The 144179-nt window shown below is 40.8% G+C and overlaps 1 protein-coding gene across 3 annotated transcripts; it reads left to right on the plus strand.

Annotated features, from left to right (window-relative positions):
* The first annotated feature begins 8301 nt into the window (after nucleotides 1-8301).
* On the plus strand, nucleotides 8302-90470 carry Kitlg (KIT ligand). Of its 3 annotated transcripts, none has more exons than XM_036170206.1 (10): nucleotides 8302-8516; nucleotides 45040-45153; nucleotides 56718-56780; nucleotides 68466-68636; nucleotides 71977-72127; nucleotides 72806-72889; nucleotides 80040-80149; nucleotides 81008-81075; nucleotides 82031-82106; nucleotides 89168-90470. In XM_036170206.1, the coding sequence occupies exons 1-9, from the start codon at nucleotides 8502-8504 to the stop codon at nucleotides 82068-82070; spliced, it is 816 nt and encodes a 271-aa protein (XP_036026099.1). In that variant the 5' UTR covers nucleotides 8302-8501; the 3' UTR covers nucleotides 82071-82106; nucleotides 89168-90470. The 3 variants fall into 3 exon arrangements, with proteins under 3 accessions (XP_036026099.1, XP_036026098.1, XP_036026100.1); XM_036170205.1 differs by lacking the exon at nucleotides 8302-8516 and adding an exon at nucleotides 8529-8637; XM_036170207.1 differs by lacking the exon at nucleotides 8302-8516 and adding an exon at nucleotides 8529-8637 and having other exon boundaries at nucleotides 72854-72889.
* The last annotated feature ends 53709 nt before the right edge of the window (nucleotides 90471-144179 follow it).

A 144179-nucleotide genomic window follows, 5' to 3' on the forward strand; every position in this document is an offset into this window, starting at 1 on the left:
CCTGGAAATTTCTACTAGAAATTTCTAGTAACTCGCTATCTACCTATCTATGGACTAAATTACTTTTGTAGAATGCTTTTAACACTTGGCATCTCCGGTGCAGCACACTACACAGTACCACTTTGAATGTGTTAAGGGGATGGAAAATTACCATAGCAGTAATGAATCCAATTTAAGCATGCATCCTCTATCATTAAAAAGAAACTGTTCACTTAAAAAAAATCAATGCTTATGACAATCATCACCTCATCCACTGTTTCACCTGGGTTATATGCAGCAGAACATAGAGTAGCAGTCTCAGATGGAACAAGAAAAGAGAAAAGGCAGGTGTGGTGGAAATGGGTGATTTATGCCACTAATGATGGCAGTTTCTGGAGCTTGTAATTCACTCTAAGCTTGGGATCTTGAAAGCCCCAAAGCCATCTCTTCCCTCAAGGCTTCTGGTGAGTTGGATTGAGACTGGTTAAGCTGCACACATAACCTCTAGAGATGGAGGTCATTTGCAAGCAGTCTGTTTCTAGCTGAGAGGAAATTCAGACAATAAGGCACATTGTTAACAAGTATCTTTTATCCAAATTGATAAGGGGTTTGATGACGTTGGAAGGACACATGACAAAATCTGTTACTCGTCTGAGCAAGTTGCACACAGGCTAACAAGAAAAGAAAGGGGGAGAGGGGAGAGCGTCTGTAAGGACAGTTTCAGATTATGGAATCCACAGTGTAACTAACTCCATCTGTTGTTTACTTGCTTTACTATCAGATCTATGCCCCACCCAACTCTGAACAAAAAGAGTACCACATATATGACATTGATAGATTCTTTTCTATTTACGTTTTTACTCTTATATTTATTTAATGGTGTGTGGGGGGGGGCACCTATGAATGCCACAGTTAGGAGACAACTTTCAGGGGTCAGTTCTCTCTTTCTACCCTGTGAGTCCTGGGACGAGAACACAGCTCACCAGCTTTAGCAGAAAATGCCCTAACCTGCTGAGCCACCTCATGGTCCCTGTTAATTTTTATAGGAAGATTACATCTTCAGCTAGAACGTTTCAAAACAGTACAATTATCTATGCCCCTACACTCTTCATTAACTCTGTCGGCTTCAAAAGTCGCACACCCTGTGGAGAGACGGGTGTCCTTCAGTTGTTCCGATGAAAGAACAGTTCCGCTCCTGAAGAGAGAGTCACATAGAACAAACTCGTCATTTAGGCAATAAGCCATGCTCTGGCAATTTCTCATTTAAATGATTCTTTAGAGGACACACGTTTCAAACGTTGAATATGAATAAAAGAGCACTAGCCCCATAAATTTCCTTATAACCAAATAATTGAAAATGGATACTGTCACTGCCCAAATGAATTTATCTAATGCATATTAAATTCATCAGACATATAGAAGATATAACTAAAATTATATAAGAATGTGCAATTATATGATATTGTCTTACATGGCAATGGAGAAGAGTTATGTAATAAATACATGAAAGTTGTAGAACTATGAGATATTTGAGCATCTAAAATGTACACATATAGTCTCATATTGGTTTTTGTTTGTTTATTTGGTTGACTGGTTTGGTTTTTTGAGACAGTTTCACTGTGTAGCTCTGGACGTCCTAGAACTCTCTGAGGACAAGGCTGGCCTTGAACTCACAGGGAGCAACCCAGCCTCCAGAGTGCTGGGATTAAAGGCGTGTGCCACCACCACCCGGCCACAATCTTGTATCATAAGAAAAATAAACATTCCCAGAATAACGCATCATGTAGAAAATAAATTTCACCATTTTTTCTTTTCTAAAAGTTGTTATATGAACAATCTTAAAAATCACTGGGCCAGTAAGAAGGCTCAGTATGTAAAGACTTTCGTCTCCAACCCTCATAACGTGAGTTTGATCCCAGAACACATGTAACGAGGAGGACATCCCCCAAAGTCCTGGAACTCCAGCCTCTTTGTACATAAGCACACCTGCAGACATGTGTGAATATACTCCCACATACACACAAATAACTAAATATTAAAAATAATGAACCACGTATTCCACTGAGGTGGTTCATGCCTACTGCAGTTCATTGACTTAGAAAGTTGTTCATTGGAACCCAAAACTTGAAACAAACCTAATTGACTTGAGGAGACCATGTCTTAAAAAAAAATTGTGTCTTTTTTTTTTTTTTTTTAACCTCTTTCAGGACAGGAACAGAATGTTTTCTCTTTCATCTTTATTGGGAGCTCTGCTTCCAGATTGGCTGGGGTTAGTTCTCATAAGTCAGGTCTAGGCATGTGAGTAGTGCCTTCCATCTGCTATAAATGGGCTCATCTTGGTCCTCAGAGTGTTGTTGTTTTAGCTGCGGATTAGTTGTGTAACTACATTTTACCAAAATCCTTTTTCAGTTTTAAACCTATGTTTATGAAATAAAACAGTTCCTAAAATCTTTAAGGAGAAGGAAAAAGAATAACACAAATAGCTAAGTTAAATGATCACATTTCTTTCCTTTGAAACAAACTTTGTTAAATTAAAAATAGCATTATGCTCTTAGTAGAGAAAAAAATGATATGAAGTGTGTCTTCATCAAGTCCTGTAGGCATACTCTCTCTAGAATGTTCCGTTCAGCCTTCCATGGCTTGTTTTATTCTTTCACCCCGTGTATCTTGAGCAATCCCTTATTCTTCATGAAGTGGAGGCTTGTGTATTACACATTAATGTTCCTGTTAACAGTAAACCTAATTAAAGTTGTAAGGAATGAGCAACAACTCTGCTTCAAAGAGGAAGTGATACCTGAGCCAGGCTCCAGTCATGAAAAGAAGATTTCAGGCAGAAAATGGAGGAAAAGCTGCTTCGTGCTAAAGGAACGGTGAGCAGAGGGACAGTGGAGGAGCTGAAAGGAGGTGGGTACTGCCATAGATGTGTCCAGGAAGCTATACATATGATGACCAAATTGTGAGCCTTTACATTTATTCCCTAGATAGTAAGAATAGAAATACGTGTGTAGGCAGTGAAGTGGCATGGCCGGATTTGTACATGTGTAACAATAAATTTGGCAGCAAAGTTGAAATGCTATCCACAGTCAGTTAGGTGAGATTCTCAAGACTTCTTTGAAGAAAGACAGTGATAAGAATGGACAATGTGTTGGAAAAAATTACCAGCAACATTAAAGTGTTGAGAATGGGCGATGGCTTGGAAGAAATTATTAATAATATTAAAATGCTTGGGAAGAAATAAGTTATTGACCATTAATTGTTAATATTTGGAGAAAAACAGTGCTTTAGGAAAATATTAATTTTATGAAAATGTATTAATACTATGTAGAAGTGTTAAAATATTTGTCAGCTAAATGAACCGATGAATAAATAACAATCGTTATTTCTGTAAAGTTGAATTAGTATTTCTGATATGTACCCAGAAGTTCTACCTCAAAGACTCATTTTTCCAATAACTGGCTCCTATCTGGTCTCTGTAACTTTGTCAGATTGGTATTGGGAAGTGTCCCTGTGTTGTGCTCACAGCCCTAGACACTGGAGGTAAAATTATGCATGCAGAAAGGTATGAACAGTTTTTGGTTTTGGAGAAATTATCACACAAGCACGCGAATGTAAAACTGCAGCTGTTTTGTGTAAGGGACAGGATTTATGATTCAGTTTACAAGAAGAGTGGAGCAAACGGAAGCCATCAGGAGCAGCTTCGATGGAGAAGGGAATGCAGGGTGCATTGGTTCATCCCTAAATACTAAGCGGATATGTCCTAGGGGAAGACAAGCGGAGAGGGTCCAAGCAGAGGACAGGAGCATATGCAAATGCACTTAAGATGAGAGAGAATTGTAGGGAGTAGGAGAATGGCTGACTTCCAGAGGAGCTCAGGATATGCCCAGGAGACCTTCAGAGCTTTGCTAGGTTCTGGATTCTCTAGGACAAGGGTGCTACAAAGCCACCAAAGGCTTTTCAGCAAAGGCGGCTCTGTAGTCAGAGAATGGTTCTTATCCTTTGCTCTGTTCTCTTCTTTAGTTATCTAAATTGGAAATGGACACCACCCTTCTGGGACAGTTTGCTTAGACAGTGCAGGTTTCAGGACAGGGCACCATCTTTAAAAAGAACAGGTACAGGAGGCTGGGGAGGTGGCTCAGTAGGTAAAGTGCTTGTTACAGAAACATGAGGACTTGAGTTCAAATCCTCTGTATGCAGGTCTAAACAAGGTGTGACCACATAGGCCTCTAACCCCAGCACTGGGAAGGGAGGAGACAGGCAGATTAGTGGGGAGCTCAGCCAGTCTTGATGAAATTGGTGTACTTAAGGTTCAGTGAAAATGAACTTGTCCCAAAAAATGTAAGCTGGCAGATTCCAAGTGTAGAACTCTTGTCTTCTCACATAAGGGTGAGTGTACAAACACAAATACATCACACACACACACACACACAAATGTGCACATAAAATCAGCATATGTCTCTAAAAGAAGACAACCATAGGATGATAAAAGAACACAAGGTAGGTCTTGTGTTCAAGACAAAGATTCATAACATCTATTTTCTAAATTAAATATGCCTAACAACAGCAAAAATGGTAAATCCCTCCAAACTTTTCCATTAATTGGATTAATTTTTAAAAATGCACAAAGAACTACCTACCGAAAGCATCAGACATATAGAAGACTAGAAAACCATGGGAAGGCTTTCTACCCAGCATGCTATGTCTTGAACTCCGAATTGTGTGGTAGGGAGCCTACTGCTTCCATGAGAAAACACCCCATGGTCCTTGTCTATTGGAACATCATCTTGCCTGCATTAATAACTCCTTGGTCCTCTCATGATAAGGACTGTATGTTGACTGCATGCTGAAAATTACCAACTGTAAAGGCTATTATTTCTGACACACTCCTCAGCTTAGGATGAGCTGGCCATGTTTGATTTACTATCAACTCTTCCCAGTCCCTCTCATGGCTTGGTTATATTTCCTTGACTTTCAAGCCGCTTGACTGGACCACAAAAATGACATTGTGGTGACCACAGTTGACAGTGTGCTGTATACTTAGACGCTGCTAGGAAAGTAGACTTTAAGTATCCCCAGCCCTCAAATTATAAGTATATGAGAATGCAGACATGTTAATTAGCTTGATTTCAAGAAATTTCACAATAGACTGAGTTGTTAAGAAGACAGATTGCTCTTCCAGAGGACCAGGGTTCAATTCTCAGTACCACAAGGCAGCTCATAACCATCTGTAATTCCAATTCCTGGGGACTCAGCACCTTATTCTTGCCTCCCTGGGCACAGACACATGCAGGCATAACACCTATGCATGTATAATAAAAAATAGAATTAAAGTATGTGTGTGTATCATGTTGTACATGTGTTGTACATGATACACACACATGCCATTTTTCTTGTCAAATATACTTCATTGACTTTAGAGAAAATATATACCTGACTTCAAAATAATTTTGGATGTTTTTGTTATTGCACATGCATATGTATGACGTATGTGGGGATGCACACATGTCGCAGTGCGCACATGGCGGGCAGAGGACAACTTTTATGTGGGTTCCAGAGATCTAATTCAGGTCATCAGATTCACCCTACAAGCATTTTACCTGCTAAGCCATCACATTGGCTGCCATCAAAGCAACCTCTTTTCTAAACCTATGTATTTTTATTCATGTGCATGTGTATGTAGCTGTGTGTCTGCTGTGTGTAGGTACCCATAAGGGGTCAGAAGAGGGGGATGGGTTCCCTGAAGCTGGAGTTACATCCACCCAAGAGTTCTGGGAACCAAACTTGGATCCTCTGGCAAAGTAAGTGCTTTTAATAACTGAGCTGCCTCCCCAGCCCCACAAAGTAACTTCAGTAGAGGAAAACACTTGCTATGCCTCAGAGTAAGCGTTTCTTTTTAAATATTTTACATATTTATATTCACTCCCACCCTCTTCTTCTTCAATACAATCTTACCGTGTAGCCCTGGCTAGACTGGTACTCACAGAGATCCACCTGCCTCTGCCTCCTAAATGCTGGGATTAAAGGCGTGCGCCACCAAGCCTGCTATTGTTAATACTAATTCTTGATAATTTATACACAAAAAGTTTAAACATCAATTTGGAATCACTTGTTATAATCTGTTGATCTTATTACATCGTTAAATATACGTCTTAGCATATACTAATGTAAACAAGTTCACAGTTTTGCAAACCATGAACCACACATAAAGTTATCTCAGGGTTCCTTGTGGTTATGAATGTATGCCTCGTTTGGAACCTTGGAGATGAGTTTTAGTCTGCAGGGGAATCTGAAGGAAAATCAACCTTCCTCAAAATCATCTTTCATTAGATCTCAATGCAAATTGCAGTGATAAAGCTCTTTAGTACATATTATCAGGAAGATTCTGTCAGACAAACCAAAGAGATACTGAAGGGCTGTGTTAAGACAAGGAATGGTTTGCTACATCTTTTTGGTTGAAAGTTTAAAAAAAATCAGTTGTAGAATATTTTCAGCTTTTCTTCTGGTCTCCCCCACCAAAAATTAATAATCTTGTAACGAAACAAGGATTTATTCTTCCAGCTGGGAGCTCCAACAAGGATTTGCAGAGATTTACCTCAGCTCTGTTCTCCACAAACTTGCAGATGAGGGAAGCAAACAGGATATTAGCCCCTAAAGTAGCCATGTCTTGCAACCTGTGATTTATGTTCCCTAGCACTTCCGTCAAGAACCCAGGCTGCTGTCAGTGGGGTTCAGATTGCTAAACAATTGGCTTTAAAGTGGAGAGATTATTCCCGATAACCCAGGTAAACCAATGCAATCTCCTAAATCCTTAGAAGTGCCACAGGGAGGCAGACCAGAAGGTAAGAGTTGCCTGACAGGGGACTCAGTTTCACATTACTGGCTTTGAAGATAAGGGTGGCTGAGGGTCGGAACCTGGGCAGCTTTAGAAGCTGGGAAAGGCAAGGAAGTGAATTCTCTCACTCAGCCTGCCCAAAGGAATGTGTCTTGGCAACAGCTGATTTTCCCTCAACAAGAGGCATTTTGGACTTTTGACCCCCAACACTAAGACCAACCTGTGATGTTTTACACCATTTACTCTGTGATACATTCTCACAGCTGCAAGTAGTACATACAGTGAGTTTGGCATACTCGGTTGTTTCTGCTGTTGTTGTTGTTGTTGTTTTAACAATGGAAACTGAAGCAATCAAAGCAAATTCGGAATGTTCCTCTCTTAGGAGAATGGCTGGACTCCTAAAATTAATGCAGCACGCTTGCTCCAAGAGATTACTGATGGGGACGCTGGGTTAATATTTTCTTTATGAAAATAACCAATTTTTTATTATTCCTCAATAGAGTGTAAAAATTTTGAAATGCTTTTGGAAAATCAAGAACATACTTGTTTGGCATATATTTTTAAGGCAGTATATCCAAGGTTCTGGATTTAAATCATAACTCTGTTACTTGGCTATCTGGGAAAATTAACCTCTTGAGGCTGTTTCTTTATCTGTAAAATGGGAAACACGCACACGCACACGCACGCATGCACGCACACATGCACTAGGTCCATGGTAAAGATTTAAAGAGATAATTTATGCATAGTTGTTGCGCAACACCTAGTACGTAATAAACGAGTCATACGGCTAATGTTCGCTGTTACTATGACCGTTGTATTATCGTTCCGATTTTACAAATATTCCTAACCAAAGAGTGGACCTTTCAAAACCCTTGCTGTGAGGACGGCTGGCAACATTTAGTAACTTCTTTCAATTTTGTCTTCTAAGAGCACTGGAGTAAACTCTTGAAAACAACATCTCCCTTAGTAACATTTAACCCTGAGTCATTCATTTTCTCACTAAAGCAACTGAGGAGAGAGAGAAAAAAAGAAAAGACTGGTTAAGACTATGGCTATACCATAGATTGTATTTAAACTTTTGTTGTTGTTGTTGTTGGTTCTATTATTCTGTTGCGGAGCGGGAGGGGGAGGGGAGTCTCTGCTCCGAACCAGGTGAAGTCTGCCGCGCAGCTCCGCTTCACCTTCTCCGGAGCACGAGGTGCATCCACGATCCCCACGGTCTCCCCGGTGCGAGCTGAGCCTGCTGCAGAGCTGAGCCCCGCGCTGCGCCGGCGACCGCTGCAGGTTGCTCAGCTGCGTCCGAGACGCCCTGCGCCCCAATGGACTCTGGCCAGTCCCCGCGCCGGGGACGCATGAAGCCCGATCCGTCCAACCTCCCGGACGATCTCCGCCCTTCTGCGCGCGCGGTTCGCCTCCAGGAGGCTCCGGAAGGGAAGGAGGCGTGTCCGGAGCGGGCGGGAGGGAGCTGTATAAAAAGCCCTGGCGGCGCCGCAGCCCGGGCTTCACTTGCTGTCTGTCACTGGGACCGGGAGTGCTGCGGGAAAGCAACGGCCGAGGACAGGGCTCTGCGCTCGGGCTACCCAATGCTGGGACTATCTGCAGCCGCTGTTCGTGCAATATGCTGGAGCTCCAGAACAGCTAAACGGAGTCGCCACACCGCTGCCTGGGCTGGATCGCAGCGCTGCCTTTCCTTATGAAGAAGACACAAGTGAGTAGGGGCACGCCCGGGAGGAGCCCGAAGGCTTTCCAAGAAAATCGCGCCCAGAGCCCCGGGGAGCCCGGCGCGCCCTGGGACCGGCAGCCGGGCCATGTGGGGCTGCGCCCGCCGGGTGAGCCAGGAAGGTGCGGGGGAGGCAGGCGTGGTGTGAGAGCCCGAGCCTCCCTGCTGGGCTGTGTGTGTGTGTGTGTGTGTGTGTGTGTGTGTGTGTGTGTTTAGAGAAGGGGGATGAGCCTGGGAGCTGGGGAGCGCCACGGGTGAGAGGGAGCGGCGAGTAGCAAGTTTGAAGCCGCAGCAGCGAAGTTTGGAGCTGTCAACGGCAAGCCGCAGCTGCAGGCTTCGCTCTTCGGCCTGGGAGTTCGAGTTATCACCGGGGAAGGCTTGTTTTTGGCACGGGAGGTCTTCCCCCGTGGATTCGGAGAGATTATGAAACAGCTTCCCACGCGCCACCCTCGCTCGCTCGCGCAGTCAGATTTATCTGTGCGGTCCCCAGGTGGGCGCGGGACGCGGTGCGGACGCGGGTGCAGCCACTGGAGTGAAGCCAAGCCAGAGCTCCTAGGCGGCAGCGCCAGGCGGGGTGCAGAACCTGCCCGGCAGGCGGGGAAAACTTGGCAGCCTGAGAAGTCGGCTGGGTTCACAGCTCTGGGTGGGCCCTCCAGATGGAGTAGTAGTACTTCCACACTGCATGACGCCCTCTTCCATTACAAAACAGTAAAAGTTCTTTTTTTTTTTCCTTTTTTTTTTTTTTTTCTAAATGTGCACCTCCTAAGGATAGTTATTGAGATAATGCCCAGGGTCGCTAAATTGTGCTTTATGCATAAAACATTGCCCGGGGGTATAATTATGTCTTTTCTTCGTTGACGCACATATCTGGCTCGGGGTTATAAAGAGCCAGTGTGGTATTCTTCTCCATAGTTCCTTTTACCCTCGCGGTTCCTACCTCTTCATGGGTTCTTCCTTTCCGAATTGTTCTGTTAGCTGCAGCAGGTTGGATAAAGCGTCGCTTTCACATCCTTCCCGTCCCCCTCCCTCCCCCATTCTTTGGGTGATCGCAATTTCTGAAATGTATGGAAGGGGATGAGATTTGAGGGCTTGTACTCATCTTCAGCTTTGATGAAGGCATCCGTGTATTGCAAGTAATTAATTAAATTACTCATATGACATCTTATTTAAAATAGATATCTAGGCTTGGAGAGGAACCCATTAGGAACCAGCAAGAATAAAGCACCTTTCTCTGGTTTGGAAAGGATGGGGAGGGAGCATGGCCTGGCATACTGGAGGTGTTTTCCCAAGAACACTCTCCCTGACTCAGTGAGGTTGTGGGAGAAATGGAAAGCAGGTACCGTCCCTGATTGCAGGTTAGTTTTTACCCAAGGCATCACACCTAAGATCACTATGGTATGCTCTTGAGATGCGGATGGTTAACGATTCCCGCAACAAAGAAAAGTTTTGCTGTGGTTGCTTCGCGTGTATGTGCCTTCTGCTTTGTGGAATGATAAACAAGGGTGGGGTACCTTTTTCTTTTTTAATAATAGCATCTGCTTACATGAATAATGGTGGCTGCTCTGAGTGGAGCAACCTCGGATTCAGGAAGAGAGCCTAGACCTTCTTATTTAAACAAGAAAACAGGAGGCAGACAAGGTTAATGTCCAACACTCCGAAGCCCAGCCATGTGCTATGGAGTCACTTTGAGAGGCAGTAGGATTGATGATCCTTGCACCCTCTTTGCAAAACAAGTGAGAGCTTTGTAATCTCCTTTCTCGCTTTGATTAAATGGCTGTGTAAATAGGATTACATGGAATAATTCCATTGAAAACTAGAAAGAGGTAGGTCCTGCCTGCAACACTGTGGTGGCCGTGGCATGGGTGACTCTGTGCTGCTGGCCAGAGATATTTGGGACAACTTAAGTATTTTAGAAATGTGACCTGTTTGGACCAAGTTAAAGTGCAGGCCCTTTTGGGGGAACTTGCCGCTGATAAAGGGTTTGTAGGCAAAAAGAGGGCAGACCTCTCATTGAATGAAGGCATTCATTGTCTAGACTCTAATGACCTTCAAGGTTTCCTTTAAGGATACTTCTAGCAATTCACATTCTTGTCCCTGAAAAAGAGGACACTGGGAAAAGCATCAAAATCAATAAAATAATCCGTTGCAATGAAGGAGGGGATTAGATTCCCTTTCCTGTTATCAGGTCTCCTAATCCAAGAGTTATAAAGATACTGTCCTCACAACTCTGAATGTGTAGGGCATGGGGTAAGAGAAATGGACACTAACAAAGATCCAGGCTTTCCTTTTTTGTTTTCCTTTTAATTTGATGTTATCTTTGCCGGGGAGGAAAATCTACTTTTATTAGTCTACTGTAAATGTGGGAACAATACCAACTTCCGTTATAGCCACTGAGTTATAGCCCCCTTGTTCAGTGTGCTCTCATTACCCAATAAGTGAACAAGAATTTCCTGGTAATATTTTAAATGATGTTGATTTAAAGGATATAGCTTTGCAAGAATCATGGGGACACCAGGCATTTTGAGCCTTCAGTCAAGCTAAATAAGTGTGAAAATTCCATCAGCAGCCACTTGGGGCTTGATGGATGACTCTTTGATTTACTTAGTACCAGTGATAGACTTCAGGATTTGGAAAATAAGTACACACAGCAGTCATGCTGAGCAATCGGGACAATAAATTATGTCTTGTGTCTGCCATGAAGAATGTGTTTGGTATTTTTGACATTTCTCTTTCTGTTCCCCGCCCTCCCTCCCCATAGTGCATGAATTTACAGTACCTAAAGAAAATTGTGACTCTGTCTTAGAAGCAGTATCACTCTCAATAAGCAGCTATTTTTAAAAACACAAGATTCTAATATGTTGCATTACAATGGAGAGGCCATACTGCAGCGCCAGTGGTGTGGTCAACATACTGTGTTCATGCTTATGCCTGTTATGCTTACCTCTCAGTGTCCCCTACAGGTTCCCATAGCTTGTTGTAAGTGCTGTCAGCGACGTCAGAAGTACCGAGACAGGAAAGATCTGTCTTGAAAACAATGCAGAAAGGTCTATTTTAGGAACACTGAAGCACTCACAGAGGCAACAAATAGAATTTTAGCTTTGACTATACTAGAAAAATACCCTCAATTTTTTTTGTGTGTGTGTATGAAATATTTGTCACATGGGCGACAGCAGCAATTACAATCAGAAAAATTAACATATTTGTGAAAAGAGCATTTTAAAATCTTGTCCCTGAAGTCGCTCAGTTTGCTTCCAGTCGGCCTAATTTATGTAGCTTTTAATTGATACATTCCGCCAAGACTTGGAGACTCAAGTGCTAAGTCGATTACATTTAACATAAAACAGGGAAAATAACCATATGGAAATCTGAAAGCCGGTGCCAAACCAATTAAAATTGCTAAATTTTATTTATGTCTTAACTGCTGATGTGAAGATAGCAAATTGTGAGGGAACGTTTGTTCTTTAATGACAGGTGATTGAGATCTTACCGCCACCTTAGGTAACATTTAAAAATAAAATCCCTGCCAAAATAACTAGTCTTTCAGCTTTGGAAGCTTCTTTCATGTTCCCTTTCTGCTCTCTCCCTGTTGGTGGAGCACCTAAAATACAGTTAGTAGGAGGACTCTAGCCTGGGAAGACTTAGGCTTCAATTCCCGTTTTACCACTCGTGAGACAAATGACCTTAGGCAAGAGGCATCTTGGGATTTCCGTTTTGTCCTCTGTGCTAGTAAAATAGTTATGAAGATGTTTCTCAGATGGTGGCTGAAAGGACCAAAGTGGGGGTAAACAGTCTGTGTCCTGCACAGTAGCTCACTCTAACTACAGTCTGAAATGCATTCCTGAGAAGGGAATTGCCTTCCCACCAACTTAAAATGACCCCTAAGGAGTAACACAGAGAGCAAGCTTTTCTAAATCTGGATCCTTTAATTCAGTGCTTGGCCTTCATTACAAGCTGACATCTGATTATCAGTTGTCCTTAACACAGGCTAAATGAATGCTCCCAAAGGAGGGTGGCGGTGTGTGGACCTGCGGATGGAGAGCTCTCTAAAGTGATGAAGAGATCTAGGGTGGGAAACAGAAGTGGGAGCATTCTTCTGATTTACTTTCCAGTCTGTCTACTTGTGCCAAGTTCAGCATCTGTGATTCTGAGGGTCTGTCTTCTTTAAGACTACAAAGAACTGGTCATCTCCCATCCATGCTGTTATAATTGCTTTTCTTGGTGAGGATGTACCTTCGTTTCTTCTTTATTGTCATAACCGGGCAACGATCTGTGATATTTCTCCCCACTATCCAAGTTTGGTGACACTCCCCCCCCCCCATCTGTAAATCATGGAGAGGCATTGGGTATATAAGTCTCCAAGTAGAGATCTGTTATCTGTTTACGTACGTGAATCACCAGCAGCTGCAAGAATTCTGTGTTTGGTCTTAGTCACCTGTGTGGTGAGAGAGGACACCTGGATGAGATGGTTGAGCAGTGCTCCACACACAGGGCTGTTGGGTACAGTCCTGGGTTCATAGAAACCATTGACTCCAGCCTTGCTGATTTACAGATGCAGAAAGATGTTTTGCCTTTTGCCTTAATTATGGGCATACTGAAAACTGTTTACCGGGCCTGGGACTGGTATTATTATTATCCTTCCCTATCTATTTCTGTCTATCCAGAAAAAAAAAGAAGGTGGAGTGCTTTTCATATAATTAGGCCTCCTGGTTGTTGTTGTTGTTCTCCTCCTCCTCTTCCTCTTCTTCCTCCTTTTTCTGAAAGCATGGTGTGTGTCATCCAAGGGAAGACTGTTGCTTTTCTGTGTCCTCTGGCTATATTTTACTGCTTGTTTCTAGGCTGACACACTGGCTTGGCTATTAGGGGACTGCGTTCATTTCTTTTTTTAAAATTTATTTATTTATACTTCTTGGGCATTGGTGTTTTGGTTGCATGTATGTCTGTGTGAGGGTGTCAGAACCCCTAGAACTGGAGTTATAGACAGTTGAGAGCTGTCAGGAGGGTGCTGGGGATTGAACCTGGTCCTTTGGAAGAGCAGCTAGTGCTCTTAACCATTGAGCCATCTCTCCAGCCCCTGGGTTCTTTTCTTAACCTGAACACAGAGTTGTGTGACGTTGGGAAATTATTTGGACCTCTCCGAGCCTGTTTTCTCAACTGAAAGAAGGAAAAGTAGAACTTTTTTTTTTTTTAAAGTGCAGCTGCTTCTAAAAATCTTTCTCTTCTAAAATACTTCTAAGAGGGAAGTTTGAACCAGATGGCATGGGGCTTCCTTTGGTGCTGAGATTGATGTGAGCATCACTTCAGCGTGAATACAGTGTGTTGCCATTGTTTTAGGATGATGAGCCGGTGATGGGGAAACAGTAAGATTTAAGTTTAGGCTGTTGTTCTTTAGGAATTTCACCTACTGCTTGTTATTTCTCTAAAACAAGGATGATATTTCTAATTGAAGAAGACCTCCACTCTCCTCCAATCTTCTGAGTTCTCTGAGTGAGGAAGGATCCTAAACAGTCAGACAGCCCCAATGACATACGTTTTCTGAGACACTGCTTCCCCCCAGTCTTCCTGCTGGGCTCCCACATCTGTATGGGGCGAAAATAGACAAATCTGGCGATGTGGCAGAAAACAGGAGTAGAGAGAATCAGAGGAAGGGGCTGTGCATTTTTTTTTTTCTGTCTCTTGACCTTGGGCAAATCACTGAGTCTCAATATCCCTGAATAGCATCCATACTGAGAAGACAGTGGAAATGAGAGACAGTATCTGAGGCCAGAGAAATGGACAGAGCTGGGAGCCTTGGTGGAAGGCTAGCTCTGTAGTAATATTTGCCAAATCCCTGCTTGCCTCAGCATTTACCAGAGTGCCTCTAAAGCAATCCCGGGCCACCTCACTTCCTTGGCTAATACTAGATACAGGACGCCGGACTGGCAACTGATTTTCTTGAGATGTCAGAAGCCACAGCTCTCCTTGTTGACATCAGAATATTTAAAAGCCAGCTGGACCTTCCTGCAGCCAAGAGACTAGAGATTCCTCTGAAAAATTGTGCCATGGCCATGGCAATAGTGCTCAGTTCCGAGGGCTGCCAGAGAGTAATGAGTTGCCTATTAAAAGAAAGTTCACAATTGAGGCAATACTCCAGACAATTAAAAAAGACAGCAGCAGCGTCCTTTGGTTATCTAGATGCAGATTGAGTACTTGACTCTGCACCTGTAACTGTTGGCTGTGCTTGGCTCTCTTGAGAGCTGTGGATTAGAGGCTGGTTTTGTTGGGAGGGGAGTGACTAGGTGGCCTTTGTGTGTGTGTGTGTGTGTGTGTGTGTGTGTGTGTGTGTGTGTGTTCTCTGTACACAGACTGCAGCTGGAACATCTCCTAGATGCCTTGTGAAGAATGCCATGAAAAAGGGTGTGTAAAGACCACAGGGAAACCCATCCATCCACAGTAGCCACTTACAAAAGCAAGGCTGGGTCATCTTTGCAGAAAGGGCATCTCTGGTGGATAACTGTGTCCCTGTGTAAACCTTGGAGGGAAGAGCACAGTCTGGCCTGGGGTGGGGGCGGGTTGGTTGGGGGGGTTGCTTTGTACACACATAATTGTGTTGCCACCAGAAGTTCATCTTAGGGACAAAAGCCCCATGGGTGATTAGAACTTCTTTTTGACCTTGATATATACATAAAATCTCTGAAGCAAATGACCTTTTCCTTTTCAGTGTGCTAACTAACTCCAGGGTGAATTACATCTCATTACTGGCTTCTGTGTGTTTGAGTGCACATAGATAAGATGGCTGTCAACACTCAACATTGTATAGCGGTTGGTGCATGTGGAGGGTCCCTAGGTACTCTACTGTGATGAGCTTTCTGTTGTATTCTGGGGTGCCCCCCCTCCCACCACACCCAGCAATCACCTTGTGAGAACAGACCAATTCCTGGGTTTCGAAAGAAGAGCATTAATAGACAAAACATGCTTTTGTTCTAAAGGTCTTGCTACCTCCTGGGATCTGTCCTGTGCAGGTACTGTGTGTTAAATTGTTAAAACTCAAGTCATCACCGAAAGTTAGCTGGAGGAGCCTTGGGAAGGGAGAGCAGAGATGCTTTCATATAAACTAGTTTATAATACAATCTAGAAAACCCAAGACCAAGGATTGCAAAACAAACCCCGGGAGTCATATGCAGAGTCATTATTTATGCTTCTATATAAACTCACACTTCAGCACTTAATGAAATAATAAACACAGGAGGCCTTTCCAGTGTTCACAACCAGCTCAAACCTCTGTGGTTGCCTTCGCCTGGATCTGTGACACTATTCACAAGCTTATGTTTTGTAGGCCTCACGAGAGACCTTTGGTGCATTCTCGTAGGTGGAGTACTCAGCCTATCACACAGGTCTCTTCTGTCATAAGTTGCAACCGTGCAGAGGAAAGGCTGGTGCGTTTTGTTTCCAGGTGGTCTGCCCTAAGGGCTGACCTGCAGAGTCATGAGGAGGCTAGGCAATGTTCATGAGCAATAAAAAGGAGATGGTCAGCCAGGTGGTGGTGTCGAACGCCTTTAATCCCAGCACTCAGGAGGCAGAGGCAGGCAGATCTTTGTGAGTTCAAGGCCAGCCTGGTCTACAGAGCGAGATCCAGGAAAGGTACACAGAGAAACCCTGGGGTGGGGGGGAGATGGTTAACATGAAGTTTTTCATATTTCAATGAAATTAATTTTGTGTAGAAATACAATTTGCATAGTTTTTCTATTTTTGTAACAAATTAGAAGGTTTTTTTTTTCCATTTAAGCCCTTTCCAGGAGAGTGTTTTAAACCTTTTGTATATGTTTATAATGTCTAAAAGCCTCAGTAAACTATACCCTAACACCACTTAGAAAACTATAGAAACCTCTTTTCCACTTTTAGAATTGTGTTTGGTAACTTACTAATCATGTTAATGTCCATTTCACTGTGAAGAATTTTAATTAAAAAAAAATCAGAAATAGTTTCTAATACTTAAAGCTAGTTTTGAAATCTACCATTCACAATTAGAGGTCTCTAAGTCCTTCATATTCTTCAACATTTTAAACAATTAGACTTTGTTTGTTTGTTTGTTTTCATTTTTTTTTTTTTTTTTTGAGCTGAGGATCGAACCCAGGGCCTTGCGCTTGCTAGGCGAGTGCTCTACCACTGAGCTAAATCCCCAAGCCTTGTTTGTTTTCAAGACAGGGTTTCTCTGTGCAGTTTTGGTGCCTGTCCTGGATCTCACTCTATAGACCAGGCTGGCCTTGAACTCACAGAGATTTGCCTGGTTCTGCCTCCCGAGTGCTGGGATTAAAGGTGTGCGCCACCACTGCGGGGCAACAATTAGACTTTTGAATGCAAAGCTGATTTGGCCACTTTCTGTTGGTATTTCTGTGTACATGCCCACATAGGAATAACCTAGCTTGAAGGATTGAAATTTGCTACAATCCATGTAAAGTATTAAAATGGGTAGCTATTTTTAAGTTCCCACCGTTGTTTTATAAAACTGAACCATTCCAGTGATAAAACATGGCAACATGGTGCTTAGCAGAAAGTAATTCCAGAATTAAGTCATTCCTTTAACTCTTCTTCTGGGAGGTAGGTGCGATTTCTTTTTCAATTTCATTATGGAGGTGGGGGAAACTAAAACAGGCATTGCCTCAGGGAATTGGTGATATATAGCCACTGCTGCCCCCCAAAGAGGTGGCGCGTCACTCGATGAGTAGGTTAGTGTGACCGATTCAGTCCTTTGGAGATAGAAACTCTGTGTACTGGAACACTGAATAGAAAGCAACAGCTATTCAGAGAGTGAAAACAGCCACCAGAAATAGAGTTCGGACAGAAAGTTATCGTTGCCGTTGCCTAGAAGAGGGGCTCAAGTTAGATGCTCCCATCAGTACACAATGAAATACATGCTTGTCTGATTCGGGTTGTTGACGGTTGGTACAATTGTTTGCAAGCTTTTCTTTTATACAAAAATACTAACTTAAAAAACAAAACAAAACAACAAACAGTCACCAGTTTCATGTGCAGATAACTCCAGAGGCTCCTTTGTCCATCACTTACAGCATTCATTTTCAGCCACTAGGTAATTCGTTGGTTGTGAGGGCCCCTATCCTCTATTACTAGAGACCATGTTAGTGAATAGAGCCGAGGATGAGCTACATCATCGTTTTCATCACCTCCTGGCTTTGTGAACCTCTGTCCTCTCCGTGTCTTACCTTCCCCATATTGAAATGGGCAGAAGTAACTACAAGGTAGGCGTAATCACGGGAGGATCACACGATACACTGTCAGCTGTCCTAGCAACTGGCACATAGTACCGTTTCTGGGAAGAGTACCCAAAGGAGGAGCTGCCTAAGAAGTTATTGAGCAAGGAAAATAAGACTAGTTATTAAGTTAGCCTACGCTGAACTTACCATGAGGGAGACACTGAGCCGCAATCTACATAAGATGTTCAAGCAAAAATATTTTGAAGTGCATCATACAAGGACATGATGACACCCACCTCCCCCCAACCCCACCCCACTCCACCCCACCCCACCTTTTGCCACTCCTGAGACTTTCAAAATAAATAAAAGTTCAGAAAGATTCAGAAGATTTACCTGGGATTAACAGGGAAAGAATGCAAGGAAGTCTCTGGGTTTAGAACGGGAAGCCACACCTATTAGGTTCTAAAGACTAGATCCCCCGTAATCACTGACATGTCACACACCCGTATTTACACACATGCTTAGAGATACCACCTGGGCTGTAGTGCTGTGTTTGTTCCCCTAGGCAGGGTGCTGAGGGCTTGATGCCCAACTGTAGTGCTGTTAGAAATAGTAGAGCCTTTACCAGGTGGCCCTAGTGAGCGGAAGTTAGATCATTTAGTACCAGCTCTTGAAAAGAGATTGGGGCTCCAGATCTCCCGTTTTCCTTTCGCCTTTTGTCTTCAGATAGCCATAAAGTGAACAGGCCTCAGCCACACCACCATGCCACCATGATATACGGTGCTACTACAGCCCCAAAGCAAAGAGGCCACATGACCAGGTGCTTGCTAGTCTTGGAAACTACAAGCGCCAAAGGAACCCTGTTTCCTGAAAAGTTGATCATCTCCATTTCTACCCCACTTGTAAGGTTTGAGGGGCTACTCCAACTGCTCCCCTCCTCCTCTTCCTCACCCCCCCCCCTTCTTCTCCTCTTCCCTCATTTCTTTTTGAACCAGGGAACCTGAGAGCAGGTAAAGTTGAGTTAAAGCTTCCAGTTAAGTGGAAAATTTGCTTGGATTCCAGCTCCTCGGTGCTGTCCACAAGTGTCAATGGTTATGTTTGAACAGTGCCCTACAAGTCAGGGAGCCTGACTTCATAGACAGCTCTCCAACGCACCCACCCCCATTTCCAGAACTCCCAAATGGAAGCTCCCTACCCCAAGCCTTCTGACTGTTGTGGGGGAGGCCCTTTGTAAACTGTAAGAATGCCATTTTATTTGCTGGATTTGGTATTTTTCAAAAAAGTAGTATTTGAAAAGCAGAGAGCAGGTTTTTAACTATTTTTTAAATTATGCTTCTAGATAACTCATTGGAGAAAGAGGGGGTGCTGTAGAGATTATGTTTGTCAGTTTGCTCCGACTCTGTCTCCATACTGTTTTTTTTTTTTTTTTTTTTTAAGGCAATCTTAAATGGCCACAATCAGAGAAGAGAACTCTTTCATTAAAATGCCTTTTATAATTATGTCTGGGTTTTTAAGTCTGCAATTCATTTGTGTTGTGTTCTTTGCTTTAGGATTCCTTACTTATTCAGCAAAGACCACAGCACAATTAATTTAAGGGATTTTAAACCTAGCACCGGGACTGCAAGCCTGCACCCAGTGCCTGGCTTTTTGTGGGGAATTCGAACTCAGGTCCTCATGCTTATACAACAAGCACTATCCTGCCTGAGCTTCCACCTCAGCCCAAAGTGATAACTTTTCCTCCTTTTTTTTTCTTTTTTTTTTTTTTTTGAGACAGGGTTTCTCTGTGTAGCTTTGTGCCTTTCCCGTAACTCACTCTGTAGACCAGGCTGGCCTCGAACTCACAGAAATCCGCCTGCCTCTGCCTCCTGAGTGCTGGGATTAAAGGCGTGCGCCACCACCGCCCGGCCTTTTCTTTTTTTCAAGACAGGGTTTCTCTGTTAGACCAGGCTGGCCTGGAACTCAGAGATCCACCTGCTTCTGCCTCCTGGATGCTAGGATTAAAGGCTTTCACCACCAGATAACTTTTTTGTAGACAGTTGTTCTAGCATCCTTAGTAACAGTATCACCATGTAACTAATTCCTTTGTAGTGTGGTACAATGGTGAACAGAGGCTCAGCTAAACAGACTGTGGCGGAAGCTCTGCTCTTGCATCTAAGCTCCCTGCCTCAGTTTCTCCATTTGTCAAATAGGGTGAGGGGACATTTCTCCGAGGAGATTATGAAGACTAAAAGAAGTAGCCCACAGAAAACACTTGGGGCCAGTGCCTGGTAAAAAGGACAAACACCCAGGGAAGTCATTATACTAACGGGAACAAAATGGGAACTTAGTGTCCATCTGTAGTGATGGCTCATTTCCTACAGAAAGCAGTTGTTCAGCCCAGACTGTAGGGGTGCCTGGGAAGACTAGAAGCGTTTATCCAGTCTCAAGAAGAGTTTACCAAGAGCAAAGTTCCTTTGCTGTCACGTGTTCAAGGCCACAGAGCTCATCAGTGGTGGGCTGGCCCATGAACCAAGAGGTCTGTATCCAAAGTTCACGTCCGTAAGCCTGGTGCCTAAAACTGGGGGTGGTGGTGGTGGGGTGCCCAGGGTTAACCTTTTCCCATTTTGAACCATGGGGTGATTGCCTGCCATCCTTTATTTGAGAGATGTCAGTTTTGGCATCTGCAGAAATCCACCTAATTGTTGAGGGAGAGTGGGATGAGGGTAGCTTTTGTGTTAAAAGCAACTCAGCTTTACTTCTGGCTCTAACTCTGGGTTGCTGTGGGGTCTTAGGCAATGTATTTAACTTTGTTTAACCTTTGTGTAACCTTAGGCAAAATGGAAAGAGGAGACTTTGTAGTTCCCCTTTCCACCCCCTCCTTGTTTGTTTTTTCTACCCCCTCTTCCCTTGCTCTGTCCCTCTCTTACCCCCCTGGCCCCCCTTTAAGTTTAGAAATGACATGTATATGATGATCGGTCTCAGAATTGTTCTATGATACGTATTTTGCAGAGCTGGGGACATACAGCTCAGTGGTGGAGTGCTAGCCTAGCCCGTGGAAGACCCTAGTTGTATCCCTAGCCACAAACATGCCAACAGAAAGAAATCTTTCAGAGTTAACGTGCTTCCTACGACAGTGTTGGCTGGCAAATTCTGTATTTGTCCTGTTGACTGATGGGCCGCACAGACCAGAGGAACGTGAGCGAGGTTTTTAACATCAGAATGAGGCTTATGTCCTCCCTCTGTCCATCAGACCATCCTAAATGATTGTCTTTCTTCAGGCCTCAGAGCTTCATCTAGAGCAGTGGTTCCCAGCCTTCCTAAGAGGGCGACCAGAAAATGATTTTCGTGGCCACTTCATAACTGTCATTTTGCTACTGTTAGGAATTGCAATGTAGCTATCTGATAGGCACATGGCAACGCCTGTGAAAAAGTTGTTTGATCCCCCCCCCTCCCCTAAGGGGTCACGACCCATAGGTTGAGAACCGCTGATCCAGATGCAGGCTGATTTACAGTTAGAACACAGGTTTAAATGAGGTAGTTGGGAAGTCATCTCACTTAGGGGCCTTGCTCTGTAAGTAACATCCCTGCTCTTTCAGGAGGGGCATTGTCTGTCTACTGTGACTGTATTTTGTGTGTAGGATGGCTATCATCATTTAAAAGCCAGTGTCACTGAGAGGCAAAGCAAGCTTGTGGGCTGTGTGAGAGGTGGGCTGTGTCAGTACAAATGGCCTGGCCAAAGGCACCGCTGCGGATGTTTGTAAGGATGCGGAGGGCACAAGTAGTTAGGAGTAAAGAGAGGCGGTGGTGAATGGGGTAAGTGCTCTGTAGAATTATTTTGTTCTGTTCTGGGGTAAAAGTCCTATTAGAGTGAGGGGGGAAATTCAAACACACTAAATACCTGTTTATTAATGTCTTTCAAAAGGAGCCTTAACCTCTTTTGAGGGAAGGGTCAGTTTGAGAGATTTTGAGGCCCTCTGTTTTTCTAATATTTAGATTTTCTCATTTGTAAAATGAGGCTAGACTCTAATTGACCAGATAGGTAAAGGGTTAGAAACTGCCTACCAGAAACCTAGGTAAATAACTTCCTGCTTCTAGTTAAATGTAATTTTTTGAGTGTAATATTGTTGTTTAATTTTTAAAGTGTTACTTCAATAAATGTAGGAGATAGTTTCCAAATCTCTCTTAAAAATTCATGTTCTGTTTCTTCTCAATGATTTTGTTTCTTTTTTCCTTCTTCCTTTCTTTTTTTTTTTTTTGGTACTGGCAGTTGAGCCTAGGGCCTCACACGTGCTAAGCACATGCTGTACAATTGAAGTAAACTCCAAGCCTCCTGCCAGTGATTCTGTTGAGAGCTTGAGGCCCTAATTGTACAGGTTAATCTTGGAGTAAGTTTTATATCAGTCAAAGCAGACACAAGTTTCTTTTATCAGTCCATTTCTTCAGGTAAACAAGCATTCCATTCTTTGACAGAACATTAAATTGTTATGTTTCTCTGATGGTGTGCTGACTTGTTCAAAACACTTGTAGAAGAGAGAAAACAGCTTCCGTTTTCTAATCATTTCCAAGCTCACAGTTGTTGTTTTTTTTTAAAGGGTTTCTTGCCTGAATCTTTGACTACAGGCTTACGATGTCTTTGACTAAACTCACCAAGCCACAAGTGTAAAGTCAAATTGGGCTCAATGCAAAAGAGGATCTCACACAAAAATTCTCACCAAGGAAAAACAGACGGGAAATCTCTCATGGATGGTGGGGGGGGGGTAGTGATGGGGGGATGTTGATGTTGGTGGTGAGTGTTGGGTGTTGGTGTTGGTGTTGGTGATGAGTGGTAAGTGTGTTGTTAGTGAGTATTGGGGGGGTGGGTGCGTTGTTGGTGATGAGTGTTGGGTGGTGGTGGGTGTGTTGGTGGTGAGTGTTGGGTGGTGGTGAGTGGTGGTGGTTGTGGATAGTAATGGTGGATGGTAGTGGATGTTGGTGGGTGTTGTTGGTGAATGGTGGTGGTGGAAGGTGGTGGGAGGTAGTCCACTTTCGATGACCTCCCCTGAAGGAAAAGAACAAGCAAGACACACTGACCATGCCTATAAAGGGCTTAGGAGTAGAGTTAGATTTTAAAAGGGCTGAGGTTTCCACCTTTCCCCAAGGGTCTGTGTTGGCCTAGTTTTCAAGGAATTTGCAAGGCAGCCTGAGACTCCCTTCCTAAATTCAAGTGACTGGTGTTGGCCCACAGTCTGTCACAGAGAAGATGTCTGTTTCATTATAGGCAAAAGGAATAGTGGATTCTAGAATCTTAGAGGTTCCCTACAGTGATCACTGTGCAGGGGTGTCATTACAAAGCTAACCCATGACTAACCTCCTAGAATCTTCCACTGGTCTTTGTAGTACCAGGATAAAAATTGAGACCGTAGCTCACTATTCAAGGTCCAGGACAAAATCCAAGCCTGGAGCACACCATGCAGGGCCCTCTGTGGTTTGGCTGTTGCTTATCTCCACCACACCCAGTCTGAGTAATAAATTTCACTTTGGCATCTTCTAATTATGACCAGAGTGCGTGTTCTTATTCATGCCGTAGTGAATGTTCTTAAAGGCCCAGTAGCTCATTTGCCTAATGCAGATAAAGTCTTTGAACAGGGAGTCATCCGGGGGTCCGATTGCCCTTCTTCCGTCTTCTCCCTCCCTGAACTCAGACACAGACACACACACACACACACACACACACACACACACACACACACACACACACGTGCATGAGAGAGAGAGAGAGAGAGAGAGAGAGAGAGAGAGAGAGAGAGAGAGAGACACAGACACAGAGAGACAGAGACAGAGACACAGAGAGACAGAGAAATATACCAGAAGTACTGTTCATAATAACTTGGAATTCTCTTTTTTTATTTACTTGGTTAAACTAAGATTATTATCTTATAGTAATACATTGCCAAAGTCCTTGTGAAGATTTTCTGAACTGAACTATGATTTTTTTTTTTTTTTTTAAAGATTTAATACATTTATCTGGTGTGTGCCTACTACGGCACATGTGGAGAAAAGTTGCTGGATTGGGCTTTTTCTTTCCACCATGTGGGTCCTGGGAATCAAACTTACAATGTCAGGTTTGCCTGCAAGCCTCTTTACTTGCTGGACTATCTCAACAGCCCTGAACTAAGACGGTAGTGAATCATGTCTGGTGTCCCAGGGAAAACTTCCACCACCACCAGCAGTCTAAGCATAGCTCTGGGCATTTGCTAGTTATATGCCCACTGACATGAGTTGACACATTGTGGGCTTCAAGGAGGGTTAGTTGGAAAGTAGGAAGCAGCGATTGATTCTATTACTATTATGCACTCGTGTCAATGGAGACAGATGAAACCATGCACATATCAGTCCCCTGCATAAACCCACCTATTGTTCAAACATCATTCTACTCAGAGAGAAGAAAAATGAGAAGGTTTCTGTTGAGGTTGCGGAAGACCGTGGGCAGTTGCTTGCCTCTTTTTTAAGGTAGTGGTTCTCAACCTTCCCAATGCTGTAATCCTTGAATACTGTTCCTCATGTGGTGGTGACCCCCCCCCCCCACCATGAAATGATTTTTGTTACTACTTCATAACTGTATTTTTGCTACTGTTATGAATCCTAATGTAAATATCTGTGTTTTCTGATGGTCTTAGGTAACCCCTGGGAAAAGGTCATTCAACCCCCAAAGTGGGGTTAGGAACCACTGCTTTAAGGACACAGAATGATAGCTTGAAAGGCAAGTACCAACTGCAGCTGATTCTAGATATATGGAAGAATTAAGAGCCAGTCAGGGTTTTGGGACTGAAACTGTTCATTTCTGAGTGTGAGATTCTTAACTATGAGCAAAGTGTGTCACATACTTTTATGTCCTATATCTCTCTGAGAGTGGCAATGTGACAGTTCCAGAAGAGGAATATGGGTTCAGAGAGGTTGACAAGTTGCTCAGCATTTTATAACCATCAGTCTTCAGGTCTCACCTGCTCCCCGTTTCTTGTTTAGTGGCAGTACTGTGCAAGATTGGTTACAGTAAATGGATTCCCTCCCCCAGGTTACCTGTATCATCACGCCTCCTTCAGAAATTTCCCCACATTTTAGACTACATAGTAAATACCTGAGGTCACCAGTGCAATAGACAGGTATAGGATGCTGTGATTAGTACCAGTTCTGATGGATATAACCAGCAAACACAGGTTTGTAACAATGTGAGAAGTTTGAGATGGTTCTATCTGGGTGATATTTATGAATGAAAGGCAGACATGGTTAAGGACTCTATATCAGAGCAGTATTCCCACAGTTAAGATTAGAGCTGACTGAAGTGTGGAGTAAAGATCTCTGGAGAAGGGCTTACGAGTGTTTTTAGATAACATGGGCTCATAGAGGGCAGTATCTTAATGATGGATATGATGGTGTGTGCTTCAATGCCAGTACTTAGGAGTCTGAGGCAGGAGGATTGCTTCAAGTTCAAGGTTAGTTGGGCCACTTAGCAAAACCTGGTCTCAAAGCAAAGAGACCAAGGTACAAAAACCAAACAAACAAGTTAGCAGTTACCAAAACCAGTGCTTTTCAAATTTTAGATGCTTTTCTCACCGAGAGCAGAGTTCAGCTCTTGCCTCAGTTTGCAAGCAGACCTCCAGAAAGGGCCATTAGTGAAGGGAGGAGATAAGAAAGCAAGCTGAGCCCTGAGGCCTGTGTGCAGGAAGGTCCGTGCAGACTTGGCACTGCGACGCTGCAGCAGCTGAAGCATGTCGTCTGAATTTCATTTAGCTGGATGTTCTGCTCACAAGCCCCCCTCTCCATTTCCTGAGGAAGTCGATCCCATCCCTACTCTCTGCCATCTGGTGAGAGAGTCTCTTTGCTTTCCAAACAGTCTCGTGTTTACATTTCTGCCTCCCTCCTCTTTTGAATCCTCGGCAAAGCAGCTGCTTTGAAAAGAAGCCCAAAGGATTACCATGGGATGGTTTACTCACTTACCCTCTTTCCTGTCCCTGAGAGAAGCTATTTTTCTTCTCCCAGCGTGACTTAGTGTGGCGACTTGAACTCTTGAAGTCCATTGTTCTTATTCTCATTTCTTTTTCTTTTTCTTTCTTTCTTTTTTTTTTTTGGAGCTGAGGATCGAGCCCAGGGCCTTGCACTTGCTAGGCAAGCTCTCTACCACTGAGCTAAATCCCCAACCCCTTATTCTCATTTCTAAACCTGGAATAATTGGTAATCTTCCCTAAGTCTTGCATAAGGATGAAAATCTGAACATCAGAAAAAAACATGAATGCTGAACCTTTAAGAACATTTAACCATGCCAGTGGTGCCAGAGACGGGTGGATGGATCTCTGTGAGTCCTCAGCCAACCAGGGCTGCACAACAAGATCCTGTTTCCACAAACAAACAAACAAACAAACAAACATTTAATAATAATAACAATGTCTGTCCGTATCACCTGTGCTGATAGATTCTAAATAATCTCTACTTCCTTTTATTTCCTACATGCATGACTTTGTAATATCCTTTAGAATCTTATCATACAGAATGCCTAGGCATAATTTCCCAGATGTCATGGTGGGAAAAAAAATGAGACAGAAAAGCTTAAAATGTGAGCTCACCTCACTTACTACTCATGTTTATTTGCATGAAAATGCAGTAAGGCAGGCTTTTTTGGGGGGTGGGGGCGGGGGAGCCCCCCCCCCCCCCCCCCCGCGGGAAGAGATATCAACATGACGTATCCCAGCATGCCACTTTCTGCTTCTTATGTGAAGTCACAGAAGAGGGGGATGCGTCAGCACTAGTCCATGTGACCTTGAAGAAAGGGCAGCTAGTTTTGTTCTTGAGTCAAAGTGAAAATTGGACAGGCATCCAGAAATGCCACTGAGTCTTTTGGCCTGCTTCTGTAGGGATGACAAATAGGTAAGAGTCATCCACGGTGGGAAGGGATTATGATTAGCATTTAAAAGTTTAACCTGTGTCATCACTTCAGATGGGACTCTCCCTGGGTGAAGTCTTATTTCCTGTGTGTGTTTCCTGTGCAGAGTCACTATGAATAATTTTCTTATGAAGTCCTGCCCTAGAAATTTGGATCGATTGCAGCTCATTTGCATTATAGGGAGAAAGTCATAGCTGCATGGAACTGGAGACTTCTCAGAGACTTGCTTTGCAAAACACTGTAGTGGCTTTATTTAGTACCACTGTGTTGAAGCAATGTAAGAAAGTTACTAGGCTAGGTTATCTTTACCCACTTCTTCGGGAGGGGAACCCAGGATCTTAACACCTGCCACTTGGATTTACCATGTTTCTGCACCAATGCATTAGGTTAGTTATAAGTGAAAACTTAAGTTTCTACACTGTTCTGAAACCCAGAGATAAAATACTAAGTGAAACATTTGCCATCTCTTTGGTCTCCATGGAATCTGCAGTCCACTCTTGATTTTAGGTACTAATTTTCTGTTTACCTGGATCAATTGAAATTTCAAGGTAGAAGGAAAAGCCAGAAGTTCAAACATAGCAGTGGTTTGTTAACTGATCAGTTAGATCGTAGATATCACAGTGACTACACCCAGGAGTAAAAGGTTTATAGTTGACCATGAGAAGACTCTTCTGACATTCATTCATTCATTCTTAAAATATTTGCAAGAGGCCTTTTCAGACTCGACCCTAGGCCACCTTCCGCGAACAGTGAGAAATTGAAAGTCTGGTCTTGTGGTGCTTATACCCTTGTGGGAGTCAGATAAGCCAAACTGGTTAGGGATGTTGCAACTCAACCCCATTGTGTAAATATGGACACCATCTGCTAAGGATTGAACTAAACACTACCAAAATGTCCTCTCTGTCCATTTCACATACTTAGGATCTTGCCACCGTTATGGTCTAAACTGTATAAAAGGGAATTCAGTTTTGGTTTTTGATACAGGCTCTTTCTGGCCTGGAACACATCATGTACCCTAGGATAACCTTAAACTCATGGTAATCTTTCTGCCTCGGACACCTAAGTGATGGGATTACAGGACTACAACATCACTCCTGACATTGTGCAACTCATTGGTTTTTTTTTTTCTGAGAGAGGGTTTCTCTGTGGAACCTGCCCTGGAACTCACTGGGTAGACCAGGCTGGCCTTGAACTCGCAGAGATTTGCCTGGCTCTGCCTCCTGAGTGCTGGGATTAAAGGTGTGTGCCGCCACTGCCTGGTATTTGCGCAGCTCTTATAAGTAGTACGACACAGTGAGTGAATGGACACCACTCACAAATGTGGATGAGTATGCACTGTAAGGAGCAGGTTAAGACAGAATAGGAACAGTAAACCCCCTTGTTCTTACAATGTATATACACTCACTAACTACAAGGGACAAATGGTGAGTAGACCTAGTAGGTTCTCATGCTAATTTCTGCCATGATTGTAACAGTGATAGTGCACGTGCCTACCATGTGCAAAAAAAGTAAGCAAAAATCAAATAAACAAAAATAACCATTTATTTGAAGTGGGTGCCAAGGCTGAAGCAAGATTGTCACGAGTTTGAGGCCAGCCTGGACTATATAAGTTTCAAGCCAGCCTTGGTTACAGAGTGAGTTCTTGTCCCAGACATACAGACATACATAGACACACACACACACACACACACACACACACACACACACACACAGACACACACAGATATACATGAGACTCATACACATACAAATATACAGATACACATTCACATTATACAGACAAAGATACACCTACACACAGACACATATATTATACACACAGACACATACATTATACACACACATACACATTATGCACAGACACACAGACATACACACACATACACATTATACACAGACACATACACACAGACACACATTACATTGTGCAGACACACATACACATCATTGCTGGTGATGGGAGATTGTTTTGGTAAGAAAACCGTGACGTGGTTGATAGACCTCCTTGAGATGCTACACCAGTATGTACGTTTGTGTTGCTTGACAGAGTACATGACAGACAACAGATGGGAAAATGGTTCACTTTGGTTTCATTCTGAGGCTTTCAGCCCATTGTGGCAGAGTTCAGTTTATGGCGGATTCCGTGTGGCAGACGCCGTTCTCATCAAAGCGGATAGGAAGCTGAGAGAAGAGAAACGGGCGGAGTTAGAACCTTCAGGCGCCTGTCCTTACCAATCTTCTCTCGCCAGCTAGTCTCCACCTTCTAGAGGTTCTAGAGCCTTCCTAAATAACGCCCACCAGCTAGGGACAAGTACTCAAACAAACAAACAAACAAACAAACAAAAAGCCTGTGTTACACATATCATAGTCAACCATATCTAAGAACCAAATATTGGAAGATTTCCCTGAGAAAGTGGTTCTGAATGAGAGAGATTTGCCACTCACGCTAAGTACCGGGGGGCTTGAGGAACAAGTGTATTTCATGTTTCAGGCATTTAAAGAGACTGATATAGACAGCCAGAGCACAGTAGAGAGAGAAAGCTTTGTAAGGCATAGGAAATCAATACAGTGGTAAGTTGTACAAGGCTTGGTTGCGAGTTCAAATCTTACTGGGAGTGTGCTGGGAAAATCTTGTGACCGTTCAAGCAGGCAGTGACAGTTTGTACTTCCAGAGAACATTACTGTATCAAGCACAAAAGGGAAAATGTTGTTTATCATCGCCTCACAAGCTTCCTCCAGTCAGGGTGATGGAGCTCTGTGGGAACTGTGGTGGTACAAGAGAAGATGAGGAGGAATGATTGACTGTTCTGAGATTGTGTTTGTTTGTGGTACTAGGAAACACGTCAGACAAGATGTGGGAACAGGGGAATGGAAAAAATCAAAATGATACTCAGATTTTTGACTTGAACCACCATCCTGCAAGTTGAAGTGGTATCCTGGCCATGCTCATTTAACATATCAGTTGAAACTGATAATAATAGCCAGAGAATTTTTGAGACATTTCTCAAATAATGTATCCAGTGTCTTACGTACAGCATTCCAACAATTCTATCTAACCTTCCACACGCCCGTTAAGTGGTTTCTTTTCTTATGCCCATGTTCCAGACAAGGAAACTGAGGCATGGGGAAGATTAAATAAGTGTCTGAAGGCCACAGGTTAATTGATGGCAGAACAGAGAGGACCATTTGGGCAGTCTGCTTCCGAAATAGACGCTTCCCATCTTACTCTACTCTATGCCCACCCCCTCCGAACCCCACCCCACCCCACCCGGTAAAAGAATAAACAACACTTGGTCTTCCTGGGCTGTCTTGGCGACGCCCCTGAAGCAGACGTTGACTTTTGAAGCTGCTATTTAAGTTAACTCTCAGCTAATGCCCAAACAAAGCAGTCTCACTGTTAATAGCAGGTAACTCCCTTGGGATTGCTGATCCAAATCCAAACCCAGGGGTGATTTCACAACTTTTTATCACTCCTGTGTGCTGGTCTTTTGTCTACAGGGAAGGCAGAGCCTGCCCAGAAAAGTGTCTTTGACTTTAGGTGCAAGCTTGTAGATTTCAACATTTAAGGGATTTCTTATGGCTAAGAAAATAGCAACTGGCATTAGCTGACACATAATGGCCTCATGTCTGCCAATCCTTTTATGGGTACTTTCATATATTACCTTATTTAAGCTTTAAAAAAAAATCAAAACTGTCATTTCAGGAAAACAGGGTGGGAGGGGGGCTCAAAATTTGATTATGGTAGAAGCACAAACTTGACAAAAGCCAGAATTTGAACCCAGGTCTTATTTTGAGGCTGTTCTGCTTCAAACACCATTGCCTTTATAAAAGATACAAACAGCAACCACAGCCCTTGAAACGTGTGAGGTGAATGTATGTATGTATGTATGTATGTATGTATGTATCTCCCAAGAATGTCAGTGAAGCTACTATTAATGTATCTTACCACAAGAACATGTCCCTAGCATGCCCCATATATGTGTTACTATGCTTCAAGTAGCAAATGTATATTAAAATTCTTGAGCAGCGACTCCCCAAAATTCCTTTTAAAAACATCTCAAATGATCATTGTTTTACAGTTTTGAATTGCCAACTGCTAATAGAAAATTCTCAGGGGAAACAAAATCGAGACCAGGCTTTTTGAGAACAAATATTTAATAACTTGGCCTTTGTATGTCAGATTTGTGCAGATAATGTAATATACGTACAGTAGCTGGCATAAAACCGAAAGGGGTCCTCGGAAGTGCAGCGGACGAGCTATAAAACCGTTGGAAGCACTGTGGGCATAGGGTGTGGGCTGAGCTTGGGAAGGCTTCCAGCACTCCAAACCCAGTGAAGTCCACAGCAGTCAGCAAAGCTGCTAAAGCCAGTGTTGAAAGATTTCACTGCTGCTGCCTGCAAAGCCTTGTCCTCTTGCTCGGGCGCAGCCAGCGGACAGACACATCTAGCCTCCAGCCTCTTTGCTCCACTCTCCCTTCGCACAAGAAATCTTGCAGAGTCATGTCTGATAGACTGACAGGACCTAAATCACATCTGCAAGCCTAGCAAACTAAGCAAAGGCTGAGAGAGCTTACTTTTAGCTTTCTAGGCATTGTGGATAGGATATGCTATAAGAAAGGTACAGTGGGATTTGAAAAGCTGATCCTGTTATATTCCTCCACACGCATTTACTTGTACCAAGTTGTTCTAATCTCGGGCATCTACTAGATGGCTTCTGAATGGACTGAAACACTGTGTACCATTTTAGACACTTGTGTATATTTCCCTCAATCATATTATTTTTACTAGCTGCCTAAAATAGTGTCTCAGACTTCAGAGAACCTGTAAGAATCAGGTAGAGGGCACGTGATGCATACCTTGTGACAATCGGGAATCTGCATTTAGAGGGCACGTGATGCACAAGCCTGAGACTCACCCTCAGAAATCTGGATACCTTGTGACAATCAGGAATCTGCATTTTAAGTCCGCGTCCCAAATGATTGCATTTCCCTTCACCGTGAGCCGGCTCCACTTTTCCACATGGCACACAGTCTATGAAAGGGGAGCGCCGCCCTAAGCTGTGTAGCTCAGCAGAGATTGAGCAATCTGGAATGCTAGTTCCCCTGACCTTTGCCTGTCAGGCCTGACATCCGATGTGATGAAGGAAACAATCAAGATTGTGACTGTTTGTGGAGTTCATGCCTTCATCTCTGCCAGTTTTGAGGATTTTTGGAAAGCAGATTATAAAAGTTGATTGTATCCTAATAGAGTGGAAAACCAGGAAACAGAAACTTTTTTTTTTTTTTTTTTTTTTTGAGACTGCCTGATCTGCTTCCTGGTGTGACATTTTTTAATGGTTTTTTTGTTTGTTTGTTTTGCATCAGTAACTATGCATAATAATGGGTTTGATTATGGTATACTGTACTTTATACTAACTCGTTCTTTACCTCTTTCTCTCCTGTCCTCTGCTAATCTTTTCCTCTTCCCAGCTAGCCCCCTTCTGCTCTGACATCATTTTTTTTCCTTTCCCTTTTGTTGGGGAGGGGACCAACTCAATGTTTCATTAGTAGAGTTGTTAACAAAAGTATGGGTGAGAGAGTTGTTTGCAGGAGCCTTTGTGTCTTATCAGTAACTAGACTTCTAAAGAAAATGTCTATCCCTCCCCTAATTAACCATTAACTGTGTATGAATTCTCAGGGCTGGCGTGGAGTTTGTGAAAATTGAAATGGCCCATGAGCCCCCCATGCCACAGTCTTGGCAGCCAATCTGACAATAATTCATGTTTAATTACATTCATGGCAGGAAGCACAAGGGCGCCTAGAACATTCTGGGCACTCAATTCCAGGCTTAGTGGGAGCTCACACTCATTTCCCATCACTGAATTCTTTGCAATTCAGGCGATTTTTACAGATTTTTTTTTTTTTTTTGATTTTTACAGATCTTAAAGAATTTCAAGCTCTTGACTTTCATAAGATAACACATTTCAGGATCCAGCTTCCTCTGTGAGAGAATACGCACTGCCTTTCACAGTCTTGTTGCTGGTTTGAGACAGGTACAAACATCAAGTTTTTTGCACATCTGGATGGTTCAGTTTGAGGAGCAGCTAATTGGTGTGTGACTAAACAGTGTCACCGTAAAAGAACCATTGCCTGTGGAGGTCATGGACATTTCAGAAGGGCCAGCTCCCCCCCCACACACACACACTGTATTTCCATACTCTGGCCAATTTTGCAAGCTGGTTTTTTTTTTTTTTTTAAGTATGTCCCAAAGAGTCAGTGACAGATGTGCCATTCTGTGACATTTCATCTTCATAAAATGGATGAGAATTAGCTGTTAACTCCATTTTCTAGTGGACTACCGGGTTGAGGTCAAACCCGCTCCCCTTCCCCAACACCCAAAAGTTTGGTAGAAGTAAGAGAGCCGCTAATTTGACTATTTCGTGACCTGTACTTTTGTCTTCATTGGATAATATAGACACCGGCTCAAATGCGCTCGCGCTCTCTCTCTCTCTCTCTCTCTCTCTCTCTCTCTCTCTCTCACACTCACACACACACACACACACACACACACACACACACACGCACGCGCGCGCGCGCATTGAAAATCACAGCAGCAGATCTTGAGACGCAGGCCACGGTGTCTGGTTCTTCTTCAAGGTCAAAACTTAGGAGCTGAGGTGGTTTTCCTTAGCCACGGGTGAGTCACCACCATCCCCTCTAGGCCATTTGGGAAAGAGACTTGCAGAGGCCGTCACTTCCACCTCATTCTTTCCCCTCTTACCATGGCAGAGGTGAACTTTCCACCACTCCAGATGCCGGCTGCTCCTCCACTTTGTCCTTGTATGACCAGCTGTTCTGCTGCGGTCCTGTGCTCCCTCCCCATCAAGTCTGTGACCTCTCCCCTGTGGTCCGATTTCAGCTCCATTGCAGGCCGCACTGTCCTGGTTGACGTCATCCATACTATGAGCTGCTTGGGCAATGCCATTTATCTGACCTCTGTTAGTACTTATTGTATTCATCATCTCCTGCGTGTAGCTCTTTCTTTTCTGTTGGCCATAGGACTTGCATCTTCTGCTCCTGTGTGTATCCCAATGGCTCAGGGAAGGCTGCCTGCCGGCTTTTACCCGCTCACTCAGTTTGTAACCTGAAAATCAATTGTACCTCCCCTTTGCTCCACTCACTGTCTATTAGTCAAGAAGGCTTTCCATTCTAGTTCCATATCATCTGGAGCTTGGGCACTTCTCTCCACTACAACTAACACGGTCGGGCTCCCCTCTTGCCCAAACATGGTTCAAGCTGCTAGAGCTCTCCTTACTAAACTTGCTCCTTCCTTTGGATGCCTGATAAACCTTTCAAAACTGAGTCGGATCTTGATACACTTCAAATCTTTCTAGGGCCACCAGTCTCTTTATAGTAAAACCAAAACAATTGGCAAGACTGCCTGTCTTTGCTTGGGAAATGCATGCTACTCTTCGCCTTCATGAGAGAAGCTCTCTGCTGAAGTAGGTGGCTGTTAAATGTGGAGACTCAACATCTGGTCAAATTGAGGGAAATAGATGACAGAGGAGTGATTGGCCCTGAGCTTAATATCTGTAGTATCCCCTCCAGGGATCAGTCAGTTCCATGAAAGAGAGTGAGAAAAGAATGATGGGGCCAGGCAGTGGTGCTGGCACTCATGCGCCTGCCTTTAAACCCAGCACTCCGAGGCAGAGCCAGGCGGGTCTCTGTGAGTTCGAGGCCAGCGTGGTCTACAGAGCGAGGTCCAGGACAGGCACCAAAACTACACAGAGAAACCCTGTCTCGACAAAACAACAACAACAAAAACAAAAACAAAAAAAAGAAGGGGATGTCCAGGAGGAGTGCTGAGTCTTCTGGATATGGCACGGCCATTGCACTCGGTGTGGCACAAGATTAACTGATACCATTTCATCTTGTGTGGGAGACGGGTTCATGTGGTCCCAACCCTCATAGAGGGATTATGGGTAGCTATTGGATGCTGGGGGAGAGGGTATCCTTTTTTTAAGTGTTGCCGCCTCTGGTTAGTGCCTCACATTCCAGAACAGCCCCACCCCCACCGCCTCCCGAAAGTGGCCATAATTAAGCTGAGCTAAATGCCTAATGCCAAAAATTCACAGGCATTCTGTGCGTATTTCCTGTCCCCTCTGTTCTTGGGGCACTCTCCTCACAGCTCCTTTTGACCTGTCTCCTGTATACCTTTGAAGAAACTTCCTCTCTAACAGGCTGTCTTAGAACCTCTGTCTCTAGGGAATTTGCAGATGCATTGAACGTCTCACTCAATTAGAAGTCAATTGTGGGGTCCTGGTGGGTGACCTGCTCCTTGTCTCAACCCTCCCCCTCCCCCCAGCTCTCCCAGCAGGTTCATCCTGGGCCTTTCCACTCAGTTGCATTTGTGAGTAGGTCCGTATCTTCTCTGCTTTTATCTTATCTACTTTTCAGGTACTCAAAAGTGTGTTTGTTGAATAAGATTTATAGGAGTCAGAAAGCATCTGTTTTTGTTAGCAGCAGGAGCCATTCAATTTAAAATTTGGGTTTCTCCCGTCCCTGTAAGTATGTAAGTTGCTTCTTTTAAACTAGAGTTTAGAATACCTTCATTTACCTGCCTTGCTTGTTTATCTCAGCCTGGCGGTTTCAAATTCAAGGGTTAGGGGTGGAACTCAGCAGGGCACTTGCCTAGGGACTGATTAAGTTCAAGGACCAGGTATCTTTCCCACTGCACAGACCTTTACATAAAACTTAATGGTTCATTTGATGTAAATGGAGTCAGCTTTATTATGATACTGGCCCATTATGTTTCTTTACAGTGTAGTATAGTCTTGGCTAAAACCTAACAGTGATTTCCCAGGGGCAGGGCCGTAAGGAAGTTACTTAATTTCTCAGTATCGTGTTTTATTGTCCTCCAGAACAGGGCAGTATTTACTTGGTAAATGAAAGTGTTCTATGAAATATTATTTGCCAATTGTTCATTCTTTGTGAAGCCCTTAGTAAACATATGCTGAATTACCCTCTAAGTAGCTATTATATACAACAAGGATTTTTACTCTGAGTAGTTTTTTTTCCCCTTCCACAATAGATTAATACTTTAAAATCTTTAAAGTTCCTATTAAATTCATCTGCCTTTTATATTAAGCAGTTTGTTTCTGGGAATGCAGAATTGCTTCTGTGTGTGTGTGTGTGTGTGTGTGTGTGTGTGTGTGAGAGAGAGAGAGAGAGAGAGAGAGAGAGAGAGAGAGAGAGAGAGAGAGAGAGACTCTCTCTGTATCCCAAGGATGGCCTGGAACTTTCCATCATGTAATCTAGGTTCCCAAACACTGGGTTTACAGGTATCTACCACCAAGCTAAGGTCAGTGTTAAGTTTTTTGTTTTGTTTTGTTTTGTTTTTGTTTTTGTTTTTGTTTTTGGTTACAAGAGTTTATTCACTACACCCTTACTGTCATGCATATGTTAAAATACCTTTAATATTTCTTTTTAAAAATATCTATTTTGCATCTTTATAAGAGGATAGAAAGATTTGTGGAGTAACCTCACAGAGAAGTGTTTATCCTATTAGAAGGTTTCACTGAGCAGTAACATTTAGAAAGGAATTCTGCCTGTTCCTTTCTTTCTTAGAGGTGACAAGACAGAAATTAGAGAAAGTTTGAATCTGTGTACAGTGAGTGGCTATGCTCTTGATAACATTTGCTGGTAAATTTTTTAAGTAATAATTTTTAAAAAAAAGATCTAAAAAACAAAATGGTAATAAAACACGGAGTGCTTATTCACCGAACGAGAATCCTCTTTTCGGTTTACTTGGGAAAAGTTTTTGCTTCTGATGACCTCAGAAGACCTGAGCCTAGACTAATTGCTATACCTGTGTCTTGATAATTTACTTTCCTGGCTCTGGGTGGCTAAGCCAGTTGACTGTGTTCCAAGACACATTTGGGCTACAAGGAAACAAACTGCCTGATTTCCACAGCGGGCTGGGGAGATTAAAGAGGAAATGAACGCTGTTTCTGGTAGCAGCGGCTGTTTTGTTCAAGGCACTTGTAATATCCATTTTCTCAGTTCCCCCCACACACATGAGCCACTCCCCCCTCTTTATGACATTGTGGAGTCTGTAACATGGAGCCTGGTCATGAGGGCTTTTTAAAATCTCCTCACGCACATAGGGAAGAGGGCTTTTGTACTTTTTTTTTTTTCTTTTTTGGTTTTTTCCGAGACAAGGTTTCTCTGTGTAGCTCTGCACCTTTCCTGGAATTCAATCTCTAGCCCAGGCTGGCCTCGAACTCACAGAGATCCACCTGGCTCTGTCTCCCGAGTGCTGGGATTAGAGGCATGCGCCACCACCTCCTGGCCCGGCTTTTGTACTTCAACTACTTCACGGAATTGGGGTGTTCTGGTTTCTTGAGGAGTCTGGCCCACGTGCATGTGGATTCCTACTGCTGCCCAGGAAACCGCAAGAGTTCCATGTAGGAGACTTCTCTGTGGGGACACACATTCCGATCAAGTAGATAGTTTACTTCAGGGGTGCAAACCCTCTTGCTGGTTTGTAGCTTTGTACTGTGGGGCAAGCTGCATTCAGAGGGATCAGGGACGAGATGAATGTTCCACTGGAATCCGTTTTAAGGTTGTTCTCCCCAACGATGCTTTGCTGGGGGTGGGGTGGGGGGCAGGAGTGGACTCCAGCTCCCTCCTCCCATCACTCCCCTACCCACTTGTAAACCCTCCTCTCAGAGAAGGACCTGAGATCTGTCCTTTTCAATGAAGTATGAATTGTAGTGTCTATGACTCCCTTCTCCCAGGACTGCTTCTGTTGTATGATTGAGTCCCCACAGGACAGGGCAAAGTTTTCATTATTTTCCTCCCCTTAGGCCCATCATTTGAAAGCAGTCTTTGCAGTGAAAGGCTATTGTAGTAAGTTGTATGGGGAGTGTGTGGGAGATACTTTTGATCCCTACCTCTAAAAAAGGAGAAGGAGGAGAAGGAGGAGGAGAAGAGAGAGAGAGAGAGAGAGAGAGAGAGAGAGAGAGAGAGAGAGAGAGAAAGAGAGAGAAGAAAGGAAGGAAGGAAGGAAGAAAGAAAGAAAGAAAAAAAACATCAAGCACTGTGGTCAGTAAGATTGGTTTAGTGTGTCTGTACAGTAAAGGTTTATCTCAAAGGGGAGGTTATCACACACTGAGTGTGGCTTAGAGAGAAGAGATGTGCTGCTCTAACACAAAGTAGCCAAAGAAAATGCCATTCAGACGAGAATGTTGCAGAACGCAACCGCAAGATGATTCTGCAGACTGAAGAGATACATTTAGGACAGCAGTCCCACAGAAGGGCTATTTTGCTTCAGCCACCACAGTATCTCCCCTGGGATGTGTGCTTACGTCGGTGTGCACACCCGTGCGGGGAGGCGCTGGTGCACTGGGCTCTCCTTGAAGGTTTTAGAACTTGGTGAACGAGGAGGAGAACCAAAGGAGAATGAAGTTTCTGTTTGTATCTTGGCACGCTTCACTGGATTTCCTTAACTACCACTCCTCTCAACACGGTTTGAAAACTACACCATGGATGAATAGTGGCTTCTGGCCCCCCGAAAGAGTGTCCGAATACCTGTGTATGAAAGTCCACACTCACCTTCCACGTGACGGATAGGATTTTGTCTGTAATTTAAAAGCCATACTCTGTTCACTGTTACTTTACTCTGTAAAGGACTTCCTAAGACTTTTTAAGCAAGCTTTTCATTCTTTCTTATTTTATTTTATGTGTTTTTGGGAGACGACATCCCACTGTGAAAACCAGGCTGCGCTGAAACTCACTAGGTAGTTAGGCTGGCCTTGAACTAACAGCAATCCTCTGCCTCCCAAGTGATAGGATTATAGGTGTGAGCCAGCACTTGTGGCTTATTCAAACATTTCCTCCACTTTTTTTTTCCATCGAACCAATCCAAAGTTCATAAGGTGAATAATGAATGGCTGTGTAGTTCCTCAGGTTGGAATAGTTCATTTTGCTTTTGCCACCAGTTCAGGACATGGGCGAGGCTCTTCTGTCTTTGTTTTACTTTCTCATTTCGTGTCCGGCTGATAAATGGGTATGTATGCCAGGGGGTTAAACTGACTTGTTCAAGGTCACATGGTAAGCTCTTTGAAGAGGAAGGCTCTTTCTTAGTGGCGTCAAAGTACTTGCAAAACTCCATTACACTGCAGACTTGTTTGTAATAGCTTTGAAATAAAGTTCGTCAAGAAATAGAGGTTTCTCGGTGACATTTGATTAAGTTAGCACAGATTTGAGTTGCACCTTAATCAAGTACATGTCTATAAAATTAGCAAAAACATCTCCATAGACATTTGTATTTGACTGACAGCAAAAATTGAGGCTGTGCAGGTGAAATTATTTTGCAGTTGTAGCAATCTGTCTTAATTGTATTTTAAGAAACTATCAAATGACATATAGGAAAAAATATGATCCTCTGAATGGTGCAAGATATTCAGCTGTGCATGGAACATGGAACAAATGTGTTCCCATATGTTTGGTATTTGCAGAATTATTAAAATACTAGAGATGTGCCTTAATGTGCTCATAAATGATCTGACAGATTTCCTGTAGTCTTGGGACAGTATGTTGTACTTAAAGGGATAGAAATTCGAATCAGACAGACTCGAGTTGGTCTACTGGGCTCACTATTCTGAAATCACCGCAATTTCATCTTTAAAATTCGGGTCTATTAAAATTTTATTTTAATTGGTTTTATTTGTTATTAGGTATGAAAGATGCTTAATACAAAGTAAATTTTGAAAACACATAGCTTCATTCCTTGTATTGCTCCCCCACCCAGTCCAACCCTATATCTCAGTGACAATGTGATATTTTTTAGTTTAGATGAGCTGTCCACACTTCTGTTCAAAGTCAGCGGCTGTACATTAGACACAGGTCTTACTCCATCTTGTCTACCCAGATATGTGGCTGCAGCAGGTCCCTCTCTTTTGACCTGTATCTCCAGTCGTTTCCTCTCACTGGACAATCCCCAGTGGCATTCAGATATCCTGATGTTTCCATCTCCTTTCAAATAATTCCCCCACCAACCCCCACTTTCTTGTCACTGACCACTCCGTTTTGTTTTTGTTTTTTGTTGTCTGCTTATTACGTTGCTTTCCTCTGAAAGAACATTCTTCAAAAGAGTTTCATGTTCTTTCTGGTTCCTTTGTTTTTTTTCTCCTGCTTTCTTAAACCACTTCAGATAACCCCCCTCCCCCCAGGCTTTCTCAATCAAAATGCGTGGGTTAGTATTTTACCAATGGCTTCCATGTTGCTTCATTCTGTGGTTGATTCTCAGTCTTTAACATAATCTGGCCCAGACCCCTTCTTCTTCTTCTTCTTCTTCTTCTTCTTCTTCTTCTTCTTCTTCTTCTTCTTCCTCCTCCTCCTCTTCTTTTTTTGGGGGGAGGGGTGTTTCAAGACAGGGTTTCTCTGTGTAGCTTTGGAGCCTATCCAGGAACTCACTCAGTAGACCAGGCTGGCCTCGAACTCACAGAGATCCACCTGACTCTGCCTCCCCAGTGCTGGGATTAAAGGCGTGTGCCACCACCACCTGGTGGGATCCCTTCTTCTTAACTTATCATGGTGTCACTGTGTAAATCCACGACAGCATTGTGATCCACCTGCCTCAGACTCCCAAGTGCTGGATGGGATTTGTAGTCATGCAGTACCACACTCTGCTCTTAGTGTTGGTTATACTTGCTTTTTCCTACTCCTCTGATGTCTACAGGTACTGCTCCTGCATATGTTCTCATCTGTGGGGCTTGAACTCTACACTGTGTGGTGTTCAGTACTTGGTTAGTTTTTCTATTTAGAATCCCTGGGTGACCATTCTTGTCTAGAATCCAATGTATTTATGGAAGGTAATCGTTTATTTTCATTTTCAGACCCAACCAGTCCCATACCCGCAATCCAGGTTCCAATGTCCTGACCTGGTGTCACTCCTGTGAGACCTCACAAGCTACTCTACGCGCAGTGTGGCTTCTAGTCTGCCCACACTCATCTCATTTGGCACAACCAATCATTTGTTCAGGTCCAAATCTTTGAGTTGAGTGTGAGTCTCCTGACTCGGGATTCAGCCTGCCCAGGTCCAGACTCTTGAATGCTGATCAATGCATTTTTGTTATCATCCTTTGGTGGCTTATAGGGGTAACTCTTCATTGGTATTTCTTTACCTTTTGTTTGTTTGTTTGAGACAGGGTTTCTCTGTAGAGTTTTGGTGCCTGTCCTGGATCTCACTCTCTAGTCCAGGCTGGCCTTGAACTCACAGAGATCCACCAGGCTCTGCCTCCTGAGTGCTGGGATTAAAGGTGTGCACCACCACTGCCCAGCTTACTTTATTCTTTGTAAAATGTTTCTACTTTTTGTCACCCTACAACAATCACAGTGGTCTTATTTATTTAAAGGAGCCTGTTTATTTAATTAATTAAGATGTTTATTCTGAGACACGGTTGCTTGTATCCCAGGCTGGCCTCAAACTTGCTATCTAGTTGAGAATGGCCTTAAATTTTGACCCTTAAACTTGCTTCTAACTCTTGAGCGCTGGGATTACAGGTGTGCACCTCCATGCCTGGTTTATTTGGTCCCCGGGATCAAACCCAAGGCTTTAGTGTTAATAAGCATTCCGCCACCAGCCCCCTACTTAATTTACTTCTGTTTTATTTTAATTCAAAATATGTTCATATCCTTCTTAATGAGTCTTGTTCAGTCTTCAATGAATCTTGTTCCATGCACAGTAAAGCTGGACTTTGAACTGAACTGCAATACCCTTGATTTTGCCTCCCCAGTCTCTCTGATGCCATCTGCTGCTCCTGTTTACTCCGGCTCTTTAAATAAAGATGATCCCTTCCCTATACCGTAGGGACTCCTCTTTTTGCTGTAGCAGCATTTTCCCACAGATGTCTAAGTGAACTACTTTAATTCCATCCAGTCCTTGGAGGGGAAATACCCAGGAGATACCCACTGATTACTGTGTTTAAAATGCCAGCCTGTTTCCACCCATGCTGTAGTCTTGGGAGGATAATGGGAGGCTAGCTCTGATGGTCTTTTCTTTAGACTCAGGGATGTCAGGGAATTTGATTCTCCCTATAAGTGTTTGCAAACACATGAACTCAAGACATGCATGTAGCATGTCCGTATTTCATCCAAGAGAATGAAGCTGAAGATGTTAGGTAGCAGCCGAAGTATCATTAGTGTTTAATTGCTGTGGTAAGTCTTGGTGAGGAAAAGCCACTTTGGTAAAAGGATGAAACTTCTCAGTGTCTCTGTAGCTAGGGGAGTGGTCCTGCATAACTGTCATCTGCCATTGCCTCGAGCATCCCAAGTATGCAGTGACTTTCGACATTAGAGATGGCTTTGAAGCTGAGATTCAGCTCATCTGTATCTGCTTTTTGCTGTCTGTTCTGAGTTTTTCCCTGAAGCTGGAGATAGTGTGGGTTCTATTCCAGACACCATATCAAAACTACTGTCACAGTAAAGAGAGTCACAAAGTCTTTAGTTTATGTCCATACTCTACTGTATAGCAGTAAGCGTGTAATAGCATTATATCTAAGTTAACAGTATACACAGCTGAAGTAAAATACTTTACTGGGGGCCTAGAGCTTAAGAACATTGGCTGCTCTTTCAGAAGACCCAGGTTCGATTCCCAGGACCCACATAGTAGCTGACAAACTGTCTATAACTCCAGTTGCATGGTGTCTGACACCCTTTTCTGGCCTCTGTGGGCATCAGGAATGTATGCGGTGCACATATGTACACGCAGAAAAAAACACTCATGCACCTAAATGAAATTTAAAGTTACTTATTGCTGAAAATGCCAAGGATCACCAGAGGTGTTGGAAATTGGCACCTATAGATTCCATCGCCGTGAGCCTGTCACAAACCTTCCGTGTAAAAACCACAAGAGCTGTGACAGGTAACAGAGGGGAGCCTGATGAATGCCTGTCCCATACCCAGGTCTTGTTACAAAATCATGCCTATTTGTGATTGTAAGTTCAAAGGATCTCATTTTAATTGTTTTAGTACCCACTCCTTTCTCTAATAATTCTTTTTCCTAAGTCCTCATAGCAGGCTATATAACACAATTCATTCCTATTCATGGTTCATCTACCTAAGTTACAGATGAGGTTTATGGAAGAAGAGGTATTTTGTCTTTTTTTTTTTTTTTTTTTTGGTGTATAATCCTAGCATGGCACATAATATATACTTAAGAAAGTGCCCAATAACTATTTGCTCAAAGAATGAGAAATTTTCATCCATCTCTCTCCCTCCCTCCTTCCCTCCCTCCCTCCCTCCCTCCCTCCCTCTCTGCCTCCAATTTTTATTCATTCTGTGCCAGACATAGTACATGGTGAAGACAAGGAACATCATCTGCCTCCATGCTTCTTAGGACCTACAATATGAACATTATTCTTGGAGAGGTTGGCAGGTTGGCCAGTGACCAAGGTCCTTGGGGAGGCTTCTCAAATCTTATCAGGATGAAGGGCCTTGGAGAAATCATCTTCAGGGGGAGTCACAACTCAGCATCAGCAATATAAAAGAAAGGCATAGTGCAGTAAATACCCATGAAGGAAAACTGTGTTATCAAGGGGAAATGTGTGTGCCAGGTTTTTCCCCCAAACAGGGATCCCCAGACAGATCATTTGTATAACTTGGTCTTTGCTATGAGCTCATGGAGATGGTCTAATGAGGAGTATGCCCCCGTAGTGTTCAAAGTAGCTCTAAATAAACTTAAGTGGGATTATTGCCAAAGCGGACCCCAAGTAGTGAAAGAATAAGAGGCTTTAATTCCATTTATGAGCCACTGTAGCCACCAAAGCTATAGTGTGATTATTTTAGCAAATGAAAATGGCCATGTGGTCCAGTGTGTCAGTGTGCCGAGAGTTATTGAAAACAGTAATAATTTAGTTCCTTTGAACATGTGGCAAAGCTGCAGAAGTAGGAAAGATTCTTACCATGCGCACCTGTGTTTTTGTAGAATTTTAAAATGCCACACACGGACACTGGTTCATAAGAGATGTAACGTTTTTAAAATACTTCCATATGCCTTTGCTTTATGTTATTTATTTTTTCTGCAGTGGTCATGCTTCCTTTACCGTTGTCTACAAAAGTCCTTGTCTCTTCCCTATCTAACCAGAGTCACACTGTCTCCCCCCAGTTTCTTTGGAGCTGCCTGCCTTCTCCTTGTCTCCCCTCAAGATTAATTGATTAATTGCCTTCTTCTCTGTGTTCCCAAAACATTGATCATGGATTGAGGTGTTATGTATTTTCCTGCCTCTGAGTTCCAAGGACATCTTCATCATCCTTGTTTCCCCAGCAACTGCTGCAGTCACTGCCTCCTGACACTTGTTTAGATTAGAGAATTAGAAAGGATATATATATATATATATATATATATATATATATATATATATATATATATATATTGGTCTGGGCCGTGGATTCATCCAGCAAACACATATTGAGGGATTTTTGTATGCAAGGCACTGGTGTAAGTGTTTTGTAGATGCTTGAAAAAAGAAAGCAAATCAGATGCTTAAGCTCTGATAATTCTATGATATTTGGAAGGAAGAAAAACAAGTCATGAATAAAAATAACTAATCCATGGTGGAAGGTGTTATTTTCTTAGAGGGGTGTGTGTGTGTCTGAAGAGAGGGAGGAGGTGAGGGAGAGAGACAGAGAGAGGGAAAGAGAGAGACAGAGGAGAGAGACGAAAGGAGGGATAAGGGAGAGGAGAGGGAGAGAGGGAGAGAGGGAGGGAGGGAGGGAGGGAGGGAGGGAGAGAGACAGAGAATTTCCCACCAGAGTTCAGAAATATCTAACTATTGGCTAAGGAAATTTTCCCCTATAAAACCACTAATAAACTGACTCCACATAACAATTCTCTTTCTGTCTTAGAAAAGAGGTTAAATTCTGCCTTGGATCTAAAGACACGCTGCCGCCGCTCAGCCTCACTGTGGCATGGCGTGCTAACATGGAGGTCTAAATGAAAGTCCCTCTCAAGCTTGTGTTCCTGTTTGCCAAACTGTCCACATTTAAAAAGGAAAGTGGTTCCCTTCAGCCTTAGGGTGTGAATTTCATGCATTCCTACTTTTTCCGAGGTCCCCCTAAGTGATAATTCCTCTGCATGTTGCTACAAGTTCACCCCTAATTGCTATTAGGAAATTGGCTGTAGAAAGCTTGCAACAGAAGTTAACAGTAAAGCCATTGAAAGAATAATTCAATCAGGATTCTGTCCAGGAGTATTTTGTTGTTGCTCTTTCTAAGTTTGGTGAGAGCATCTTGAATGCTTAACATTTAATTGTATTGAAGCCATCAGATTTTTTAAAACTCCCTGGTATATTTGCATTTACCACATATGGTATAAGGTGGTTTAGTGGTTGCTATAATTATGGATTTTTAACCGACGGGCTCCAAGGAATGTTTCTGTTTTTGTTTAGACTTGGATTATCACTTGCATTTATCTTCAACTGCTCCTGTTTAATCCTCTCGTCAAAACTAAGGAGATCTGCGGGAATCCTGTGACTGATAATGTAAAAGACATCACGAAATTGGTAAGTAAGGAATCGCTTGGGTAGCTATGACCCTTCCCGCTGCTTGCTGACCATAGATTAGGGCACTCCTGCCCTGAGTACATAGTCTTTTAAGACAATGACTGTATGAATCCGAAAGGCTTCTACAGAGCAGCTGAGAGATGTTTAGGTCATGGAGGAGTTGTCTGTAAAACTGGCGCATTGGACACCAATGTAATGACTTTAGTTCTTTTCTGGTCCTGGTCTCTTCCAGTCAAAGACAGTGGCTGGCTTTTCCCCATTATCTGCTGAGTGGGTTTCTCTGTGTGGCTGTGTCTGCCACATACCTTCCTGATCTTGTAGGAAGCTTAGCTGCAGGACACCTATGACGGCTATGTTCCCCTATCAGCACAAAGGTTGTCATGTGTGGCAAGAGATTTGATTCCAGTGAATGTAGCAAGAGGTGCTTCTCCCACCCCCTAGAAGCCACTCACCTCCATGCCTGTCACACTGGAAGCCTTCCCTCAGCAAAAGCCATTCTGTACACATGTGGCTCAGCCACAGCCAGCTTCCTGCTTTGCTTGTCTGGATGAAGACTCGGGTCAGCAAAGTACAACTGAGACGCACTAGGTCATACTCTCAGGATCTAGGAGAGAGATTTTATACTTAGTTGGATGACTGAAGACTATCTCAGGTTCATCCAAGTTTGAGCTAGGCATGGGGACATACACCTACAGTGACTCAAGAAGCTAAGGCAGGAACATGATGAGGTAGAGGACAGCCCAGTTCTATATGATGACCTACAGGGGAAGGAAAGCAAAACTGAGTGAAAATTCCTTAACTCGGGGCTCTTGGCTATTTGAAATTGACTAGAGAACATAGGTGATGTAAGAATTGTACTAGGGAGAAAAGGAATAAAATACAAAATGTAATACTTACTGGTATTAGTATATGAAACAGGCAGTTCTGTCTATAGGTACTAAACATGACTGGTTTATGGGTTGACTTATGTGTGAGTGTGTGTGAGTGTGTGTGTGTGTGTGTGTGTGTGTGTGTGTGTGTGTGTGGTGTTCATAACAGAACTTGAAAACAGAAGTTGATGTCTGTAGTTAGGGTTTGGCTCATTAGCCTCAGTGAAGAATTCAAAACACACACACACACACACACACACACACACACACACACACACACACACGATTTATGCAGATTCCTTGGCATGCCAAGACATTCCAGATTTAAAAGCATTCTTGCCTAGTGTGCACAAGGCCCGGAGTCTGTTCCCCAGCACTGAGAGTCGTGAAATAGCTGACAGTGTGCATACATTTCACTTGAGGGTTTGGTGAGCAAAGCAACACAGCCATGGGTCTTGAGTATCAGATAGATGGGGGTGAGGAGGAAGTCCTTTTGGAAACATAGATCATGGTCCTTTTCCTCAAGTTTCTGCAAAATTGGCGACCCGGGCAATAATATAAGACGTTATATGTTTATATTCTAAGTTTTGTGTATATTAATAGATGATGTTCATTTGCTGAACCAGCCCCCACCCTGTGTGTTGGAACTGGGTTGGAGGGGGTGATAATGTGGTATTAAGGCCTTGTGTTTGCTAAGTAAGTCCTTTATTGTTGAGTTACATGCATCACCAGCACAAAATTCAAGTATTTGGGAGATATGTTGTTATGTTTTTTTGTGTGTGTGTCTTTCATTTTGTTTTGTTTCTTGAGTTTGGATTTTCCTGTGTAGACCAACCTGACCCCATCAAACTTGTGATCTTTTTATTCCGTGCTGGGATGATAGGGACATGTCACCACACCAGGCTCATTGTCCTAGTTTTCTTTTCTGTTGTTGTGAATAACAGAAACAACTTTAGAGAGAGGGTTTACTTGGCTCCTAATTCCAAGTTATAGTCCGTCATTGAGGGGAGGGCAAGGTGGCAGGGACTTGAAGCACCTGCTTACATTACATCCACAGTCAGCAGAGATGAATGAATGCATGGATACTAGCACTCAGCTCATTTTCTCCATTCTAATATAATGGGGGTTCATGCCCGGGGAATGGTGCCACCCATGGTGGGGAGGTCTTTCCACTCCAACTAGAGCAACCCAGATAAGCCCCCACAGATACACTCACAAACAAACCTCATGCAGACAATCCCTCGTGAAGACTCCCTTCCCAGGTAACTCTAGAATGTCTCAAGTTGACAGTGGAAACTGACCCTCACACTCATCATTGTTCTGTGTTGTTGGGTGAATGGAGAAGGGCAGGCCGCATTTGGTCCACATCATCACCGTTGCTTGTGGTGCTTATGAAACACTGGGCCCCAATCCAAGGAACTGATTCAGTAAGCCTGGGAAAGGGTCCAGGCACCTACATTTTTCATGAAGTTCTATAAGGAGGTTTCAGAACAGTTTGCTTTAGATGGCCTATTCTGTCAAAAGTTTAGAGACAAAGTGCTCTATGTGTGAAGATCTAGATTCAACGTCTAGTGCTGCAAAAAAAAAAAGTAAATACATAATAATTTAAAACAAGCCAAGAGATCATAATTTTTGGTATAATTCAGTCTCAATTATCTCCCAGTGATTCTACGTTATACAGATTTTAAGAATATCAGTTAATTCAAAGCTCTGATGGATGCTGTAAAGTAGGTCACTGGAAAATAGCCTCCTGGAGATGCTACTTTATCGGTGGATGCTGAGAGTAAGTTTGAGGAGCAGCAAATTTCAAATAGGTGGTCACAAGCTGGAGAGATGCTCAGAGGTCAGTAGTACTGTTTGCTCTTCCGGAGGACCTGGGTACTGTGACTCTAGTTCTAGGGGATCCAATGCCCACATTTGACCATGGTGCACAGGTATACATGCAGACATGCAAACCACCAATACACACAAAATGAGATGAATTTTAAAACAGGCAGTCCATTTGTGGGAAGATGAGGATATAGCTGACCACAGACTGGACATAGGAAGATTAATGCAATGCTTAAGAGAAATTCCTTGCAGAGTGTTGAAGGGACTTGACTTGGGAAGCACCACTTTTTGAAAACGTCAAAGTGGTATTTTTGAGCAGCAGAGGTGGGTATTACAAACACCTTCCAGCACTCTGTGCTTGTCTTTATCTGCAGAGTATTACCTTTTAATAATGAGTCAATATTCTGTGGACTATTACTTTTAACAATACATTAATACATTAAAAAACAACAACTCCAAAAGCATTAAGAAACTGAGAAAGAAGAAATGCTTGGAAAACAGTGTGTGTTACTATTGACAGTAAAATATAATTTCTCACTCCAAGAACAAATGTTAAAAATCACTGAACAAGAAAGAAAGGTTTTCTGCCTTCCAGCATTTGACTTTGGAAAAACATCCAAGAGTTCCTCTAGTGAAAGCAGTATGTTTTCTTGGATATTTTATATTAGGACATTTGAAAATAAGTCAAGTTAGGAAAAACAGGACTCCGGAGGTCACTTGTAGCTGAATAAAGATCTATACAATTCATGGCCTGTTTTATAGAGGAGGAAACTAAAATGTATAAAACACCTGATAGATCCACTCTCTGAATTGCAATGTGAGTGCCCCACCATTACCAATACAAAAAATAGTGGGGCCAGCAATACGGCTCAGCAGGCAAAGGCATTTTCTGACAAGCTGGCCAACCCAGGTTCTATCCCTGGGACTGGATTTGGGAGGAGAGAACTGATATCCATAAGTTGCCTTCAGACCTACACACACACACACACACACACACACACACACACTGGTATGTGACATGCACATGTGTGCATGTGCAGGCACACACATATATGCTAACTATAATTGATTTTTAAAAATTTCACAACATAGCATAGGATCCAGTCTGTGTACTGGATATACATTGGTTAAAATAATAAATTTTGGTAGATCTGAGTTTATAGCCTATATATTTTACATTAGATAAGTAATTACCTTTCTTAATCTCATTTTCCACATCTCAATTTTATGATATATATTAAATAAAACGTGTTTTTTTTTTAAACCAGTTATTCTCAGCCAGGCATTGGTGGCACATGCCTTTAGTCCCAGCACTTGGGAGGCAGAGCCAGGCGGATTTCTGTGAGTTCGAGGCCAACCTGGGCTACAGAGTGAGATCCAGGAAAGGCACCAAAGCTACACAGAGAAACCCTGTCTCAAATCAAAACAAAACAAAACAAAACAAAGAAACAAAACAAAAAAAACAACAAAAAAAAAACAACCAACCAAGCAAACAACCAACCAAGCAAAAAACCAAAAACAAAGACAAAAATAAAAAAGTTATTCTTACATAGTTTCTCTCCACCTCAGTTTTCCTGACATTTATAATAAATTAATTGCACTTAATCTTATTAAATGTGAGAATTGAAACAGGAGAGTGCCCGGACACGCGCCTTCTGATGCTCAGCTATTTATGGTGGGTTGTAGTGGTTGTGCACCAGATGTAGAAGGGATGTAAAGGTGATCCAAAAAAGCCATAGACAAAAAGGAAACTGGAGTGCCAGAGGGGAAGCCCAGCTCTGGGGCCCGTGACCTCTTCTGTGCCTTCAGGAGCACCAGCGGTCAGTGGTTCCTAGAGCCATCAAGCCCTTTGCCTTTTGTTTATAGATCTGGGCTTCCAGATAAAACTTGGCTTGACGCAGATGAGCTTTTGAAAGACGACTCGAAGGTCACTGCTTTAACCAAAATTGGTAGAAAAGAGCAGAATAGCCCCACCAGTCTCTAGGGGAGCTGTGTGGGCCCCAGGGCAGAAGAAGTGTTGAGGTGCAGCTGATGGATGTGGGCCTAGGAAGAAAGTAGACAGCGATTCATCCGAAGCTGCGGCGGGGCTTATGTAGAGTAGTCGTCTCGGGTTTTTGTGCTTGCAGAGTGAAGCTTTTCTTCTGCTGATCCAGCAGCCTCATTCCTTCCAACACGAGTGGCTGCTGAGATTATGGAGGCAGAAAATTGCAGGATTTCTCTTAAAGAATAGTAGGCCACAGCATGTGGGTGGAAGCTGGGGACACGGGGTGGTTTGAATACCATTGAATACCTACCTGTTCATCTGCCCCTAGGCAAGCTACTGGATCCTTCTAGGATTCACTTTTCTGAATGTCGAAACAAGAAACATGGGCATGACTGAGAATCCTTCATATTTTAAACTCTTAAATAAGTTTACTTTCATATCCTTTATGTCCATTTCTGAGGGGCCTATGTATATATATATTTCCTCACTTCCCAGAGAAGTCTAGGGCCCCAGTCAGATCTGTATGATTAGAGAATTTGGCATCCCTTCTAAGCTTTATGTTATTTTATTCCACAATGAAGCCTCATTAGGTTGTACCTCCTAGAATAAATCAATCTTACCAAGACTGACGGGGATTGTACGGAAGAAGAGGTTTTGCAGGCGTAACCCTGGTGCATTTGTTGTGATGGGAAGAACGTGAGCCGGTATTTTGCTTTTGCTTTGTGCTCACAGCTGTTTCTTCTGTGGAGATCATTCCTTTGTACTCTCTACCAGCTAGCTCTGCCCTGACTGAAGGAGACAACTTGCGCTGTGCCCACAGACCTAAAATATGTTTGCCTGGGTGATTCTCATGCCACATGAGCACATGATTTATAGCTTTACATTTTTTTTTTTAATTTCTTCTTGGACATTTTGTCCTGCCTCTGTGGTCCCCATGGCTTTTATTTGAAATCCTTCTGGCATGTTTACTTAGCATAATAGTTCATCTATTTACAGAACATTTTGCTCCGTTTTGAAAAATGTTGCAAGACTTGTTTTAAATGGCAAAGCCAGACCTACCTAAGGAGAGAGTCGAGGATCTGGGAAGATGATTGACTTGAGCAATTCTATGGATAGTTACGATGCAGAGTTGAATGCTTGTCACTGTGCATGGAGGAAAGAGTCCGAATATTGAAATAGTCCAAGTGGATTCTTCCCATCTGTTCTCCCTACTCTGCATTTGTGATGCTCTTTTCCGATGCTCTTTTCCCATCATTTGGGGGAATTTAGTTCAATGTGAATTTTTAAGTATTTTTAACTGTTCTGGTTAACCTTTACGTGTCTGCTAAATCATGACTTGTCTTTCTCAAAAGGTTTTTTTTTTGTGTGGTAGATTGATATTCATAATTGATAATGCCTTGCCAGTAGCCTGGGGTAAATGTTTCTGCTGTTGTTTGTAGAATACCAGGGCAAGACAATGAGTTTTGTTTCCTGAACCACCTTTTCTTTCTGTGACTGGGAAGCTATTATATTTAGAAGCTCAATTGCTATCACTTAACCGAAATTGTCAGGTGTATATACGTATCTTATTTTGCTTCCGTTACTAATAGCATAATATCTCAGAGTTGGTAAGATATAAAGAGTTTGAATTTGGCTCACAGTTCTGGTCCAAGTCAAAGACTGTATCTGGCTGTTCTGTCTAGCAGAGTCCTAAGACAGGGCAATGGAGCACAAAGTGAGACAGACAGCAAAGCTGAGACCCAGTTGAACTGGCTTGTATGGCAGACATACTCTTGAGATAGCCTATCAATCTGTACATTATATTAAGAGAACAGCCCACATTCCTAAAGACAGAGTCCTAGCTACCTCTTAGAGGTCCCATGTGTTCCCACCGCCTTTCATAATTAAATTTCAGCAAGACAGATTGTTGAGTTAGTTTAGTGAGCAAAGATGCTTGCCTGGGGACCTACATTGAATCTCTGGAATCCCCAGGAAGGAGAGAATTGCCTCCCATGAGCTGTCTTCTGACTTCCACACATGCATATACGTGTGTGTAGAGGGAGCAGGAAAAGGGATGGGAGGTGAAGGGAGTATAAATAGATGTAAAAACAGTAAAAATAAGTCCATCATTCAGGAACAAACTATATTCAAACCATGGCACTTCTAAAGTAGATTTTAAAAAAATGGTCTTAGGCTGGGGTTGTAGCTCAGTTAGTAGAGTTATTGGCCAACATGCATAAGGCCCTAGATTTGATTACTAGTACCGTATGCACAGAAAAAAGATTAATCTGTTCTATTTGAAAGGGAGCAAAGCCTGTCAGCTTTCATTTAGGTGTTCTGAACGAATGAGAGGTGGTATAGAAAGTTTTCTGAAGTCATTTTGGTTTTGAAAATGACAGTTGCATTCACCCAGATACCCTTGAAAAATTAATGGTAGCTGATTTAGTTAATTAGATTTTTTAGCATTACTAATGGAAAAAGAAATTTATCCAAAGACACTAAAAAGTATTTTCCTGAAGTATGCTGAGAACTAAAAGCCACGGTACAGAAAGCTGGCCAAGAGTGAACTGAGACGGCTGCGTAAGCCTTCTCAGCTGTAGCCATGATTTTTAAAAATGTCTCTGCTCCTGATGAGACCAAAGATCACGACCCTCTTTCCCAGAAAGGCTGGAAAAGGAAAACATTTCATAGATGGTACCAAGGAAACCATGAGTCACTCCTGTGGACTTGAGAGAAACCCTGAGACCATCAGGGTCTTGTCACAGATGTGCAAGTGCCCATGGACTGACCGCATGACATTTAGGGACCTTGATGACATTTGAGTCCTGAGAGCCAGACATTTTAGATCAGTGACCCAGAGATGGAGTTAAGTGTCCCAACTTTGTGTTCTCTGTAGTCCAAATACCTGCAGGGGCTGGTGAGCAGCCAGTGCCAGCTTGCCTTGCCAAGCCTCTTTTTCTTGGCAGTGTTTGGAGCCTTTCTGAACACGGTTCTCCTTTGCTGTTTTTTTCCAGTGTCACTGAACATGGTCAGCCCTCGGCTGTCCAAGGAAGACTGCCCATGATCCCGTCTAGTAAAGTTAGTGCATCATGTGGAGAATTCAGACCACGTCCCTACTTTTCTTTTCCTCCCTCTCTCCCTCTTTCCCCTCTCTCTCTGTCTCCCCCTCCATCTTTCTATCCTCCTCCCTTCTAGTGGCATTTCGTGTCGCCCAGGCTGGCTTGAATTCACCATCCCTCCATGTAGTCTCTATCTTAACTATGACTTTGCACTCCTGATCCTCCCATCCTCACCTCTGAAGGGCTAGGATTACCACACTCCGCTCTGGTCCCCGCTTTTCTAGAGATTTCCACTGCCTGTGTACATGTTGAACAGATAGACGCCCAGCACTTCCTCAGCGACACTTCCGAGCATCCCTGACCTCTCCATTCTCCCAGCCGTTCTTCTAGACTATTCATCCTAAATTTACTGTCCCTTTCCTTCTCTGCTTGCCAGAAAGCTAGATCAGACGTAATCTTAGTAATTATCCATGTAATCCTCTTTCATAGAGTAGAAAGTCCTTGGAGATACTGTGATGTGCCTAAAGGCCGCTGTTCCCATTGAGTGGTACTGCCTCCCACTGGAATCTGTTAGCCCAGCATTCAGATGTCCCTCTGACATGTCTCTAATTCAATGTCTCTTTTCTTTCTCGCCTCTCAAATATACCACAAGCTCTCCATCCCTTCCCTTACATATACTTTTGTATTCAGTATGCCCCCACTTTATTGCCCTCTTATACACCATGCCCAAGTCCTCTTCTCTCCCTCCCTCCTTCCTTTCTTCCAATGTGGATTTTAGAGACAGGGCTGCCATGTATCCTAAGTGAGCTCTATACTCATTATATATCTCTGGGGTCTCAAACTCATGACTATCCCTCTGCCTCAGCTTCCAAAGTGCTGAGAATCAAGGCATGCATCACCATGCCCAGCTAGCCCCTGAGTATGAGTTATTTAATCCTCATAAAACCTTTAGCCACAGTCTAGTCTAATTTCCATTTATACATGTGGAAATGAAAGCTGAAGTAACTTCCAAGACCTGAGTTAGCAGGTGGCAGGCCAGCATCCAATGTAAACATCTGTCTTCAGAACCTGTGCTGTTGGCCCCAACTTCAAACTCCGAGTCTTTAAGCAACATCTGCCTGTCAGGTCCAAGGCTCTCTCTCCTCTATAAAACTTTCCCCAGTGATCAATAAACATCAGAGATGTGGAATTTACCTCCAGCTTATTTGTGTTTTCTCAGTCCCATTCAACATACTGTAAATGCTGAGAAAGGAATACAGTAACTTACGAAATGATCATAAATATCTGCAGCTCAGTTTTTCAAATTATCTTCCAGAGGTAATTGAAAAGCAAACAAGGGAAGCCAAACACTAACAAAGAGCCTTCCCTGTGGTTTGGTGCACAGACAGCAGCTCAACTTAGTCAGGGTTTCTCCCTTCCTCCAGGTACTCCTGATGCCTTTGACCTTGGAGGTGCCACTTAACCGCCATACTTAACCTCCAGACCGCCATGCGTCCCTCCCCATCCTCATTTGTGAAATAGGCTTAATAAGGCATGTCTCATGGAGTAGTGAGTGCATGAAAACCTACTATCAATTGTAAAGCGGTATTCAAAAGTAGTCTCTGTTTTTTCCCACCACAAGTCAACTATAAAGTAGCTCAGTGTGGAGCTGCATCGTCCCACTGACACTGGAGATGTTAGTGTCCTGATCATAGGACTCTTTGTTAGCTTTCTGTGGCTTCTTTAAATCAACTTTTTTATGTGTTAATTCCCCATAAAATGAAGTTGGCCAGCATCTCCCTTACCTTTTGATATACTCTGACCCTAAGGTTTTTAAATATTAATTCTAAGCTTCCGTTTTGAAAAGTAATATAAATGAGCTCTTCAGCAATCTCTGTTCCCAAATACTTACAACTTCTTGGTGTGTTTTCCTTGTGGAATGACCCTAATCTACATGGTTAGTCCATCAGAGACTATAAATAACTTCTCAGTCTCATGCCTGTTAAGGCATGCACTGGGCCTTTGCTGGTGTGGTGGGGCTTGTGTAAAATGACTAGGTGGTTTTGCTTTTGGAAGTTGAGAGTAAAGATAAAAAAGCCAAAAGAAGTAATAAAAGGATGGAAGGGGAAATTGGTTGAGAAGAAGAAAGGTAAAGTATAGAATGTAAGAGTTAACTCCTAAAATAAATATCACGCTACCACCTTCTACAGGAACCCTGGATTATTTCCAGTAGACAGTGTGACGAGCAAGAGATGAATAATGGTACAGATTCGCAAGGAGAATTTCATTTACCGTCTGGCCACTAAGCCTCACAAATACTAAGATTACAGGCATGTGTCGCCATGATACGTTAGTACATAGTATTTTACATATAGACTGTCTGGTACAATCTGTCCCAAACACTAGATGAACATCTGCAGCTGAGCCGTGCGGCAGTGCGTCTTCAGTTATGGGGGAACTTGGATTCTGGTCCACAAGTAACACCCAAGAGACAAGTGATTTGGTCCCTTTGCGTCTGCCTTCTTCACCTGTTAAAGAGAGATACCCTGGCAGAGAGATGATAATACCACTTTCACTCTTAAGAGTGCAGTGCCCAGAATAGCGGAAATACTTGAAAACTGTTCAACTAAACCCCTTTGCTACCAATCATCACATGGGTTGCCGAAAGCGAAATTGCTAAATTTGTCCACCGAGGCTGAAATGGGTGAGCCACTGTGTAACCCCACTGTGGGGCTGATTGCTACCTAAGCTTTGCTCTGGTCACTTGTGTTAGATTGGTGTTTTCTCACCAAATTGCCTTCAGATTCCAAATGCTAATGGCAAGACCAAGAAGCAGCATCTGTCTTACATCATCGGAAACTTGTCGGAGATGACCTGCCCCTGTAAATATGTGATCCTAGCTTTCCATAGGAACAAAAAGGCAGACACAGGATAATGATGTCATCTGCCTTTGACACCGTTTTCCTACCTAGTTCTCAATAAAGAACATGGGTTGCTATTTTACAACGTGGTTGCCACATTCGCTTAGCTAGTAACGGGTAACTGGATCTCTGTCTTATAAATGAGGGAAACCAAGAGAGTTTAGCTGAATTTCAAATTCTCTAGTGCTGGTGCTCTGTCCATTGCTGATTCACTGACTCCCAGGACTATTGCTTTAAATGTGTGAGATGCTTTTCACGGCCTTTGGAAGTTAGCCAGGTCGGTGAGGAGCATCAAGTGTCCAACCCAAGGTGACTGAACTGAGTCCTATTGCAACCAAACCTTTCTAAATGAAATGCTAGTGTCCACTTCTTGTAAGAATAGCCTTGTCCTCTGGAACCTTTCCTGACTTTTCATAGGATCAATGTGGACCAGTAGACCTCCCTCCGACTTACGTGTGTATCACTATCACTACAGTACTTGCAGTGTAAAACACAGCCCATCCATCTGCTGAGTCTTGAGAACTTGCACTTAACAGCCATTTCCTTCTGCCTCCTGACCTATCTGCTGTGAGAATTACTGAGGAGAACGGCATAATAGCCTTACGGAGAAGCAAATTGGAAAATTGTCCTAAGGGGAATTCCAGGGCAACAGTTGGAAAAGAAGATTCACATTAGATTTTCCCAAACTCGGTAGAATTAATAGTAATGGTTGTAGGTTCTCCACCAAAATCCATCACTTGACTAGCCATGGGTGATTGGGTAGGTACCAGGTATGGTATATCCGTAGCTACCCATGATTGGATTTGGAATTCAAAAGTTTTGTTTCACCACTGTGTTCTGGACAACAAAGGAGAATGGAATGTAAATGATATGACAGGTGGAATGTATGAATTTTCTCAAGGAATTCTTTCATATTTACTCACTTATTTATTGGTCTCTGTAGGTGGCAAATCTTCCAAATGACTATATGATAGCCCTCAACTATGTCACCGGGATGGATGTTTTGGTATGTAATCTGTACATTTCTGAGTTGTATTTTAGTAGCTAATGGGGGAAAGGGGATCGTCCACATTAAAGAAATTCTCTGCTCTTTGTCTTGATGTGAAGATGGTGTCTGTAGATTTTGACTTATACAATTAAAAAAAAATTCCTTCAGGCCATTGCTAGATTAAAAATGAGCATGTTAGCTTTTGTGTTAGGCCTGTAAGCTAAAAGGAAACAGACCATCTTCATTAGACTTAGCAACTGATGTGTCTTATTCTCTTGGACATCCCTCAAAGGGGCTTGAATGTAAATTCATGTTAATTAATTTTTTTTCATTGACAATGTCTCATATATATATATTTATTTCTATTTTATTTAAGAACATAGAATATTTTATTTCTGATCTTATTAGCCATGCAATAGATTTTTTGAATAAAAGTGTGTGTGTTTATAATCAAAAACTCTACTCTGTCACTAAAACCCTATTACATAGCGTCAGAATTTGTAAATAGAAAATAAGTGAAGATTATCAAAGCTTGCCATTGCACAGTGTCTGCTTCAGTATATTTAACCCCCAGTGGTAAAATGTAACTCAGCCTCATACATGCTTCCCCATCTCCATTACTCCCTGAATTGTCTCTTAGTGATAAAAGTTATTAGGAGCTAGAATTTTCTGCTTTGATGTAAGTTCTTGGATGTTAGGCTGTGGACAAACTCCACTAGAGTTATGTAGACTGAAAAAGAAGCATAGTAACACTTACATTTTATACACTAATGAGACCTCAAGTTTTGCCATACTAAAAGATACAATATTAATGCTGTTATCCTGTGTGTTCCAACTTGCGACTTAGTCACATGTTTTCCACACACATGCTGTCCGTGCTAATTCACTGTAGCTGTTGTAATCCCAAAGTAAACCTAAAGCCACTTGGGCTCCCCTCTCCTTTGCAACCCCCATACTTCCCTATCCCAAATACTCAGCGCATGTTGATGATGCACATGTTGTTTCTGGGTCTTGTGGATCAATCCATCAAAACGGTTACCAATTGAAACATAGTACTCCATTCTTTAGAACACCTTTCCAATACTACACAAGGGTTTCATTTCGAGAGACTGCCTGTGGCTATACTTCTTTTACTTGGTGAACATTTTAGCATGAATTACTGAAAGTTCTTTAGAACTCCCTAAAACATGGGTCTTTATGATGGACCAGCTATCCTTGAGCCTGGTCAATTGACTGTCAATTCAGGTGTGATGGGGTTAGGGGTTGGGGATGGGGCGGTCTCTGCAATAGAGACATAAAGTTAGAGCAGCTTGACAGTCAGTCAGTGCAGACATTTGATCCGGTTGTCACCAAATGATCACATTGTCACCAAGTGTTTGGGGGAAGAACACAACTGAACCTGTGCTTACAAGGTTAAAAACTCTGGCCTTAGCATTCTGGTACTTGTCTAGTGTAGGTAAGGTCCCGAATTCCATCCGCAGCACCACAAAAAGTAGATAATGAAAACGTCTTAATAAAGACTAAGAGAAGAGTCCATAGCCTTTTCGTAACATTTCTTTTTCATTAGTGAAATGACAGATGTCACATTCTTTGCCCCCAACAAAGGCGAGTGAAAGCCTCTAAATTAGGTAGACTGTTATTATTCATATTTTACAAAAGCCTCAAGGAGATTTACCATCCAGACTTCTTTTGACCAGAATTCTACAGTTTGAGCATGACAGCCCTCAAAAGCACACCCCCATCCCATCCCACTCCACCCATCCTGACTCTTCACACTGGGTTATGAACATGGGGATGTGAATAATTAGGGTGGTGAGCCAAGTGTTATAAGGAAGTTTCTAGGTAATAAAGACTCCTTCCCGCTCTTGACTGCAGCCCCCTTGAGCCTGGCGGTTGCCAGACTTGCTCAAAGCAACCCTGCTGTTCTTTGCAAAGCAAGTGTTAAGCGGGAAATAACTAAATAGATGGTTTTGTGCTGGTCTAATCATAGATGGTGCTAAATCATAAATTTCAGTATGGGCTGGTGATAGTTAGAGCCAAGCTTGTAAAAATAAAGCCCACTGATTGCCACATATTTTGTGCGTGTTTCTGCAATTGAGAGAAGCCTGCTATTATTTGGTCTTGGCATGCTATTGTGGAACTAGTGAGAAACATTGTTCTTGGCCACCACAGTTGGCAAGAAAAACAAGCTAGTGTGGAGGGCTTAGCCTAGAAACTGGGGTCTTACCCTTTACCTTCGTTTTAAAGTGTTCGCCTCTGCCAAGACCAGAGGCCTTTCCCAGTTGAGTGGCTGTGGTGATTTGTTGGTGGTCAGAGCTCCAGCTGCCTAGTCTTTTGTGTTTAAACAATGGAGGGTGGGGTGAGACTTGATGCCAGAAAGATTCCCTGGGGCCAGAGCAATAAAAGTCAGCCTTGGGCACTGGGCAGGATACATTTTATTTTTCACTTTTATTGTAAAAACCAGCTCAGTGCCGAAAAGGAAAGTCTACTTTCCTTACTCAAGGGCCTTCTTAGAAAATAACCTTGCAGATAACAGGTTGTGATCCTCCAGTTAGTATTTGAATCCCCTGGTAGTCACCAATTCCAAATCCTCACAACTGTAATACTGCCTGATCAGTAGGATTTTCCCTTCAACTTCTTAAGCTTAGAAATACCTCAGTGTACGCTGCTGGGTCTTTCATTCACCCGGCGGTTACTATAGAAAGAATGGACATGGGGTGGCTGAATGTCTCTACACAGCTGTGTTTGTTTTAATGTGTGTATCAGCCCATATACCAGGAGGTGCTGGAGTAAATTCCTCATCATTTTAAAATTAGATCAAATTATATATATATACACAGTCACAGTTTTCTATGCAAATGCCTTTAGATGCACAGAGTAATTGCAAGAATATTCAGAGAACACTATATGCTCTAATCCAGGTTCAGCGTTTCTTTCCACCATCCATTTGCTTTATCAAATCTTTTTTTCTGTTATAAATACATATTAAATTATTTTTTCCAAATAAATTGTGTATATCACACCCATTTACTTATAAATAATTTAGTATGTGTTTCTTGAGTAGACACTAATTATTTTACCTATCAGCAAGGTGTTTTCAACTCTAGTAAATTCAGCAAATATTTTAATGTATTGGCCGTTTTCAATTTCATCCTTTTGTGTTTTCACTTCTGTTACTCTGGTAGAGGTCCATTCCATGATCATGATTTCCATTTTATTTTTTTAAAGATTTATTTTAAATATTTGAAATTGTGTGTATGCACAGAAACACACACGCACGCACGCACGCACGCACGCACGCACATGAGTGCAGATGCCCATGGAGGCTAGAGGTATTGCTAGACATGGGTGCTAAGCACAGAACTTGGGTCATGGGAGAGAAGTACATCTCTTAACTGCTGAGCCCTCTCTCTAATAGCTTGATTTTAGTATCAACAATAGTGATTCCTCAAAGATACCATAGTCCAGTTAATTTATCAGGCTATGGGAACTTTGGAGAAGTAATTCAGTTAAGATTTTGAGATGAGAAGATTAGCCTGGATTATCAAGAGGTAGTTCAGTTAGGATTTTATTATCCAGTGGGGCCAGCCAATGTACTTGCATCCTTTTCAAGGAATCTGATGTGTCTGAGATAGAGAGGGAGATTTGCAAAAGTTCGGCTGGCTTTCAAGATGAATGTAGCAGCTACAGCAATCCTGGCGGGTGGCCTGTAGGAACTGGAAAGGGCAGGGCAAAGTTCTCCCTCAGTACGATAAGTGACTTAATTTTATAGTAAGATTTATTCCACATGTCTGGCCTCAAGAACTGTACAATAAACTTAAACTTGATCTTGTCTACCAGCTCTGTGGTAATTTGTTATAGCTACAATAAGAAGTCAATAGATCCTATCTTAAAGCCACCTTCAAAAGTGCCTCAGCCTTTTTCTTTTTTTTCTTTTGTCTTTATGGCAATGCACTCTCCCCCTTGGTAAAGTGTTCCCTTTTAAACATGATTGAGAGTTCCTACTGATTCTGTGGACTTCATGCATTCTAAGCCATGGTGTCGCTTAATGACGACTGTTCAGATTGTCCTTCCCAGAGTCTACAGTGTACGTATGCCATCTCCCACAAGGTAACTTGTTTCTCTCACCTGGTGAAGATGTTCAACTGATTCCTGTGCATGTAATCATTAACAGTCTTGGGGACACTTTAAACCCACACGAACAGCTCGCTCCTTATCAAAGTTTATAACTACTGACCCTTATTACCGGAGCTGATCTCTGCTATTCCATCTTTTTCCGGTTTGTTTTGGTGCTGGGGATCAAATCCAGGATTGTGCCAGGCACACTGAGTCGTAGGCCCGGTTCCTAAAGCAGTTTTTAAAAGAACAGCTAAGAGGGAAGTGATTGATTGGGCATCTCCATTCTTACTGGGACAGTAAACCTCTTAGCTGTATCTTCCCTGGGGCACACACAGGTTCACTCTGAGGATCTTTCATGGGTTCTGTATTCTTTTCTCCTTCACCACCCCAGGACTTATTGTTGGTACTTCAGTTCCCGGTTTGACAGAGAGACCTAAAAATGATTATGCAATTGTGGATCTATCTCTCCTTCACATATGCTAAATGACTTCCTGTTCATCTTCTGAAACAGGAAAAAGCATTATTGCAACAAGGGCCCAGAATACAGTTTCCTGATTGGTTACAGGGCCATTTGATTAATAATCTTCCCCTAGCCTACAAACTTGTCAAAAATGAAGACTATCTATACACTTAGTTGTTGTTGTTGTTACTATTGTGCTGTTCTTCATCTGCAGTGGCTTCTGGGTGGTGGGCGTTTACGGAAGGATGCATGGAAGGGAAGTAGGAACATTCCCTGATGTGTAATCACTTGTCATTGCCTTAAGGTCCCAGGTGATGTGATGGCTGGGTGCCTGTAACTCAACCCACAGTATCTGAACCTCAGCAATGCTCCTGTCTTGTCTTGTGTGCATCCCACTAGGTCTTGGTTGTAAGAGTTGGTAGTTGTGCATTTGAGTCTCCGAATCTGTTTGTACTGAATCTTTCTGTTCAAGAACCATCTGATTGTTCTAGTTTTTTGAAGGCTGAGATCCAAACCCCTAAGCTTGATGTTTATAAGATTCTGACTCTCCATAATCTTGCCTTATTTATTTGTTTACTATGTATACAGTGTTCTGTCTGCAATGTATCCCTGCCCGCCAGAAGTGGGCACCATATCTCATTATAGATGGTTGTGAGACACCACGTGGTTGCCAAGAACTGAACTCAGGACCTCTGGAAGAGTAGCCAGTGCTCTTAACCTCTGAGCCATCTCTCCAGCCCAGCCAACAGCTCTTTTAAGAGCAGATTAAGGTCTTGATTTCATGCAAAGCCATTACCTACATTTCTAGATTGTGTTTTCTCTTTTCTCTTTAATATGGGACCATAGGAAATTAACACCACATAGAGTTTGAGCTGAGTGTTTTGATTAATGCTGGAGACATAGCGGTCAGCGGCACTAACACTGTGCATGTTGAAAGAACCTTGTCTTTTATTTTATTAACTCTTGATTTCTGTGGGATTTCCCTAAAAGGTATTCATTTTAGATACAACAGCATGCCACTTACAGGGCAGCTGTAAATGTCCCTGGTATGTGCTCTTCTCAAGAGTGTTGTGAGGAATAATTAAGACATAAAAAAAAGTCTCATGTGTGGCGTGCACACAACAACTGTCATTATCATTGTCATTATTATTATCATTATCGTGATGATAACTTGGCTGGTCTCAAACTCAAAGTCCTCCTGCTTCGGCCTCTTAAGTGCTGGGTGCTATTATATGGGTGTGCCATGATGCCCAGATGGCATGGTTATGTTGTTGGTTTCTCTGTTTATTCTGTCTTAACTACAGAAAGAGCAGGGATGACCTCTTTGCCTTATTATATTCCTTTCCATTCTTTAGATGACTCTATGCTTATAGTACTTACTCAAAAACTGCTTACAAGACAACATTTAATTGTAGTGAAAATGCTGGGTTTCTGAGTGTTGAAGAAGCCTATCTTGTACCACTGATAAGGACTCCCATGGTCCTTTTTTTTTTTTTTTTTTTTTTTTTTAAACAATAGTAAACTCAAGCTTAACCAGGAAAAGGAAGGGGAAGAGAAAAAGAAAAGGATGGGACAGGAGGAAGGGAGGGAAGGTAGACCCCATTGTTACAATAGCTCGCTGCCAAGGGCCTGGGCATGTGCAGGTCTCATGGGAACCGGGTTGCAAAGATAGCAGGCTTTCCTTTGCTTGCATCTGTTCAGAATACTGTTTCTTTGTCCCACAATTATCTCAGAGTCCCCAAATGGACACACTAGAGGTTTAGCCCGGCTCAAAGACTGATTCTAGCTCTGATCACCACTTCTGATTGTGGGAGGGATTTCTCTTATTGGCTTATCTGACTCAGGTGTCCATGGTCAGCTAATCAGTGGTCCTATAGAACATGTCACTGTACATATGGATTTAGGTGGTCCACTCCTATGATATGGAGTACTTACTATAGAAATTAAATTAGTTAAGTATACTTATCTCTTCATCTGTTTCAACCTCCAATTTAGGAAGAAAGTATTACTTTAAATTTTTTATTTTATTTTATTGGGGGGGGAGGGTCTTCTGTAGCATAGGATGACCTCGAACTCACTATGGTAGCCAATAATGACCTTAAATTCCACATCCTTCTACTTCATCCTCTGAAGTAGTGGAGTTATAGTCCCATGCCACCAATACCTGGCTTAAGAGAGTGTTTCTTGAAAGAAAGAAAGAAAGAAAGAAAGAAAGGAAGGAAGGAAGGAAGGAAGGAAGGAAGGAAGGAAGGAAGGAAGGAAAAAAGAAGGAAAGAAAAGAGGAAATGGATAAACTAGGATTTTGAATACTGTTTTAAAGAGTTTTATTGTACTCACACTACAGCACTGAGGCCCATATTGATATTGAGATTGAGACCCTTTTAGAACATGTAGACCAAATTACTACCTGAAAGAAAAAAAGAAAAGAGCCACGTGTAATGTTCAATTGTTGAGTAGCCACATTTAAAAAAGAAAGGTTTAGGGCTGGAGAGATGGCTTAGAGGTTAAGAGCACTGGCAGTTCTTCCCAAGGTCCTGAGTTCAATTCCCAGCAACCACATGGTGGCTTACAAGGGCTCACAACCATCTGTAATGAAATCTGGTGCATTCTTCTGGTGTGCAGACATACATGCAGGCAGAACACTGTATGATAAATAAATCTAAAAAAAAGAAAAGTTTAAAAGAACAGATGCAATTGAATGTAATAAAATTGTATTTAGCTTGCAATGTGCAAAATACAATCATTGACTTTACAATTACCGTAAAATTACCAATAGAATATTTTTTACCTTCCTTTCATTATTGACAATCTACTGTGCATTTCATGCCTACAACAACTTCTACATCAGACACTAAATGCCCACCGTGCATGTTGTGAGAAGTAGCCATAGGTGGGGATCGACTCCAGCATGGGCCAGCATAAATGAAACAGGTCCCTCTATTTAACAGTGGGAGGAAGGGGGACACTAAATGAATTGGCTTGCTTAAAATTCAGAGTGAGGTGACTGTAACTAAGAACTGGTTCTGGGGCTCATCCACTTCTGCTACCCTCCCCTCCCGGCCATGTGTCCTCACTTGTCTATTTTGGGTGTGGCTCAGAGGCCATGTATAGTCCCGTCCCAAGAAATAGCATGTATTGATATTGCCTGGGCTGCATACCATTTTAGTCGGATTAAGTATTTTGCCCATCTCTTTCATTCAAAAGAGAAAAATGCAGATTTAGTGGAGTATGCTCTGAAGATCCAAATGAATTGTTCCAGGGAGGACCCACAGAGTCATCCCCAAACCCAGATCATGCAAAAGGTGTTAAGTTTTGGGAAAGTCTACACTAGCCATGTCAAGACATAATGTTTTACAGAGTGCTGTTTTTAGGAAACTTTAGATTTGCCCACCCACAGAATCATATTGCTGGTGCCGAGAATTGGAAGCTGGTGAATACTTCTCATAAATATCATTCAAAGTTTACCAGCTAGGGCTTTTCTCCCTCGACTCTGACTGAAATTGACACTATGCCAAAGTTAGGCTCATTAAGAGAACACCTAACTATCAAGTATGCCTAGTGTACTGTGAATCCCATGAATCTTATGGTGACCAGAATGATGTGTCGGATTCTGAGAGCACAAAATAGGCCAGACTTAGCAAGCCCCAAGGTATCTCTACATTTTCTTCATGCATGACTCAAATCGACCAGTTCTGATACTATAGAATGGCTCCACCACACACCTTACAGAATCCATGCATCTTCTTTTTTAACTTGTGTGACTTTAGGAGTGCATGGGTGTTTTCATCATTGCCCCTCACAAACAGTCATATTCCCTGGTGTTCAGAATACTGATGATTATATTTGCCTTCCATTGTATCTTATATTTAGTCATGTAGTGAAATCATGTTGCTTGGTGCCCAGTGGACATTAAAATCTCTAAGCAAATTCATAGATAAATCAATAGTGGTAGTGATCTGCTCATCGTCCAAAGATGTTGGTTTAATGTTGAGAAGTAAATTAGCATTTTCGATTAATACAGGTTACAAATATATAGAATTAGGAAGCACACACTGTCCAATAGTCTCAGACAGGCCCACTCTAATTAACCTCCTATCACATCAGAAGGTAACAGGAAGGAAGATAAGATTATATGCAGTTTGGAGTCGAGGAGAAACTCAGGCGAACTTTCCTATTCAAAGCAGTTTTAATTTCTTCTTTTGATAGATCTATGTATGGATTAGAAAAAAAAAAGAAAAACCAGTTAAATGCTGTGTCCTTCAGAAATGTGACAGTCATATGTTGTCCTTTGCATCTTGGGTTACTGTTAACGCTCCTAATCCTTCACATTCTTGGAGCAAAAAAGAACATTCTATCTTATAATGACTGCTATAAGTTAATATTTGTTTTAAAGTATTAAAGCCTGAAATGGCCCTGGAAAGATAAGAAGCATTGATAATGCCATTTTTAAGGCAAAGGAAAAAGGATTCTGTTTGTGAATTTGTCAACACTTAATCATCTATATCATAACCATCATCTTGGAAGAACTGAAAATAGACTTCCTACCATCTCACAAATGAAATATTTGGTTCACTGTGCTTTGTTCTATTTGCAATTCATTGACTATATTTAATTAAAAAGTAATAAAAAAAGAAGGAAGAGAAACTGCTTGATGTTCTGGTCAAAACTAGTTCCCCCTGAGGGCCCACCCCCATCCTCCCATCCCCCCCAACCTGGGTGCTGGGAAGGTGAAGAGGCTGACAGTGAATACAGATTTGTTTACTTTGGTTGTCTCTCCAATAGGTCCAAGAGTCTTAAAAAGCTGCTGCCTAGCTGAGTAAACAAATTAGTGAATGCATCAGGCTGAGTTAAAGAGGCAGTCTTTTCAGGAGAACTATGGCACAAACAATAGTGACCCTTGAATAAAATATAACAAGGGCTTAGAAATATGTCAGCTTTGAACAGGATGCCCAAAAATATCTAGCAAGCCTGGTGTATGGTAGCATGTACTTGGGAGATGGAGGCAGGTGGATCACAAGGTGGTGGTTCATTTGGGTTTCATAGCAAGATCTTGTCTGTGTAGCAAGGTAGGGTCTAGGGGGAAAAAGGAAAGGCATGAATGAATGAATGATTTTTTTCTTGCTTTTCCCGAGATAGGGTTTCTCTGTGTAGCAACAGCCCTGGCTGTCCTGCAACTCTCTCTGAGACTAGGCTGGCCTTGAACTCACAGAAATCCCCCTGCCTCTACTTTTTGAGTGCTGAGAATAAAGGCATGCACCACTACCACCTGAATGAATAAATTTATGTCAAAGACATTTTTTTTTTTTTTTTGCTATTAAGACATTGTCCCTGTGTTTGAAAGGATAAACCTTGAGAAATCCTATCACTCAGACTTGATATAAGTCTGTGAAAATGAGAGAAATCATAACTAAATAGACAGAAGAAGATGAAATGTCATAAATAGAGCTGAACAGGGGGATGGTAAGTCTTCTGAAATTTCCCCGGTTCAAAAATAAGAAATGAATGAACAGTCTTCCACTGAAGTCAGAGGGCTTGGGGGCGGGGACTGGGAAGAGAGAAGAGAAAGAATGATGCTTGTTCCTTTAAAAAACAGCCATAGGATAAAAGGGGGTACCTTACTTCATAACAAGGGAATTTAATTGTGTCAGAATTTGTGTCCAAGAGGACAGGCAAGAATATTGGTAGCGTGGAATAAAGAGAAGTATTATCATTGAAAATTTCCCTAGCTGCAGCTGATTGTACAGGTTGGTGAAGGCTGTGTGTGCTACTGTATAAATGATATTGTAGCGTGTGCTGTGTTCCATATCCTATTGGCCCTTGCTCAGAAGGCTGCTCCTTATAGGAAAGACACTCACAGAGTGGATCACACGAAAGATGGACAGCTTTGAAAGGGACTTGTTAGTAATCCAAGTAGGAACTTGGGGCTTTGAAGTGTTTCTGTTGAGAGCTTGCTTCCACGCATGTGCCCTGTGTGTTTGCCAAGTGCCCTCAGACTCCAGAAAAGGTCACTGGGTCCCCTGGAACTGGAGTTAGAGACGCTTGTGAGCTGTCCTGAGGGTGCGGGGAAGTAAACCGGAATCCTCTGCAAAAGCAACTAGGTGCTCTTAGTCACGGAGTCGTTTCCCCAGACTCTCACTAATTCATTTTTTTTTTATTCATTCCTATATCCTTTTAGTACATTGTTTCTCAGCAACCCGACATGCCTCAGAATACTCTGCGGTTAGAGGCACCACAGAGAACAAGAATTTTTCTTTTGATAGTGTTGCCCTGGTGCAACTTACATTGAAGTTATCCACACCGTCTCCTTCATTTTCGTGCTATACACACGTGCAATGTGTGATTCCGACTTTCTGTTGTTTGCTTGGAATCTTTCAGCTCGACCTGAGTGCAGTTAGGCCTGATTCCAGCTTCTAGTAGTTATCTAATGAGTGGGCAGAACTGGCTCCTTGAGCTGTGCCTGCCTGGTTTAGTGTCCCACTATCACAACCTTGGAATTTTAGATAGTTTTTGAACAAATTGTTGCATGATAATTTTGAACAAGAAATATACTTTCACCTTGCACTTAACTCCCACAAATAAACACAGCTGGTACTGTCTCTAGGCTGAAGTGCTTCGTTTCAGATCTCAGACCACATCCCTACCCATGTAATCTCTCTGTTTAGAAGCCTTGAAACCTATCAAGACCTTTAGGTTCATTTATATTAGCCGGAGCGTTCCTTCAGAGCTAAGACTCCCTTCCCTGGTCATTTTTGATAATCCAATTTGTATCTAATGCTTATTTGAGGACACAGTGAGTAGAACATAAATAATCTTTCATAGAATTAAAGTCCATTAATAGATGTACTTTGTGTGGGGTAAGGGTCACCTCTGTACTGGCTTTATTTTCTTCGTGGAAGGGCAGGATCATTCACCATTTCCTCTGATCTCCATGCGTTCTGTTTATTTTGAAATGGACGCTAAATCTGACTTGATCGAGACAAGAATCGACCTGCCGTGTTCTAGTGTTCTAAGGAAATCCTTTATCTTGCAGCCATGTGGCTAAGTCGTTGGCAGCTGTGAAGAGCCCTCTGTGTCTACTGCACTATATTCATGGACGCTTGCTCTTCTCTTTGAATCTTTTCCAGCCTAGTCATTGTTGGTTACGAAATATGGTAGTACAATTGTCACTCAGCTTGACTGACCTTCTGGACAAGTTCTCAAACATTTCTGAAGGCTTGAGTAATTACTCCATCATAGACAAGCTCGTGAAGATAGTGGATGACCTCGTGGAATGTATGGAAGAAAACGCACCCAAGGTAACGTGGGAGTCACCAGAATTCATTTTCTCCTGCATCTCTTAAGACCTTTCCTATTGAATGGTATCAGTGGGCTGAGAGCCTCCTTATTTTGTGTGCTTTTAAATTATCAACTTTTTTTCCTATTTCAATTTTTTAATTATTATTATTATTATATTTGTGTTTTAATTTTACACATCAGCCATGGGTTCCCCCTGTCCTCCCTCCTCCTGCCCCCACCCTCACCTTCCCCCCATCCCCTCCCCTCCATTCCCATCTCCTCCAGGGCCAAGACTCCCCTGGGGATTCATTTAAACCTGGTGAATTCAGTACAGGCAGGTCCAGTTCCATCCTTCCATGCTGAGCAAAGTGTCCCTGTGTAAGCCCAAGGTTCCAAACAGCAAGCTCATGCACTAAGGACAGGTCTGGGTCCCACTGCCTGGGTGCCTCCCAAACAGTTCAAGCTATTCAATTCTCTCACTTATCCAGAGGGCCAATTGTCGAGAAAGAGGAGGGACTGTAAGAGTGTGAATTGTTGAGACCAAGATTGGAAAAAGCACAGGGACAAATAGCCAAACAAATGGAAGCACATGAATTATGAAATTATCAACTTTTAATTTAAAAATAGTTTAAAGAGAGTTCAAAATCTGTAGTTCTACTGCAAGGCTGAAATGGATATTCAGGCCTAAATATTGCCACCTAAGGTGAAACACAGTGTCTTTACACTGTAATGCTAACAACAATTTTGCTTTTGCTTTTATTTTCATTCATAACTCTGTGAAGTTCCTACCATCTTTCTAGTAAGTTATAAGTATATTTAAACTCAATGTTGCTCTTGGAAAACTCAGATTACTTGCCCTGTGATCCATGATATAATTATCATACAGTGACAGTAACAGTGAACTTTGGTTCTTCATGTCATTATACAATTGTTGCTCCATCCTGAGGGTCTGAACATAACTCTGGTTTGGCTTCTGAGCTTATGGAATAGTAATGTGTCCCAGGACTTAAGGAATTAACAGTAAGACAGAGGTTCAAATTCTTAGCTTAACTCAGTTTAACTTTTCTGTACTTGACTTTACTTTATATCTAAAATAGGGACAGTGACACAATCCCTCTTCCAACGATCAACAGTAGAGTGTCTCTGATAAGTACTTTAACACCAGATCCACTAAAATAAATGTGGACACCTCTTGATATTGTTTTTGTAGTACTATCTCTGGAATAGACTAGGTCTTGGTGGGGGGATCTAATTCAGTGGTTCTCAATCTGTTGGCCATGACCTCTTTTTGTGGGTGGGATGACCCTTTTACTGGGGTTGCATATCAGATATTTATTTTACGATTTATAACAGTATCAAGTAGCAAGGAAAATAATTTTATGGTTGGGGTCCCCACAACATGAGGAACTATATTAAAAGGTCACAGCATTAGGAAGGTTGAGAACCACTGATCTAATTAGATACAGGGGCTCAACTAGCCAGTTTAGCCTATTGGACTTCTAAAAGTCTAAACACATTTTTTTTTAAAGTCCTAAATGTTCTCTCCGTTCTAATCAAAACTCCAGCTATTTTTCAAGACTCAAGTATTTTTTTTTTAATATTTATTTATTTATTATGCATACAGTATTCTGTCTGCATCCCTGCAGGCCAGAAGAGGGCATCAGATTTCATTACAGATGGTTGTAACCCATCATGTGGTTGCTGGGAATCAAACTCAGGACCTCTGGATGAACAGCCAGTGCTCTTCACCTCTGAGCCAGCTCTCCAGCCCCCAAGACTCAAGTCTTACTTAATGTCTTTGCTTGGCGGTGTTGTCATAGTAATAATCTGTTGATGGCAGTTTACCATTTCTGTTGTTGTACTTTCTAATTTGTGAACATAGAGCATACCTTGAAATTCATAATGCCTTAATACTGCCTTATCCACATACATCGTATAGCTGTTGCAGATTGAATGCCATTTCGTAGCAAGTAGGAATCACAAAAGAATGGGTACACACATCACAAGGTTGTCACCAAGGAAATAACACGTAGAGTGATGATTTGAGGATGAATGGTATTTAATAAATGGCAGTGATGGATAAAGCATTACAAATAACAAAAAATGTGCATTTGCTAGGCATGGCAATTTTTAGTAGAGCCCAATAATTTACAGATGTGTGCTGTTAATGCTATATAATATTAATTGTTTATATGTTCCTAACATAGAGCTATGATTTTAGTCTTGAAGCTTTATATAAGTCAGTCGTACTATTTTTATGATGTGTTCTTTCATTCCGTATTGTTTATAAGATATACTAACTTCCATAATCAACATAACAGTTGATTTTTTTGCTGTTTATAGGGTATTCCATTATCAGTGAGAATACCACTATTTATTAAGCCACACATCCATTGATTGATGTAAAGGTTACAAACACTGCTGCTACAGTTTTTCTCTGTCTTATGATGTGTGTGCATGAGAATTTCAGTAGAGAATTTACCTGTAGGTAGAATTTCTAGATCAGTGTATAAGAATTTCCAGTGGGGCTGGAGAGACAGCTCAGCAGTTAAGAACAATTACTGTTCAGGCAAAGGGTCCCAAGTTTATTTGGTTTCTAGAACCCATGTTGAGCAACTCAACAACCATCTGTAATTCAAGCTCCAGAGTGTATGGTACCCTCTGCAGGACTCCATGGACATCTGTACTCATACATACACATAGGACTCCCACCCCCAACACATATGTATGCATAATTCAGAAATAAAAAAAAAATTAAAAGTTCCCTTCAATCCAGATCCTTGTCCATATTTAGTATGCCCAGATGTAAATTCTTGGAACACGTGTTATCAAGGCGTCTTTTAAAAGTTAACACTCACTGGGTATGGTGACACACACCTTTAATCCCAACACTCAGGAGGCAGAGGCAGGCAGAGCTCTGAGTTCAAGGCCAGCCTGGTCTACAAATAGAGCTCTAGGACAGCTAGGGCTGTGAGACAGAGAAACTATATATATCAAAAAACCAATAATAATAAAAGCTAACACTCATACTTTAATAAGCTTTTTTTGTAAATTCTTAATTATTTGATGACAGTGAAATCATTTCATTGTCTTGTCGTATTTCTTTGTTTTTTCTGATCCCCATTCCTGGTTGCTTTGGTTCTGAGTTGAGTCTTAGACTTATCTGATGCCATCATTATTATCTAGCTAATTTGAGTTGTGTCTAGTAGAACAGCTGTTCAAAACTGTTGGCTTGTAGAGTTGAAATACTTGAATCTCTGAGGACATAGTCAATAGTCCATTATCTTGACATCAGTCAAGTCTATGAGTTATTTGAAAAATGGAATTTTATTTATTTAATTTATTTGTTTATTGGTCTAGAATGTAAAAGAATCACCGAAAGAAGCCAGGCTCTTTACTCCTGAAGAGTTCTTCAGTATTTTCAATAGATCCATTGATGCCTTCAAGGACTTTATGGTGGCATCCGACAATAATGATTGTGTGCTTTCATCAACATTAGGTCCTGAGAAAGGTAAGGCATTTAAGCATTTATAGTTTAAATGTACATAAAAAGCTGAGATGTCTGAATCACCTGAATGTGTTGCTATAGTAAGAACATGTGTGTTTTTCTAATTAAAAAAACTATTGATGACTACTAATGATTATTAATCACTAGAGATATCTCAGTTTCCAAGACAAACACAATACTTGATATTTTTAAATTGAAGTAATTGTGTGAGTTAACAATACACGATGGTGGTTTGTATTTTTTCTTATTTGATATTTGTTAGTAGAGTAGAATTATGTTATTCTTTGTCTCCAGTTCACTTCTCGTATCTTTTCCTTAGGACTTAAATTCTGATCCTCATTAGTTAATTCTAATCCCTATGCTCCCTGAGCTGGGTCCCTATGACAGAACTAACTTCATTGCTTACTTTTAAAACATGACGAATTACCAACAACTTTCCATTTTTCACGTTTCTTAGCGTGGGTATGCATGCAATAAATCAATGTTCTACAAGATTGACTATGGTGGACTTCTTGATACAACTGAGCCCCAGGACTGAGTACGGAGTAAATAGGAACTGAATGATCTAGATTTGGGGAGCAGGCCCAGTACATACTCTGGTATTGCACTCTCACCTTTTGGGGACTCTGTAATTCGTATAAATCACCATGTAACACTGACGCATTATTGCTTTCTATTTAGATTCCAGGGTCAGTGTCACAAAACCATTTATGTTACCCCCTGTTGCAGCCAGCTCCCTTAGGAATGACAGCAGTAGCAGTAATAGTAAGTACACACATCTGCTTTAATGCATGCATGGCTCCGAGTAGCCTCTATAGGAGTATTGCATGGACTTCACAGAAATTTTATACATTACTACTAATCATACTGTTCTGTTACTGTTATTCCTTGGATGGTCTTCCTGACGATTAAATATCTGATTTATAGAATTGGATTACCCTAGAATTTAAGATAATAATGAAGGAATTAGGCCAATAAACTTTCTGCTAAGATTGTTTTAAATAAGGCATGAAATTAATTGTAGATATATGACAGACTTAAAAAAAAAATCATTGTAGGCTTAAAATAAACTTCATGGAGAAGGTCCCTGGTCAAAACGGAGTTTTAAAATTTCAAGTGCATGTGCTAACTCTCTTCAATTCCAAGGATATTTTCAGATTTGTGTCTCAATATTTACTACTGCATGTTTAGAAAATTGGTGATGTTGCTATTTTACCTAAGAATGTATGTTGGAGGAAAATGTACTTCTTTCCCTAAAATTTCTGTCCTCTTTACCCAAGAACCCAGGTTCCTGGAAGACTGTGTGTCTTGCTTTCAAGTCTGTGCAACGATAATTACAAAGGTTATTGAATATACTGTGTATACTTTGGTCTCATTGTTTTACAGATTTATAGGAGCTCATAGAGTTTTCAAAAAAATCTCTAAGGTACACATTTTAGAATTTTTTCCATCAAACCTTGACCTGAACCTAAAATAAAAATATATATAGTCTATCATTCTAAAAAGCATCTATACATTTCACAGTGTAGTTGTTTAATTGTATCTGGTAGAAGGATGCTGCCAGAGCTCATTGGCTGGCAGTCTGCAATGTCCAGTGTTTGCAGGATAGGCTTCAGAAATCTAAAATTCGTGACATGTCAGATCTGACAAGTTTCTGAAAGGGACAGGGCCTTTTATGCATGTGTTATCTTAAAGCTTTCCTACTCATCTTCCCAAAGAAACCACTTTTAGCATCTGTCTCCATCTCATTGATATTAATATTAATAGCTACTATTTACATCCGCCTTACTTTGCTTTTAATTTACTCAACCTGTCCCAGATTCTTAAGTTGGAAAAATTACATAGTTGATCTTAAACTTTTTTTTTCTTAAAAGGTAAAAGTTCCTTTTGTGTGCACTGGTGTGACTGAGTCCCATACACTTCTGTATATTGTGTTTCTATGGTTTTTCAAAAGTATGCATACGTGCGTTGGTTTTTTTGTTTTTTTGTTTTTTTGTGTTTTTTTAAATGAATTCTTAACGTGTAACCAGGCTTGCTCACTGCCTGACTCAGCCTCTGAAGTGCTGGGATTACAGGTATGTGGTGCCACACACACCCGGCTGTCTCTGGTAGTTCATCTCTTCATGTATAATGTCATCATTGTGGCTGAGCTTGGATATGTCACCCTTTCCCCTTGCTTCCCTGTTCCAGTTTTTGTACTCTTTCTTCATTTCTAGTTCCTTTATTCTGAGGGATCCATGCCATCTCTCTTTGATCTTCAATATCTCTTTTCATTATTTATAGTGACTTGGGGAACTAAAATATACATCTTAACTTGTGATATTTTTCTTAGAGCCAATATTGGTATACTTCAAGAAACACACAGACCTTACCTGAACCAAGCTATTGTGTTTATACATGTCCTGCCTTTAAGTCATAAAGCCCCATATTTAGAGTTTTCAGACTGTTGTTCTAAGCAACTACGTGTCCTTTCCAGTAGAAAAAAAGTATGTCACCTTTTTATGTTATTTTCGTACCTTCCATTTTTTCCTCAGTCCAGATTTCTACCTAACATTAATTCTTTTCAGGAAGTAAGAACCCCTTTAGCATTTTCTGTAACACAGATTTGTTGGCAACAAATCTTTTTTTCTTTTATTTGAAAAATGTTTGTAGTATTTGTTGCATGTTAGAGGCACTTTTCATTAGATAGCAAATTCTGGGTTAGTAACTTTTTCTTTTCTTCTTTTAAAGACACCGTTACATTTTCTTTCTGCAGATACTGTATCTGAAAGGCAAAAGTAACCATTTGTGCTGTTTTTCTTCATGTACTTTACACTGGACATATTTCCCCTTATGTTGTCTTTTTTTTTTTTTTTTTTTGAGGAATGTGAAAGATGCCAATGACAGGTGACTTCTTTTGTATTTATTTTTCTGGATTTTTGTCTAGTTTCTCGAATTTCTAAGTTTCTTTTCAGTCCCAAAGCCAGGGAGAGTTTGCACATAGTTTTTGCAAATATTTCCTCCTTATTCTCTTGTTCTGAGAATAACCAGTCACAAATAATTTTGTCAGTGTGGTATTGTGGTAGGTGGCACAACATTCGCATTGTTTTTATCTTTTTCTTTTTCCTTCTCTTAAGAAAAGACCTCACACAGTCCAAACTATCCTTGAATTCACTGTGTAGCTAGGCTGGTCATGGGTTTCTAATACTTTGCTTCTACCTCCCAGGTGCTGGGATTCCATGTCTTCATTTTGTGAAACCTCTCTATCTTTGTCGATCTCTATACATACTCTTCATTTCTTTGTTTTCTAGTTTGCTAAGGTTTCCTTCTACCACCTCTGGACTGAATCTTACAACCAGAGTTTGCTCTTTTTTTTCTAGTTTCTTTTTTATGTTCTAGAATTTCCATATGCTTACTCTCTATGTTTTGGTGCTGAGATTTTTTTTTCTGGTTTTTCGAGACAGGGTTTCTCTGGGTAGCTTGGGCGCCTTTCCTGGAACTGACTCTGTAGACCAGGCTGGCCTCGAACTCACAGAGATCAGCCTGGCTCTGCCTCCCGAGTGCTGGGATTAAAGGCGTGCGCCACCATCGCCCCGAGGTGCTGAGATTTTCTATCTTCATTATCAAGACGTTTTCTTTTTTGCCTAACAATCTTACTACCTAAATTGAAGATGTCTGTCATCTGAGCATTTAATCTCTATGGCTTTGTGTGTGTGCGTGCGTGCGTGCGTGCGTGCGTGCGTGCGTGCGTGCGTGTGTGTGTATGTGTATGTGTATGTGTATGTGTGTATGTGTTCCTGATGTGGCCAGATATTTCTCTATAAACAGTCAGTAATTATTTAACATCTGCCGAATATCATGACTGTTACGTTGTTAGATGGCTTCTGGGTTCTGTAGCATTCTTTGAGAGGCCATTGAGTTTTGTTCACTTGGAGGTTCATTTACTGATAGATAAGCTCCTCCTTCCTTTTCCAATCTTGTTTTGAAATTTGGTTAGGGACAAGGAAAAGGTAACCTCATTCTTAAGGTTTGAGGTTTCTGAGATGTCTCTAGAGTGCTATGGATACTGAACACTCTGTGCCGCAGACCTCTGTGTATTGCTGTGACACTATGGTGTGTCTGCTCGCTGTGTTCCTGCCTGCCTTTGTTATGTGTCTTTCTGTGCATGTACAGATTATTATTTGTCTCTTTAAGAGACTGAGCAAAAGGTTTGAAGTGCTTCTAATTGCACAGTTCATTTCCATCAAGTACAGCCCTGAACTTACCCCAGTCAGCAGCCCTTAACTTCCATCCCTCAGGAGAGCATTGAGTCTTAGTAGGGTTCTCTCTTCTGAGCCCAAAGAAGCCAAAAGCTAGAAATTAAATCAGTAATGGGTCTCACTCACTTTGTTTATTTCTTTCTGTTAGCGATCACATACTGTTCGTGGGCTAATTTGTGAAATTCATAGAATATTTCCAGGATTATAATGATGTTTGAGATGGCTATCACCATCATGATTAAAAGCAGAAGAATTTCCTACTTACCAACTTCAAGAAAACCTGGATTCGAAGTCCAAAAGCTATTTAAACCTCTTTGTTGTTGTTGGCTAGGTGGACATCCTGTTCTAGCTTTCCTCTCCGTCCCCTATTTATTTTGCCCCTTTGCTTTCTTACATGTCACAGCTTGGCTAGGTATAAAGTTACTCATCAGTTAGATACCAATGCATAGAACAGTCTTCTGTGGTGCTCACATCCTAAGAGATTTGAAGGAAATATCTACATACAGTGTATAATGTGAATCATCATAGAAGTTTAAAATGTTTTTACTTGTAATGTCAAGGAAATTAATCTGTTTGGAGGAAGAATGGTTAGCAAAATGTGAAAAAAGCATTGTAGTTTGTAGAGATAAGAGTTATAAGCAGTCAGGTGCTGTTTATATCTTAGGAGGTGGAGGCAAATGGACCTGTGAGTTCAAGGCCAGCTTGGTCTACAGAGTGAATTCCAGGACAGCCAGGGCTACACAGAGAAACTTGTCTTGAAAAACAAAATAAACAAACAAAGAGTTATAAGTTGTGATAATCCGAGGACCAAGACATGTCAAAGATGTGAGTGGGTGTGTGTGTGTGGGGGCGAATCATAGACAGGCCTGCTATTTATATGAATGGGATTATAGTTACAGAGTAAATACCATTCTTTATGCAAAACAAAATAGCGTTTCTAGTACACTTACATTTGAGAGCCTTCCAAGCAGTGTTGAAATAGTATAGGAAGAAAACCTTGCTTTGTGATCAAGTGCACATCTAGAGATCAGTTATGAATTTAGGATACTTGGACACATGACAGCATGCTAGGTGACCTTAGGCAAGTTGCTTTTGCTTTCTAAATCTTTAGTCTGGTGTGTCTGTGATAGTCCCCCCTTACATGACATCTGTGAATTTAAGTGAGTTGGTATGCATGTGCATGGAGCCATACTTAATGCCTAGTAAGAGTTAGTCTTTGATATGAAGACACGACTGTGGGGCAGTGACTCTGTTGAGTTTGGGATCTAAAACATTTGCCTGTTTCCTAAGTACTAAGAGAGCCATTGTCTTGGAGTTCTTAAGCAGGCTAACATCCTACAAAGAAGCCCAGAAAGATTAGCACTATTGTCTGTGTTCCAGGTATTTTCCCGATGTTGATTACTGTGCTTTGGAGCAAATCAGGCAGTAAGCGCTTTCCACCACGGACAGGTTCTAATAATAATGAGATATAATCCATGCAGTTATTACCCATGGATTGAGGATGCTTCAGATCCTGTCTAGATCGGCTCTCTTTTCCCACAAAGTCTTGGCAGCCAGTCTCTGTACGAAAGCACAGCTCTGTTATAGGCATGGGCTTTGGTTCAAATACTCTTCTTGTGGGCCCTGAGGCATCCAGTTCTGGTGGAGAGCCACAGTGGAGGTGCTGAAGTCCTCTCTGGAGTTAGTGTAAGGAGCCTTTTCTGATTAAGCTGTTCTCTCTCTGCAAGGATTGGCATGATGAGTGTACCCTGGGGGAACTGTGGCCTGGTTTTCAAGTGTGAAGTAACAAAAGCAACATTGACCTGGAAAAGGAATACCACTCATGCCTTTTCTTCCCCTTGTCTTTACGGTCCCTCTCTCTTCCTTTCCTATAGAAGGAATGGTGTTGCATTTACACTGCACAACTTGTGTCTACAATCATCCTAGGGTGAATGGTCCCAGTAGATAGTGGTGGCCATAGCTGGTTGTCCTTCAAAGGGAATACAAACACAGGTACCCAAATCATTTATTTGTAGGCAGTAATACTGCAGTTCCCAAAGTGGTAAAATTGCTTATGATGTACATCACTGCTTCAGTTATACACAATCTGTTTGTAACTCAAGGGCCATTTTGTTTTGGAGAGAGAAATGCATATTGGTCCCCAACCTAGGATGCCTAAAACATGTCTGTCCTGAGGCTGTATGATATAACAGGCCAGAGGACTGCTCATTTTATCTTGAGGAAGTGGTTGATTACTATGTAAGTGAGTGGCACCTCTTCCCCCAACTCATTTTATACTGAACACCCACCCCCGTCAGCTTCCCCTCTAACCCATGCATGAGCAGGAGCTCCCAAGTGGACATGATGTTGGAAGTAAAGGAATCAGAATTAGGAAATCCCTTCCTCGTCCTTTACACATGCTGGAGGAATAGCGGATTCCTGTTCTCATTATAGCAGGTAAGATTAATTTCTTACCGTTTAGATTAAACCTGTGAGTTTCCCCCTTATCAGCATGAATTTACATACACAGTAGATCTGTTCCTTTGTAGTAATCCCTTAGAGGGATTTCAGATGCTAAATAAGTAATTGGAAGCTGACCTCGTGACCAAATTCCTGTTATAAGGTCAGCTAAAAGCCGTCACTTTACTATTTTAATGTGGGTCCTGTAACTGGTGGAAATTTCTCATTTCTTAGAAAGGAAATTCTAGGCTAGCAAATGTGCCAAGGTTTCTAAGTAACTTAAGTCGTTCTTCGTAAGGAGTCCTGTAGGAAAATGAGAGTCAGTTCCGATTTGGGAGCAAGAGACCCAGATGACTCTTTTACCTCTCGTCCCAGCACTTTATCTGTTTTCGATTATAGTCTTCAGCACGGTATTATCTCTTATGGTGTCTGTCAGTACACACGCACACCTAAACACACACACACACACACACACAGAGCATATAAACATTATTGGTATATAGTTTTTAACTACTTGCTGCTTCTCAAGGGAAGGTGAAGCAGGATCAGGGAAAGTATCAGCTATCAGTGCCATTTGCTTTGTCCTTAAGGGGTTATCTCCAGCCGGGTGACACCAGTGGCAACCGTCATTCTTCCGGGTCATTTCAAACTTTCCATGTAGAAAGTAAAAAAAAAAAAAAAAAAAATCCCATTCCCTTGTATGTACTGAGGTTGTGAATGAGCAAAGAACCGTCATCATTTTAAGGCTGCTTAAAGTGCTGTATCTGCAGCATGCATTTAATGCTTTACTCTCTGCAAGAGACTAACCCCAGCTGAATGCATGCAGGATCTGATCCACCTTGCCAGGCTCTTTAAAGTTGGGGGGGGGGGGAGGAAAGCTAAAGAGTGAGAAAGCTAGATAATAGTGGACAATTGATTAGAGAAGAGAGATTTGCTTGATGGTAGAAACCCTTCCTGCCCAAGGAATATGCCAGTCCCGTATTCCAAATATGCATGAACCTTAAGCACTTGAAGTCTCCTGCCTGTTGTTTCTTTCTTTTTTAAAATGCCTTCATCTGTTAGAGGTTACAAGGATTTATACTACTTGCAAAAAGAAAATTCAACAGAAAAGGCTGCTCTTTGAAAACTGTAAAGGATTGTCCACATCAGTCCGGAAACCTTTGGGAACAACCCCAGCCTAATGGGCAGACCTCCAGAAGGCAGCAGCTGTATTTACCACCGTGTTCTTTGAATTACAGGAAAAGCTGCAAAGACCCCTGAAGACCCGGGCCTCCAATGGACAGCCATGGCATTGCCGGCTCTCATTTCTCTTGTAATTGGCTTTGCTTTTGGAACCTTATACTGGAAGGTGAGCTATGCTCTTCTTCCTACCCCATCATCAACTTTACATATTTGTTCATACTATAGAAACATATATACACGTGATTAATATACTCCTCTTTTCCAAGAAATGCTTCTATGGTTGCTGGGTGGGGGTGGGGCAATCATTTTTTACTATGACGTAGAGCCTCAATGAAATTCAAGCTTTAGAAAACCTTCCATCGTTCTTCATCATGCATCGGAGCGGTCCTGGAACAGAGAATGCACACTTAAGGGGTGGGACCCAGTTTAATGGTCGGAATTAAATAGAAAAAGGAAGAAAATATATTGAGAATCATAGGCTTGTGCTTAAAAGCCAAGCAGAAGTGTCTTTATGTGGCTGCTACTTCGAACGCTACCTCTTTTGTTCTCTTAGTGAAGCTTGTCTAAAATTTTGAACGCGCTAAATCATTGTGACTTGGCTTTAAGAAGTATCTTCTTAATTTTATTACTATTTATAGAACAGCCTAAAAATGTTGAGTTGCTAATACCTGCATTGCTTTCGTTGCACACAAAGATTTTTGCATGCTTAAGAAAAAGGACAGGGGTCGGGGAGGAAGGTGGAGAGATGGCTCAGTGGTCAAGTGCACTGGCTTCCCTTCCAAAGGACCTGGGTTCAATTCCCAGCACCCACATGGCAGCTCACACCTGTCTGTAACTCAGTTCCAGGGAATCTGAAATCCTTTGCCCCAATGCACATAAAATAAAATCAAATAAATTATTTTAAAAAAGAAAGAAAGAAAAAGTACCCGAGACGGCAGTTAATTGCCTTCAACGATACAAGTGAAGACCACTGCTATTTCTCTATAGTACGTGCCATTGGTTTGTTTGTTTTCGTTTTCCCCAGAAGAAACAGTCGAGTCTTACAAGGGCAGTTGAAAATATACAGATTAATGAAGAAGATAACGAGATAAGGTATTTTGCTCTCTTAACCTTGTGCTCAAATGAGCTTGGTGTCACCATTTCTCCTGCTGTGCATGTGCATGAGCGTGAGCATCATTAGGGTGTTGTTCCTTGTTGGGCTGCACCTGCCATTCAGTGTATTCCTGATCTTTTGCTGTTTCTGATCTCCCTCAATCCTAGCCTTTCCCTGTGGAATAACTGTCTTTGAAGGTACATTTGCCTGTGTTCTCTTTTCCACAGACTGCTATGTCTTTTGGAGATAACCCTTTTCACCTGTGTCTGGTGTCTGTCTTATATTTGTTCCTTAGTTGCTATCTCAGAATCTTCTTTCATCAGCTCTTGTGAATACTTTCTTTGTCGTGTTCCTTCGTAAATCTCTGTGATGCTACTTCCTGTTCAAAACACTTTCGATGACTTTCTCTTGCAGCCTTAATACAACTTTTTCCTTCAGTCTGGTTTCTGCAGCCCTTAACTTTTCCCAATTTATTTAGTATTTCATCTAAAGCTAAACAACACCATTATTTTAAATGTTTTCCAACCTACTGTAACTGATGCAGATGACTCTTCCACCTCTAACCCCAGCACTTTATCTGTCTTCAATTATAATCTTCAGCATGGTATTATCTCTTATTGTGTCTGTCAGTACATACGCACGCATATGAATAACACACACAGCATATAAACATTATATATATGTGTGTATATATATATGTATGTGTGTGTGTGTGTGTGTGTGTGTGTGTGTGTGTGTGTGTATGTATGCATATCACTTATTTCAGCTGATGATGTTGAGACAATGTCCCGATAGGACAGACATGAAGATAAGCTTCTTATGTATTTGAATTATCCCCTCCCTGCCCAGCCATTTTGTGCTACTGTATTTACTGCATTTCTAGATCAGCATCTTACAGTGCCCAGCTGGTGATCTCCCCAGAAGCAAATGAGGATTTTTCTTGTTGTTTTTCAGTATGTTGCAACAGAAGGAGAGAGAATTTCAAGAAGTGTAATTGTGGATGTATCAACATTGTTACCTTCGCACAGTGGTAAGTGGCTGGAAATCAAGCCGCCAGAGCTGAAGAGAACCGTAGAAGATCTTAAAGGCCAACATTTAGAAACAAACTTTATTGTTATGTATTTGTCCTTGATGGCACTGATGTCTAAATGTAGGCTGAAGTTGTTACAAAGTTGAATTGAGAGTCTCTCACTGGCAAATTCTTAGGTTTTTGAAAGGTAGGTGGTAGTCTTGGTCCACATTCATGGGCTCATTTTAGATGGGAGAGACATAAAATATTAATCATTGATTGTTGACTTGGAGTAAAAGGAAAAGAGCAAATTAGGAATAAAATAAAAAAGAAACAATAAATACAACCAATTTTATTTATCAAATGCCAGTGACCCATTTGCAAATGTTTAATAAAGAGAAAACCCCAAACCATTCTCCTACCCCTTAAAGAAAAAAAAAAAATCAGTGTCTTCTAGTAAGAACAAAACTGTCAAAGCAAAACGTCGCTTGGTGCAGACCTGCTTGGTGTATTGAATCCACAAGCCAAGAACAGATACCTGATGTGATTGTGTGGTTTGGGGTGGGGGACACTGTACAAGAAAGGAGAGTATGGCAAGGCAAGAAGGGACAGATGGTCATTATCTCTCCTGCTATCTACTTTTCCTGCTCTCAGGCAGAGACGTGGTTGGTGGAACCCAGAAAGCCATCAACTTAATCCAATATCAGTTCAACCTTTGGCTCACTTTCACTTCCGGTACCTGGTCATTAACAATTGCTCTCGCCGGGCAGTGGCGGCACATACCTTTAATCCCAGCACTCGGGAGGCAGAGCCAGGCGGATCTCTGAGTTTGAGGCCAGCCTGGTCTCCAAAGTGAGTTCCAGGAAAGGTGCAAAGCTACACAGAGAAACCCTGTCTCGGAAAACAAAAACAAAAACAAAAAATTGCTCTCTGAGCCTTGTGTGCATTTCATTTCCCCTAGCTAGCAGGAATGTCGGCTTCTCTTCCCAGACCCTCAGTTCTTCCCACACACCTTCATGGCAGAGGACCTTTTACTTCTTACTTCAGATAGAGTGTCAGCCGAACTCTCTCGAACTCTCTCCTTTCCCTTCAGGTCACTGTCCTTACAGCTGTCCCAGATTCCAAAATTATCACCAGACTGAATCTTCCCTGGGGGGACCCTGGGTCATAGTCTCTGCGTCTTACTCTAATAACTCACTTTGATTAGTATAAAAGACCATTTTTAACAACCAGACTTACGGTGAGATAATAATTGCTCCATATACATTTGAATTTTGCCGACAGCCATCCCCCTGACTGCCACGCGCACAGCATGACTATAGCTCTAATCTGCTCCCAACCCAGTTTCCCGAGGCTCATTCCCCCCCTCTCTAATAATATGAGAAATGGTAAGGAAATGGAATCTCCCTTTCCCCCCAAAACAGAATTCTCTAAGCTGAAACCATTGTTCTTCCTAGAAATCCCTTCTCTCTTTCCTCTAGACCCAGCACAGACCTCACTGTGTCTTTCCCATAACTGCCGTTCACTTCCTTAATGCCAGTCATTCACACACCTCACCTTAAAGGGTTAATTGCATCCTAAAAGCTCAGGTGCTATATCCACTGTTGTTTGGTTTGGAGATTGCATTCCAGGGATCCTGTCTTGGTACCTAGTTCTTCAATCTTGTGGTTGGGATTGTGGTGTTTGCCCTCTGACATTTGGATTATGAGGGGGAAATCAAGCCACTCCTTAGGAGGTAAAGAATTGATGACATTGTAGAACAAACATAATCAAAGGAGTTATGCATACTTCCACTCATCCTGTAATGTGTAAGGACAGGAGCAGGGTCTGTCTGGTTCACACCATATCCCCAGAACTGAGCACATTGCAAGGACAATATGGATTCTTGATGAATGTTTGTTGAACGAATGAATTGGTGAGGCTTAAATTATTTTAACCAAGGGGAAAGGAAAACAGCGAATAGTTAATTCTCCAAAGGTAATACAATCTGTAGAGCAAATTAAGAGTAATATTTTAAAAGTAAGGAAATAATGTAGAAGGGATTAAATGATGAGCTAGAAACAAAACACGTTTCTTTTTTTTAAAAGTGTCAAAGTTGAGTTTATTTGGCATCAAACATGAAAAATTACAATATTACCCTAGAATTTGACTTTGTCACCTAGATAATATTGACTTCCCATACAACAGCTGGGGTTGAATGGAATGCAGCTTAAAAGAGAGAAATAAATAGAGATAACTTGCATTAAAAGCTTCATTTATGTTAGTATGTTATAGGGAAATTGTGTTCTTTTTCTTCTCACAATGTTATTCCAACAAACTGTAAAAGGTACATTGGTGCACACACAACAGCATAGTATAGTTGTTAGCTTGTGTTAATTACAGCCTACAAAAGGCAATAATACAGAGTCGTGTTTTGAAGTAAGTAAGTCTACAAAGTTCAGAAATAACTTCTGGAGTGTGCAAAGGATTCAGAAAGCTGAGACTTAGGAAACGTCATCAGATATTGGTGTGGTCCAAGGGACAGAGTTGAACTGGAGGGAGAGTTTATGCCCAGGAGAACTATCTTCCATTCAGACGGGAGAGAATGAGAACCAAGGTCAAGGCTGTGGCAATTAAAAAAAAAGAAAGAAAGAAAAAGGACCACTTTGGAGACAGCGCAGTGGAACAATCATCCAATCTTTACTGGTGGACTGGACAACTTGATGGGTGTCAGCAATGATTGGGAATTGAAGACAGAAAGGAGGGTAGCGCTATTAAAAGATATGGCACCCGGCGGTGGTGGTGAATGCCTTTAATCCCAGCACTCAGTGGGGGCAGAGCCAGGTGGATCTCTGTGAGTTCGAGGCCAGCCTGGACTACAGAGTGAGTTCCAGGAAAGGCGCAAAGCTACACAGGGAAACTCTTGTCTCGAAAAAACCAAGAAAAAAAAAAAGAAGAAAGAAATGGGATGTCTGAAGTCAAGAGAGAGCTCTTGATGAGTACTGATAGTTCTGAGAAGTTACCATGTATAGTGACCTCACGGTATGGAGGTCACTTGAGGCTGGAACTGTCGATGGGAATTTGAGAGTCATCTGTATAGATTCTTACTGGAGACCTTGGGAAAGCCACTGTTGGTTCCCAGAGAAGGCTCAGGCTGCTGGCTGGTAGTCGTAAATAGCATGTACTTGTAGCATGCATTTAGTTACTTTCAGTTATTTTACCATGGTAAGGGTAGAAAGTAAATTACTCTAATTTCAAAAGGTCTTGACATTACATATTTTCATGTATTTATCATAATTTCAATATATAAAATTTTAAGTCTCTGTGAAATATATATAACTCATATTTATACATACACTCACACACGGACATAGGAGTAGAAAGCTGTAAAGGAAGGTTAAAAACAGCAGGCACTAAAATTTTCCTGTCGATCTGAGCTGCACTAGGAGAAATGGACCTGAGACTTGATAGGAAAACAAGCTCACGCCATGCCTGGACATGTAGAGTGCAGGCTTAGAAATGGAAGGTCACCAGTCATTGAGGACCCTGATTGCTTTAGGAGATATTTTCTAAAAGTGTCTGGGTTTGGGGAGGTTTTGTTTTGTTTTTTTTTTCCCCCTGTGAGTTTTCTTTCATTTCTGTATTAGAAAGCAAAGGATTAGGAATGGTTAGGTTCGGCCTGAGTTCAGGCCTTGTCTCTGCAACTAGTTCTAGCATCCTGGGTGATTTAGACTCTTTTAACCTTTGTGTTTTCATATGCGAGCATAGAGCACATGCTGAGGTTTCAGCTAGTGTACCACACTTAACGGTGGTATTGTAATATAATGCCACCATTATAATATAGCCTCGATGTGTGGCATGTTAGCCTATCTAGATTTGTAGACCTTATACTGTTTCTACAACACAGTCACCCAACGACTTGTTTGTAAGGTTGCATCTCTATCATTAAGTGACACGTCATTGTAGAGTGATGGAATCACAGTACCCATTTCATGGATGTGTTGCAAGATCCAAGGTATCATTATCAAGAAATTGTAATTTTGTTCGATGGAAAAATTGACATCAGCATTCAATTTTCTCTTCTTTGCTTTAGTGACTCAAGGACAAAAATCCAAAATAGATTTCCAGTCCCGTTTCTCTATATTTAATTAACGCTAGCATTTTGAATTATGCATAGCTTCGTTGCTTCTTGTTATTCCGATTTGCTTGCCTTGCTTGTGCTCTATTTTTGAAAATCTATATATTCTCAAAGTTTTCCTTTAAGTTTTCATTTATCTGTATGGATTTAAATCTACTTTTGCAAATTACTGGAAAGCAGAAATATCTGAGCACTCAGTGGTTTAAAACCAGCCCTGAAAAAGGAAAACAAAGTATGCTTTTTGAGTCTCACCAAGTACAATAAACTATACTGAGGCCAAGTGAATTCCTCAGCCTGTGATGAGGCATTTCAGCAGTTCTTCCTTGGTTTAAAAATACTGAGTGAGAGCCTGTTGCTGTGATTTCCTAAGGTAGGAGGAGAGATGGCTCAGAACTAGCTAGACAGCCAGAACACTGGAGCTGCTCAGGCATGAGGCTGGTACGGTGGTTCTCCACCAGTGCAGCTCTGTCTCCTATGGCACTCCATCTGGCTCAACCTCTGTACTTTCCAGACCCTTCCTTGGGCTTCAAACTTTTTGCTCATCATCTGTCTACTATGCCGTATACTAGAGAACTTCAAAGCTACGTAGATTGCTCATTCTCCTGTCACAGACTAAGATAAGTGGTGGTTCGGGGGCATGAAAGCCACGGGATATCAATTTATTCATTCTTTTTCCTTGTGCATGTGTGTTCCTGTGCGCGTGTGCATGTTGAGACAAGAGAGTAACTCTGACTCTCATTCTCTGGGTGCCATCTGTCTTGTTTTCTGAGACAATATCTTTTATCAGCCTGGAGATTGCCAATTCATCTGGGCTGGCTGGCCAGTGGTGTCCAGGGACCTACCCATCCCCATCTCTATAATGCTAGGGTTACAAGTACATGCTACCACATCTAGATTTTTTTTTAATTTAAATATTATTTTTATTAGCTTACAAAGAAATGGGCCGTGTGTGTGTGTGTGTGTGTGTGTGTGTGTGTGTGTGTGTGATTACGCACGCATTGTACACTAATTTCTAAACAGTCTTTTTTTTTTTTTCAGAGACAGGGTTTCCATATAGCTTTGGAGGCTGTCCTGGATCTCACTCTGTAGCCCAGGCTGGCCTCAAACTCACAGAGATCCACCTGCCTCTGCCTCCCAAGTGCTGGGATTAAAGGTGTGTGCCACCACCGCCCGGCTTTAAACAGTCTTACTAAATAAGAAACACAGAGCCAAATACAGGGGTGCAAGCCATAGAGATCAGAGCAATAGCTGCCAACTAACCTTAGCTACCATGACGCCGACGCCGTTGCTTCCCAAGAAAGCCTCTTCCTATCTAACCTGCACCTTTAGCACCTTCCTGTTCTGCCTTCTCATTGACTCTAAGCCCAGCCATATCACTTCCTTGTCACTGCCTCTCTATACAGACCTCCAGGCCTCTATGGTTGGTACTGGGATTAAAGGCATGTGTCACCACGCTTGGCTGTGTCCTTGAACACACAGAGAATTTGCCTGCCATGTGATTGGATTAAGGGCGTGTGCTACCACTGCCTGAATTCTATTTATGACTGACTGTGAACTCTGATTTCCAGGCAAACTTTATTTATTAACATACAAATACAATGCCACATTTCAGCACAAATAAAATATCACCACATTATATATATGTGTGTGTATATATATACACATATATATGTATATATATATAATGTGTGTATATGTATGTGTGTGTATGTGTGTGATATATTCAAGATAACATTCAAGATCAAACAATTATCAATAATGGAATCTGACACAACTGGTCCATAAGGATCCCATGCCCTCTTCTGGTGTGGAAAGCACCCATATACATAAATACACACACACACACACACACACACACACACACACACACACACACACACAATTTCCAAAATAGGTTCTGGTGACCAACTCAGGCTCTCATACTTGACTGATGGACAGTTTATCAGCTGAGCTATCTCCCAGCCCACTTATCCATTTATTACTATTTTTTATTTTCAAATGATCATTCTGTTCTTAGGTTATAATGTTTTTGAACAAAGTATCCTTTTGGTTCTCTGCCTCCTCATTTCTCCTACCTTCCTGTAGTTTACAGCTGTTTTTCCACAGGGGGGAAAATGCAGTTGTTTTTACAATGCTACCTTGGATTTTTATACTCAGGAAATAAGCAGGATGTCCTCCTCACCCTGTAACAGCCAACTCCCCCACTCCGCCCCATCCTTCCTCATTACCTGTTTTTACCCTTCTTGGTTTCCTTTAAAGCTTCTTAGGTTTTATCCACATTTAAACACATTTGTGAGTGTGTGTGCGCACATGTATGTGTGTGTGTGTGTGTGTGTGTGTGTGTGCATGTGTATATTTTGCATGTAGAAGACCACACATTGTTTGATTCTTTTTTTTTTCTGAATTTGGCTCCCCTCACTTAATAGTGTACATTTGAGATCAAACCATTTTCCTACAAATTTTGTAATTCCCCCCTCTTTTTTTTAATGGCTGAATAAAATTCCATTGTATATAGGCACCACATTTCGTTATCCATCCACCTGTTAATGGACACCTAGGCTGGCTCCATTTTCTTGCTATCATGAATGGAGAAGCAGTGAAATTTATCCATTGTTACATCCAAGGAATATTTGCTGTGTGTATGTCATGTCGCATGCCAGGCCCTGTTCTGAGAGTCGCGCTGTAACAATGAAGATAATAGGCCATGTCATCTGACCTTATAGAGCTTATAGTCTAATGAGAGGAAATGGACAATGGATCGTAAATAATATCATTTGAGATAATATGTCTTCCCAAGGAGACAGTGGCTGATCATCATAGCTGATTAAAAAAAATATATCCTACCCAGATCTTCAAGTGTACCACACGTTATTAACTCTGTGCTTATTATGTGAATTTGGCTCTTGAGAAGAGAAAGAAGGCAGGAAGACACATCTTAACCCCTCTCCTCATTCTCCCTCTCCAGGCTGGTGACAGTTCATGTTTGCTTCATAAATGAAGCAGCTTTAAACAAAACGCCTATCTGTCTTGAGTGACAGCTCTCATCTGTATCTGTTCTTGCTCCCCATGACTTTGCATGGATGATTCCGAAGTTGGAGCCGAGTGTTTTGCGTTGAAACTGGCATTGAGTTGATCATCTATAAAGAAGAATTTACATGGAGCAGGACTCTGGAGGTTTTGCAAGTGATGATGGGGAAGGGAACATGTGTCTGATCCATTTGTGCCATTTGCAAGGCTTGAGAGATGTCTTAAGTGCTGACAAAACCCACACAGCTTTGTTCTTCAGTTACAATCTGCAGTCTGTAATTAATTCTGGTCTCTGCAAGTAGATCTCAGCCTGGATAGTGGGGGCGAGGGGCATATTTTTTTTTTTCTACAACGGGATGTAGAAAACAGTTTTTAAAACAATAACTCCTTAGCATCAGCCACTGTATGGAGGTGAAAGCCATGGGGAGTATTTTTTTTTTTTTTTTTTTTTTGAGCAGGTGTATCTGCTCTGTAGTTGTGATTAGCAAGAGGAGCCTAAGCTTCTTCGGCATTTCCTGACATAAACCATGTGCACCATATCCCACCAGGAAAATAGGCATGGTTGACTGGTTCTATCCAGGCAGCAGAGCCAGTGCTGAACTGAAATCTGATGCCATGGTATACGGAAGACTCTCCAGGACAGTCATCACAGCAGAAAACTGTAGACATGGACCAGCAGAAGAACATGCCAAGGAAGACATTTGGCCCCTGGTGAAGCCGGTCTTCTCACTTGACCACCTCTCTAGAGTGTGTAAATCATGTTTGCAAAAATATAATGTGACATGTTTATGTTTGGAAACTACTACAGAGATATGAAAACAGACTTGGGAGAAAATGCTGAATGTGTAATAAGTCCCATTGTTTAAAAAAATTAATCATGGGCGAAAATAAATGGTGGTATGTAGTACCTAAGGTTAGAAATGTACACTTTATGCTAGTGTGGGTGTTGCAAACTAAGAAACTGGGTTTGTCCAAGAATACGAGGACTCAGAAAACATTAGTTATTTACAGTGTAACCGTATCTCTTTAAAGTATCCATTTATTTAAAATCAGACTCTATATTCATTAAGGTTTATGAAGCAAAATAAAAAGGGAGCTTTATGTAGTTATGCATGTCAGTTTGCTATTTAAAATGTGTGACAGCATTTCTCATATTGGACAGAAATTGGCAGTAATTCCACAATGAACATTGTGCTTTTAAAACCAGAACTTGCAAGATATATTGTGGATTCCCCTGGTCCTTTTTTTTTTTTTTTTTTTAAATAGAACAATTGACTAAAATCAAGGAATGACTTTTTTTTTTTACTTTTATTTTGGTGAAGGTTCTTTTCGCCTACTGTAGACGTATACAAAGTTTAAAGCTTTTTATTCTAACTTAATCCTTGTAATAATTTTTTTTGCCCTGTACTAAAACCATTAAGACAACCATTTTCAATGTAATTATGCAAAAGTGCATGGAGACCTAACTGCTAGCTTCTATTCTGTCATGAAAGTGCATGAAAAAGCCTAGCTTACATTCAGAGCTAGTCCAAATACAACTCCAGTACATGGCTGCTGCTCCTCTTTATTCCCAAAGAGTTAGATGGTTTCTATAGTTCCTTATCTACAGCTCCGAGGTCCCTCCAATGCTGTCATTCCCACAAGATGAAGCCAAGTGCATGGAGACACTACACTTACTTGGTCAAGCCCTCACCTATCCCAGGCTGCAACTGATTAGTAATAAATGAGAAATCAAGTTAGTTCCTGAAAGGGCCCACTTTGTTGTTCAGCATTGATTTTTGCTTTGAGAAAAATAATAGATGTAGGTTAGTGCAATCATAGGTATAGGTGTATATAGATTGAGGCTGCTGTTATTTCTCAGTTTTGTGGCTTGATTTATTTACCTGGCAGTTTCATTTTGCTCAGGCTTAGGACAATGCTGTTCACTGAGCTTAAGAGTGTACAATAAATACACATCAGTTCTCACAGCTAGCAGTTGGATTTTAATGCTCAAATACATGGTCTTAATCAGTAGTGCAGAGTAAACAAATTTAACAGGTTATAAAATCCGATATGGTATAGGGTAGAAGATGTGTCCTGCCTATTCAATATGTTGGTTCATTGAGAGTTACATTGATTGCCAATTTTTTTTAACATACTAAGGTTCAATAAAATGCATGAACTATAGGAAAATGCTGAGCATTATTTTGAATACTAGCTGCTTGGACATTAACTATGCGTACCTGCTGTCAGATAAAAATACATATCTTTGCATATTCTATTCCATGTGTGTTCTGAATATTTTCTTAAATTATGAAAACCTCACAACTGAGAAGATAATGTGCAAAATGCCCTTTCAATTGGCCCATTTTTTTTTCCCGAGAGTTCTCTATTGGCCCATTTTTTTTCTGAGAGTTCTCTTTTGTAATGTTTAAAATTTGCCTTTTAATTAAAACAAGCTAAGAAATCTGCTGAGTGCAAATTGTATTGAAAGCTGTGGACCTCCTCAGTAGAATTCAAGCCTATAACAATACTATCTGTGTGATCAGTGGGTCATGCTAGAGCAATGCTGGTTTTTGTATTGTTATTTAACATACTTAACACACTGCCACATTGTAATGAATCAGAGAAGAATTAATTTTTCTATACAGTAATAAAACCTGCACTATAAAAAGTATTGAGAAAACGTGGAAATATGTAAAAGTATGTATCCACAATGAAGTCTGTGCTTTTAGATAAGAAATAAACACATTTCAGTGAACTTTCATGTGCTTAGAAAAAAACAGCATGGCATAGTTTGGTTCTTTAATTCAATCGAAGTTACAAATGAGCAGAAAAAGCCATGGGTGGAATGGAGATTGTTTCTACTGTGTTTCTACAGTAGGCTTTGATTTCGTGATTTAATTCTGATATGGAATCTTGGCTATCCTGTACACATTCTTGAAGAAATGTATTTTCTTGACAGGTAGATGTAGTCAGATGACTGTTGAGAAAGATCATGGGGGAGGGGGGGCTCTTCTTTGCCACCTACAGACAGAATAAGTCACCTTCCTGTCTGGATTTCAGTTTTGTATTTGTGTGTGGGTAAGCTCTGAAGTCACTCTTCAGGAGTGAGCCCTTATGCCACACGATTCACAAAGCAGAGAAAACAGAAAAAACAATCCTAGGTAAAATACCCACCTCTGGCTTCTCTATAAGTGTTTGGTGGGGAGAAGTCCTTTCTGTTTTAGTTTCTAATGTAAATAGGGTCCATTAGTAAAAGTGAAATTCAGTTTTAAGTAGGGTGAATTGGATAACCATTTACACGTGAGATGGCTTTTACTTTTGCTTAAGTAAATGTTTGGGATCACCTCTGCGGAAAGGAAACGTGTAGTCCATTTTCAATCAGGAAGAGAGGCAAGAGTGTGTGTAACATTTGGAGATATGTCTGAGGATGAATGTAAATGTTCTCATTTTATTGAAAGCTAAGGACAAAAAAATGTAGGGTGCTACTAAGGGTCTTGGATGCCAAGAGATGTTTTTGAGCCAATCTGTAAAATGATAATCCATAAATTACATTTAAAATTGGAAAAGTAGGACATGAATTTTAAAGTTTATCTTTGGAATGATACCGGGAAATTGGCTTTAAATATAACCATTCAGATCAAAATGTATTTATGGAATCTGATTACACAACTCATGTTACTGCCTTCCAGTAGCCAGTCTTAAAATGCCTTTGTCAGAATAAAATTAATAGCACCTCTTTTATAACAGGTGTGTGTTTTGGAGTGATCCATACTAAGGTGGCTATTTATGATCCTGAAACATTTACTAAGCATTGTAAATGCACAACTGCCATCTCCAAATATTTTCTTATAATACTGTTTTTGGAAAGAAATTTGTTTAAACTAAAAAAACATGGTATTTTCATTTACTCAATTTCTAGGGTATAAGACTTCACTAAATAAAATTTTCCAATCAAAATTCCTATAGTCTTATTTTCCAGTAGTCTAGGGATTGGTGTGTGATTATTGTGTCCACCTGCCACTGTTTTTTAAGTCACTAGACTTGAGAAGTATTCAGACATTTAGATGGCTTCACAGATATATTGCTAGTTCAGTCATGATTGGAGTTTGCATATTGTAATGTAAATGTATGTCAACACTATTCTAAATAGTTTATGACTGAAGTTTAATTAAATAAAAGTTGTAAAATGTGATGTGTATGTGTATATACTGTATGTGTACTTTTTAAAATAGGTATATGTCCTGACCCTTTTTATACAGGTTTGAATTTGAAATTACATTATATAAACATATACTTTATTGTTCTAAATAAAGAATTTTATGCACCATCATAAACCTGCCCTCTCATTTGGTATCTTTAGGTTATTACATTATTAATAACATGGATTTAAAGTGAGAAATCCTTTAATGAGCAAAGGAATTTATTACAGGGTAACTCACCACAGCACGGGCAATTTATTGTAGGGTCCAGGAAAGCTGAGCTTTGTCCGTCCTTTGCTGATCTTTTGCCTGGTCCAAACTCTGCCTGGTCAGTCCCAGCATCCAAACCATGAGGGAGCCAAGAGAGTAATGCATATGTGCATCCCAGGTCATACCCTAAGGGTTTGTACTTGAAGGTCATGGGCATGAGTAGCAGTCACCTGGTGCCTCTGGGGGTGTGTGTGCTTCAAGGTCATAGCTAGAACAGCTACCCACTACATCTCCCCCTTTTGTCTAAGAAAGTTCTAACCTAACACAAAACTATATGCAATAGGAATGATGATTAAGTGTTGTCCAGGAGAAATACAGGGTGACGCCATAAACATAAATAGAGCTACAACCAACAATAACAACATCAAACAAGAGGCATACTGAAAATCCAGAGATGTCCAGAATGTAGGTAAATGGCATGTTACAGAGATTGTTCCAAAAGCTGCCCTATTCTGAAGAATATGAATCTAGTACTTAATATGTTCTAGCTAAGATACAAGAAGATAGTAACTGTAAGTCTTAAACCCCATCAAAGACCTGAGAAGGAATATAATAATACCTGAGAAAATAGGAAATGCACCAAGCAACTTCTGGGAATCTTGTGAGAATAGACAGAGACAGCTGTCGTCCTGGACAGTCATCTAAATTTTCTCAGCACCATTTGGGCATCCAATTTGGCTACAGGCCTAGAGTATCTGACAGACTGTTATCAGAAGCAGGAATTTTGAAAGACCATCTTACCCTGTCTTGGTAGAGTTCAGTAGTGGTGCATGCCTTTAATCCCAGCACCCAGGAGGCAGAGGTAGGTGGATCTCTGAGTTCAAGGCCAGCCTGGGCTACAGAGTGAGTTCTAGGACAGCCAGGGAGGGCTACACAGAGAAATTTTGTCTTGAGAAAAATCAAAAGACTGCATAACACCCAGGCTGTGACATTGTGGTTACTTCTTACTGCTTTTAGAGCTACAGTGTAAAGAGTTCAGAAAGATGTGGGAAATGTGTAGTTTTTTGAGGAAATGTAAATGAGCTCAAAGAGTTGGATAGGTCAGGTATGGATAAAGAAGCTGTTCAAGGTAAATGTATTAAAAAGAAATCCCACTGATGGCGGGATGGGGGTGGGAAGCTCCAGGCTCCAAGTTGTGAACCTGTGAGTTCATTTGAATTGAAAGGAGAGAGTTTGAACTGAGAATGCTGCCCAAAGGGTTCTTCATTGTCAACTGAGCTGGATTTAGACTCAACTAGGATACGTAACTCTGGATGTGTCTACAGAGGTGTTTTCGGAAAGAAGTATAAGTCAAGAAGATCAACCTCAATGGTTGGTGGATAGCAAGCACTGTTTCATGGGCTTGAGGCTCAGGATTGAACAGAGAAAGCCAGCAGAGTGTTTGCATTCATCATTCCTTGCTTCCTGAATGAGGATGTAACACGACCAACTGCTTCATCCTTCTGCTGCCATGATTTCCCATCCATGATGAACTGCTTTGCCCTGAACTGTGGACCAAATATCCCCATCCTCTCTCCCTTCCTCCTTCTCTCTCCCCTACTTCCCTCCCTCCCTCCTTCCTTCCCTCCTTCCCTCCCTCTCTCCTTCCCTTCATATGTTCCACTGCTTTTGCTAAGTATTTTGTTAGAGCATTGAGAAAAGTAACTAATACAGACAACACCTTACAGCTTAATGATGCCACACTTAGACATCCTCCATTTCTTTTCTAGAAATATCAACCTCAATGACTGACACAGTCATATTATTCTCATGCTAAAACCCAAATGTCAGTATGGCTCACCAGTCCTTTTACCTTGAACATAATTTTTGAGTGAGTTAATAAACTCATTGTTTCTAAGACATAAATAATATGAGAGCTGGACCCATGAATCCTTATACCACCACATTTCTCCAATTTAGCTAAAGTACTTATGTAACTGGAACAAATTTCGACTAAGTAGATATCGTTTATCATACTGTTTGATAAAAGTTATTTCTTAAGGCTTTATTGTAGAAAATTTGAAATGCAGCATATAAAATAGATACAAGAGTATATTAGGTTTCCAGGTAATTGTAGCAATGTTCCAACCCTAAAACATATTATTTTTACCAAATCCTCTATTAGTACCTTCCCTTTTCTCCTCTCATATTATTGTTGAGTAAATGCCCAAAAATGCTTTATAGAGAAGCTGGCAAAGTAAATCAGTGTCCAAAAGCACTTTGCTGCTCTTGAAGAGGACCTGGGTTTGGCTTTGAGCACCCATATCAGGTAGCTAATGATGGCCTGTAACTCCAGCTCCAGGGGATAACACACTATCTTCTGACGTTCATTTGAATCTGCACACATATGAGCCCATACATCCACTATACAAGCTCATGTGTGTGCGTGCACACAGACATACACACACACACACACACACACTACACACACAAAAAAATAAATACAAATGATAAAAAATGTAAACTGTTACATAATACAATGTAAAAGTTGTGTGAAGAGTATACTGAATTGTTCAGGAAATATTGAAAAGAAAAAAAAATCAATGCATGTTCAGTACACAAAGAATAGTTTAACATTTTCTATGACTGGTTGAATCCACTGATCTGGAACCCACTGATAAAAAGGGCTTGCTTTATTCATATTTTAGCTTTTTCACATTTTACAATGAATCACTATTACCCTAGAATAAGAAATAAAGTACAAAAAAAAAAAAACAAAAAAAACCAAGAAAAGGAAATAAACCCTAGTAGCCCTAACCTACAATCTTCCCTCAATAGGATAGTTGGCTGTGCCCAGAGGTATCACTTCTAACTTACCTTGCTAACCTCTAGAATAGATTTTTTTAATGTAACACACATACAAACAGACACATGTATATGTGTGTAAATGTAATATTGGTCTGTACTTTGTAATGTAATATATATTTTTGTAAAATATGTATAATATAATATAATGAAGTATATAATGTTGGTCAGGACTCTGACTGTTAGTTACACTTAGAAGAATGTGCATTAGCCTGGAAAAATCTTCCTCCACTGTATATCAGCAGCCAGGAAATATCAGGTATGCATTAAGGTTATGATGTAATGTATGTCCTTTGACATTTCAGCCCATGTTTAAGCAAAATGCATGATACACTCCACAATTTCCCTTCATCATTTCAGAATTAAATGTGGCTCCTTTTCAGGACCCCTCCACCTCTTCAGTCCTCTCAGCCAGTGACTGTGCTCCACACAGCTGCCACACAATCTGAGGATGAGTTCCCCAATCCTCACTACAGCATCTGGGGCACCTTTTCTGGTCCTCAATTTAACTCTTTTATGGCCAGAGTACATAGGTCATTCACTATTCCTTTCACATACCCACAGGTTTTCAGACAGTTCCTTGGTGGTCTAAGCGCCTGGATCACTATCACTTGATTTATTTGTATTCTTGTCTTAGTTTCTGATTTTTTTTATGTCAAACTAAGTAGACTCTAATGCCAGAATCTCCTTTCACACCTACAGTGTAAGTCCTGGGAGTGGATCTAAGCAATCTCTTCATGTGGTCACATATTTTTGTAAATTTGTATCCAGCTCCATTTATCAGTAGCTGCTATGATGGAGGAACTGCTTCCAGGGACAGATCCTGACCGCTCTGCCAACTCACTAGCATGCCATGACCCAGTGGTGCACAGGCAGATGTTCTAACGAGGTAGAGACGTGCTCAATGGACTTGCTATCTGAAGGGTGTTTGTGAGAGATGAAGAACTGCATGGAGCCAGAAGACACTTTGTATTTTCCTAACCACTAATTTACCTGCTGGGTAAAATTATAAAGGGAGGCTGGTTTCATCCAAGTCTGGCCAGACAGAAGTTTCTGCTTGGCAGGAAAATAGTGAAGTGGTTCACTTATCACTTGATACGAGGGGGTTGTTCTGCGAACCTGCTGCCTATATCCAACTCTGAGATGGCCAAATCTCATATAGTGTTTTCACTTATACACGTGCCCCATAGAGTAAATCATCTCAAGATGTCTTATAATGAAATAAAAATGCCACATTAACATGTCTTATACTGTAATGTTTAGAGAGTAACCACAGAAAAGTATCAATATCCAATCCTGTGTAGACACTTGAAAAATATTTTTTAATAAGAGTTGATTGAATCCATGGATATGAGAACTATGGACATGAGGGCTGATTGTATAGAGATATACACAAGACAAACTTTTTTTTTTCTTTTCAATGACAAGGAAGCAATAAAATTTAACAAAATTGACCCTTTTTTAAAGGAAAACTTTTATAACGTGTGTGTGTGTGTGTGTGTGTGTGTGTGTGTATGTGTGTGTGTGTGTTGTGTGTAGAACACCATATTCATGTGAAGATCTGAGGACAACTTTCAGAAGTCCATTATCTCCTTCACCATGTGGTCCTGGTGTCTCATTCAATAATATCCCATTGTATGGATATCACAGTTTTTTTTTTTAATCTATTCATCTAATAAAGGACATCTTAATGGTTTCAGATTCTGATCATTACTACTGAAAACCAACTCTAAGTACTATTGTGCAAGCTTCTGTGTGGGCCTGAGTGTTCAAATCATTTGAATAAATGCCTAGGAATACAGTTGCCTAGTTATATTGTAAAACTACGTGTAGGTTTGGAAGAAACTGCCAAACTATTTCCCCAAGTCAAGTCACATTGCTATTTTACGCCCGTGGCAGCAATGAATAGGACTCCCTGCAGCTCCCTATCCTTGGCCAGGCACTGTCATTAACAGTTTTGCCTTTTAATCTGGGGCAGTTGCCCATCATTATTGTTCAGAATGCAGTTCCTCACTGACAAATGATGTGAATGACTTTCCTATGCTGATTTACCATCTGTATATCTGCAGTGAGGGTTCTGATCACATCGTTTGTCCACATTCTAGCCGGGCTGTTGGTTCTCTTTTCTAGAGTTTTCAAGTGTTCTGTGTGTATTTTGGACACAAGTTCATTGTTAGATAATGTGATGTGCACACATTTTATCCCAGCCCGTGGCTCACCTTTTCGTTCTCCTCGGTGTTTTCTGCAAAGCATCTGTGACTCTGTTTTAAAAACATGTAAGGACAGAGTAGGACTCATATGATGAGTCCATTCCTCCATCTCAAAAGGCAGTCTACACGGTACCAAGATCTGAATACTCCTATATGTCACATCTGTCGGATGTTTTCTCATGTTGACAGAAAACTTCTAACACTTGAAAACTCCAGTTTTTAGGAGGTCAAGATGCTGTATACTGCATCTTAATGACAGTATAATATAATACATCATCCTAAAGATTTCTTGAATGTATTTTTTAATGTGTAAAACAAAAGCCCAAACGCATTAAAATGTTGGCAAAATGTGGGTACATTTAACCCTAATTTGGAAGGATGTTTTGAAGTGTGTCATAAAAAAACAGTTCAAAAATTATTAAACACTTATTTCAGCACATAAAAATAGATTTAAAGATCCATTTCTATCTCTGTATTCATTTATTTATTAAATAACTGAGAGGATATTTAAATAAAATAAATAAATATGAACCAGAAATCAATAAAGATCACTTTGAGGAAAGAAAATTGCATTACTTTCTTTCTGAGACTCGAGTTTTAGCAAAACCATACCGTATACAACTAGCAAATTATGACCTCAGGGCCAGCTCTCTCCCCTAGTCACAGGCAGCAAGGAGGGAGGGATAGATTCCCCCATGCTCTGTTTTCGGGCCAGTGCACCTGGACCCCGGTCAATAGGGTTAACTCTGCTCTGCTGCCCAGGCAAGGTATAGGGCCCCCTTTCCCGATTGCTGCAGCTGGTGAGGGGGAGGGTCAGCTCCCTCGCCCACCACTGGTGGTGGTAGGAGCAAGACGAGGAGGGCATCGCCCTCTTCACCACATGGCAGATGAGGGATGTGTGGCCAGCTAATCCACTCTCACACTCTCAGGGCCATTTCATCAGAACTTCTAACAACAGGGTCAGCTCTCCTGTGCTGCCCAGGAGAGGAGGAGGGCCGGCTTTCCTTAGTGCTATAGCTGGGAAGGGCAGGGTCGGCTCCCTCCTCTGTGGCAGATGGCAAGGGGCACGGAGTAAGGGGGAACGCCTCTCTCTCTTGCCTATGCCACCTCCTCCTGACGGCGGCCGAGTAGTGGGAACAGCTCTCCCAGGCTCACAACTTTGAGAATGGCCACCTCCCTGTATGTGGCAGGTGGGAGAGCTGGCCCTGAGGACATAAGAGCTGGATAGGTGTCCCTGCCCCTCACCAGCTGCAGCACTCTGGAGAGTGGCCCCTGGACAACACAGTAGCACTGGCCCTGATGGTCCAGGTGTAGGAGAGTTGACCCTGAGGGCGTGAAAACAGGAGAACAGCCCCGCCCCTCGCTCATCGTTGCAAGGGGTGAAGGGGCAATTCTGGAGAGCTCACCCTGGTGGTGAGGATGGGGACAGCTGATAGGCTGACCAATCCTGCAACTACCCAGGCGCAGAACGAGGGCTATGAGTTGGCCCACCCTAACATCCACCCCATCTATGATCGGCTGGAGCATATGAAGGGGCCGGTCCTGCAGACCCAAAGTTGCAGGATCTCCACGACACAGGACAGCAACAGGATATCCAAGAGGAGTCCCAGTGAAGGCCCAGTATTGATGGTGTAGCAGAGAAGCCAGAGGCCTCCAACAAGACCAATAACTCTGCAGTGAACACTTGCAAGTAAAGGTACATGGACAAAAAGGTTCACGGTGTCACACGACAGCTTCCATGATGAGATTTTTTTTTCCTCCCTCCCCCCTTCGCTTTTTTCTTTTTTTTTTTCCCTCTTAAATTTTATTTTGGTTGGGGTTGAGGAGAGTCTGCAAGGGCAGAGTGAGCATACAAAGGGACAAGGAAAATGAATGGAATTGAGATGTGTGATGTGAAAGACACAAAGAATAAATAAAAAGAAAGTTTAAACAAATAGCAATCTGTCAGTAGAAAAATGTAACTTTACAAAAGGAATAATTAGTAGATATTTATGTTGATTGATAGTCAATTTTTAAATGTGCCCCTGGAATATAAAGCAAACTACTTAAAGATTTTGATGATTTGATACAGTACTGTATTTTCTGAGAACAGAGAAATATCACATACCTGTAATCTAAGCATGAGGCAGGAGTATTATGAGCTGTTGGCCAGCCCATACTGCTGCATGGCAAGATAGACCCCATTTCAAAGAAAAAAAAAAAATTAAACATCATAATGAAGAAAATAACACAAAGCTCATAATACATTCCCCACAGGGTATGAGCCATAAACTGCTTAAAAGTGTCATCAGTTTAACAAATGTGGAAAGTTCTACACAGTTAGGGCTTAGATGTGAAGTGAGTGCTACCGGCTCATGGGTTGACGGTCTGACCCCAATCACCGGTCCCTTTAACAGGTGATGGGATCATGAGGATGCTCATTATGTCAGTGGGTGAGTTCAGAGTCTCCGGAAGAGCAGCTGGTGTTCTTAAGAGCTGAGCTATCTCACCATCTCTCCAGCCCCGGAGTTTTTTCTTTATGTTCTCTATATAAAGATAACCCAGTCTTCCCACAGTTACACCGCTGGCATGGACAATATGACTGATGAACTTTTAAAATTTGGTAATATAGTAAACTTTTTTCTTCTTCATGGCTTATTTTTGCAATGGTATGTAAATTTATAGAATTGTCAAATTGGAAAAATCCTACATAATTTTTTATCTTATATGTGATCTGTAAGACATTTCAGACATTTCACATCTTTGATTATGACTGTAATTAATCAGACGTGTGTCACTGTGACAAAATGCCTGATATCACTTTCATGGAGAATTTATTTTTGCTCATCTTTTCTGTTAATATTGAAGAGGCTCTATAACTGTTAGGTCTGCAGTGAGGAATATGTAGAGAAGGCTGCTCACTTACTCTAGGCCAGAAAGCCAAGAAGAAACAGAGGGAAAGAGAAGGAGATGGAGAGTGAGGAAAGAGTGACTACTTCGGTCAACCAGACCTCACTTCCTCTGTCAGCTTTGACCGGCTGATTTCCCACGGACCTGGGTTCAATTCCAGCACTCACGCAGAGGTTATTGAAATGGCTTCTTAGAATCACTAAGAATCAAACCCTAAATTGATATCTCTTAATTGGAGAATGTTCTATTTACTATGTTATTTGCTAGAGTCAAACATTGTTGGGACTGGAAAGATGGCTCCATGGTTATCTCAACCATAAGTTAAGAGGACTTGAGTTTGCACTGTCTGCTGAGGCTGGGGAGGGTTAATCAACAGCATCAGGTTACTGTTGTGTAGGAGTAAGGTATTCGGATGTACCATTGCACAGGATGGTGATCATAGACATTAATAATGCACCGTACATTTAAATAACTTTAAATTATCTTGAAATTTTATCATAAAGAAATGTTAAATGTTTGAAGAGACATAGCTACATTTAAAATGACTTAGACATTATATAACACACAGTAAATTTTAATACATACTTTTTTTGTCAATTAAAATTAATTAGCTTAAAAATACTTAACATAATAACACACGAGTAATATTCATCCTATGACTTACATATATCTGAATAGGAAGTCATTATAGTACTTATTTATGTGTCCTAAATTTCATTTAGAAATTATCTCAAAAGACAGCATGTATGGGGAGGTCCTGAAAGGTTCTATAGTATTTTATAAGCAAAAGGAAAAATCATCTATGTAATTAAAAATAACTATATTAATGTGACTATAATGTGAAAAGTTAGTTATACAAAATGTTAGTGTAATGTCCTTCCTGAACCTTTTAGAAACCAGTGTAACTTAAAGATTACTTATGGTGGTTCACCTGACAGACCATGGAAAGAAGAGGTAAAAAGAGTAGGCATACTTTCTTTGTTTCTTTGAGGACATTAATCCCATTTGTGATTTAATCATTTCCCTAAAGGCCTCCTATTATTACTGTGACATTGGGAATTAAATTCTAACATATGCATTTGGGGGACACCAATATTTAGACCCTTGGTAATTTAAACAGCATACATGTTGGTAATTTAAACAGCACACCAGTCAAGCCAAGGTACAATTCCTTCTGTATTAGATGTGTTAGAAAAATGGTTTCTCATCACGACCCATCACGACAGAAAGTGCCCAAGTGCAGGGGCTTATCCCTGCTTTGCTTTCTCAGATATTCCAAGTGCTTTGAGTAGTCATAGTTTTTACTACATATTTGTGAAGTAGATAATAACTGACCTTTGTGTTTTCTTTTCTATGAATTTTATGTCTATATTTTTGTGGATTATGTTTTAAGTGTTTCTTGCTGTTTTGTGGGTTTATGAATATTTTTTGCTTACCTAGAAATTAAATTCTTGTTTATATATTCAGCAGATATTCTTACCAGTTTGCCTTTTGTTTATCTATCAATCAATCTATCTATCTATCTATTTACATTTTAGGGATAATTTTTCTATCTATTCAGTTTGGGGCTGTGTTTTATATAATTCTGTGATATGAAATTTCAACTTCTCATGTAGTCAATTCTGTTTTTAATACTGTGTATCCTGCATTTGGTAGTTTATCTTTTAAAAAGACATTATCTGTCCCATGATAATAAAGAAAAATTGTATCGCTTTCTAAATATTCATTTAGTGTTGCTGTTAAGCCATTTGTTTTAATAAAGCATTTATTTCAGTTAAAAATGTAGATATCACTTGAACTTCAACCAAATGGCTAGCCAGCTGTTTCACTCCTGTCTAGTAAATAATTGATTTCCCTCACTGTAATGAAGTAACAGCTTTGCCACACACCAAATCCCCATGAGAATTTTGTATTTATTTCTGTAACTGTCAATTCTGTTTTATTTGTCATTTTAATGCCCTCTCAAGGACTAACTATTTAACTCACTGTGATCCTGAAAACAGTTTCTAGTTTAGCATTGCATATTAATGAATATTTAAGTTGAGGGTTTGAAGCATAAAATATTACCCTTCCAAACTCTCTCTCTAGAAAGCTAATTCCAACAAGCAACTTAGCAAGAATTGTAAATCACAATTCAATCGCTGTCTGAGTTCTCCAGGAGACTTCTTTTTCTTCCATTCAAATGTTTATCATGGTTCCAGGCATAATGTCAGCACATAGAATTTTAATGACTCAAATAACTACTAACAGTGGAAATATGGTAGCATGAATGGATTTCTTATAAATGTAGTGTAGAAAAGTCTAGCAATGACTTTTCTATATATAGCCATCTACCTGGTTAGTCAATCGTTATTTAAAATGTTTGATTGGCTCATGAGTGTTGCTCATAGTGATGTGTTTGAACAGAATACACCATCACAATAGAACATGTCATGCTCCAAGGACAGCCCCTAAAGACTCAAGTAAAACTTGATGCATCTACATGAATTCAAAGAAAATATATGTGAAACACATATGCTACGAATTTAAGCCGCCTTGGGCAAGTAGATTCAGGATGTGAATGTCAGCCTTAAAAGTTCATAGTAACTTAAACCCAAGTCCCCAATGTGCTCACAAGTGATTAATTATTCCTTCCCATTGCCTTTCACTCTACACAAGTCCATGAGAGGCAGGAAGGACCTAAAAAATAAGAATTAAAGGTTTCCTTCACCCACTCCAGATTCATGTGAGACATGGGCTTTTGGCTGGCAGTAAGTACAGGAACTATTTTCTTTACTTTTGGCAATGCAACATGCTTTCTTCAGCTTATGAGAAAACATTTCTTGGGAGAGCAACTACAATAACCCTTTTTAGTTATAGCAAGCAGTGAACAGATTGAACTTGTGGGTGGGGGACCAGTGAAGGTGAGGAACATAGAAACAGAAAAATCCTCTATGCCACTTTCGCCAAACTTAAATAGCCTTATCCCAAACACCTACTTTATTTAATCCCCATTTTTCTGAGGATTTTTGCTTTAAATGACTTACATTGTTTCCCGAGACAGTATAAGACCAACTAACTGTATTATGTGTTACTTTGCTTCCAAAGTTGTCATTGAAATGTCTGGGGCATTCATACCATTGAAAGTATAATTCTGTGAGCATAGTCAGGTAGAAGCGTTTCCAGTTTCTATAGAAAACAGACAAAGCCAGGGTGTTTCCTGTGCCAATTAGCAGTTTTGCTGAGCAAGGAGGAAGTGTGTCTAAAGATGCCTGAATAAGAACCCAGCAAGTTCAGTATTTGAATGAGAACAACGCAGTAAGCTTCCTCGGGCTTTTTGGCATCCGTGGGGAATACAGTAAAGAGTTCCCAGGAAGGTCACCTAATCCCACTGAGCCATAGGGATTATGTGGGAGGGAAGAAGCTGTATGGCTTATTCGCTTCAGCACATGTCCAGGGGGGGACATTTGCCAATGCCTGGCACCATGCAGCTTATAAATATTTTCCAGTGATTTTATGAATACAGCTTTTCAAATGCCAGACAATTGGTGCTAAAGAACAAGTTCCGTCAAACCTGTGAACTGTCTGACAATTCAATGAAGTTGCAAGTTTGTACTTGGGAGTAACCGATGTGCCTCAATTGCACATTTGATTTAGATTCTGGGGACAAGTTTCTTCAGCTGTAGAATACTTGGCTGGTGATTTGCCTCTAACAGTGATCCTCCAACACAGGCATTTGAGTCTCTTCCTAGGCTTTTAGTAACATTTAATTTTAAAGGAAATAGGTTGCATCATTGGATAACTGTCATTTTAGATGTTGAATCAATACACTTATTTTTATTATACTCCCCAATTCATGTCGGTCCTAATTCATTTTTGAACCTAGTAACATTTTGTTTTATTCTCTCTTTTAAATATGCTATCTTCCTATGTGCAAGTTTATATAGCTTTCTCTTTTTCTCTACTTAAACTCACCTGCCTGTTTAGCTGTTTACTTTTCCCTCTTCTATGAATATGCTTAGCATACCTTCTCAGATTATGTTTCATGCACACACATGCATATATACATATGTTCTATATGCATTACACACACACACACACACACACACACACACACACACATCTTATGACCAATGAAGAAATAGAAAAAGTCAACAAATTGATGACCACCCAGAAATCAAACAATGTCAAATAACAATCATATTAAAGTAAACAAGCTTCAATCTTGATAAAGGGGAGAAATGCTAGAGACCAATAGACAACTCACAATCACAACTTAAGAAACACCCTCCCAAAGTTAGTGCACAGATCATCAACCAAATGAGGCTCCAGCAGTGTATGTAGTCAAACGCTAATCTCTTCTAGAAGCTTTGCAGGAATGCTGAGGAATAATGTCTTACCGACTATTCTGACAATCCTTAATGCAGTCAAATTCACACATCAATATTAGTCATCATAAAGTCAGAAAAAAATTATAGGAGAATAAAAGCGTCAATGATTCTTGCCCATGGGATGGGGAAGGCTTAATGGAAGATGTGATCATTTAGTTTGGCTTTGAATGAAAAGTATTTTCCAACTTGAGAAAGGACTACTCCAATCATAGTGAACAGTGCATTGGTGTGTTCTGAATGAACTCATATTAGAAGTGACTCAATGATTTGGTCTATGAGGTTGAGCATTGGCTCTTGTAATGAGAGGGCCTGAAGTCAAACAGCCTTGAGGTTGACATTATGCAATAGTTCTGTGCTTTTCTCTGCCCCACTTCATCCCTAGAGAGGTTTTCTCTTTGGAGTAGCCTTGCTCATAAAGGCAAAAGAGCTCCCGTAATTCAAAGATCCCAAATCCAACAAAAATCTCTGAGAATGCAGAACCTACCTTTTTCTCTGATCCAGACATTTTCCAAGTCAGCCATTTGGCACATCAGACTCAGGAGACTACTTGTGGTCAGCCAGGTTTGTATAAATTCACTGCTAGGAATTGGAAATTCATTTGTGTTTGTATGTTTTGAATAAAACAATAATCTAAAAATGTGTGAAAGCAGAAAGGTACTTCTTGAGAGGAAAGATGAAAACCATGAGAGCAATTATGTGGTCATCAGGGTCAAAGTACATTACCTACAAGTATGAAAACGCCATAATGAAATCTATCATCTTGGACATTTGTTCTGCTTTTCTTTAATTCATTAAACTTCTTTGAACTCCTAAATCACCTGATTCCAGGCCCCTTAAAATCTCTCAGCTTTTTTGAAGTGTATTTGATTCTGTTCTTTGCTTCTCCTGAAATGAACTTTCCTAAACACTGGGAGATAAAGAAAATTCACTTCGGTCTTGACACTTCCTGAAATGTCAAATGGTGGGATCTCCGTAAAGCAGAATTCACCAATGTAAAAAGCATGTTCCCTGACATTACAGGCATGTGGATGAGTTTTCATCCGTATTGGTAGCTTCTGCATTAGAAGGGTTGTGAGTTTTTTTTTTATTCATTCATTAATTAATTAATTAATTAATTTATTTATTTATTTATTTATTTTATCACAATGGCATGCTCTAGCTGACACTGAGTAACATTATCAGGTAGTCAAATTCAGCAATGTCCATGGCTAGAGGTCACTGAGCACACTGGCAAAGATATGTATCCCATTGTGCAGGGGATGGAAATGGAAAAAAATGTCAGCATTGTGCACCAATGACTAGCCTATGTGTTTCAGAGGAATGGCACATAAGTCCTTTTCAATGCCCAGGCTTGGGAAGATTGAACTAGGCTGGGAGAAAAGACCAGCTTTCTGGACTTCCTTGTAGCCCTTCAGAGGCTGCACATCAGCCCCCTCAGCCTCTTCAGGAATTTGAGCATCACATCTCTCAGGGTACCTTGAAGTCTCCACCTTTCGTGCCAGACAAACCTGTGATCTGCCACCAGGACTGAGCCCCAAAGCCTACAATTTAAAGGGCCAATAGCTGCTCATCTTCTGGCATCTGCAATGCCCTCTATCATCATACTTGGCAGTCAGAGAGGGAGAGGAGAGGAGCGGAGAGAAATCCTTGTTTCCTATCCAAGTTAATAGAAAATAACAGCCAAATCTTAGCCTCTGATTCTTCCATGCACCAGGATTACTCAACCCACTATCTTCTTCTAAAGATGAAGTGGAGGCAGCCAGTTCCCAAGTGCACACATTCTTGGGACATGACTTTCCTCTCACATACTTATAATTGTAAAACTCTTGGCACTAATGTTCCCCCAATAGCTTTTGTAAGCATGTAATAAGGTTCTGTTGCAGCTTAGAGGTGATCTAAACCCTTCAGCAGGATGGATTTCACAGACTTTTCCCAAAGACAAGCCAATACAAGATTATTATTAAAGGAAGAAGTGGACTGTAGCTCTTAGAACTAATATTCCTTAGCATTTATTTACTAATTATTATCTCCCAAATTGTATCCTGAATACATTGATATGTTTTATTGAAATGTCCCTAGGATTTAGGATTTAGTGCTATTATTAGCCTCCATTTATATATGAGGCCCAAGGAAGCTACTTCTTTGATTAAATTCATGTAACTGACAAGTGAATGTATGGGGTTGACATGAGCATCTTCCATAGCTCATGTCTACTTGAATGATCTCATTGGTCAATAGGGTCTGCAGCTGCCTGGCTATCTCTGCAATGCTGTCACGCGGAATTGATGGCTCTAAAATTCAATGACTAGAGTTGAAAGAAGTTGCAGGAAGATGAAGTCAGAGAAAAGAAGGCCATAGACTGATAAGGGCAGAGATGACAGTGACACATCACAAACTGAGGATTGATGCTACTACCAGAAGTTCAGTGAAAGTCATAGAACACATTTGCCTTCAGGGCTCCCAGAAGGATCTGACCGTGTAACTGACCATTTCACTCTATTAGTCTCAGAGTGTCCTTTATACATCTCTGTCATAATCATCCTTTATGACAGTTACTTGAATTTAAGGATGGGAAATACGTATTTTTTATTTTGTTTTGTTTTTATGTGCATTGGTGTTTTGCCATGGGTATCGGGTCCCCTGGAACTGGAATTACAGACAGTTGTGAGCTGCCATGTGGGTGCTGGGAATTGAACCTGGGGCCCCTGAAAGAGTTGTTCAGTGCTCTTAACTACAGTGCCATCTCACCAGCTCAAAATATGTATTTTTAAAATATTTTTTAATCCAAGTGTATTTGACAGTAATTACATACAGTCATTCCTTGGTAGCTACAGAGCATTAGGAACCATGCAGTTGAGTATGCAGATGCTCAGGTTACTTTAACAAAATATATCCATACATAATCTGCCACATCTCTAACTTACCTTCCTATTCAATGTAATTCAAATTCTTCACGAAAGTTCTTGTACTGTTCTGTTTATAGAGTAGAGAAAAGGAGCCAAGTCTGCAAGAGTTCAGAACAGACATAACCACTATGGCCCTAATTTACCCTTAGTAACATAAGGGTAACAGTGAACATTTTTGAACCAGTGTTCAAAACCAGTGACTAAGGAGGGCCCATTGTTGACTATGTACGCAAATATGTCTTACTCATCTTTTCATCCTCAGACCATTCATAGTGCATGACTCAGTATTCATGAATGGTCATAAATAAATACTCTTTGTGAATACCATAATAAGCATGGTCTTCCTTTTAGATACATCCATCTACAGTTGATGAGTTTATTAAGTAACTCCTCATTCTTAAAGTTTATGTTCTGCAAATTCAGTGGTGTATTAAAGACTATTAAATCACCAGATCAAGAAAGTAAGGTTTAGATGGATCCTGAGCATAAGACCTGCTGTTCCCAAGGAGCTGGGTTGAGTCAATGTCATGGAATGCTGATGAGTCCTATTCTGCTTCTCGGAAGCCCCCACAGTTCACATATACAGCGTTTCTTGCATCCTCTTTGAAGGTTTTAGTGACAGCTTTATTGAACATGCATCCCCGAAGCTTGAACGGTCCCTGTGTAAATGTAATTAGACAAAAGGGTATGATTTAAGGGTACTAGACAGAAGACAGGGGCCATGTATGACCTTTCCTGATCCTTTTTGGCTTCTCTCAGCAAGAGTCCTTCTCCTGGTGTGTAAGCAAAACTTCTTCTGACATGAAGGTCTTTTATCTCCTATCAGACAAAGTAGGTCAAGTAACATCAATGGTCAGCTCTGGGAGAGAATTGCTAGGAAATATGACCCGCTTGGGAGAGAGAGATGTGAGCCAAGAGCACTAGGTTAGACACGTGTATCTTCACAAGTTGTGGATCTCATAGTGTCAGAGGAACAAACTGAAGGGTAAAAGAAAAATTAATGAAAGTAAGAAATGAGGTTTGAACCCCCAAAATCAAAAGCATAGGACACATTTTCTATCTTAGAAGAGATCAATGAGAAAATTGATGCTAACCATTGTAATAGCAGAATAAGACTTGCTTAATGTGTCTGTAAGTGTAAATATACAGTTACTCAGGATGCCTTTTGTAAGTTAGCCTTCACTGGAGATCAAGGTGGAGATGTGTCCCATGACTCCATATAAAGAAAGGAACTTCACACATGGACCTTCATCTGTGCTGTCCAGGGGACAGAGCTCTGTCATGGATGAAACACAGATTTTTAAGTTCATACACAATTAGTTTCAAATCTTGTCTCTACCACTTACCGTGTGTCATTAAAAATTTTACTGTTACTATCCCAGTAACTGGGGATAATAAAAGTTATTTCTTTCTGTTCCTTTGTGGGTCAGAAGATGTAAGATACATGCAGGTTTTGGTGGAGGGGAGGCTCTTGTTAGTTTCCTTTGATGAATTATATTTTGTAATAGACCTCGAAGCAGTCTTTTGTGAATTATTTATTGCCTTTTTCTATCCCCGATCAAAACTGATGTGCATCTTCGGCAACTCTTACAGGGTACTGAGCTACAGTTCTGCATTTTCATGGTTGTATACATACTAGTCCATATTTCATAGTATTTCCATGCACAACAAATTTATAAGTAATCAATTTAAATAATTATAAAGCAATGTTTATATTAATTCTTTGAGAATTTTATACAATGTATTTTGAACATATTTGACACCTCCGCCCACTTTTCCCAACTTATCGCATAAGTACCCTCTGCACCCTCCCCCACTTCCCATCTTATTTTGAGTTTTTTTCTTTCTATCATCAAGTCCAGTCTGTGTTGTTCAGCTAGTCTTGGGAGTGGGGCCCGCCCTGGTGTGTGGTTGACCTACTGGAGGTCACAACATTGTAGACACCTGACTCCCCTTCTCCCAGCAACTATCAAAAGTGAGTAGCCTCTCAGCTGGTGGTGGGATTTTGTACTCACCTCCTCCATCTCTATGCTGGGATTTTGACTGGCTCGAACTTGTGCAGATCTTGCACACAGCATCACAAAAAAACTTGGAGTTTATCTGTCTAACTGTCCTGCTGTATGTGGAAAACACTGTTTCTCTGATGTTATCCACTACCTCTGGCTCCCACAATCCTTCTGTTCTTCAAAAACCCCTGAGTTTTGGGGGAAGGGGTGTGATATGTGTGGCCCAGGTAGGGATGAGCATGCCGCAGTCTCTTGTTCTATGCCTGTTGACCAGTTGAGGTTCTTTTTGTTAATTGCCAAATATTCCAAGGAGAAGCTTTTCTGATGAAGGTTGAGATACACTCTGATATGTGAACTTCATAATTTAAAAAACTGAAAAAAAATAGTGTGATTCGAAGTGTGAGAGCATTGTGTACCATTCTACTCAGTGAACAGGGGCTGTAGGTTGAAAGAGAGATGATAGGTTGGATGCTGTTTTTCAAACCTAGAAACTACCATGAGTTCTAGTTGTCTCACTGGTAAAGTACCTATACAATGAACATGATTTAAATGCTTAAAAACAGACATTATTGGCAGTTTGGCCCTTAAACAAAAGTCTACTTCTTCATTTGATATTATTCTATGAAACCAGAAATCCATTCCCTCTCTGGAGGAGAAGCCAGCTGCACTGAACTCACCAGGGGAGAGCTCTTTCCTAGTGGCTTGTAAGCCATAATTTTGATTGTGACCACATGTCAAATCTAGAAGCATATTTTAAAATTGAGTTTGTATCAAAGCCCAACATTCACTTTATACTTTGTGTTTAGCTGGAAAATAGAGGCTGAATAAATACATGTAGAAGTAAAGAGAGGAAGAGGGAAAGAGGGGAAACATTTAACACGGACAGGCTTGCTGGTTGTATACAAACATGCTTTATCTTTCCATATGTGCAATTAGGATCCTTTTGGCCTTGCTCACTAGAGAATTCCTCCTCCTTTCTGTTCTTCTCTTCCAGGAACTAAGGCTACCCATCCCACATTCTTTTCCCAGATTGTTGGATGGCTTCAGCCAGAGAGAGTAAGAGATAAAAGCACTCCAAGATAAGGTCTGGAAGTCTGAGACTGAATTTTGCCTCCTCTAACAATTGCACAACCTATTCAACAAGCTTTCTCCTAGGCCTTAGAGTTCTCCCATCTTCACTGAGTAGAGCATCAGATGACTGTTATTCTGCTGTGTTGATGGTTTTTGGACTTTTATCCTAGTCTTTAAAGTGTTGTCCTAACTGTGAAGAAGTACTGCCTCTATTAAGGACCTTTGATTACATTTCTTTTCCTGTGCAATAAAAACCTTTTCTTTCTTGCCAAAGATAAGAGTTCATCATTTCATGGCAGAGCTGAGAGATTTTTAGCTTCTAGGGGAAAACAAAAGAGAGGATTCTATGTTTTATTGTTTTGCATACCTGCCTAAAAATGTATGACTACACAAAAACAAACCTCTGAAATTTTTATAGTCGCCTAAATACTAAACAAATTGGAAACATATTTTACCAATATATCCTCAAGGTTTCATTTGTTTGTTTGCTTGTTTTTCAGAAAATGATATACTGCTTTTTGAAAGGTTTAGCTCTCAACCATGAAGATTGGCTGGGGCTCCATGGCTAATTATGGCAGAAGCCATCTGAAGGCTACCCTGGTACCCTCTCTTCTCTGTTAACATAAACCCTAATAAGTTTGATTCACATGTTTAGGACAGGATTCCTGGCACATATAATCCCCATCCCAATTCTGAGCTAAACTACAGGAATGTCCTTCCTCTTCAGCACTCCACAATGACTTATCATCTCTGGAGTCGCGTGTGACCCAGCTCTGACCAATATAATAAAAATAAAGTGGAGAGACACAGGCTCCTAAGAAATGTTGTCCTCTTGAAAATTCAATATAAGGGGCTCAGCTGCCTTTCCTGTCTGGTGCTGCTCCTCTCTTTATGCCTAAAGAGGAGACGTGAAACGTCAATGCACTGTAGCCATCTTGGGACTACACAGCAATAAAGAGGAGAAAGTCTCTGCAACAGGGAACTTTCCCTGACAGCCTTGGGTATCTATTGCTGGTCTTTTTCCCTTGTCAGGTTTGTTTCAGCAACTCTAACTTTGCCTGTGCTAGTTGTAGCCGGAAAACCCCCTTCAATGATACCCAAACAACGGTAGGCAGACATACTTAATTAACAGTGATAATAAGGCTGAACTGCTGAGATTCTTCTCATCCTTCAACTTCTAATGGTTCTTTTGGTTTGATTTTGTTCCCCCATCCTACCCTCCCACCCCTACCCCCGCCAGCTCTTATATTCTGGTTGAGCAGTCGGAGCTCCTAAACCCTAAATACACTTTATTAATATTAATTTTCTTCATCTCATCTTGAGGACTTCCAAGATAAGGAATACTGTGATGTGTCACAGGCTGAGCTTTGACAGCCAAGTTTCTAGCTTTTTCAAGTCTCTATGGTTGTTAACCACTTCGCTGAGATGTACTTACTAGGGTCCTGTCGGAATTCAACTCTTTCTCTTCCTCTCCAATGAAGCTCTTTCTGTTGGTTCCTCTCCCTCAGTAGTGGGAAGATCCTGCAAAAGCTACACAAGTAAAGCCATAATTTCATGTCCTGTTAACTTTCTCCCAAATGATCGTGCCTGGTATAGTGAACATTAAAGTCTGCATGGACTCAGTGTCTCAGCTGGTTCCTAAGGTGCTTATCTAGAACCTGATCTTGCAGTGTCTCTAAAGAAAAGAGCACAGAAGACTACTTCCCAAGAAAGGCTTTAAGAGAAAGTTCTGTTGCCTCAGACTAACTAAGGAAATCCGTGCATGACTATGAATTGCTTTAAAACCCAACGGAACGACAAATGCCTGATCAAACATGGAATTTGCTACTGTTCACTTAGCAATTTTCCACTTACAGTGTGTATGTCATGCAGATTTAAAAAAGGCTTATACTTTAGTCATTCTTTACCCAGAGTCTTTACCATGATTTATAGACTCATTGAACTGCTAGCAGGAACAGATGATTCATGTCTAATACGCATGCAGAACCTCACTCAGTGAGAGAACGGAATTCATTAAAAGGCTTATAAGATCAGACCTGATTACAAATGATACTGTATAGCTTTGTAAAACACGAGATATGAAGCTTATACATAAGGGATTACTAAAAATAAATTAGTTAAACTATTTTCTTTATCAGAAGCTTAAAATGCAGTGTTGGCAGGCTCTAAATAAGAATTTGAGGTTGGTGGTAATACTAAGGGGAAGCTTCAAGCATGTAGATCTTGAAAACAAAGTTTGTTGCTAATAAAAATGATTGCTGAAACAAATTTCTACATATTGGATACTGCTTTCCCTATTAAAATCAGACTGTAAAATTAGAGATTATTCCTTCAGGTGAGAGAAATATGTCTACATTATGCTTCTTAATATTACTTATAAAAACATGCAACTTGAGTTAGAGAAAAAATGGTACAAGGGACAGGGGAGATGGCTCAGTGGGTACACATTTGCTGCATGAGCATGAACAATTGAGTTTGGATACCCAGCATTCATGTAAATGCCTAGTTGTGCTCAGAAGTCCATCTGAAATCCCAGTGCTCACATCCTAGAGATGGCGGAAGGGGATCTCTAAAGGCAAACTGGTACCTAGACTAGCCAAATCCGAGAGCTTGGGGTTCAGGAGAGACCCTGACACAATATATAAGGTGGAAAGCAGTCAAGGAAGACATCTAATGTCAACCACTGGGTTCTACATGTACAGGCACAAATACATGTGCATCCATGTACACAGAAACACAATACACTAATACATGCACACCATATGCTAATACATGTCACCCACACAAGCATATGCTCCCGTAGACATGGTGAACACACATATATTGACACATGCACACCATATACTAATTTATACACACCCCCATACATATGCCTAATCCCAATAAAAATAAATTGTCACAATGATCTCACGAAAAGTGTCATTAAATAATCTTCAATAAAATGAATATAATCAAAACTGGGTGGTACTGGTTGAGAAGGAGGTAGCCAAGTAGCATGGGACACCTTGGCAAAAACAAATTTAAATCCTTTTAAGTGTGTCTGAATTTCAATCCTTCCTTTTTTTTTTTCCTGCAAATAATCTGTATTTTAACCACCAAATTTAGGATCTCTTTCCTTCATCTTCAGCATTTCAAGACTCCTTCTCCAGCATCTCAAAACCCAATGTGTTATCTCATTTTTTTTTTCGGTATTGCCAAAGAGCAACTATGCTTATCTGTCAATAACTTATTGTTAAAACGTTAATAATTGCTTAGAATTTTCTATCATTTACTATGTCACGTTTCTCTCTCTCTTTTTTTTAACCTCTTAGTTTTCAAATCAATCCTGTAAAGATTATGAACCAATAAGAAAGCCGAGTAGTGGTGGCGCACGCCTTTAATCTCAGAACTCGGGAGGCAGAGGCAGGTGGATTTCTGTGAATTTGAGGCCAGCCTGGTCTACAGAGTGAGTTCTAGGACAGCTGAGGCTACACAGAGAAACCCTGTCTTGAGAAAAAAAAAAGAGAGAGACATGGAAAGAGAGAGAGAGAGAAAGAAAAACAAACAAACAAACAAACAAATAAATAAATTTCAGTCATTTATCATGCCTTCTGAAAAGGAAGCTGTGTTTGGGAAGAAACTACTCCTTTAGTAAATATAATTATTATGGAGCAACAACTTGAACTATGAGGTAGGGCAACAGCAGGCAGGTGTGAGAGGCATTAAAAGCAAACTCTGGAGTCAGAACCTGTAGACTCAAGTTCTCAGTCCACTGCTCGCTTGCTTCCTGAATGCAGAAGCTGCTCTGCTCCATCATCTGTGAGGATGATAAAGGGCTAATCTCATGAAGCAGTTGCGAGCTTATGAATTACCTCACACACTGCCAGCAACAGCAGTATCATCATCATTGTTCTTATTTATTATTAAAAGTTAGGCTCAGTTGAAAAGATCACAGTGACTTCTGAGCATCTTCATGCTTGGAGCTAAGATTAAAGGTCAAGAGAAGGAAGGTGATCTGAATGTCCTTTGGGATACAATTAATTTAGAGAGGAGTGATTGATGGCCAACCAAGACTCTTAATCTCTGCCTGCGCTTATGTGGTTGGCTCTTGATCTGTCATTTCTGCTCTTGACCACTTCCTCTTCTCAGATATAAACTCCAGGTGTTGATCTCCACACGTTCTCAATCTGCTGATGATTACAGAAGTACAGCAAACAAGCAATGTGTTGGTTGCAGTTGATGGGCATGAACTTTAAAGAAACAAATGATGTCCAAAAATAAATGTACTCACCAGCTGATTTCAATGTCCTGTATTAGATGCCTATAGGTCTCTAGTGACTTCATAACAGCATTCCTCCAGCTGTTTTTCAGTGAGGCCAGCAATCCTCCAGGACAAGATGCTGACCAGTGTTGCCCTGGTAGGAGGCAAGCTGGCAAAGGGGCTCAGAGAATGTAGAATCTCATTTTGGAAAACTGGCTGACGTGCATGGGAATCACATCCCACTCCTGGAAGGCACATGACCTCCAATGTTTGCCGTAATTCACTTACACTGCAGCTGAAATACCCACCATCACTTGTTTGTTTGCAGGTGGAGTGAAATGCCCTGACTTATGACGGGCATTCCCTCCAACTGATATAATGACAAAATCTTAGCTTGTAGGTAACTTTATTAGCTACTTATTATAGCAAATAAAGATCTGGAAAATAGTGGCTTGCATTATTTCTTTCTCATTTGGACAAAATAAATTCAGAGGTAGGCTTTCTGCAGCAGTGTGAACAATTCACACTGTCACAGACTCAAAACCTTCCATCTTCTTGTGTAAATGAATGGTGCTCATTTTCTAAAAATTACCTCCAAATCAAAAGACATGCTGTAGCTCCAGCCATTACATTTGATTTCAAGGAAACCTGAAGGAACAAAAAGGGGAGAAGGCTTTTATTCATTAAGGATGATTATCAGAAATAACATACAGTCCCCGGCTATATCTTATTTAAAAACTAATAGCTAGCTCTGAAGTGGATTAGCAAATTTGTCCTTTTTATCTGTGTAGCAATGTGGCTAACTAAAAGTTGACATTCTCATAGCTGTGGGAAGTACCATATGACATTGTGAGCTAGCCAGTATCCTGCTAGTCTTCCTTCATACAAACATATCCCTTCTCTGAGGTTCAGTTTACTCCAAACAGGGATAATACTGCCTTTAATATAGTTTGAATATGAGAATTGAATGGAATAATACTTATGAAACAATACCAGCAAATCAAAACAAACAAACAAACAAACAAACAAACAAGCTTGCAATGGTTCTTGTCAACCAGATGGATATTCTAAAAATAATCTGAGCAATAGCATTAACATAATTCAAGTTATTTAATTCCATATTGAGACTTTAAATGCTGCTCATAAAACCTTTATATTAAGGCTGGAGAGATGGCTCGGCAGTTAAATGCACTGGCTGCTCTTCCAGAGGACTCAGGTTCCATTCCCAGAGCCCACTATGGCAGCTCAAAACTTTCTGTAACTCCAGTTCCAAGGGATCTGATACCTTCACACCAATGCACTTAAGATAAAGTTAAACAAATTTAAAAAACCCCAACCTTATATTAGCTAAGAGAATGCAGTACTTCTTTGGGCTGTGGAGAATAATACTTAGCATAGTCTATCTTTAGGGTGCTAAAATTCATTGATTGGGGAGCCATCTTCTCTATGCAATTACTTTTGATCCAAGTGCCTACAAGATTCTTGGTAAGCACAAATGTTAGTCATGTTTGTAGGCAAATACACACTAAGGGGGAAAGAGGATAAAGGCTCCTGCCTATCCTCTCAAGGTGTAAAAAAGAGCCAAGAGTCAGCACAAATAAATTAAAAGCAGTTGCTGTCCGCACCAGTGATGAATCAAGAACCATGCCCTGAGACTGAGCACTGGAAATATGGCTGTTGCGTGTTTCCATACAAGCTCTGCCCTGTTCGCTGGGATCCAATCGACACCAAATGGCAAGAGAAAAACCATTAAGGCCTTGAAGCACTGCCAGGGCTGCATCAAAGCTTAATGGCCGCTGCCCAACTGTGCTCAGTTGGCCATCCCATAACAATGGTTGATAACAAATCCCAGACACTTTGACCAGCTGCTATGCACCGGGCTAAAACAGAATGCCTACGAGGCAGGCTGATGAAACTCGATGACAAGTCACTTAGGGAAAACTTGAATAGTGCCGGCCATGGATCACAATGACAAAGGAGCCGGGGTAGGTGTGTGTGCAGTGTTTTGACAGTAATCGGAGATGAAGTGCCCACTTCCAGGAAAAGCGGTAACTAGCGAGGCAGAGGAGAAAGAAGAGTAGATTTAGACAAGAGCCAATGGAACATGTGCTCATCCATTCCTGAAGGCCTCAGCAAGGGGCCAGCATTTGGGTTCACTTGACCTGATGTTTCTGTACGTTTCAGAGGTATGGTAGCTTGATAGGCAGTTGGTTGAGAATGTACTCCCTTTGCTCTCCAGAGCTCCCCTGTCACATTTCCTATGTGGAGCATGTTAGTGCTGTCAATGGATCTTTTTAAGATCTTACTTGGGAAGCTGAGTTGGAGCTAAATTTAGTGTGCTCCTTTTTTTTTTTTTTTTTTTTTTTTTTTTTTTTTTTTTTTTTTTTGGTTTTTCGAGACAGAGTTTCTCTGTGTAGCTTTGTGCCTTTCCTGGACTAGCTCTGTAGCCCAGGCTGGCCTCGAACTCACAGAGATCCACCTGCCTCTACCTCCCGAGTGCTGGGATTACAGGCGTGAGCCACCACCACCCAGCCTTCTGTGCTTCTTGTAAGACGTTTCTCTCACTTCTGTCCATATTTAAGTTCTTCCAACTGTCCCTGTGGAAGAAATGCCGGAGGGCTCTCCTACTGCCTGTTTGGTAGGCTCACCCCCAGCCTTAACATAAAAGAGTTCTACTATAAATATAAACTTTGTGCAGAGATTGAAGAATTTGGTTACTCTACTCCAGACAAGACTAGAGTGCATAGGAAATTCAAGTTGTTAGATTTGGGAAATTCATTCCCTCTCTCCCTCCCTTCCCCTCTTCCCTTTTCTTATCTCATTCTAGCTCAGGGTGGCTCCAATCTTTGAGCAGCCCTCTTGCCTCAGCCACCCCAAGAGCTAGTGTGACTTGAACTATCAAGTCCTGCTAAGATATGTGAATTTTCAAAAGGAGGATTTACTGCTTAAAACTTCCTAGTAGAGGGCTAGAGAGCAGGCTCAAATGTTAACAGCACTTTGTATTCCTCCAAAGATCTTGGGTTCAATTCCCAATACCTGCATGGTGGCTCACAACTAGCTCTACCTTCAGGTGCAGGGAATGTGATGTCCTCTCTGGCTTTCTCAGGCACCAGGCACACACATGGCACACAGACATGCAGGCGAAACATCCAACCACATAAAATACAACAAAACATTTTTTAAAAGACTATTAAAATTTCTGAATCAAATGGAAATTCTTGGGACAATGTTGGACCACACATGTCAAGGAAATGGAAAGAAATAGAATTTGCCAGGATTCTTGCAATTGCTCTCGAGCCCAGTTTTTTTTTTTTAAATTTGTTTATTTATTATGTATACATTGTTCTTTCTGCATGCTAGAAAAGGCCACTAGATCTCATCATAGGTGGTTGTGAGTCCCCACGTGGCTGTAGGGAATTGAACTCAGGACCTCTGGAAGAGCAGCCAGTAACCTTAACCTCTGAGCCATTTGTCCAGCCCCTCAAGCCCAGGTTTTCTTGAAGTTTGTAATACAACCAACAGTAAATATGTCTGCATGAAACCTTAACAATTCTAAGATTTATTTTTATTATTTTTAATTATAGGTATGTGCAGGTGCCTGTGGAGGCCAGATCCATGGAAGCTGGAGTTACAGGCAGTTGGAAGCCACATGATATGGGAGCTAAACTCAGTTCTTCTGCAAAAGTAATACACACTTAATTGCCAAGTCATTTCTAGTTCCCATACCTCATTCTTTTAGAAATGCAATTTACATCAAATGTCTTAAAGAAAAATCTTCATATCAAATATTAAGCATCCTATATTAAGGGTCCATGAGTTTGTGTTTGTAACATGTAGAAAAACATATTTTATAGTTATATTACCAAAAAGGAACAGAATTATTTGTCATATTTTGTGATTTTCCCCCTGTTTTATATATTCACGGTGTACATTTGATTTTCAGACTGGGTCTCATGTATCTCAAGCTAGCCTCAAGCTTACTATGAAGCCAAGAGGATCTTGACCTTCTGATCCTCCTCCTGTCTCTCTCTCAAGTGTTGGGATTCAGGGTTGATCTGGACTGAATCTATAGTGTTCTGTATACTAACAAAGTCCTTTTCCAATGGGGCTACATCAACTCTGTACTCCCTTATTTAACAGTTGACAGCTGCAATCAGATTTTTTCAATTTTTTAAATTGAATTTTCATTGAAATTTTATTGAATTTAATGCATTTAATTGAAATTGCACTCCTTCTGTTGATTTGCTAATTGGTGTGGCCAGCTTTTGAAAGAAAAATGTTTGTCTATAAAAGATGACTGCATATATAAAGTCTAAAATGGCATCAAAGTACAATGTATATATTAAATAGAGAACAAATGTAAGGACACATTTGGTTGAATTTTCACAAACTGAAGGTGCCTTTTAATCAGGCTAGTACAGAATATTTTTAGAATCTCATATCCTCTGAGTATGCTTTGTTACATGTCTTGACTCCCCAATAAAGGAGAGCCATTGGCATAGCTTACTGTAATGCCATGTGTTAATGTAATCTCTCTGAAGGTGTGTAAATGAAATCAGGCAATATGTACTGCTCTGAGTCCAGTATCTAAACATGCAAGGACATGCTTATGAGAGTCAACCTTGTTTGTATGTAATTGTTCATTCTCTTGCTGTGTATCATATTGTTTATGAGTTCTATTATTGATTAACATGTCAGTGGTCTCTAGTTCAGAATGCAATGCTGTTATGCATGCTTTTGTACTCATGTGTTAACCCATGCACACATTTCAACTGGTTATACACATAGGACTAAACTATCAGCTTACAAATATTATTAAAACTTAAAAGCAAAATTACTTGCTGTTCTGGTACTTCTGTTATTGTAGCTGTAGATCTCAAACTAAAAGTTCCAAAGCTGCTGAATATTATAACAGTACTATTAAATTTAAATTGTATTCAATTGTAGTGGTAGGATGGTGCATTTTAACACTCAAGGACATAACCAGCAAAGAAGAATGGAAGCAGGATGAACATCACATAATTCCTAGTCTGGAATATTAGCTTCTTTTTCTACAGATGGTGAGGGAAGGTTGGGCTGACAAGGGAGATCCCAACCTCTATTGCACCTGTGGTCTTGACATAGTTATTATTAGGATTCCACTCTCCTGTTAGGTCACCTAGGAGGATTAGAGATACTTGAACATCTGCTTTTACTACTAGAATGCCAAAGAAGAAACAAGTGTTAGTTAAGAGAGTAAGCAGGAGAACCTTTGGACTTTGGGAGTTGAAAGCTAACGAATGGTTGCTCACTGCCATGTGGCTTGTGCTATGATCCTAGTCTGGGCACGGATATGTACTCTAGGTGGAGAGCTACAGTTACAAAGAGGGGAGCCATGAAACAGTGTCCAGATTCAGCATGAACAGCCATGGAACAGCCACACGGGTATCTGTAGTTTGGGAAGAGGAAAAGATTCCAGACCTAAGACGATTAATTATCTGTGGAAAAGGTTATCCATGAGGACACAGAGCAGAGCTAGACAGCTACAAACAGCAGAATCAACTTTAGCATTGATTCAGGATTAGGTTCTGTGGGAGAGTAAGCAAGGCAAAATTAACTGTGAGCTGTTTTCCTTACCAAAGGGTTAAACAGTGCAGTCTTAAAAATAAAAAAGGGCTTGTGAGACTCAAATATTTTAATGACTGAAGTGTGAGTATACAGTGTCTCAACCTCACGTATCTGTGGGATATAGTGACATAATGTTTCACTTAGGACCAATGAGCCCCCAAATCATCTTTAAAAACATTAAGTTTCTTACACAATGGATTCAGCTTCTGCTTTTTATTGTGCAGATTATTATTGTATCCCAAGAAAGAAATTGAAAAATTAAATGCTGAACTTTAAAACCTGAAGTTGATGAAAGAAAAAAAAATCTATTCGGGGTCACAGCCAAGAGTAGGTAAATACTGTAGAGGTGCTGTATGTCATGGTTGCTCTGTGGATTACAGTGGGGGTAGCTCTCTGCAGCAAGTATATCTTCCAACTACATCCTACAGAAGAAGCCCTGGAGGAGAGGGAGGTAGCGTAGAGGGAAACAGGAGGGCAGGAGAATTTAAACACATTTCCATGTCACAAAGTTCACAGGGGATGAGGCTTCATTTCACACCCAGGTAGTCAGATGGCTTGCTCAGCCACTGTGATGCAACTGTAGGAAAAAAAGATGCTGCAGGTGAAGGTTCTGGAATTCCCCACAGCAAGTAGGTTGCAGAAAACAAAGTACAAGGTGAAATGGAAAAATGTGGGCATCAGAGTCAGACAGAATTCACTCCTTCCTCTACATGACCATGTACGTTTATTTTCTGGGGATCCATTTCCTCTTCTATAAAAACAGGACCGAACATAAGCATTTCTACAAGGAGCCATGCATAGACATATATCGCAAACGGGCACTATAGAATGTACTTTTGGTTTTGTGAGGTTTCCTCTCACCTTCCCCCAAGTGAAAGAACAGCTTCTAGATATACCTCACCTAAGCTCTTGCCTCAAGGCAGCTGGAACCCATCTTCAGAACCCTGTGTTTCAAGCACTCTGAAGTTTTCCAGAAACAGATCTGGTTTCCATTACCTGACGCCTAGACCATCCACTTAGCACAGGGAATTCAGATTCCTTTCTGATCGCGTTTAAGCATCTTACTTACTAATTTTCACCCGGCACAGAGGATCTCTGTCAACAATTCTCGCACATAGGTCTGCCTTTTGTGCCTATTTCAAACTCATTCATGAGTTATTTTCATTCATCCCATACTTACGATTAACTTTCTCCTAAGTTTCCCATGTTTATATCATCTATAACTTGCATACATTTCCTTTAAATTCATATGTAATAGTCGATTGTAGTTTCATCCAGACACACCTCAAATGTCATCCATCTCTAATTTGCAGTTTTTTATGGTCTTCCCAGGCAGATCATGTAGGCTTCCCTTTGAGCAGAGTGCACTTGATAGATCTTGATTACATTTTCTGTCATAGAACTCTTGAGTAACTTGAGGTCAAAGATAGTATGAAATCCATAGGGTTTGCTTCTTGCCTGATTGTTTATGGCTAAAGTGTAAGGGCTCAATAAATTAATTTTATCAACTTAGTAAATGGCTATGTTATTATTGTCAAGAAAAAAATATTTAAGTTTACAATATAGACTATGGAATTTGTAAGTTATTTTGCCCTTATGCCTGACAACTTTGTTCAAATTAAAGGTTAATATCCAACCTTTCCTTCAGTCAACACTAGGCAGGCAAGTATACACGTGTGTGTGTGTGTGTGTGTGTGTGTGTGTGTGTGTGTGTGTGTGTTAAGGACAAGGGATTCAGCCATTACTTAAAGTCTCAATGAAGACATATGTTTCTTTCTCTTTCAAATGACAATACAGGATGTGTGTCATGGGTCTCCTTCTCCTGGAGTAGGTTCACTGTTCCAGGAAAGAAACATCAAGGAGAGAATGTTCCCACTGTTATATGAGATGGACTGGAAATGTGGAAATGATATCACTTTTGTAGACATTTAAGAGTAAAATGACGGCCATCTGCCCACTCAAAAGGAGGCTGAGAAACATAGTTAATAGCTGAATAGATGCAGTCCAATTATCTTTATTACTGACCACTATGTGTATCTCCCAAATGCATACTTTGAGACTCACAAGTCTTTGTAATGTAATTATATTAAGAAATAGGATTTTAAAGTAAATAAATCAAAATCTGACTTTAAGACAGGTCTTAATCCACTTAGCTGTCCTGAACAGAAAAGAAAGATATAGACATTCACATAAAGACATACATCTAAAAACTGAAGAGGCTTCAGTAACCAAATGTCAGTACGTTGACCTAGGCCTTCTGGCTTGGAGAATGGTAAGAAAATAAATTTATGTCTTTTTTTTCCCCCCGGGACTCACTTGGTAGCCCAGGCTGGCCTCAAACTCACAGAGATCCACCTGGCTCTGCCTCCCAAGTGCTGGGATTAAAGGCGTGTGCCACCACCGCCCAGCAAATTTATGTCTTTTAAGCCACTCAGTCTACAGCCCTTTGAATGACAATGCTAGCAAAGCAGTTCCCTGAGGACCAGCAAGTCTTAGGAGACAAAGCTGCTGTAGTTCACTGCATGAATTGCACAACTGGTGTCTCTGCCCCTCATGTACCCCAGGGCCTTTTCACTGTGGTTTTCCTTCAAAGGAATGTGTTGCACCAGAAGGCTACGTTACTCCTTTTCTAAATGTACTTTGTGTATCTGCTTAACATTTATCACAGCACCCCTCCTGCCAGGCTTTGCACACTCAGTTCACTCTGAGCTTGCATTGATCTTCCCCACATCACTTATGCATTTCCGTGGACAGTGTTCACACAGTGTGGTTTTTTGTGGTTTTGCTCACAGATGTTTTCTCAAGCATCTAGAAGAGCTCAGATAAACCTCCTCTGTTAGTCCCTGTCCACCAGATATTTTCAGACATCTGCACCAGAATTTTTTTTTTGTTTGTTCTGGAACAGAAAAGTCTGTTTTTTTTTAAGCCCAAAGATGATAAATGTTAAGGAGATAGAAAAGAAGCAAAAGAATTTGGGTGTGATAAAAAGAGGAATGTAATTCAATACTTCCAAATAATTATCATATTATTTCTGGTCCTGTTGCTCTATAAATCAAGCTGAAAGTATCACAATGATGAGGATATTTGTCTATTTATATATAGGATGTGCTTAAACATTCATTTTCAGTCTTGCATCTCAAGGTCTGCATATTTCTTGTACCTTGATTGGCAAGACTCTGGGCTTGTTGATTTTTCTGTTTCTCTTGCTTTGCCTTAATTCTACCACTGTGATGTTTGGTATTTATTGTAGCATGAATCTTAGAAGGTTTTAATAATAAAAAAAAACCTGGAGCCAGATATTGGGGTGAATGCTGGAAGATCAGAGAAGCAGAACAAGCCACAGCTACCTCACCTTGCCAGTTCCTCAGCTGATCCTGTTTTCTTATACTGGAAGCCTCTGTGTCCTCATGCGAATGGATCTCAGCTGAACTGTTGTTCAAACGCCTAAAAGCTTAACCAGCTCTAGTTCCTGGTCCTCACACCTTATATACCTTTCTGCTTTCTGCCATCACTCCCTGGGATTAAAGGCGTGAGTCACCATGCCTGGCTGTTTCCATTGTGGTTTCCAGAATGCGAGGATTAAAGGTCTGAGTGCCACCATTTTCTGGTCTCTGTGTCTGTTCTGTTCTCTGACTCCAGATAAGTTTATTAGGGTGCACAGTATTTTGGGGAATACAATATCACCACAATTTATTCCAAGTTGAAGTTTCCTTTATTGGCCCATCTCCATTGTCTTTTTTGTTTGTTTGTTTGTTTGTTTCAGGTCCTCTATTCTTCAAAATTACATTTCTTGGGATAGCTTCCAGCACTATAAACACTGCTTGATCCCCCTCTTTCCAAACCTAAGTCTCGTAATTATCTACCCCGTTTTCACTTACCTGCCGTACTGTCATTTCAATCTGACTCTCTAATATCCTCTTATAGTGTGTTGGCCTTGCTACCCTGCGGTGGTACTGAGTATCATAGCATCCCTAAGTTGGGCTTTCAACTTGGAAACCTCTTTGCTTTGTCTATGTTAGCATTTGATTTAAGAATCTCTTTGCATCCAGTTCTGTTTTTTTTTTTTTTCCTGGTTCCTTGTAATCCTTTGTTTTATGTCTTAAATATAATGGAAGAATATCAGGGCTAGGGATAAAGCTAGGTTGGTAGAATGTCTACCTAGCAAGGATTAAGTCTTCAATTGGATCCCCAGTACTGCATGGGGGTGTGTGTGGTGCTGCATGCCTGTAATCCCAGCTTTGGGAAAGTGGAGGCAGAAGGATCAGGGATTCAAAGTCATCCTTGGTCCTATAGCAATTTCAAATCCAGCCTGGGACATCTGAGAAAAAAAAGAAAGAGGAAGAGAGACAGAAAAAAAGAAAGAAAAAAGGGAGAGAGACAAGGAGGGAGGGAAGGAGAGAGAGGGAGGGAGGGAAGGACAGATGGAACAATATCACATACCCCCTCTCAGAGTGCCTGCAAGGAGCTACTAGGTATCTAAGCATGTCAACTAAACTGTGTTTGACTCTTTTAGTGTCTTCTTCTTCCTACACCAAAAGTTACTGGTAATTCTTGTAGGAAATGAAGTCCTTAGAAATGATCTCATTTTAGTCGCAGGCAGAAGTATTTTCATCAGGATATATAACCCCAACAAAAGCTGTAGAGTTACACCCTAACCTCTAACCTTACCTAGAAACTCAGCCAATGTCAGTATTGATGACAACTTTGGCTAAGTCATTAAACCACACCTTAAATCCTTGGCTTATGGGGCTTTGGGCCCTATTTTTCCTGAGTTTTAAATTTTCTGGCTTTAATATTTTTGTTTGTGCTGTTTTTTTCTGTTTTGGGGATTTGTTGAACACACCATGAATGTGGTCTTTAGCTGTATCAGTTTTGCTTTCTGACCTAGTGTCTGCATGTATAACTGTGGTCATTTGTTTTTGAACTTGTGCTTGTTTTTTCTAAGAACTATAAAGTTTTCAGATTGTGCCCCCCCCCTTTTTTTTTTTTTTAAAGAAGCTTGCACTTTTGTAACCTGGTCAACTTTTCTTACAGGGTGACTGCTTTGTTGGACCATTTTTATAATGTTCCCTTTTCTTTAACGCACACATGCTCTTTGTTCTTACAGACGTGCAAAGAAAGGACCAGGAATTATCATGCATAGACATTTGACTTTGCTTAGAAGTTGTATATGTCTGATTCTCACCAGCCCGCCTATCCTCATCATGGAGTAGGATGGTACTCTGAATTTCAAAAGGCCAGTTTTGTGTGAGATTGGCAAGCAAGGCTGGGGCTTCTACACGCAAAATATGAAAAGAGCTAGGACATTTGAACACATTGCTCTGCTGTGTTGAGCCATGTAGCTTACGCTTGCCCTGTCCTGTGGGCTTACACTCCGCAAAATGTTCTTTTCCGCATCAAGATCACGTTATATTTCCTAGTTCTGTTTGCTGTCATCTTGGCCCAGCAGTTTGTCACCTTGTTTTGAAAACTGTTAGTATAGGTTTATATCCTGGAGACAAAGTTGTTAGCCTGCTGGCTAGATAGAATGGATTAAGTTGTTTTAGAATCGTTTAAGGCAGTGGTTCTCAACCTTTCTAATGCTGTGACCCTTTCATATAGTTCCTCCTCGTGTTGTGGTGACCTCCAACATTAAAATTATTTCCACTGCTACTTCATGACTGTAAGTTTGCTCCTGCTATAAATTGCAATGTAAATATCTGTGCTTTCCAATAGTATTAGATGACCCCTGTAAAAGGGTTGTTTGATCCCTAGAGGGGTCATGATCCACAAGTTGAGGATCATTGCTTTAAAGAATTATTGGACTTGTTATCATAAGGCTACTTTCTATCCTAAGCCACTTTATTCTTGTTTGAATCCTGCCACTGTCTCCTGTGCTTGTTTCTAGTTTGTCTGCATTTTCTAATTGGGAGCTTAATACTTTCTCAACATCATTATGGGTTTTGAAAAATACAACTCTTTTATTATTTAAAAAATGCTGGGACATGAAGACAACACATGTATGTGTTTGCCCATTATCTAGAGTCAGAAGGCTTGCATTTTATTTGACTGCTCTGGTTTATGGCTCTCCTACCACACACTCATGTCTGTAGAGGCACTTGGCTTTTCTGAGCTCTTTATTTGTAATATTTTTGTCTTTGTTTATATTGTCAGAGCCACAAAGTTAATCAAAACCTAAAGTAGCTTATTAAAAACTGATTTTAGGCATTCCCCAAGTCCTTGTTTATGCCTAGTCATTCCGCCCTTCCTATGAGTCAGCACCATGTGTAGGAGTATGGCATGACTTTTCTGGGCCAAGAGCACTTATGCCCTGTCCCCCACTAAAAATGAAACAATAGGAATTGCATTTCATAACTGTCCTGATGAATATGATTGAGGCTGAACTCATCATTATATGTCAAACTTAGGGTCTTCCTGACTAAGCCTCCAGAGTATAGGCTTACCCAAGAGAAACACTGTGCCTGACTCTCTTGCAGCTTTTTAAAAAAACATTTAACATAATATATAATTTATTACTTTTAAGAATTCTATATAATTACTGTTTTTATATCATTTCTATCCCTTCCCATGCTACAACTCATTTGGTATCTTCCAGTTCCTCTAAAATTTATGGACTCTATTTCTTTAATTAATAATTGGTGTGCGTGTGTGTGTGTGTGTGTGTGTGTGTGTGTGTGTGTGTGTGTCTGTACATGTGTGTGTATGTGTGTAAATACAACTCAATGAGTACATTAGTATTGCTCATATTTATATGTGTTTAAGACTGTCCATTTGGAATTAGATAACCTCTTCATCCCTGAAGAAGACTGAACGTCCCTCTCTTAGCAGCCATTAACTACCTGCAGCTCTTCATGTAGGAGCAGGGATTGTGAGATGTCCCCCATCCTTACTGACATGTCAGTTGATGTCATTTTTCAGGTCTTGCTTCGGAGACCAGTACTGCTGAGATTTCTTTGGTGTAGCTTCCCTATCACGTATAAAAGACACCATCATGAATTATCTTCTGGCTCTCACAATTTTCCACCCTTCTTCCAAAATGTTCCCTGAGCCTTTGGTGTCAGGGTTGTATTGTAGATACATCTGTTAGGGTTAGGCACCCCAGATCAGTTGTTCTCTGCATTTTGACCTGCTATCATTTTCTGTAATAGTCTTCACCTTCTACAAAAGAAGCATCTTTAGCTCCCTCCTGGAGCAGATGGGAACAAATTCAGAGACCCACAGCTAGACAACATGCAGAGAGTGATAGACCTCGGGATACTTAGCCCCTAAATGGGATGTCTCCATCAAATCCTTCCCCTCAGAGCTCAGGGATCTCCAAAGAAAAGAAGGCAGAAAGTGTGTAAGAGCCAGAGGGGATAGAGGGCACCAAGGAAATGAGCCCCCAAAATCAGCAGGATGGGTGAACATGTGAACTCGCACAAATGGAGACAGCATGCACAATGCCTGCAAAGGTCAGCCCCAGATAGGGTCTTACAGTTGAGAGTAGAAGGGAACACATGCCCCCATCCCTAACCCAGAAGCTATCGCCAATTGATAATCACTTGTAAATGAAAATTTGGTTTTCTTTGAGGGAGTCTCACTGGGGGAAACAAACTACTCTTAATGGTAGGGTACAGGCCCATCAGTAGATGACCAATAGAAAAGGAACTCAATAGTATCTTTGGGGGTTCCTTGTTTCATAATGTCATGTTAAGGCTTTTTCTTTACTTTTATCTTTTTTAATTTTTATTTTATTTCTGTATTTTATCTGTTCTCTTTTTTATGCAGCAGGTCCTTTGCATATATATTATGGCTTTGTTTTTGTGTTAGTCTGAGACTCTTGGTGTGCAAAAGAGTGGAGTTTTGTGTCTACATCTGTTTCTTCTGCCATGTCTTGGCTGTTTTCCTTACATTTGTTCATTTTGCCCAGTTTAGAGGAGTTTGTTTTAGTTTCTACCTTAGTATATTTTATTTTATTTTATTTGCTTGTTACCCATTAGATTCCTGTTTGTTTTCTAATGAGAGACAGAAAGGGGACTGGATCCAGATGGAAGTGAGGAGCAGAGGAAATGGGAAGAGAGGGAGGGGAAACCAAAATCATGATATATTATATATTAAAAAACTATTTTCAATAAAAGAATAAAAACAGAAGCTTTTTTGATGAGGGCTGAGATACAATTATCTGTATGTATAAGGATAAGTATTTAGAGTGCAGTTAGGAATTATGTTAGTTAAGGAAAGACTCAGGAGAAAGTTCTTCTATTTATGATGCTTGAATTTACCTCTGACCTCATCAACAAAGTTTGAACTTTATCAACTTGCTTTATCTCCTCCTGCTGCTTCCTGGATCCAATCCTCATCACCAACTTCTATCTTCATTAATCAATATTGTCAATTTTAGAACTGGTGTCTCTTACTATCTCTTAATAGTTTTAATGTGCCTTTTTGATTGTAATGGAAAAGATAACAATTCCTATTTAAAGAATCTAATTGGAATGAGTCCCACTATTTTAATATCCATTTATCATCACCATGCGTCACTCCATTATCTAAGGATCCTGTATGTTGTATGTGGAAGGACCCTCACCCAGTGCTTGGCCAAGGATAATGTTTAGTAAGAGCATTCCATTATTGTACTGTAATATTACTCAGTAAAGCAAAAATGCTACAGTACAGACAACTGTCAGCCATGGTGGTGTTCACTTCTGATACTAGGAGCATGTCTCACAGAATTCTTCCTATAGCAGTCATCACAGACTGCTTATAAAGAGGCCTACTGCTTCATAAACACCTATATATTTCCTCAGAAATATATTACAGGTATATTATATATACATATATTTAAATATATATACAGGTATATGATCTGTATATTTCCTCAGAGTTTTGCAAACTTCCAAAGACTATCATGTTTGTTGATTGATTACTTAACTGACTATGTGATTTCTTTGTGCCCAATATCCAAGTCTACTCAACTAGCACACATTGGCAGAAAGCAGTGAGGTCCACAGCAAGGGCAGTGGCGGTGGCCCACTTGAAATAAAGAACCACATTACAAGCTTCCATTCATTGTGATCTGACACCCACAGTTCTACATCCTCTGCGTGAGTCTGGCTTGAACTTGAAGTTGTGGATTTCCTTACAGAGAGTTAATAGACGATGATTTTTATACCATCTTTGTAGTGCTAACCAAAGCCACCTGAGATTGGAGTGCAGGTGGCATCCAACTTATGGTAGAATTTTCTGTATAAATGATAAATTTTAAACGAAAATAATTCCCTGAATCAGGAGCTATAGCAGTTCAAATACCCATATGGGTCACCTCTATCACTAGAGAATTAATATTCTGAGTTATTGTCTGAGCAGTAACCGCAGGTTTTTAGAGAGACCTAATAGCAGTCCCCCCCCCCCCCCCCCCCCCGCCAAGTATTAGTGACTTCTTTTTTCATCTGACACTTAGAGCAGAGAACTGAGAGATCCGGGGAAGGAGAAACACAGAAGTGCTTGAGGAAGGGGGAAGGACCTCATAAAAGAGAAGTGAGCTTTAGCAGATGCTTGCTGACTTCACCATGCCATTCTGCTTAGAGGTCACAGGCCTCGCAAGAGGCTTCCTGAAACAGGCCATCGGTAAGGAGTTTTAGAATACGCTACTGCACGTGACTCCAGACTTCTTGCTTGATATGAAAAAATAGGATTGAAAATATGGAGGTGCTCAGATAACATCTCTTATTCTTTTCAATTTTAATTTTTTTAAAATCTATTTTTCTTTCATGTGCATTGTTTTGCCTGCATGTGTGTCTGTGTGAGGGTGTCAGATCCTCTGGAACTGAAGTTATAGACAATTGTGAGTCACCATGTGGGTGCTGGGACTTGAACCCAGGTCCTCTGGAAGCACAGCCAGTGTTCTTAACCTCTGAGCCATCTCTCCAGCACCATTCTTTTCACTCTTACCTATCACATCTGCTTGAATGCATATTGTCATTAGACATATATGAGACACAACTGTTATTTTCAAAATTGCCACATACATGTCTAGATCAATGGACTGTATATTTGGTAATACTGTCTATTTACCTCCGTTATTTCAATAGCCATACATATGCTCTCCATTCTTTTGTGTCCCAGTGTCTTCTGAAAATACTAACCACAGGAAGGTTTTTGTGTCAATTTACTGAGAGGAGAGAAGACCAGAGGCAGTCAGAGCTGAGTTAGGAGATGTCATAATGACTGGAAGAAGACACAAGAGTCACGTTAAATTTATGTGGAACTATGGTCTATGCTTTCCCCTTACATAAATCCCACCACTCCTTGAAATCTCTATACTTTCAGAAGAATACAGGTGGTCTCATTTGCTACTAGAGATTTATCATTGGTATTTATCTATTTGTTTTAAATGTATTATTTCACCATTTTTGCATAAAATGGGAAACAATAAATAATTTATATTACTTTATGAAATGTCATTTGGGCTTAATAAGTAGTATGAGATTGTACTCTCCATTATTTGGGTGGCTAATGCAGAGAAGTCATAAGTTCAAAGCCTGCCTGGGCTACAGGCCAGTCTATGCAATGTAGAGAGACCTTGTGCTTAAAAAAATAAGGGAAGTAAAAGGAAGACTGGGGAGGGAGGTCTGGGATGAAGTAGTTTTCTAGACTCTCTAATGTCCTTGATTCAGTTCCCAGCATGAAAATACATAAGTGAATGAATGAATGAAAATGAATGATGAAATGAAGCCAATGCAAAAATATGACTTTGTAGGAAAACCTTGGTGGTCTAAAGAAGCAAGGGATGGTTTTTGTTATTCACAGAAAGCCTGCAACATTGACTAGTGGACACTACTGCCCAGAAATACTGCAACTCTTTTGACACTTCCAAGGGAATGTATAGACACACTGACTGCACTCTGGGACTAAGGAAGAGTTAATTGACCCAACAGGTATACCACATTTACTTATTTAGATTCTCTCATATAGAAATCATATCATATTGATCTATGGCAGAATTTTGTTGCAGCTCTCTGTCTGAATGCAAAAATAATCAGCCCAAATCAGGTCTGAAGACCTTATAATGGGGTCTGGTACATCCATTCATTCCCATTTCACTGAATGTCAGTTCACAGATAACAGTGTCTTTAGACAATGATGTGATGCACTTGCAAATTTAATTTTTACCAAGTAAAAATGAAGTTCTTTCTAAGCTATACTGATCTCTGCAGAGCGTAGAAAATCTTAGTAGACAAAGCATTCATCAGTCACTTTCTTTAAATCCACTGAGGATTCAAATGGCTAAGTGAACTTAATTGAGAGAGAATAGCTTTTTCATTCCAATGAGTTTTATTTTATTAATCTATAACTGTTAATTGTCCTTGAATCCTTGAAGTGACTGTGTAGTATTTGTGACATAGTTTTAGCTGTGTTGTGAGGAATCAATGATCTTCTTTACCCTCTAGCAATGTTTTACTCTACTGGATATGATTTCTGCATAGTAAAGTTCATTTTAATAAAAGCTGAGGGAGATTGCTTCAATGCAATAGAAAGGGAAATATAAAACAATAAACAGTAGCATTTACTCAGCACATATGCCTTGCTGGCTATGCTGTTGAAGGCTGTTATCGCTTGTCCTGAATATTTATAGTCTAAGAGTTCACTGTAACTAAATTTATAAACTTGAAGACTTCTGGAAACTCACACATTTCACCCCTTTGTAGACATGTCAGTTCTTAGGGATACTGTGTATGGAATACTGAAGGAACACCAGTAGTTATGTGTAATTCTGGCGTCATTAACATATTAACTTCTACTTGCAACTTCAATATTTAGCCAAGTAAGAATGAAGTCCTTCCTAAGTTATACTGATATTAAAGAGTGTGGGGAGCCTCAGTAGAATAATAGGTTATTACTATTTTTTAACTTACTGGGATTCCAGTGATTAAGTAAACTGAGTTGAACAAAAACAGTATATATTTTATGTCATGCATTATTGCTGGTGAGATAGATATTTATTTATTAGTTCAGGAGTAATCTCATGAATTGGCTGCTGTTAATTGAAGTAACTTTCTCCTTCTGGAATGTCAGTGCATAGGTTGAAATCTAGACTATTGACATCTCTGTCCCTCTGCCTAATACAGAACAGTAGCTGTGAGTCCTGTTGAAATACCTATTCTGTTAGATGATGTTCAAAGGGCTTTACATATAGTAACTCATCTATTCTTTACAGCCCTATAAGATGACAATAATAGTGATGTATATATGAATTAGCATATGAAGAAATAGGTTTCATTATGACATTTTCATGCACATGTATCATTATTCTTATTGGTCTCCTCTCATTGACCTTCCACCCCAGCCTCCTACTTGTTGGTTCCTATCCCCTCATATACTCCCTTCTGTTTGCATGGCATGTATATCCCATCTCTTGATACCCATTCCTCCCCTTAGAGTCACCTGTACTTCTATATGTATACAATATATTGTGTATGTGCATATGCATTCAAATTTAAATTCCATATATTATATAAAGCCTGTAATATTTGTCTTTCCAATTCTAGTTTACTTTAGTTAGTATAATGATCTCTAGTTCCATCTATGTCCCTGTATATGCCACCATTTATTCTTCTTTATAACTGAGTAAAATTCCATTGTATGTATGGACCACATTTTCTTCAGCTGTTGATTCTGTATCCATTCATCTAGGCTGGTTCTGTATCTTGGTTATTGTGAATTTTGGAACAATAAAAATGGATGTGCAAGTATCTCTGTGGAATGCTAACTTAGAATTCTTTGGGCAGATATTCCAAATCAACAGTAGTTCTCTTTTTAGTTTTCTGAAAGTCTTCCATAATGACCACGCCAACTTATATTCACACCAGCAGTGAATAAAGTTTCTTCTTTCTCCATATCTTCACCAGCACTTCTTGCCATCTCTTTTTTGAATGATACCCATTCTGACTGGGATAAGAATGAATCACTATGTAGTTTTAATTTGCATATCCCCTATAGCTTTCCACATTGAATACTTTTTAAAGCATATATTGGCCATTTGTAGTTAAGTTCAATTACTATTTTGGAAAGGAAACTAAAACCAAAAGAAAGATATAACTTCCTCAAGTCATGTAGCATGTGATGGCACAGCCCCAACCCAGGCCATCTCTCTGTTTAGACTGTACACTCCACCATTGTCCTGCCTGGCACCCTGAGTACATTCCTCTAGTAGCTGATGTACTTTCTGCAAAGTGGAATTTGTGGTTTCTTTAGTAGCTGATATACTAATTGAGAGATAAAGGAACAGGTTCAAAGCAAAGAATAATCTGCCATCATAAGGTCCAAGCCACTTCCATAGTTAAAGAATTTTAAAATTTTAGCTGTCATTTAATCCAGTCTTCATTATCCAGATGAAGAAATTGAGACCCACAATGACTAAATACTGTGCTCAAAGTTAAATAGAGATTTCATTTTTTTTTTTTTTTTGTTAAATCAGGGTACTTGGTTCCCTTGTACAACAAATATTGAACACGAATATTTGTGAAATTGAATTAAAAGCTGGAGTCTCTCTTGAGATTAGATTGGTGCCATGTGAGGCACTGTGGCTGGAACTGCTTTGTACATCTTGGCCATGTTTACTGGCTTCTGTACCACACAATGATGTTCTTTCTGGAAATATGTCCATGTGCTCTGTAGTCACGAGACTTGCTCTTCTATTCATAGTTCCACACAAGTTTCTCTAACTTGTGTTAAACAAGTTTAACAAGGGTTTTATTTTTCTGTTATAGCTTTAAACATACATACATACATACATACATACATACATACATACACACATACATTTTTAAAAAAGATTTATTATGTACACAGAAGAGGGCGCCAGATCTCATTATAGATGGTTGTGAGTCACCATGTGGGTGCTGGGAATTGAACTCAGGACCTCTGGAAGAGCAGTCAGTGCTCTTAACCTCTGAGCCATCTCTCCAGCCCCACCATACATTTTTACCATACAAACAGGTTGAACTCTTTCAGGACAGTTTCTCCCAGTTTTAACAAATTAGACTCTAATACACACACACACACACACACACACACACACACACACACACGTATATATAAATGGCATTGCTGTAGACTTAAGACATATATAGACTAAACTTTATTCAGTGATGTTTCAGGATGGTTGGGCAAAAATTGGCATTTGAACAACCCACAAAATAAACCAAACTTTTAAAAGCATTTTTAGGGCCATTTTGTCATTCATGAGCAGGAATCAGGGTCATGATTTTCTCATGGAATGAACAGGTGTTGGCCTAAAAGTTAGTACTGCTTTTGCTCCTTGAGGGCATTTGACCTTGCCTTATACTTTTATACTTGTGGTGTTCTGAATGAGACATCCTCCGCAGCTTTAGGGCATTTGAAAACTTGGTCTTCAATCAACAGTGCTTTGGGGGAGGTTTGGGAGGCATGGCCTTGCTGAAGGAAGTGCCTCTAGCCCTTCCCAGTGCACATCTCCCCCTCTTCACACTTCTCCCTCCTCTCTTCCCTCACCTCTCTTCCCTCTTCGCTGCTTTTGGCTTGCAGTTCAAGATGTGAGCACCAGGGTTCTGCTCCAGTCACCATGTCTGCTGTTAGCTGTCCTGTCTCCCAAACAAGGCAGACTCCTATCCCTCTGCAACCACAATCCCAATTAAACTCTTCCTTCTATCATTTGCTCGATCACAGCCATAGAATATAATTATAATATGCAATAAAAAGTAAATACACAGTTACTTTTACTCTATTTTACTTAAAACAGTTTCCAGCCTTTATCTAATGGACAGTACTCTGGCAGAGAATGAAATTTCTATAAATAAATAAAATGTATTATGTTGGTTTATGGGTTTGTTTTTGTTTATAAACTGTAGCATATATAAGAAGTTATTTGTACATCTTTAAAAACTAAAATTAGAGAACCAGGTTTAGTAACTAAACACTTTAAGGCTTAGTGTCTTATAATTGCTAATGCCTTTATAAAAATACTCAATTTATCATGAATTTTACAATATTTTCAAGTTACTGTTCTACTATTTTCTAAAAAGCCCAGAATTTAGTTATTAGATATACCTTGTATCATTTTATCATGCAAAAAATTTTAAAATTAAAAGTCTTAATATTTAAAGCAATTTAAAAAAAAGACGTCACTTTAAAAGCAGAGAATAATGTATCATACTGGGCTGGCTAGTTTTATGCCAACTATCTTAATTTGAGAGATGTGAAATTCCAATGAGAAAATGTCTCCATAAGAGTGGCTGAAGGCCATTTTCTTCCCTCCCTCCCTCTTCCTTCCTTCTCCTTCCTTCCATCCTTCCTCCCTCTCTCTCTCTTTCTTTTTTCTCTCTCTTCTTTCTTTCTTTCTATTTTTTGTTATTATAATTACAACATTTCTCCCTTCCTTTTCTTTCACCCAAATCCTCCCATCTACCCCACCTTACTCTTCTTCAAGCCTCTTTTTCATTAATTGTTATTGCATGCATATACATACATACACATATGTTCCTAAATATAACCTGCTCAGTCTGTATAATGTGCCTTGTATATATGTATTCAAGCAGACAGTTTGGAACTAAACAACTAATTGGTGTGTCCTTCCCTAGGGAAGCCCAGCTTTTCTGCACTCAACTTTCCTCATTTGCCTATAGTTCTCTTTATAGTGTCAAGGTCTTGTGGGTTTTCCCCACCCACTTTGGCATGTGCATCCATGTCCTTGTTCATCTCACATTTGGGCAGTTATGTTGGTGAGACCTGATGAGGGTAGCTTCTGACATTACTAACAAAACCCCCAAGAACAGACATGAGAAGCTCTCTGTTGGGTTGTTGACCAGAGCTGTACAAGAGACTCCCAAAAGATTCAGCTTGTTGCTGCTTTGGGGTTGGACCCCCAAAGATGAAATGTAAGTCCCTATTGCTGAAGACACCATGCACTACTAAAACAGTGCCCAGAGACCCCTGAGCTGGAACAGACATGAGTTCCTCTTCCTTGAGAATCAGCTTTCATGGTCTAGATAGTGCCATGTAAGCTTCCAAAGGAGAAAAGCCACCAACCAACAGTTCCACCTAGCTATGATGACTATGAACTGCATCCATGACCAGCATGGCACAATAACTTTAAGGATGCAGTAGTGGCACATAAACCTTGGCAGTAACCACCAACTCTCTAACTGGATGAGAGGGCCTCTCGTTAATACCCTCTCAATGAGAAGGAATCTAGGCATGGTGCCGGATACCTACTAGACTATTCAGTGCGAGTGAAGTCATTATTATTGGAGAAGAATCTACAACCCCTACTCTACTAAGCCAGCATAATCCCTAACAGCAATCTATACATATCTGGCCTTATACCCACAGATGAATGAAGTCTTCACCCCTCATCAAGGAAACTTCTCTTTGCAATGGATTAAGACCACTATAGAAAAACCACAGCAAATCAAAATGCAGAGTTGTGGGGCCCAGTCCTAGTGGATACATTTATAAATCATTTCTCTACCTAAGGCTCAGTGGACACTATGGAATAGGGTGTGAAAAGGTTGTAAAGTACCAGAGGATAAAGAAGTTTTCTGTGATGTTGTGTCTTTTAGTAATGTCTAAAGAACATTTTCTTTTCTTTTTTTGTTTTGTTGTTGTTGTTGTTTGTTTTTCGAGACAGGTTTTCTCTGTGTAACAGTCCTGGTTGTCCTGGAACTCACTCTGTAGACCAGGCTGGCTTTGAATTTACAGAGATCTACTTGCCTCTGCTTCCCAAGTGCTAGGATTAAAGGTGTATGCCACTACCTCCTGGCCTAAAGGAAATTTTCTCTCTTTTTCTTTTTCTTAAGAAATGTTTTATTCATTTTACATACTAATCACAGATCCCCCTCTTCCCTCCTCCTGCCCCTGCAGTCTTGCCCCCCAACCCATCCCCTGTTCCCTCCTACAAGAAGGCAAGAACTTCCATGGGGAGTCAGCAGAGCCTGGTTTATTCAGTAGAGGCAGGTCCAAGCCCCCTGCCTCAAGGCTGTGCGAGATGTCTCATCACAGGTAGTGGGCTGCAAAAAGCTAGCTCATGCACCAGGGATGGATCCTGATCCTACTGCCTGGGGGACCCTTAAGCAGATCAAGCTACACAACTGTCTTGCTTATTCTCCAGTAACTGATGGAAGCAGATGCAAAGATCCATAGCCAAACACCAAGCCGAGCTCCAGGAGTCCAGTCGAAGAGAAAGAAGAGGGATTCTATGAGCAAGGGCATCAAGGTCATGAAGGGGAAACCTACAGAGACAACCAAATCAAGCTAGTGGGAACCTGAAATTTAGTCCAACATCTGTGGAGCCTCCATTGAACTGAACTAGGACCTCTGCATAAGGAAATTTTCTTAATGAGTGACTAATGTGTGTGTGTGTGTATGTGTGTGTGTGTGTGTGTGTGTGTGTGTGTGTGTGTGTGTAGGGGGCTCAACCCACTGTGTATGGTACTACTCTTGGGCTGATGGTCCTGAGTGCTATAAGAAAGCAGCCTAAGCAAGCCATGAGGAGCAAGCCAGTAAGCAGCACCCCTCCATGGCATCTGCATCAGCTCCTGCCTTGCTTGAGTTCCCGCCTTAACTTTCCTGGTTGATAGACTGCAACTGCCGACTGAAATACATCCTTTCCTCTACAAGTTGTTTTTTGGTCATTGTGGTTTATCACAGTAATAGAAATCCTAACTGAGTCACAACCACAGGACTCCTTAGATGAAAAATGCCTTATAATTAAAAATACTAAAGTGTTTTGTTCTTTCTTAGAGACTTGTTTTGAACTTTAACTTTCTTGTAAAGATGAATAAATTATTTTGCATTAATATATTTGTAAAGAATGGTAAGTTTATAAGGAAAAAAATCTTAATTTTTAGTTTAATATGAGCATATTCATTATATTTTCTTATAATTCTATTTATTTCAGAAACATAGGATAAGAAATATCAATTACTAGATAAAAACATGTCAATCACGTGATAAAATGATTCATCCCTTACCGGTATAGAAAAACTTCAAAGACCTTTTTTTTTTTTTTCTTTTTCGTTTTACCTTCAGATGTTTGGTTATAAAGGCTGAAAGCTCATAAGAGCTTTTTATTCATCAACCTGTGATTAAGTTGGGCTATTTTCTGAAAATCCCTCTGATAAATTACAATGGAAACATACCATTGTTAGATTTGGAGCACAGGATAAAATAAATATGAATCCCTCCCTGTCCCCATTCCTCAAAGAGCTTGGTTTCCAGGGAAGGTGCATTATTCATCCAAAAGCAAACAATGGTAAATAAAAGTGGAAAACTTTTAATCAAATGGTTATGAACAATAACCCTTTGTTCAGTACAGTGCATTTATAACAGAGCACACACTAGAGGGGAAGATTTATTAATTTAATAACCACAATATTAATAAAAACAAAATCATTACTAAAGATTGAAAAACAGTTAAATAATTAATGGTGAACAGGCTGTGAATACGTCTAAATGTATGCGCACACACGCACATTTGTACACCCTAGTCCGTGCATGTAATGTGTGGACCACAGAGAAGTCTTGGGAGTCTGTTCTCTCCTGCCACCTTGTGGGATCCTGAGATTGCACTCAGGTCCTCAAACCTGTATGTAAGCACCACCACCAAAACTGAGCCATTGCTCTACCCTCAAGTGCTCAGTTTTTAAGGTGTTCAGATGGCTAATGATTTCAGCGCGGTCACTTAAGATACCACCATACAACAAAAACTGCAGTCTAACAATGATACACTCTATGTCTTTCTGTTCTCAGAAATGGCTTCCAAATGCTTGTGTGCCTCAGTGAAGGGAGAAATCCCACAAGTTGAATAAGGAAGTCAGTACGTGCTCACTGAACCATAAATCAACCATTGGCGACATGCACTTCCTAGGAACTAAGAGCATCTAACAGCAATCAAAGCACAAGTAGTTGAAGGTTTATTATATCAAGAATGCTCCCAAGTATCTACACAGATCAGCCGTGGCCCAAGTGCGCAGGAGACAATGACCCTGGTTAGCTCTTCCTAATGTGGCGAGTGGACTCTGAACCAGGCACTTCTTTCTTTGAATAAGATGTTAGGCATTTGGGGGAATAAATCATACCAAATATTTTTTGGTTTGGTGTTGTTGGAGAGCTTCTCTCCAGGTGCCACCAAGCCCTGTTAGTCCAACAACCCATTTGTAAAATAAACACATAGACATTTATATTATTTAAACTCCTTGGCCATTAGTTCAGACCTACCATTGCCTAGCTCTTACTCTTATATTTAGCCCATTGCTATTAATCTATACTTTGTCACATGGCACATGGCTTACCATTACCTTATCTCTTTCTTGTCATGGTGGCGGCTGGCAGAATCTCCCAGAATTCTCTTTTCTCTTGTCCCGCCTATACTTCCTGTCTGGCCACTGGCCAATCAGAATTTTATTTACACAGAGTGATATCCACAGCACGGGGGAATGAATCATACCAAATATTTTTTTGTTTTGGTTATGATTTTTGATACAAAATCTCGGCTTATATCCCAGGCTAACCTGGAACTCACAGCAATCTTCCTGCCCCAGCTTCCTAAATTTTGGATTCCAGGCATGAGTCACTATGCTTGGTTTACAGTTTTCTAGCATATTTTTTTTCTCCAAGTTAATATCCCAGAACTCATATGTAGTAGAAGTGCAATAAAATTTGATTGATAATGGACAGTAAGGCCATTAGGTATTGAAGCAAAAAGTCTCCACAAATGCCGAACTTCAGTTTCTAAGCAGTGGCCCCTCAGAAGCAGATGTACTAAGTAGAAATGAAATAGTTTACTAAGTAACTACTGGGGCTTTAACAAAAGTCCTTGAAAATGCAGACACAACAAAAAGTCCTGGAAATGATGGCTATAAAACTTGTTTTAAGACATAGTAACGTGGGTATTGTTCATGCTAGGAGCTCTGAACACATGCACGAGTGTGTGCACACACACAGGGTTGAGAGAGAGAGAGAGAGAGAGAGAGAGAGAGAGAGAGAGAGAGAGAGAGAAGGCAGAGAGTGAGAAAGGCATAGAATTAAATACTTTTAGCCACTTAAAATAAACTTAAAAAATATGTGAAGCCCTAGCTTCAATTCTCAGACCATAAAATAGAACAAATGAAATCCCAGCTGCAAGTATTATCTCATTATAATAATAGTCAGTTAAATTTTTGATGTTCAAATGACATTGAAATAATCATCCTCAGTATTTCTAGAATGTAGAACTCTTGGGAAATTTGCTATAAAAAATGAACCATTAAATACTTCCAACAGGGTAGAATTGTGTGAGCCCAAATCTCATCACCACTCTGTGTGGCCACACATGAATTAGACTGAAATCCTCACTATGTAAGATAACCAAGAGATTCCACAATAGCACTGGGAAAGAGATATGGATGGCTACAAGAAGGGAATCCATGTTGCTTAGAGTCAGATGAAACAGACATTATCGGAATGCATACCTTTGTCTCTCTTCCATGTCCATCCGAGCATCTAGGAGACACATTAAGACTTTAGAGAAGGGTTGTTAGTCAGATAAATTATTGCAGACTATGGGAAAACATATGGTGTCATTTCTAACCAGGGAGCTGAAGCTGGGAGAAAGAGTAGGGGTGCCTCAGGACCGGGTGCAGGGACTAGGTGACTCAAACACATTGGTTAACATGATAAAACTAGAGTTGCATATGTTTCACCCAGGGTATTTTGGCTCAACCCCAAAGGATGCTGGGTAATTTTCAACTGTTTTGTCAAGGGCTGAATAATAAGGCCATTAATCAAGGATTTTTGTTTTTGCATTTTATATCCTGCATATTTCAGCTGAATATTTTAACATTCCCTCTTCCTTACAAGTTCCTCCCTTTTGCCAGATTCATGCCTCTTTGTTTTGATTTGTGGTCCGTTGGTTTTAACCCGGGCTAGCTGGGTGAACATGGGGTTGGAACTACCCATTGGCACTGGGCAAGCTCGCCAGTGGGCACACAGTGTAAAGACAATGATTCCCCTCTCCTGAGAGTTGTCAATAGCTAGTTCAGAAGTAAGGGATAGGACACCGTGAATCTCTCTCCTACTCACACATGACTGTTGATGACCCATATTTTTATGCAGGCCCTGCACAGGTAATCACAGCTGATTTTGAGTTCATAATTGCAACGATTGTGTGCTGTTCAGAAAATGGCACTTTGCAGCCCGTTTTCCTATCTTCCATCTCTTAGATTCTTTCCCCCTCCACTTGCATGATATCCTTGAGCCTTTGAAGGGGTGGTAGAAATGTCTTGTTAGGAGTATCCAAACATCACTTATTTCAATGCCACCTGTTGTTTAGAATGCCCTGTGCTTTCCATATGGACTTGAATTCCACAAGGACTTTCTTTTCTTGTTGCTTCATCCCTAGGTAACTCTGACTTCTTTACATTCAATAGATCAAAATCAAGAACTGTTCTTCATCAAAGGGAACAGGTTTGAAAGCCATCAAGGTCAGAAGAACAGCTAAGAGTACACAAGGCTGATGAAGAGTGAAGAAGTCTCACTGAAGAGCAGCCTACAGGGCAGAAGGGCATGTGGGTTGCACACCATGCCAAATAAAAATACTTGGATCATAAATTTTAATTCTAGTTTAATACTACGCGTGACTACTTTTCTTTGGGAAAAAGAACAAATAATGATCTGGTCAGATGAACATCTGCTTCCTATTGATGAGTCTTATTTTATTGTGTAAATGTGTTGGAACACAAAAACCGATGCTGTGTTGGGTTTTGGATAAAAGTTACCCTGAAGAAGTCAGGCAGTTCACTGAAGATCTCCCAATCCACTCACACCTAATTCTACCACATGAGTACTGATAGACCGTAGACCACAGCTTGCCTCGAGGGAAAACAGAGGTCTGGTTAAAATTTTTATTAACTTACTATGATTTTGTGTTAATTTTCTTTAGCCAAAATCATAAATAAGCCAATATAATTATTCATATCACTGGGGAAATTTAGACCATTACAGAAAAAAAAATAAAAGAAGCAAACCACAACCATTTTCTATTTATAATTATAGATTCAATCTGGACTTTCTTAGGTTTTAATGTGTTTTGAGCATCTTAATTTCTGCTTGCCCATGGTCTAGACTCATCCACAGGTTTGAAGATCCTTTAGTAAATAAAGTTTTAACAGAGGCAAAACATAGCCTTCCACTCATATGGAAGCTAGAGTAATGAAGTTTCCTGACCCTCCCTGGACAACTGGATTGTTGTCTTAGGATCTAAAATGGTCCAACTGGTTGATTTTCACAGGAGAATGTATGCAATGATAAAGACACTTAAAGGCTGTTCACGGTGTTTCCTCAGTGTGGTGATGGCACTATACTGCCAGTGTATTCTGCAAACCAGAGTCTTTTCATGCTTTTAAAACTATTTATTTATGC

Source organism: Onychomys torridus, chromosome 20 (genome assembly GCF_903995425.1).
Source record: "Onychomys torridus chromosome 20, mOncTor1.1, whole genome shotgun sequence".
Taxonomy (NCBI): Eukaryota; Metazoa; Chordata; class Mammalia; order Rodentia; family Cricetidae; genus Onychomys; species Onychomys torridus.

What these genes read in the sequence shown, in the direction of transcription:
- Kitlg (XM_036170205.1), top strand. Translation starts at nt 8,617, where the DNA reads ATGTGGGGCTGCGCCCGCCGG. An exon ending in TGGAAGAAAACGCACCCAAG is followed by an intron (nt 68,637 to 71,976) that starts GTAACGTGGGAG and finishes TTATTGGTCTAG; the next exon opens with AATGTAAAAGAATCACCGAA. An exon ending in TTGGAACCTTATACTGGAAG is followed by an intron (nt 80,150 to 81,007) that starts GTGAGCTATGCT and finishes CGTTTTCCCCAG; the next exon opens with AAGAAACAGTCGAGTCTTAC.